The 128,779-nt window shown below is 52.8% G+C and overlaps 7 protein-coding genes and 1 pseudogene across 7 annotated transcripts; 5 read left to right on the forward strand and 3 right to left on the reverse strand.

The window, feature by feature from the left end:
- Positions 1 to 11,785: 11,785 nt before the first annotated feature.
- Positions 11,786 to 12,712, forward strand: LOC136991057 (olfactory receptor 52Z1P-like; the record flags this gene model as incomplete). The annotated part of the gene is made up of 1 exon (XM_067289543.1): positions 11,786 to 12,712. A coding segment is annotated over exon 1 (927 nt), but the record flags the coding sequence as incomplete, so codon positions are not given.
- Positions 12,713 to 19,310: 6,598 nt separating this feature from the next.
- LOC136990989 (olfactory receptor 52Z1P-like) lies at positions 19,311 to 20,267 on the reverse strand. Its single transcript, XM_067289464.1, has one exon. It carries the CDS (start codon positions 20,265 to 20,267, stop codon positions 19,311 to 19,313), a length of 957 nt encoding a protein of 318 aa, XP_067145565.1.
- Positions 20,268 to 25,556: 5,289 nt separating this feature from the next.
- LOC136990990 (olfactory receptor 52Z1P-like) lies at positions 25,557 to 26,601 on the forward strand. Its single transcript, XM_067289465.1, has 2 exons — positions 25,557 to 25,575; positions 25,652 to 26,601. Exons 1-2 carry the CDS (start codon positions 25,557 to 25,559, stop codon positions 26,599 to 26,601), a joined length of 969 nt encoding a protein of 322 aa, XP_067145566.1.
- An 11,666-nt stretch (positions 26,602 to 38,267) lies between these two features.
- Positions 38,268 to 39,182, forward strand: LOC136990991 (olfactory receptor 52Z1P-like; the record flags this gene model as incomplete). The annotated part of the gene is made up of 1 exon (XM_067289466.1): positions 38,268 to 39,182. A coding segment is annotated over one exon (915 nt), but the record flags the coding sequence as incomplete, so codon positions are not given.
- A 29,377-nt stretch (positions 39,183 to 68,559) lies between these two features.
- LOC136991058 (olfactory receptor 52D1-like) lies at positions 68,560 to 69,486 on the forward strand (the record flags this gene model as incomplete). The annotated part of the gene is made up of 1 exon (XM_067289544.1): positions 68,560 to 69,486. A coding segment is annotated over exon 1 (927 nt), but the record flags the coding sequence as incomplete, so codon positions are not given.
- A 10,093-nt stretch (positions 69,487 to 79,579) lies between these two features.
- Positions 79,580 to 80,536, reverse strand: LOC136990992 (olfactory receptor 52Z1P-like). The gene has a single exon (XM_067289467.1). The coding sequence runs from the start codon at positions 80,534 to 80,536 to the stop codon at positions 79,580 to 79,582; it is 957 nt and encodes a 318-aa protein (XP_067145568.1).
- A 9,698-nt stretch (positions 80,537 to 90,234) lies between these two features.
- On the reverse strand, positions 90,235 to 91,198 carry LOC136990993 (olfactory receptor 52Z1P-like; annotated as a pseudogene).
- A 15,502-nt stretch (positions 91,199 to 106,700) lies between these two features.
- On the forward strand, positions 106,701 to 107,657 carry LOC136990994 (olfactory receptor 52Z1P-like). Its single transcript, XM_067289468.1, has one exon. It carries the CDS (start codon positions 106,701 to 106,703, stop codon positions 107,655 to 107,657), a length of 957 nt encoding a protein of 318 aa, XP_067145569.1.
- Positions 107,658 to 128,779: the final 21,122 nt, after the last annotated feature.

A 128,779-nucleotide genomic window follows, 5' to 3' on the forward strand; every position in this document is an offset into this window, starting at 1 on the left:
GATTACAAATAGCCCCTGAAAAGGTACAGAGAAAACCACCATGGCTCTATCTTGGCTAGCGTATTACACAGCATGCAATTAGGCCACAGCCAGTCCAACTGCAATTAGACGATATTGTCATGCTTAATGACCTACAAAAAATATTAGGAGCCATTAATTGGCTCCGACCAGTGCTAGGACTTTCCACGGAACTGCTACACCCCCTTTCTGAAATGCTCAAAGGGGACACCTCCCTAACCTACACCCGAACTTTGACACCTGAAGCGAGAAAGGCACTTCAGTTATGTGCCCGCGCTCTGGAGGAACGCCAGAGTTGGCGATGTGACTTCTCGTTGCCTTTTTATTTAGCTCTGATTGCCAACAGCTTTCAACCTTTTGCAGTATTATTTCGATGGGATACAAAAAGCACAGATCCCTTGCACATTTTGGAATGGATTTTTCTGTAACATACTCCACCTAAAACCTTATGGACTCTTACAGAAATGTATTCTAAACTTATCATTAAGGGCAGGGAGAGACTGCAAACCATGAATGGCTGTGACCCTGAAGTTATTTATATCCCAGCCACTACAGACAACTTGAACTGGTTAATTTCAGAAGATTGGGGTTTTCAAGTAGCCCTTGCTGATTTCACTGGGCCACTCTCCATCCATTATCCTCGGCACAGGTTATGGGCGGAGGCCAGTAACTTACCCCTAGTTACTCAACGCCGTTGTCAGCCTGTCCTGGTTCCTGGTTTAACTGTCTTCACCGATGCTTCGGGCAGATCTAAAAGGGCTGCTATCACGTGGCAGGACCCTACCACGCAACAACAGAAAACAACCGTATGTACACAGGAACGAGGGTCGGTACAGGTACTGGAGATGGTGGCTGTCCGTATGGCTTTTGAACTTTGTGCCAATGAACCTGTAAATGTAGTTACTGATTCCTGTTATGCCACGGGCCTTGTGCAAAGGTTAGAGGCCTCCTATCTTTGCGAGGTCTCCAATCCCTTGCTCTTTACAGAACTTTATGCTCTTTGGACTCTTATTAATCGTAGAAAGCATGACTTTTATGTTTTGCATGTATGCTCGCAGATGGACCTGGCCGGACCCATCGCTGAGGGAAATCGACGCGCTGATGTTGCAGCCATGCCAGCGGTGGTTCCCAACCTTCTGGAACAAGCCAGGCTGTCTCACTCCGTCTTTCATCAAAATGCCCGCTCACTGAAGAGGCGGTTTCAACTACCCATCCAGCAGGCCAGAGACATTATTTTGTCTTGTTCAGACTGTCAGCAGTTCGCCCCAATGCCTTCGAAGGAAGGGGTGAACCCTAGAGGTTTAAAGGCTAATGAACCGTGGCAAACAGACGTTACGCATGTTTTAGAATTTGGCCGCCTCAAATATGTACATGTCACAGTCGATACCCATTCTTGATTCTGGTGGGCCACCGCCCACACTGGTGAAAAGGCTAGGGATGTGACTCGCCATTGGCTTGCCTGCTTTGCGGTTTTGGGGGTGCCGATGACCGTCAAAATGGACAACAGCCCAGCCTATTGCTCAGGCCGGGCGCATCAATTTCTCAATGCCGGGGGGCATCTCTCATGTAACAGGAATAGCCCACTCCCCAACCGGCCTGGCCATTGTTGAGCGGTCGCATCGCAGCCTGAAAGACATGTTACAAAAACAAAAAAAGGGGGAGACACTGCTCACCCCACAAGAACGGTTGCACAAAGCGTTGTATGTCCTTAATTTTTTGAATTGTGATGAAACAGGTTATAATAGTCCTGAACGTCAGCACGCCACAGATATAAGGTTAACACAAAGGCCCCCAGTACTGGTCAGAGATTTGGTTTCTGGTCAATGGGTGGGAGCAATGGAACTGATAACTTGGGGGAGGGGATACGCTTGTGTTTCTACAGGAACTCGATTACGATGGGTGCCATCGCGATGTGTACGACCTTATGTCGCCTCATCCTCGGAGCAACAAGCATGCCTACTGGACCAGACCTCTGGGAGCGTGGCAACGTCTGGGTGACTCTTGCGAATGTAACCAATACAGACACCTTGTGTTTATCAATGGCGACGCCATCAGACTCTTTCTGCACTGGCCTGGTCGGACTTCCTCTTGATATGCATGGGGTCTCTTTACAATGATACTGTGTTAACAAATTGTAGTGCGCCAGGTACACTTCAGCCCAAATGGTGGTGCGATGCAGAATGGAGATGCAGGAGTGGAAAATTTCCACGTGGTGTAACAATATGCACAATGTACACAATTTTCCTGCCTTGCCACTGCAGCCACAAGAACTTGACTTATTGGGAACTACACAGGCTGCAGTCTGCTTTTATCTAAATTATACTGCAAGGGCACCTACCAAAGAGGGTGACGTTGATGTATCTCCCTCAGGCATTTATGCCAATACATCTGTATGGTGTAATCACACCACCTCAGGTCAAAGAACACCTGGACCACAACCCATAGGGTTGGCTGCTAAGATATTCTTAATTTGTGGTCAGAGAGCCTGGAAAGGCATACCAGGTAAAGCTGTGGGGGGGCCATGTACCTTTGGACTTTTGACGATGTTCCATTCCGAAAAATGGTTAATTGATGGAACGGTCCATCTTCGAGCAAAGCGATCCACCCACAGCTTTACGTCAGGTTGCGATAGTAACGTAGAATTTTGGAATCCAGCAGAACGTATCTTGAGTAGTATTTTTGCAGGAATAGGGACTGCTCATGCTTTATCACAACTTAACAGATTAGGATGCTGGCTTGCAAAAGAAGCAAATGCTACTAGTACTGCTTTAAGCGCCTTATTAACAGACATAGATTCAATTAGATACGCCACCTTACAAAATCGGGCTGCAACTGACTTTTTGCCATTGGCCCAAGGCCATGGCTGTCAGGACTTTGAGGGAATGTGTTGTATGAACCTGAGTGATCATTCTGAGTCAGTACATACAAGCATTGCAAAATTGAAGGAGTTAACAAAACAACTGCAAGAAGACAATGGTGAAAACTTGTGGGGACTGTTTGATTGGTTGAATATGCTTGCTATAGGGCCCTGGTTGGCGACGGGACTAAAACAGCTGATTACCGTAGGTGTCGTGGGTATGCTCCTATTGATTTGTGGGCCTTGCATACTGCAATGCATCCTAGCTCGGGTACAGAAAATGGTTGATCTATTATTTGAAAGAAGAGGGGGAGGTGTTGGGGCCCTTGCGGTGCTTCAGAACAATAATCTATATGAGATATAGAGCATGGAACTAAGACTGTTTAGGATTAATTGCTTAGCACAACTTGCTTAGCATTAGTAGCTAAATTTGCTGAAGCCTTAGGCCTCAGGCTATAGCCACTGCTACGTGCTTTGAAGTAGTTTACCAAGGACACTGGTGCAGCTGGGAGTGATACATCCTGAGAAAGTACAGATAAACTAGCAGAAGCCAGTGGGAACCAAGGTTAAGGGTAAGATAGCTTTGCTAAATAAGTAGCAAGGTACAAGGCATGATCGCTGCGTGCGTGATCGGTGCCATGATTGGCTACCTGTGACATAATATGCATGGTGATTGGCCTAGCAAAGTGTACGACTGCACAAACATATATAAGATGGGCAAATTGCTGAATAAAGTTGGAATTGAACCTGCATTCTGTGAATGCATATGATTCTTTCCCGTCACTCCCGCGGACCGCGACAATAGGGCCTTGGTTAAAATGCATGCTGATTCTAGGACTTGTTATAGGTTTTATGTTTGTTGCAATATTAATCTGTGTACCATGCTTGTTGAGCTGCGTGTGAAGGATGATTGACCAAAGTATGAGACAAGTCATGGCCCTGCAGATCCATACAGCCTTAGCCCTTCAATTATTAAAAGAAGGGGGAGATGTGGAGGGTCATGACAGGGTTAAACTGGTGGAAAGTTGCAAGTAGCAAGCAACAGGAGCCTCAGACAAACATACCCAAGGACACCGGTGCAGCTGGGAATGATACATCCTGAGAAAGTACAGATAAACTAGCAGAAGCCAGTGGGAACCAAAGTTAAGGGCAAGACAGCTTTTCTAAACAAGTAGCAAGGTACAAGACATGATCGCTGCGTGCGTGATCGGTGTAATGATTGGCTACCTGTGACATAATCTGCATGACTGGCTTAGCAAAGTGTATCTGTGAAACCACTGAAGCAGCTAACTTTTTAAATTTGCTCAGAAACAAACAATAAATGTCTCAAGATGCACCATGTCTTGAGTCCGTGCAATCATTCGCTACAGGGAGAGAGCACGTCACAGGGGGGAAAAGGAGCACAGCGTCACACCTTTCCATGTGCCCTGTTCCTCTGGAGTTGGAGAGCGCTTGCTGGTGCTCGTCATCACCTCCTCCCCAGCACAGCTGAGGTCACGATGGTGGCATCCTTCCCCTGGCTCAGTACAGCATCCCCAGCCCTGCAGTGCATCCCCAGCCCTGCACAGCCCCAAGAGGTCCTGCTCCTCACATAGCCCAGCATTGCACGGCACAGCAGAGCCTGGCACAGCACAGCACTCTGGGGGTTGCTCCAGCTCTGTGCTCCCAGCAAGCGGGCGCAGACACCTTGATCCCCCGACCTGCAGCTACAGCCAAGGCTTCGGCGGCATTTGCAAAGTAGCATTGTGCGGCCCCATGCCTCAGTTTCCCTGGCTGTGCAGGGCAGCCTGAGGCTGGCATGGCCCTGCACGGCAGCCTTCCTCGCCTCCCTGCTTGGGTGAAAGCAGGGGAGGAGTTTTGGGTGGAAAAATGTGGCTTAGGGCACTGAAATGCCCAGCTCCACACTTAAAAACTTGATTAAAGCTAAGTGCAAAGCAGCACAATCCTCAAGGCCTGGACTGAGCAGTGAATGTGCCCTGCCCTGCACAAAACGCATGAAAGGGGGAACTGCAGTACAGCTGCTCAGCTCTAAGTGCACACAAAAATCAGGCGTTTGCAAGGAGCAGCCCTGGCACTGCCGACTGGCCACCGCCAGCTTGCGCTACCCGAGCCCGACGGCTGACAACAGCAGGGAGAGTGAAAATGTTGGTGGGCAATGCAGCACCCCGGGAAGGCACCGCCGCTGTAACCGGCACACGGGCCCTTGTGCCACCTGCGCGGCAGCACGCTAGAGCCTGCACGAAAACAAGGGGTGGCGACAGCAATCACCTATGCTGCTTTATGGTGCATTAAATCAAGAATAGGCTTCAGTTCCTTAGAACACAAATGTCTTTCCTGACACTTTTCCTCCTGGTTATGCAAAGTGTGCAGCTATCGCTCTTCCTTCTAACGCCTGCTGCATCAATACTCTCACTTCAAAAATGCATCGCATCTTACTGTAGGGATTCACGTCAGTATGCAGTGAAACTCCCGTGAGGATCTCACAGTTCATGCTGGAGCTCTGCAGCACCTTTAGCCTTGCTGTCTCTCATTTGTTTCTGCAGAGGGGAAACTGGGGCACACAACAAAGGTGTGATTTGCCTCCTGCGTTGCTTCTGCCTTTGTATATTGCTCCACTCCAGCCTTGCAGAGGCAGAAGGTGTGTACGTGGGTGTCTGGGAGTGAGAGAGGGTGAACCCCAAGCACACAGAAGACACTTTTGGCATGAAGTCTGCATCGAGCTGTGCTGAGGGGCTGTAGAAATGTCTCTACTAACGACCACAGCGAGATGGCGGGTGATTGTTGTGGGGGACTCCCTGCTGCAGGGGACGCAGACACCAATCTGCCGACCTGACCCCATGTCTAGAGAGGATTGTGGCCTGCCAGGGGCTCATGTGAGAGATGTCATGCAAAGACTGCCTAGGCTCGTCCATTCTTCGGACTATTACCCACTGTTGCTCTTCCATGTGGGTGCCAATGACACCAAGGGCAAACTGGAGACCATCAAGCAGGATTTCAGAGCTCTGGGGATGGTGGTCAAGGGTCTGGGAGGCCAGGTCGTCTTCTGCTCAATCCTGCCAGTGAGGGGGATGGATGAGAGGAGGAGGAGATGGACTTTCCAAGTTAACAACTGGCTGCGCTGCTGGTGTTGGCAACAGGGTTTTGGTTTCTACGACCATGGGACCCTGTTTGAAGATGGACAACTGCTGGGGAGAGATGGGATCCGCCTCACTAAGCAGGGCACGCGTGTCTTTGCCAACAGGTTGGCCAAGCTCGTAAGGAGAGCTTTAAATTAGGAAAGATGGGGGAAGGGGAGAGTTATAGTGACAGGGTAGTTGGCAAAAGACTGCTCAAGTCAGGATGCCTCCAACAGGTGCATGCAGCCAGGGAAGTGCGCATGGGATGTGGCTATGGAGGACCCTCTTTTACCCCTCCTGGGAAACCTGCATGCTTGATCACCTCTCTGAAATGCGTGTACACCAATGCACGCAGCATGGGGAACAAACAGGAAGAACTAGAGATGTGTGTGCGGTCGCAGGGCCATGATCTCATTGCAGTTACAGAGACCTTCTGGAATAGCTCGCATGACTGGAGTGCTGTCATGGATGGCTACGTGCTTTTTAGGAAAGACAGGCCAGGAAGGTGAGGTGGTGGAGTTGCTCTTTATGTGAGAGAGCAACTGGAATGTATGGAGCTGTGCCTAGGGGTGCATGAAGAGCGAGTGGAGAGCTTGTGGGTAAGGATTCAAGGGCGGGCTAGCATGGGTGACCGTGTTGTGGGTGTTTACTACAGGCCAGCTGATCAGGAAGAGGAAGTCGCTGAGGCCTTCTCCAGACAACTGGAAGTAGCCTCACGATCCCAGGCCCTGGTTCTCATGGTGGACTTGAAGCACCCTGATATCTGCTGGAGAGACAGCACAGCTAGGTTCAAAGAGTCCCGGAGGTTCCTGCAGAGCATTGGTGACAACTTCTTGACACAGGTGTTGGAGGAGCCAAGGAGGAGAGGTGTGCTGCTGGACCTCGTAGTAACAAACAAAGAAGGAGTGGTTGGAGATGTGAAGGTCGGGGGCAGCCTTGGCTGCAGTGACCATGAGATGGTGGAGTTCAGGATGCTGCGAGGAGGAGGCAGGGCACTAAGTAGGATGGCAACCCTGGAGTTCAGGAGAGCAAACTCTGGCCTCTTCAGGGACCTCCTTGGAGGACTCCCATGGGTTTGAGCCCTAGAGGGAAGGGGAGGTGCAAAAGATCTGGTTAATATTCAAGCATCACTTCCTCCAAGCTCAAGAGCGGTACATCCCTGTGAGTAGTAAGTCAAGTGAAGGGGGCAGGAGAGCTGCATGGATGAGCAAGGAGCTCCTGGTAAAACTCAACCAGAAGGAGGAAGTATAGAGAAAGTGGAAAGGGTGACAGGCCACTTGGGAGGAATATATGAACGTTGTCAGAGTGTGCAGGGATGCGACGAGGAAGGCTAAGGCCCGTTTGGAATGAAATGTGGCAAGGGATGTCAAGGACAACAAGAAGGGCTTCTTCAAATACCTCAGTAGGAGAAGGTAGCCGAGGGAAAATGTGGGCCCATTGCTGAATGGGGTGGGTGCCGTGGTGACGAAGGATGCAGAGAAGGCAGAGTTACCGGATGCCGCCTTTGCTTCAGTCTTTACTGCTGAGGCCAGCCCTCAGGAATCCCAGACCCTGGAGGCAGGAGAGAAAGTCTGGAGAAAGGAAGACTTTCCCTTGTTTGAGGAGGATGGAGTTAGAGATCATTTAGGCAAACTTGACACCCACAAATCCATGGGCCCCGATGGGATGCACCCAGGAGTGCTGAGGGAGCTGGCCCATGTTGTTGCTAGGCCACTCTGCCTCATCTTGGCAAGGTCATGGAGAAGAGGAGAGGTGCCTGAAGACTGGAGGAAAGCCAATGTCACTTGAGTCTTCCAAAAGGGCAAGAAGGAGGACCCGGGAAACTAGAGGCCAGTCAGCCTCACCTCCATCCCTCGAAAGGTGATGCAGCAGCTCATCGTGGAGGCCATCTGCAAGCATGTGGAGGACAAGAAGGTGATCAGGAGTAGTCAGTATGGCTTCACCAAGGGGAAATCATGCTGAACCAAGCTGATTGATAGCCTTCTGGGATGGAATGGCTGGCTGGGTAGATGAGGGGAGAGCAGTGGATGTTGTCTACCTTGACTGCAGCAAGGCTTTCGACACTGTCTCCCATAACATCCCTACAGACAAGCTCAGGAAGTGTGGTTTAGATGAGTGGAGAGTGAGGTGGCTTGAGAAGTGGCTGAATGGCAGAGCTCCGAGGGTTGTGCTCAGTGGTGCAGAGTCTAGTTGGAGGCCTGTAGCTAGCGGTGGCCCCCAGGGGTCAGGACTGGGTCCAGTCTTGTTCAACTCCTTCATCAATGACCTGGAGGAAGGGACAGAGTGCACCCTCAGCAAGTTTGCTGATGATACCAAAGTGGGAGGAGTGGCCGATACCCCAGAGGGCTGTGCTGCCATTCAGAGGGACCTGGAGAGGTGGGTGGAGAGGAACCTGCTGAAGTTCAACAAAGGCAAGTGCAGGGTCCTGCACCTGGGCAGGAATAACCCCATGCAGCAGTAGAGGTTGGGGGTTGAGCTGCTGGAAAGCAGCTCTGTGGAGAAGGCCCTGGGAGTGCTGGTGGACACCCAGTTAAGCATGAGGCAGCAATGTGCCCTTGTGGCCAAGAAGGCCAATGGTATCCTGGGGTGCCTCAGGCAGAGTGTTGCCAGCAGGTGGAGGGAGGTGATCCTTCCCCTCTCCTCAGCCCTGGTGAGGCCACATCTGGAGTAGTGTGTGCAGTTCAGGGCTCCCCAGTCCGAGAGAGACATGGCACTACTGAAGCAAGTCCAGCGAAGGGCTACAAAGATGATTAGGGGACTGGAGCATCTCTCTTATGAGGAAAGGCTGAGAGAGCTGGGCCTGTTTAGCTTGGAGAAGAGAAGGCTGAGAGGAGATCTTATCAACGTGTACAAGTATCTTCAGGGAGGGTGTCGAGAGGATGGAGCCAGACTCTTCTCAGTGGTGCCCAGCGACAGGACGCGAGGCAACGGGCACAAACTGAAACACAGACATTTCCATCTGAACATGAGAAAAAACTTCTTCACTGTGAGGGTGACAGAGCACTGGACCAGGTTGCCCAGAGAGGTTGTGGAGTCTCCTTCTCTGCAGATATTCAAAAATCTGCCTGGATGTGATCTTGTGGAACGTGCTCTAGGTAACCCTGGTTGAGCAGGGGTGTTGGACTAGATGATCTGCAGAGGTCCCTTCCAACCTCAACCATTCTGTGATTCTGTGATAGTGGTGCGCAAGGTGTGCAGAACCTTCTGTCCAGCTGCAGAGAAGTCTCTTTCTGTGCTTGTGTGAGACAGATGTTCTTCCTCAATTTCACTGGCATGACCAAAAGGCCATCCCGCGCTCCACATGCTGGTGCATCTTGCTGTCTTTGCTCACTGCTTTGGCTGCGGCAACCCTTGCCATGTCCACGTGTTGGTGGACAAACCCCACTGCTGGCACCCGTCCTCCATGCTCATCCCCATCAGCCATGGGGAGATCCCAGAGCGGTGACTGGTTCTGCCATGTGGAAAATGGGGCTGAGCAGCAGCTGGGCTCTCCCCCAGGCAGGGAGCTCACGCTTCAGAAATGAGCGGGTGGGAGCTCAACAGCCTCCAGAAAAGGGCTGAGGAAGTTTTAAGGAGGGAATGCCTGCTTATGCAACTTCTGGGTAGCTGTTGCCCTTTGTCTGCACCTGGCAAATGAGAAGGGCTTTCAGATTTACTGAGAGTCATGTACGTGTAATTCTATGTAATTCTTTGTCATTTCGGAGTGCCATGAGAATATTTGCTGTGGTTAATTCTCACTCCCAGAGACCATATACACACCTTCTGCCTCTGCAGGGCTGGAGAGGAGCAATGTATGAAGGCAGAAGCAATGCAGGAGGCAAATCACATCTTTGTTCTGTGCCCCAGGTTCCCGTCTGCAGAAACAAATGAGAGACAGCAAGGCTAAAGGTGCTGCAGAGCTCCAGCATGAACTGTGAGATCCTCACGGGAGTTTCACTGCATACTGATGTGAATGTGTCCTGTCAGGCAGGGTTGCTGAGCATCGGACTAGCTCCGTGTGGGGGCACCTGCTTGGCGTGCCCTTTGAAACAAGCTTTATTCCTTTCTTCCAGAAACTGGACTGAAAGCTGTGCATCAGAAAACTGCTGAGCCTCCAGGTGCAAGGGCAAGAGGCAGCTGGGGGAACAGAAGAGTCTTTCCTCCACTCAATGTGTGCATGCATCAATGAGAGCTGCACCAGCTACAGTGAAGCTCTCGATGGTGCTGAGGCCACAGGTGAGAAGATCTGCTTCCCCATCAGGAAAGTCTTTCAATACTTGAGACTCTCACAGCTGAACTCTGCCGAGTATATGTGATAAGAACATGACGCTAGTAAGGACTGACTAGTGGTAATGCATCCTTGGAGGTGCACACTGTTAACTGAGGCGTGTTGACAGGCACTACACCCATGCTGCACAATAGCAGGTGGCGTGCGACTTGTAAGAAGTTCCTAGGGTTTGCACATCCACTTTGATTCGGACTCCTGCAGGATGGGCTGTGTCAGGCGTCTGTGTGACGGCTGGGCAAGGCCCAGGTATTCACTCCAAGGCAGACAGCTATAGCTGTCATTGGGAAAGCAATCATAAGTGTTGTGTCTTTTCTTCCATGCTTTGCCTGGCTCACTACATTCTGCAAGCTGCTGCTTGATGCTGCCTTTCATCTGCATGGGAAGGAGTTACCATTCCAAAATTATCATTTATACTTTCTGCTAGCTTTCTCCTCTTCACGCTCCCTCCTGCTCACCTGGGCAGATGGATTTGCTTCCTGCGCCTCTACTGCTCATTTTCAGACTTACATTTCATCACCTGCATCTGGACGCCTCAGAGCAGACCAGAGAGCTGCAGCTCCCTGTTGGCCCTAAGCATCCTTCTGGGACTTGCAGCAAGAGAGCATAAATACGCTGAGGTCTGAGACAGCAGCACTGCAAATGCTCCACCAAGATCACTGCCTGCAGCTCCTCCTCGCCGCATAAGGCCAGACCTGGTGAGTCACCGTGTGCAGTCCTCAGTGCTGGGGCTGTTTTTTGTTGCTGTGGCTCAGCAATCTCTGAGCCATCTTCTGCAAAAGGCGAGGGCTGCGAAGCCACAAGGCAATGGGGCGCTGCTGCATGGTCATCACAGCCAGGGCTGTGCTGCAGAAGCCCGTTGTGCAGCTCCCAGCTCGGCAGCCCAGCCTTGCCCTCGCGAGCGGCAGGAGCTGCCGTGTTTCGCCAGCCTGGCTCGAACGGGGGAACGACCTCTGCTCCGTGGGCGCGGGGTGGCCTGCACCCAGAAGCAGCCTCTGCCTAGGGCTGAATGTAAATCGCCCCTTTCAATTTGTGTTTGCTGCCTTGACCTTCTTTTGCTGCACTGGTGAGCATCCACCTTGCTAGCTGGGCTTTCTCTGAATTTCCTCCCACTTTTCCTCTTGCCTAATCCAAGTGGATGTTGCTGCGTCTCTTCCCTTCCCAGAGCACTGGGCTTCACATGGAGCCCAGCAGCATCTGCTGTTACCTCGGCCTTAGGTTTTTGTTTTTCTCCCCACAAACCAGTGACTAGCTCAGCAGCTTTCAGCTTCCTCATGCCTCCTCAAAATGCGGACCGAGGGGCAGAAATGTTGCCATGCGATCTCAGTGCAGGGTGCAGCTCTGCACACTCTCTCCTCATGTTTTGTAGCGTGATGCAGTTTCTGGTATGAGTGCTAAAACTTGCATTGACTTCACTGGACGCCGGATTTCCCCAGCTGGCAATGCTGCTGAGCTCTGCTGGCATTTATGCTTTCTCTTGTGCTGTCCTTTATTTTTCAGGTGTTTCTAAGTAGAAGACCAAAGACCCCTATGGCAGACGTCAATCACACAGCCTTCCGGCCAGGAACATTCCTCCTTGTTGGCATCCCAGGCCTGGAGAAGTTTCACCTCTGGATTTCTCTCCCCTTCTTCTCCATGTATATTTTTGCCCTTCTAGGCAACTTAGTCTTGCTATTTACCATAGTGAGAGAACAAAGCCTCCACAAGCCTATGTACCTTTTCCTTTCTGCATTAACTGTAGCAGACTTGCTCTTATCTACCACTACAGTGCCCAGGATGTTAGCTATTTTCTGGTTCAGAGTGAGGGACATCTCTTTTGGTGCATGCCTTGCTCAGGTGTTTCTCGTTCATTTCATTTTTTTTGCAGAGTCAGGAATTCTGGTGGCCATGGCCTTTGATCGGTATGTTGCCATCTGCAACCCCCTGAGATATGTGACTTTATTGACCCACTCAGTCATATGGAGAATAGAGCTGGCAGCTGTTGTCAGAAGCTTCTGCCTCATCCTCCCGATTTTTCAGTTGCTTCTAAGGCTGTCCTACTGCAGAAACCGCGTTATCCCTCATTCGTACTGCGAGCACATGGGTGTAGCCAGGCTGGCCTGCACAAGCATAAAAGTCAATGTTGTGTATGGTTTAACAGTTATCCTGCTGTCAGTGGGGGTAGATGTAGTGCTCATTGCTGTGTCTTACGGACTGATTCTCAGGGCTGTCTTCCAGCTGCCCTCTGCAGGTGCCCGTCGCAAAGCTATGAGCACCTGCGGCTCCCACCTCTGCATCATCCTCCTGTTCTACACGCCGGCATTCTTCTCCTTTTTCACGCACCGCTTTGGTGGCCACAGCATCCCCCGCCACGTCCACATCCTGCTGGCCTGTCTCTACGTAGTGGTTCCCCCCATGCTAAATCCCATCATTTATGGAGTGAACAACAAGCAGATTCGTGAGACAGTAATGTCCATGTTGTCTTGGATGGGAAGCCAGAGAAACTGAGTTGTTTATTGGGGCTGGTGTTTCCGAGCCTTGCTCAGAGCTTGTGCATTTGTTCCAGGCAGAGAGAGACGCTGCTCCTGCAAAAGGGTTTGGAGGCAAAGCTTGGGTGCAGCATTTCCGAGGGTCTCCATGTCTCCAGGCCTGTGACCTCCTTTTACCCAGGGAAGTGTTGGACCATCTATGCCCTGGTAAGATACTGGTGCCTGGAAGCACTGCCTGCTGCAGGTGTGCTCTGCTGCCATCAGTAGCACTGGGATGTTGCCTGGGCTTGGAAAGCTGCTGCCTGGGCAGTCTTGGCAGCACAGTGCACATCTCCAGAGCACGCTGTCTCCAACTGCAGGGAAAGCGAGTTAGAGGTGGGAATTGCAGCTCATCCAGACGGACTTGGCAAAGAGCAGCCACGCTAGACAGGGGCTGAGCTTACAGTGAACGATGCGCCCAGGTTCCCAGTTCAGAGCGTGGACGTGACAGCCAGCAGCACTGTGGAGAGGAGAAGCAGTTAGAAGGACACCAGAACACGACCTCCTCATTGCTGAGGGATGTTTTTGCCACCCTAGAATTAGTTTGTGCAATGACAGTGGAATAGAGGCTGCTACAAAGAACTGTGGCAAGAATATTTTTCCCTACGGAATGGACTCACAACTCGGTATTGCCAGAGACCCTAATAAAGAACAAGGACAATCATTCTGTCCAGAGTTTGTGCAGTCAATGTGCCCTGGTCAGAGACTTCAGCTGCTGGTATCATCGGGGCTGGTAAATTGTTGTTGCCTTTAAAGGTGTCGCTGCCTGCAGGCTTTTATTAAACAGCAGCTTTGCTGAGGGGTAGCTGATCAGTGATGCTGCTGCTGTTAATGGCAAGGACATCCCATTTTGGGACAGTTATTTTGTCATTCTTCTCTTAAATGCTTTGTATTTACTTGTCGGGAAAGACATTTGTGTTCTAAGGAACTGAAGCCTATTCTTGATTTAATGCACCATAAAGCAGCATAGGTGATTGCTGTCGCCACCCCTTGTTTTTGTGCAGGCTCTAGCGTGCTGCCGCGCCGGTGGCACAAGGGCCCGTGTGCCGGTTACAGGGGCGGTGCCTTCCCGGGGTGCTGCATTGCCCACCAATGTTTTCACTCTCCCTGCTGTTGTCAGCCATGGGGCTCGGGTAGCACAAGGTGGTGGGGCCAGTCGGCAGTGCCAGGGCTGCTCCTTGCAAACGCCTGATTTTTGTGTGCACTTAGAGCTGAGCAGCTGTACTGCAGTTCCCCCTTTCATGCGTTTTGTGCAGGGCAGGGCACATTCACTGCTCGGTCCAGGCCTTGGGGCTTGTGCTGCTTTGCACTTAGCTGCTTTTAGCATGCAAGTTTCTAGGTCGGGCTTCTGCTTCTAAAGTGGGTGATCTGTTAGGAGCCTTTCCGAGCGCCGCTCTTAAAAGACTCCCAGGTCATTTTTGCCCTACTTGTCTGGCATGGTGTTAGATGAGTATTCTTCACTGTGAACATAACGTGCTTCCTGTGGTGATCCTGGTTTTCACAGTGCATTTCACAGAATCACAGAATAGTTGAGGTTGGAAGGGACCTCTGCAGATCATCTAGTCCAACCCCCTGCTCAACCAGGGTAACCTAGAGCACGTTGTACAGCATCGCGTCCAGGCAGGTTTTGAATATCTGCAGAGGAGACTCCACAACCTCTCTGAGAAAGACCCATCTCAGGGTGTTCCTCGCCAGAAGGCACCTCGGCTTCCTCGGGGCTGGGGAGCCCTCCATCCAGGCTGTGCTGGCCCTTTGGAGCAAGGGTGCAGAAGAGAGGGTCTCAGCACAGCAGGAGAGAAGGTGTGGAGGGCAGGGATGTGGAGGGAGGCTGGTGGGTGATGGAGGGTACGGGCTGCTGGAGCCGTGGGGCTGGTACTTGGAGCCTGCTGGGCGCAGCCCCTTTTGCCCATGTTGTGGCATGAGGTGCTGGGGACCTGGCGGAAAGGCAGCCTTTGCTTGGCTGCTCCAACCTGGTAAGGAGAGCTTTAAATTAGGAAAGATGGGGGAAGGGGAGAGTTATAGTGACAGGGTAGTTGGCAAAGCACGGCTCAAGTCGGGATGCCTCCAGCAGGTGCATGCAGCCAGGAAAGTGCGTGTGGGATGTGGCTATGGAGGATCCTCTTGCATCCCTCCTGGGAAACCTGCATGCTCGATCACCTCTCTGAAATGCCTGTACACCAGTGCATGCAGCATGGGGAATAAACAGGAAGAACTAGAGATCTGTGTGTGGTTGCAGGGCCATGATCTCGTTGCAGTTACAGAGACCTGGTGGGATAGCTCACATGACTGGAGTGCTGTCATGGATGGCTACGTGCTTTTTAGGAAAGACAGGCCAGGAAGGTGAGGTGGAGGAATTGCTCTCTGTGTGAGAGAGCAACTGGAATGTATGGAGCTGTGCCTAGGGGTGGATGAAGAGCGAGTGGAGAGCTTGTGGGTAAGGATTCAAGGGCGGGCTAGCATGGGTGACGCTGTTGTGGGTGTTTACTACAGGCCAGCTGATCAGGAAGAGGAAGTCGCTGAGGCCTTCTCCAGACAACTGGAAGTAGCCTCACGATCCCAGGCCCTGGTTCTCACGGGAGACTTGAAGCACCCTGATATCTGCTGGAGAGACAGCACAGCTAGGCTCAAAGAGTCCCGGAGGTTCCTGCAGAGCATTGGTGACAACTTCTTGACACAGGTGTTGGAGGAGCCAAGGAGGAGAGGTGTGCTGCTGGACCTCGTAGTAACAAACAAAGAAGGAGTGGTTGGAGATGTGAAGGTCGGGGGCAGCCTTGGCTGCAGTGACCATGAGATGGTGGAGTTCAGGATGCTGCGAGGAGGAGGCAGGGCACTAAGTAGGATGGCAACCCTGGAGTTCAGGAGAGCAAACTCTGGCGTCTTCAGGGACCTCCTTGGAGGACTCCCATGGGTTTGAGCCCTAGAAGGAAGGGGGGTCTAAGAGAGCTGGTTAATATTCAAGCATCACTTCCTCCAGGCTCAAGAGCGGTGCATCCCTATGAGTAGTAAGTCAAGCAAAGGGGGCAGGAGAGCTGCATGGATGAGCAAGGAGCTCCTGGTAAAACTCAACCAGAAGGAGGAAGTATACAGAATTTGGAAAGGGGGACAGGCCACTTGGGAGGAATATATGAACGTTGTCAGAGTGTGCAGGGATGCGACGAGGAAGGCTAAGGCCCATTTGGAATGCAATGTGGCAAGGGATGTCAAGGACAACAAGAAGGGCTTCTTCAAATACCTCAGTAGGTAAAGGAAGCCGAGGGAAAATGTGGGCCCATTGCTGAATGGGGTGGGTGCCGTGGTGACGAAGGATGCAGAGAAGGCAGAGTTACTGAATGCCGCCTTTGCTTCAGTCTTTACTGCTGAGGCCAGCCCTCAGGATCCCAGACCCTGGAGGCAAGAGAGAAAGTCTGGAGAAAGGAAGACTTTCCCTTGTTTGAGGAGGATGGGGTTAGAGATCATTTAGGCAAACTTGACACCCACAAATCCATGGGCCCCGATGGGATGCACCTGGGAGTGCTGAGGGAGCTGGCGCATGTTATTGCTAGGCCACTCTGCCTCATCTTGGCAAGGTCATGGAGAAGAGGAGAGGTGCCTGAGGCCTGGAAGAAAGCCAATGTCACTTGAGTCTTCCAAAAGGGCAAGAAGGAGGACCCGGGAAACTAGAGGCCAGTCAGCCTCACCTCCATCCCTCGAAAGGTGATGCAGCAGCTCATCGTGGAGGCCATCTGCAAGCATGTGTAGGACAAGAAGGTGATCAGGAGTAGTCAGCATGGCTTCACCAAGGGGAAATCATGCTGAACCAAGCTGATTGATAGCCTTCTGGGATGGAATGGCTGGCTGGGTAGATGAGGGAAGAGCAGTGGATGTTGTCTACCTTGACTGCAGCAAGGCTTTCGACACTGTCTCCCATAACATCCCTACAGACAAGCTCAGGAAGTGTGGTTTAGATGAGTGGAGAGTGAGGTGGCTTGAGAAGTGGCTGAATGGCAGAGCTCCGAGGGTTGTGCTCAGTGGTGCAGAGTCTAGTTGGAGGCCTGTAGCTAGCGGTGGTCCCCGGGGGTCAGGAGTGGGTACACTCTTGTCCAGCTTCTCCATTAGTGACCTGGATGAAGGGACAGAGTGCACCCTCAGCAAGTTTGTTGAGGATCCAAAACTGGGAGGAGAAGCTGATACCCCAGAAGGCTGTGCTGCCATTCAGAGAGACCTGGAGAGGCTGGAGAGGTGGGCGGAAAGGAACCTGCTCAAGTTCAACAAAGGTAAGTGCAGGGTCCTGCACCTGGGCAGGAATAACCCCATGCAGCAGTGGAGGTTGGGGGCTGACCTGCTGGAAAGCAGCTCTGTGGAGAAGGACCTGGGAGTGCTGGTGGACACCAAGTTAAGCATGAGGCAGCAATGTGGCCTTGTGGCCAAGAAGGCCAATGGTCTCCTGGGGTGCATCAGGAAGAGTTTTGCCAGCAGGTGGAGGGAGGTGATCCTGCCCCTCTCCTCAGCCCTGCTGAGGCCACATCTGGAGTAGTGTGTGCAATTCAGGGCTCCCCAGTACAAGAGAGACATGGCACAACTGGAGTGAGTCCAGCGGAGGGCTATGAAGATGATTAGGGGACTGGAGCATCTCTCTTATGAGGAAAGGCTGAGAGAGCTGGGCCTTTTTAGCCTGGAGAAGAGAAGACTGAGAGGAGATATTATTAACGTGTACAAGTATCTTCAGGGAGGGTATCAAGAGGACGGAGCCCGACTCTTTTCAGTGGTGCCCAGTGACAGGATGCGATGCAACGGGCGCAAAATGAAACACAGACAGTTCCATCTGAATATGAGGAAAAACTTCTTCACTGTGAGGGTGACAGAGCACTGGACCAGGTTGCCCAGAGAGGTTGTGGAGTCTCCTTCCCTGGAGATTTTCAAAACCTGCCTGGACGTGATCCTGTGCAACGTGCTCTAGGTGACCATGCTTGAGCAGGGGGTTGGACTAGATGATCTGCAGAGGTCCCTTCCAACCTCAACCATTCTGTGATTCTGTGAAATGCACTGTGAAAACCAGAATCACCACAGGCAGCACGTTATGTTCAAAGTGAAGAATACTCATCTAACACTGTGCCAGACAAGTAGGGCAAAAATGACCTGGGAGTTTTTTAAGAGCAGCACTTGGAAAGGCTCCTAACAGATCACCCACTTCGGAAGCAGAAGCCCGACCTAGAAACTTGCGGGCTGAAAGCAGCTAAGTGCAAAGCAGCACAAGCCCCAAGGCCTGGACCGAGCAGTGAATGTGCCCTGCCCTGCACAAAACGCATGAAAGGGGGAACTGCAGTACAGCTGCTCAGCTCTAAGTGCACACAAAAATCAGGCGTTTGCAAGGAGCAGCCCTGGCACTGCCGACTGGCCCCGCCAGCTTGCGCTACCCGAGCCCCACAGCTGACAACAGCAGGGAGAGTGAAAATGTTGGTGGGCAATGCAGCACCCCGGGAAGGCACCGCCCCTGTAACCGGCACACGGGCCCTTGTGCCACCGGCGCGGCAGCACGCTAGAGCCTGCACGAAAACAAGGGGTGGTGACAGCAATCACCTATGCTGCTTTACGGTGTGTTAAATCAAGAATAGGCTTCAGTTCCTTAGAACACAAATGTCTTTCCTGACCAATAAATACAAAGCGTTTAAGAGAAGAATGACAAAATAACTGTCCCGAGATAGGAAGTCCTTGCCATTAACAGCAGCATCATCACTGATCAGCTACCCCTCAGCAAAGCTGCTGTTTAATAAAAGCCTGCAGGCAGCGACACCTTTAAAGGCAACAACAATTTACCAGCCCCGATGATACCAGCAGCTGAAGTCTCTGACCAGGGCACATTGACTACACCAACTCTGGACAGAATGATTGTCCTTGTTCTTTATTAGGGTCTCTGGCAATACCGAGTTGTGAGTCCACTCCATCGGGAAATACATTCTTGCCACAGTTCTTTGTAGCAGCCTCTATTCCACTGTCATTGCACAAACTAATTCTAGGGTGGCAAAAACATCCCTCAGCGATGAGGAGGTCGTGTTCTGGTGTCCTTCTAACTGCTTCTCCTCTACACAGTGCTGCTGGCTGTCACGTCCACAATCTGAACTGGGAACCCTGGGCGCATCGTTCACTCTAAGCTCAGCCCCCGTCTAGCGTGACTGCTTTTGGCCAAGTCCATCTGGATGAGCTGCAATTCCCACCTCTAACTCGCTTTCCCTGCAGTTAGAGATAGCATGCTCTGGAGATGTGCACTGTGCTGCCAAGACTGCCCAGGCAGCAGCTTTCCAAGCCCAGGCAACATCCCAGTGCTACTGATGGCAAGCAGAGCACACCTGCAGCAGGCAGTGCTTCCAGGCACCAGTGTCTGACCAGGGCATAGATGGTCCAACACTTCCCTGGGTAAAAGCAGGAAACAGGCCTGGAGACATGGAGACCCTCGGAAATGCTGCACCCGAGCTTTGCCTCCAAACCCTTTTGCAGGAGCAGCGTCTCTCTCTGCCTGGAACAAATGCACAAGCTCTGAGCAAGGCAAAGAAACACCAGCCCCAATAAACAACTCAGTTTCTCTGGCTTCCCATCCAAGACAACATGGACATTACTGTCCCATGAATCTGCTTGTTGTTCACTCCATAAATGACGGGATTTAGCATGGGGTGAACCACTACGTAGAGACAGGCCAGCAGGATGTGGACGTGGCGCGGGATGCTGTGGCCACCAAAGCGGTGCGTGAGAAAGGAGAAGAACATTGGCACGTAGAACAGGAGGATGATGCAGAGGTGGGAGCCGCAGGTGCTCATAGCTTTGCGACGGGCACCTGCGGAGGGCAGCTGGAAGACAGCCCTGAGAATCAGTCCATAAGACACAGCAATGAACACTACATCTATCCCCACAGAGAGCAGGGCAACTGTTAAACCATACACAACATTGACTTTTATGCTTGTGCAGGCCAGTCTGGCTACACCCATGTGCTCACAGTACGAATGAGGGATAACGCGGTTTCTGCAGTAAGACAGCCTTAGAAGCAGAAAAAGAGCTGGGAGGACAATTGAGAAGCCTCTGACAACAGCTGCCAGCTCTATTCTCCATATGACTGAGTGGGTCAATAAAGTCACATATCTCAGGGGGTTGCAGATGGCAACATACCGATCAAAGGCCATGGCCACCAGAATTCCTGACTCTGTAAAAAAAATAAAATGGATGAAAAACATCTGAGCAAGGCATGCACCAAAAGAAATGTCCCCCACTCTGAACCAGAAAATAGCTAACATCCTGGGCACTGTAGTGGTAGATAAGAGCAAGTCTGCTACAGTTAATGCAGAAAGGAAAAGGTACATAGGCTTGTGGAGGCTTTGTTCTCTCACTATGGTAAATAGCAAGACTAAGTTGCCTAGAAGGGCAAAAATATACATGGAGAAGAAGGGGAGAGAAATCCAGAGGTGAAACTTCTCCAGGCCTGGGATGCCAACAAGGAGGAATGTTCCTGGCCGGAAGGCTGTGTGATTGACGTCTGCCATAGGGGTCTTTGGTCTTCTACTTAGAAACACCTGAAAAATAAAGGACAGTACTCTGGGAAGGGAAAAGATGCAGCAGCATTTCCTTGGATTAGGCAAGAGGAAAAGTGGGAGGAAATTCAGAGAAAGCCCAGCTAGCAAGGTGGATGCTCATCAGTGCAGCAAAAGAAGGTCAAGGCAGCAAACACAAATTGAAAGGGGCGATTTACATTCAGCCCTAGGCAGAGGCTGCTTCTGGGTGCAGGCCACCCCGTGCCCACGGAGCAGAGGTCGTTCCCCCGTTCGAGCCAGGCTGGCGAAACACGGCAGCTCCTGCCGCTCGCGAGGGCAAGGCTGGGCTGCTGAGCTGGGAGCTGCACAACGGGCTTCTGCAGCACAGCCCTGGCTGTGATGACCACGCTCCGTGAGCTCTCCACCCTGCTGCCACATCTGCCTCCCCCATCACACCCAAAAGCTCGTCCCTTACTCTGCTACACAGAGCAGCAGTGCCCCATTGCCTTGCGGCTTCGCAGCCCTCGCCTTTTGCAGAAGACGGCTCAGAGATCGCCGTGACACAGCAACAAAAAGCAGCCCCAGCACTGAGGACTGCACACAGTGACTCACCAGGTCTGGCCTTATGCGGCGAGGAGGAGCTGCAGGCAGTGATCTTGGTGGAGCATTTGCAGTGCTGCTGTCTCAGACCTCAGCGTATTTATGCTCTCTTGCTGCAAGTCCCAGAAGGATGCTTAGGGCCAACAGGGAGCTGCAGCTCTCTGGTCTGCTCTGAGGCGTCCAGATGCAGGTGATGAAATGTAAGTCTGAAAATGAGCAGTAGAGGCGCAGGAAGCAAATCCATCTGCCCAGGTGAGCAGGAGGGAGTGTGAAGAGGAGAAAGCTAGCAGAAAGTATAAATGATAATTTTGGAATGGTAACTCCTTCCCATGCAGATGAAAGGCAGCATCAAGCAGCAGCTTGCAGAATGTAGTGAGCCAGGCAAAGCGTGGAAGAAAAGACACAACACTTATGATTGCTTTCCTCACATCAGCTCTAGCTGTCTGCCTTGGAGTGAATACCTGGGCCTTGCCCAGCCGTCACACAGACGCCTGACACAGCCCATCCTGCAGGAGTCCGAATCAAAGTGGATGTGCAAACCCTAGGAACTTCTTACAAGTCGCACGCCACCTGCTATTGTGCAGCATCGCTGTAGTGCCTGTCAACACGCCTCAGTTAACAGTGTGCACCTCCAAGGATGCATTACCACTAGTCAGTCCTAACTAGCGTCACGTTCTTATCACATATACTCGGCAGAGTTCAGCTGTGAGAGTCTCAAGTATTGAAAGACTTTCCTGATGGGGAAGCAGGTCTTCTCACCTGTGGCCTCAGCACCATCGAGAGCTTCACTGTAGCTGCTGCAGCTCTCACTGATGCATGCACACACTGAGTGGAGAAAAGACTCTTCTGTTCCCCCAGCTGCCTCTTGCCCTTGCGCCTGGAGGCTCAGCAGTTTTCTGACGGACAGCTTTCAGTCCAGTTTCTGGAAGAAAGGAATAAAGCTTGTTTCAAAGGGCACGCCAAGCAGGTGCCCCCCACACGGAGCTAGTCCGATGCTCAGCAACCCTGCCTGACAGGACACTGCTCCTTGCCACCCGGACAATAGCACGGACATCTCGAGGGCCTTGGTGCTGCTCCGGACGCACTGCTGTTGGCAAGCGTTCACACAGAGCCCAGAGCCTGCCAAACTGGCCTCTCCTTGCTCCATGCTCACTGTGCCTGCTGAGAGACACTTTTCCTCTTGTTTATGCAGCCTGGTCCGGTGCTCAGTCACCCTCACTGTGAAGAAGTTTTTTCTCATATTCAGATGGAACTTCCTGTGTTTCGGTTTGTGGCTGTTGGCTCACGTCCTGTCACTGGGCACCACTGAAAAGAGTCTGGCTCCATCCTCTTGACACCCTCCCTGAAGATACTTGTACACATTGATAAGATCCCCTCTCAGCCTCCTCTTCTCCAGGCTAAACAGGCCCAGCTCTCACAGCCTTTCCTCATAAGAGAGATGCTCCAGTCCCCTAATCATCTTTGTAGCCCTTTGCTGGACTCACTCCAGTAGTGCCACGTCCCTCTTGTACTGGGGAGCCCAGAACTGGATGCAGTACTCCAGATGTGGCCTCAGCAGGGCTGAGGGGCAGGATCACCTTCCTCGACCTGCTGGCAACACTCTTCCTGAGGCACCCCAGCATACCATTGGCCTTCTTGGCCACAAGGGCACATTGCTGCCTCATGCTTAACTTGGTGTCCAGCAGCACTCCCAGGGCCTTCTCTGCAGAGCTCCTTTAGGAGCTCCTGTGGGGGCTTCACCAAGGGCTTTGGCTCTTTCTGCATTTGTAGCCTCGTTTTTAACCCTATCGCTGCACTTGGTGCTGCACGGCCTGAGTGCAGGAATTGGTGCTTGGACCGAGGGCCTGGTGTCTAGAGGGTGCCAGGAAAAGGCACGCGGTCCCTGCATGGGGATGGGCTGCTGGACGCCGTGCATGCTCCTCTGGGGCAGGTCTGATAGTGGTGCGCAAGGTGTGCAGAACCTTCTGTCCAGCTCCAGAGAAGTCTCTTTCTGTGCTTGTGTGAGCCAGATCTTCTTCCTCAATTTCATTGTCATGACCAAAAGGCCATCCCGCGCTCCACGTGCTGGTGCATCTTGCTGTCTTTGCTCACTGCTTTGGCTGCGGCAACCCTTGCCATGTCCACGTCTTGGTGGACAAACCCCACTGCTGGCACCCGTCCTCCATGCTCATCCCCATCAGCCATGGGGAGATCCCAGAGCGGTGACTGGTTCTGCCATGTGGAAAATGGGGCTGAGCAGTAGCTGGGCTCTTCCCCAGGCAGGGAGCTCACGCTTCAGAAATGAGCAGGTGGGAGCTCAACAGCTTCCAGAAAAGGGCTGAGGCAGTTTCAAGGAGGGAATGCCTGCTTATGCAACTTCTGGGTAGCTGTTGCCCTTTGTCTGCACCTGGCAAATGAGAAGGGCTTTCAGATTTACTGAGAGTCACGTATGTGTAAGTCCATGTAATTCTTTGCCATTTCGGTATGCCACGAGAATATTTGCTGCAGTTAATTCTGCACAACCTGAGGTAGCACTTCACATGCTGACTGCATGCCACGACACTTTCTCTATGGATTTTCTCATAGCAGAGATATTTCTACAGCCCCTCAGCACAGCTGGGTGCAGACTTCATGCCAAAAGTGTCTTCTGTGTGCATGGGCTTCACCCTCTCTCACTCCCAGACACCCACATACACACCTTCTGCCTCTGCAAGGCTGGAGAGGAGCAAGGTATGAAGGCAGAAGCAACGCAGGAGGCAAATCACACCTTTGTTGTGTGCCCCAGTTTCCCCTCTGCAGAAGCAAATGAGAGACAGCAAGGCTAAAGGTGCTGCAGAGCTCCAGCATGAACTGTGAGATCCTCGCGGGAATTTCACTGCATACTGACGGGAATGTGTCCTGTCAGGCAGGGTTGCTGAGCATCGGACTAGCTCCGTGTGGGGGGCACCTGCTTGGCGTGCCCTTTGAAACAAGCTTTATTCCTTTCTTCCAGAAACTGGACTGAAAGGTGTCCGTCAGAAAACTGCTGAGCCTCCAGGTGCAAGGGCAAGAGGCAGCTGGGGGGACAGAAGAGTCTTTTCTCCACTCAATGTGTGCATGCATCAATGAGAGCTGCAGCAGCTACAGTGAAGCTCTCGATGGTGCTGAGGCCACAGGTGAGAAGACCTGCTTCCCCATCAGGAAAGTCTTTCAATACTTGAGACTCTCACAGCTGAACTCTGCCGAGTATATGTGATAAGAACATGACGCTAGTTAGGATTGACTAGTGGTAATGCATCCTTGGAGGTGCACGCTGTTAACTGAGGCGTGTTGACAGGCACTACACCCATGCTGCACAATAGCAGGTGGCGTGCGACTTGTAAGAAGTTCCTAGGGTTTGCACATCCACTTTGATTCGGACTCCTGCAGGATGGGCTGTGTCAGGCGTCTGTGTGACGGCTGGGCAAGGCCCAGGTATTCACTCCAAGGCAGACAGCTAGAGCTGATGTTGTGAAAGCAATCATAAGTGTTGTGTCTTTTCTTCCACGCTTTGCCTGGCTCACTACATTCTGCAAGCTGCTGCTTGATGCTGCCTTTCATCTGCATGGGAAGGAGTTACCATTCCAAAATTATCATTTATACTTTCTGCTAGCTTTCTCCTCTTCACACTCCCTCCTGCTCACCTGGGCAGATGGATTTGCTTCCTGCGCCTCTACTGCTCATTTTCAGACTTACATTTCATCACCTGCATCTGGACGCCTCAGAGCAGACCAGAGAGCTGCAGCTCCCTGTTGGCCCTAAGCATCCTTCTGGGACTTGCAGCAAGAGAGCATAAATACGCTGAGGTCTGAGACAGCAGCACTGCAAATGCGCCACCAAGATCACTGCCTGCAGCTCCTCCTCGCCGCTTAAGGCCAGACCTGGTGAGTCACTGTGTGCAGTCCTCAGTGCTGGGGCTGCTTTTTGTTGCTGTGTCACAGCGATCTCTGAGCCGTCTTCTGCAAAAGGCGAGGGCTGCGAAGCCACAAGGCAATGGGGCACTGCTGCTCTGTGTAGCAGAGTAAGGGACGAGCGTTTGGGTGTGATGGGGGAGGCAGATGTGGCAGCAGGGTGGAGAGCGCACAGAGCATGGTCATCACAGCCAGGGCTGTGCTGCAGGAGCCCGTTGTGCAGCTCCCAGCTCGGCAGCCCAGCCTTGCCCTCGCGAGCGGCAAGAGCTGCCGTGTTTCACCAGCCTGGCTCGAACGGGGGAATAACCTCTGCTCCGTGGGTGCGGGGTGGCCTGCACCCAGAAGCAGCCCCTGCCTAGGGCTGAATGTAAATCGCCCCTTTCAATTTGTGTTTGCTGCCTTGACCTTCTTTTGCTGCACTGGTGAGCATCCACCTTGCTAGCTGGGCTTTCTCTGAATTTCCTCCCGCTTTTCCTCTTGCCTAATCCAAGCGGATGTTGCTGTGTCTCTTCCCTTCCCAGAGCACTGGGTTTCACATGGAGCCCAGCAGCGTCTGCTGTTACCTCGGCCTTAGGTTTTTGTTTTTCTCCCCACAAACCAGTGACTAGCTCAGCAGCTTTCAGCTTCCTCATGCCTCCTCAAAATGCGGACCGAGGGGCAGAAAAGTTGCCGTGTGATCTCAGTGCAGGGTGCAGCTCTGCACACTCTCTCCTCATGTTTTGCAGCCTGACGGAGTTTCTGGTATGAATGCTAAAACTTGCATTGACTTCAGACAGGATTTCCCCAGCTGGCAATGCTGCTGAGCTCTGCTGGCATTTATGCTTTCTCTTGTGCTGTCCTTTATTTTTCAGGTGTTTCTAAGTAGAAGACCAAAGACCCCTATGGCAGACGTCAATGACACAGCCTTCCGGCCAGGAACATTCCTCCTTGTTGGCATCCCAGGCCTGGAGAAGTTTCACCTCTGGATTTCTCTCCCCTTCTTCTCCATGTATATTTTTGCCCTTCTAGGCAACTTAGTCTTGCTATTTACCATAGTGAGAGAACAAAGCCTCCACAAGCCTATGTACCTTTTCCTTTCTGCATTAACACTAGCAGACTTGCTCTTATCTACCACTACAGTGCCCAGGATGTTAGCTATTTTCTGGTTCAGAGTGAGGGATATCTCTCTTGGCGCATGCATTGCTCAGGCATTTCTCATTCATTTTATTTTTGTTGCAGAGTCAGCAATTCTGGTGGCCATGGCCTTTGATCGGTATGTTGCCATCTGCAACCCCCTGAGATATGTGACTTTATTGACCCACTCAGTCATATGGAGAATAGAGCTGGCAGCTGTTGTCAGAAGCCTCTGCATGGTCCTCCCAGGTATTCATCTGGTTCTAAGGCTGTCCTACTGCAAAAACCGCGTTATCCCTCATTCGTACTGCGAGCACATGGGTGTAGCCAGACTGGCCTGCACAAGCATAAAAGTCAATGTTGTGTATGGTTTAACAGTTGCCCTGCTGTCGGCAGGGATAGATGTAGTGTTCATTGCTGTGTCTTATGGACTGATTCTCAGGGCTGTCTTCCAGCTGCCCTCTGCAGGTGCCCGTCGCAAAGCTATGAGCACCTGCGGCTCCCACCTCTGCATCATCTTCCTGTTCTACACGCCGGCGTTCTTCTCCTTTTTCACACATCGGTTTGGTGGCCACAGCATCCCCCGCCACGTCCACATCCTGCTGGCCTGTCTCTACGTAGTGGTTCCCCCCATGCTAAATCCCGTCATTTATGGAGTAAACAGCAAGCAGATTCGTGAGACAGTAATGTCCATGTTGTCTTGGATGGGAAGCCGGAGAAACTGAGTTGTTTATTGGGGCTGGTGTTTCTTTGCCTTGCTCAGAGCTTGTGCCTTTGTTCGAGGCAGAGAGAGATGCTGCTCCTGCAAAAGGGTTTGGAGGCAAAGCTCGGGTGCATCATTTCCAAGGGACTCCAGGTCTCCATGCAGGCCTGTGATGCGCTTGTGCCCACGCCCTGTGGGGACAAGGGAAAGCATCAGCCATGCCAATCCTCTCATTGCTGTCAAGGGATCTGCATGGCAGGGATGAGACACCCAGAGAGGGGGGCATAGAAGGAAAACCTCGGTGAGTGCAGATTGCTGAGAAATGTGAGCTACAGCCCTCCTGATGCACAGGCGAGGAGGTAAGTGTCTCTCCCGTCCTGCAGTCTGCACTGCCAGCACATTTCCTGTCTGCAGCCCTGGCTCTTCCAGGTGATTCTGGCTCTGTCGTCGTGTCCCATCGCACCCTCCAGCATTACTGCATGAGTCTGTGACAATATGGAAATGCACCGCTTTCTCCCAGCATCTCCCTCACCTTTGGTAGCAGGTTCTCTGTGTCTGCACCTCTCACAGCACAAGAAACACTTCACAGATCCCTTGGCAGTAGCCAAATGAATGGCTGGATGGTGTTGGACCATCTATGCCCAGGCGAGACACTGGTGCCTGGAAGCACTGCCTGCTGCAGGTGTGCTCTGCTGCCATCAGTAGTGCTGGGATGTTGCCTGGGCTTGGAAAGCTGCTGCCTGGGCAGTCTTGGCAGCACAGTGCACATCTCCAGAGCACGCTGTCTCCAACTGCAGGGAAAGCAAGTTACAGGTGGGAACTACAGCTGATCCAGACGGACTTGGCAAAAAGCAGCCACGCTAGACGGGGGCTGAGCTTACAGTGAACGATGCGCCCAGGTTCCCAGTTCAGAGCATGGACGTGACAGCCAGCAGCACTGTGGAGAGGAGAAGCAGTTAGAAGGACACCAGAACACGACCTCCTCATCGCTGAGGGATGTTTTTGCCACCCTAGAATTAGTTTGTGCAATGACAGTGGAATAGAGGCTGCTACAAAGAACTGTGGCAAGAGCATTTTTCCCGATGGAATGGATTCACAACTCGGTATTGCCAGAGACCCTAATAAAGAACAAGGACAATCATTCTGTCCAGAGTTTGTGTAGTCAATGTGCCCTGGTCAGAGACTTCAGCTGCTGGTATCGTCGGGGCTGGTAAATTGTTGTTGCCTTTAAAGGTGTCGCTGCCTGCAGGCTTTTATTAAACAGCAGCTTTGCTGAGGGGTAGCTGATCAGTGATGCTGCTGCTGTTAATGGCAAGGACATCCCATCTTGGGACAGTTATTTTGTCATTCTTCTCTTAAACCCTCTGTATTTACTGGTCAGGAAAGACATTTGTATTCTAAGGAACTGAAGCCTATTCTTGATTTAATGCACCATAAAGCAGCATAGGTGATTGCTGTCGCCACCCCTTGTTTTCGTGCAGGCTCTAGCGTGCTGCCGCGCTGGTGGCACAAGGGCCCGTGTGCCGGTTACAGGGGCGGTGCCTTCCCGGGGTGCTGCATTGCCCACCAACATTTTCACTCTCCCTGCTGTTGTCAGCTGTGGGGCTTGAGTAGCGCAAGCTGGTGGGGCCAGTCGGCAGTGCCAGGGCTGCTCCTTGCAAACGCCTGATTTTTGTGTGCACTTAGAGCTGAGCAGCTGTACTGCAGTTCCCCCTTTCATGCGTTTTGTGCAGGGCAGGGCACATTCACTGCTTGGTCCAGGCCTTGGGGCTTGTGCTGCTTTGCACTTAGCTGCTTTCAGCCCGCAAGTTTCTAGGTCGGGCTTCTGCTTCCGAAGTGCGGGATCTGTTAGGCGCCTTTCCGAGCGCTGCTCTTAAACAACTCCCAGGTCATTTTTGCCCTACTTGTCTGGCATGGTGTTAGATGAGTATTCTTCACTGTGAACATAACGTGCTGCCTGTGGTGATCCTGGTTTTCACAGAATCACAGAGTGGTTGAGGTTGGAAGGGACCTCTGCAGATCATCTAGTCCAATGCCCATGCTCAAGCAGGGTCACCTAGAGCACATTGTACAGGATGGTGTCCAGGTGGGTTTTGAAAATCTCCAGAGAAGGAGACTCCACAACCTCTCTGGGCAACCTGGTCCAGTGCTCTGTCACCCTCACAGTGAAGTAGTTTTTTCTCATGTTCACATGAAACTTCCTGAGTTTCAGTTTGTGCCCATTGCCTTACGTCCTGTTGGTGGGCACCACTGAAAAGAGTCTGGCTCCATCCTCTTGACACCCTCCCTTCAGATACTTGTACACATTGATAAGATCTCCTCTCAGTCTTCTCTTCTCCAGGCTAAAAAGGCCCAGCTCTCTCAGCCTTTCCTCATAAGAGAGATGTTCCAGTCCCCTAATCATCTTTGTAGCCCTTCGCTGGACTTGCTCCAGTAGTTCCACATCCCTCTTGCACTGCGGAGCCCAGAACTGGACGCAGTACTCTGAATGTGGCCTCAGCAGGGCTGAGGAGAGGAGAAGAATCACCTCCCTCAACCTGCTGGCAACACTCTTCCTGAGGCACCCCAGCATACCATTGGCTTTCTTGGCCACAAGATCACATTGCTGCCTCATGCTCAACTTGGTGTCCACCAGCACTCCCAGGTCCTTCTCCTCAGAGCTGCTTTCCAGCAGGTCAGCCCCCAACCTCTACTGCTGCATGGGGTTATTCCTGCCCAGGTGCAGGACCCTGCACTTGCCTTTGTTGAACTTCAGCAGGTTCCTCTCCACCCACCTCTCCAGCCTCTCCAGGTCCCTCTGAATGGCAGCACAGCCCTCTGGGGTATCGGCCACTCCTCCCACTTTGGTATCATCAGCAAACTTGCTGAGGGTGCACTCTGTCCCTTCCTCCAGGTCATTGATGAAGAAGTTGAAGAGGGCTGGACCCAGTCCTGACCTCTGGGGGACACTGCTAGCTACAGGCCTCCAACTAGACTCTGTGCCGCTGAGCACAACCCTTGGAGCTCTGCCATTCAGCCACTTCTCAAGCCACCTCACTCTCCACTCATCTAGCCCACACTTCCTGAGCTTCCCTGTGGGGATCTTATGGGAGACAGTGTCGAAAGCCTTGCTGCAGTCAAGGTAGACAACATCCACTGCTCTCCCCTCATCTACCCAGCCAGCCATTCCATCAGAGAAGGCTATCAGCTTGGTTCAGCATGATTTTCCCCTTGGTGAAGCCATGCTGACTACTCCTGATCACCTTCTTTTCCTCCACATGCTTGCAGATGGCCTCCACGATGAGCTGCTGCATCACCTTTCCAGGGATGGAGGTGAGGCTGACTGGCCTCTAGTTTCCCAGGTCCTCCTTCTTGCCCTTTTGGAAGACTGGGGTGACATAGGCTTTTCTCCAGTCACCTCACCCCTTCTCCATGACCTTGCCAAGATGAGGCAGAGTGGCCTAGCAATAACATGCGCCAGCTCCCTCAGCACTCCCGGGTGCATCCCACCGGGGCCCATGGATTTGTGGGTGTCAAGTTTGCCTAAATGATCTCTAACCCCATCCTCCTCAACCAAGGGAAAGTCTTCCTTTCTCCAGACTTTCTCTCTTGCTTCCAGGAACTGGGACTGTGAAGATGTCCTTGAAACCATGGTGTTGCCAGCACACGGCTGTGCCAGTGCTGCCGCTGCCCATCTCAGCGTCCCTTCCATCTCAGCCGACAGCGCCATTCCTGAGCCGGTGTCTCGGTGGCTGTTGTCCCGCTGTGCAGTGTTGTCTTTCTGCCAGCCCCAGCGTCCCCTTGCCTGGCCGCTGCTGGGGTCTCTGGCGCCGCGTGGGGACGCTGGAGCTGGTGCTTTGTGGGGCAATGTCTGGGGAGCTCGTGTGCCTGGGTGGGCAGCTGCTCTCTCCACTAACAGGTCAGAGCGGCTTCCCCACCCAACACGCCTGGCTGAGCTGCTCCCTGGCGGCCGCCACACGGCAAAGCCCTGCCGCAGGGCCAGGAGGGAGCTGCTGCTGCTCTCTGGGGATCCACGCGGCCTGTCCTCACCTTCTCCCTAGACTTCATGTGCCCAAGAGCTCCCAGGTCACGGCCACCCGCTGCATTTCCCCTGCGTGGCCCCGGGGCAGGAGGTGCCTGCCCCCATGGGCTGCAGGGCAGGGGAGAGAGGGGGCCTCCCCACGGCTTTGGGAGCCACTTCTGCAAGTCAGAGAGGGCTTTGCTGGTGAGGGAGGGGATGCTGCCTGTGCTGCTGCTCCGGAGAGGACTTGGGCCTTGCAAAAAGAGCCGAGTTGCTCTTGCCAGCAAGATGCAGAGAAAGTGCGGGAGGCCTGGAGAGCCCGCAGGAATGAGCTCGTGGCGATGCCCCTTTGCACTTTCTGGGAGAACCAGGGCAATGCAAAGGTGAAATTTGATTGCTTGTTAGACCCTGCCCCTTTCATCAGACCCCTTTCAGCGGGCCTCTGCCTGCATGTCGGAGGATCATGTAGTGCCAGAGGAACACTGAGAAGCACCAGACAGGCCACCTGGAGAGAGAATGATGCTGAGCCCCATGGCTCCCCCTGTAGCTTAGTGTTGAAAATAGAGAGTCATCAGACAGAGTTTCAGCTTTGCTGCCTGCAGTGTCCATGGGAAAACCATGAGTGTGTGTGTGTGTGTGTGTGTGTGTGTGTGTTTGCGTGTGCCTGTGTGTGGGGATGGTTAAAGCACACAGGTGCACACAGAGGCCTTCATTGGGTTGTAAGGTCCATTTATTTCTTTTTTGCTCTGGCTTATCAGTCAGGCCCCAGCGTGACGTCCAGCTGGCTGGAGATAGTGACCAGTGGGTCACTCGTGAGGCCCACGGCTGCACCGCCAGCAAGGTGGGGCCCGTCGGCTTTTCCAGTCTGGCAGCAAAGGTGCAGCAGAGTGTTGCTCGGGTCTTGGTGATCTTCCCTGTTGCCAGCTGGGGCAAAGTCCTGAGGCGCAGAGGCTGCAGGAGCCAAAAGTGGAGGCCCCTCACTAACCAGGCTCTTCTCCATCCTGGTGTGTGCTGGGGACACTTGGAACAGCTCCAGCTTCCATTTGCTCCCTTCTTCTGAGCTGCCATGGACAAAAGCCCTCCCTTTTCCAAAAGGTTTCCTGTGCTGGCGGTGTCCGGGCCCTCTTCCTCAGGGCTTTCTGTTCCCCTTTGCAGCGTCCGGCCTGCCTTGTCACTCTTTCTTCTTCCTTTGGCCGGGTCAGGCTGCCTAGTGGTGCCCCCACCCTTTTTCTTCTTGACGGCTGGGGCCTTCCCCCCGGGGGCGTGAGGTGGCTCTCTTGTGCCTCAGGCTTTTCCTTGCACTAGAAACCAGCCGCGAGCCCTCCTCTTTTGCCGGTGTTTCCAACATGTCGAGGACAACCTTGGAAACGTGTCCAAAGAGGATTTTGTCAATGTCCGGAGTGGTGTTTTGAACGTGTGGCTTCACGATTTCCAAAGTCCTTTTGCAAAGTGGGCTGGCCCTTCTGGACAGGCTGGCAGTAGACATTCAGGGCTGCTCTTGCCACCCCTCTTTCCTCCCCGACAGCCCCTGCTTATTGCCCAGGCAGGGAGCTCTTCCACCCACACGTGGGGCCAACACACGCAGGGAAGGAAAGGAGCAAGCAGAGGCCAGAAGGGCCTCGTCCCACGTCCTCCACCCTTTGCCCGGGAGCAAGAGAGGCCAGCGTCAACTGCACAGCCAGGCTGCTGGTCTCGGGGTTGGGCAGGGCCGTGAGCTGAAGGGTGCAGGGGACAGAGCCCAGCTCGTGCTGGGGCCCCCAGGTGGTGGGCAAGGCCCAGGATGGGGATGGCCACTGCCTCTTTCTCCTCTATTCTGCCAGTGAGGGGGATGGATGGGAGGAGGAGGAGGAGACGGACTTTCCAAGTTAACAACGGTTTCGCCGCTGGTGTTGGCAACAGGGTTTTGGTTTCTACGAACATGGGACCCTGCTTGAAGAGCGACAGCTGCTGGGGAGAGATGGGATCCGCCTCACTAAGCAGGGCACATGTGTCTTTGCCAACAGGTTGGCCAAGCTGGTAAGGAGAGCTTTAAAGTAGGAAAGATGGGGGAAGGGGAGAGTTATAGTGACAGGGTAGTTGGCAAAGCACGGCTCAAGTCGGGATGCCTCCAGCAGGTGCATGCAGCCAGGGAAGTGTGTGTGGGATGTGGCTATGGAGGATTCTCTTGCATCCCTCCTGGGAAACCTGCATGCTCGATCACCTCTCTGAAATGCCTGTACACCAATGCACGCAGCATGGGGAACAAACAGGAAGAACTAGAGATCTGTGTGTGGTCGCAGGGCCATGATCTTATTGCCATTACAGAGACCACCTGGGATAGCTCACATGACTGGAGTGCTGTCATGGATGGCTACATGCTTTTTAGGAAAGACAGGCCAGGAAGGTGAGGTGGAGGAATTGCTCTCTGTGTGAGAGAGCAACTGGAATGTATGGAGCTGTGCCTAGGGGTGGATGAAGAGCGAGTGGAGAGCTTGTGGGTAAGGATTCAAGGGCGGGCTAGCATGGGTGACCGTGTTGTGGGTGTTTACTACAGGCCAGCTGATCAGGAAGAGGAAGTCGCTGAGGCCTTCTCCAGACAACTGGAAGTAGCCTCATGATCCCAGGCCCTGGTTCTCATGAGGGACTTGAAGCACCCTGATATCTGCTGGAGAGACAGCACAGCTAGGCTCAAAGAGTCCCGGAGGTTCCTGCAGAGCATTGGTGACAACTTCTTGACACAGGTGTTGGAGGAGCCAAGGAGGAGAGGTGTGCTGCTGGACCTCGTAGTAACAAACAAAGAAGGAGTGGTTGGAGATGTGAAGGTCGGGGGCAGCCTTGGCTGCAGTGACCATGAGATGGTGGAGTTCAGGATGCTGCGAGGAGGAGGCAGGGCACTAAGTAGGATGGCAACCCTGGAGTTCAGGAGAGCAAACTTTGGCGTCTTCAGGGACCTCCTTGGAGGACTCCCAAGGGTTAGGGAGTCCTAAGACGGAAGGGGAGTCCAAGAGAGCTGGTTAATATTCAAGCATCACTTCTTCCAAGCTCAAGATCATTTCATCCCTATGAGTAGGAAGTCAAGCAAAGGGGGCAGGAGAGCTGCGTGGATGAGCAAGGAGATCTTGGCAAATCTTAACCAGAAGAAGGAAGTATAGAGAAAGTGGAAAGGGGGACAGGCCACTTGGGAGGAATATAGGAACGTTGTCAGAGTGTGCAGGGATGCGACGAGGAAGGCTAAGGCCCGTTTGGAATGCAATGTGGCAAGGGATGTCAAGGACAACAAGAAGGGCTTCTTCAAATACCTCAGTAGAAAGAGGAAGAGTAGGGAAAAGGCGGGCCCATTGCTGAATGGGGTGGGTGCCGTGGTGACGAAGGATGCAGAGAAGGCAGAGTTACTGAATGCCGCCTTTGCTTCAGTCTTTACTGCTGAGGCCAGCGCTCAGGAATCCCAGACCCTGGAGGCAAGAGAGAAAGTCTGGAGAAAGGAAGACTTTCCCTTGTTTGAGGAGGATGGAGTTAGAGATCATTTAGGCAAACTTGACACCCACAAATCCATGGGCCCCGATGGGATGCACCCAGGAGTGCTGAGGGAGCTGGCGCATGTTATTGCTAGGCCACTCTGCCTCATCTTGGCAAGGTCATGGAGAAGAGGAGCGGTGCCTGAAGACTGGAAGAAAGCCAATGGGCAAGAAGGAGGACCTGGGAAACTAGAGGCCAGTCAGCCTCACCTCCATCCCTGGAAAGGTGATGCAGCAGCTCATCGTGGAGGCCATCTGCAAGCATGTGTAGGACAAGAAGGTGATCAGGAGTAGTCAGCATGGCTTCACCAAGGGGAAATCATGCTGAACCAAGCTGATTGATAGCCTTCTGGGATGGAATGGCTGGCTGGGTAGATGAGGGGAGAGCAGTGGATGTTGTCTACCTTGACTGCAGCAAGGCTTTCGACACTGTCTCCCATAACATCCCCACAGGGAAGCTCAGGAAGTGTGGGCTAGATGAGTGGAGAGTGAGGTGGCTTGAGAAGTGGCTGAATGGCAGAGCTCTGAGGGTTGTGCTCAGTGGCGCAGAGTCTAGTTGGAGGCCTGTAGCTAGCGGTGTCCCCCAGGGGTCAGGACTGGGTCCAGTCTTGTTCAACTCCTTCATCAATGACCTGGAGGAAGGGACAGAGTGCACCCTCAGCAAGTCTGCTGATGATACCAAAGTGGGAGGAGTGGCTGATACCCCAGAGGGCTGTGCTGCCATTCAGAGAGACGTGGAGAGGCTGGAGAGGTGGGTGGAGAGGAACCTGCTGAAGTTCAACAAAGGCAAGTGCAGGGTCCTGCACCTGGAGAGGAATAACCCCATGCAGCAGTAGAGGTTGGGGGTTGAGCTGCTGGAAAGCAGCTCTGTGGAGAAGGCCCTGGGAGTGCTGGTGGACACCCAGTTAAGCATGAGGCAGCAATGTGGCCTTGTGGCCAAGAAGGCCAATGGTATGCTGGGGTGCCTCAGGAAGAGTGTTGCCAGCAGGTCGGGGGAGGTGATTCTCCCCTTCTACTCAGCCCTGCTGAGGCCACATCTGGAATGGTGTGTGCAGTTCTGGGCTCCCCAGTGCAAGATGGATGTGTCACTACTGGGGTGAGTCCAGCGAAGGGCTACAAAGATGATTAGGGGACTGGAGCATCTCTCTTATGAGGAAAGGCTGAGAGAGCTGGGCCTGTTTAGCTTGGAGAAGAGAAGACTGAGAGGAGATCTTATCAATGTGTACAAGTGTCTTAAGGGAGGGTGTCAAGAGGATGGAGCCAGACTCTTTTCAGTGGTGCTGAGCGACAGGACGCGAGGCAACGGGCACAAACTGAAACACAGACAGTTCCATGTGAACATGAGAAAAAACTTCTTCACTGTGAGGGTGACAGAGCACTGGAGCAGGTTGCCCAGAGAGGTTGTGGAGTCTCCTTCTCTGCAGATATTCAAAATCTGCCTGGACGTGATCTTGTGGAACGTGCTCTAGGTGAGCCTGCTTGAGCAGGGGTGTTGGACTAGATGATCTGCAGAGGTCCCTTCCAACCTCAACCATTCTGTGATTCTGTGATTCTGTGATAGTGGTGTGCAGAACCTTCTGTCCAGCTGCAGAGAAGTCTCCTTCTGGGCTCACTGCTTTGGCTGTGGCAACCCTTGCCATGTCCACGTCTTGGTGGCCAAACCCCACTGCTAGCACCCGTCCTCCATGCTCATCCCCATCAGCCATGGGGAGATCCCGGAGCGGTGACTGGTTCTGCCGTGTGGAAAATGGGGCTGAGCAGCAGCTGGGCTCTCCCCCAGGCAGGGAGCTCACGCTTCAGAAATGAGCAGGTGGGAGCTCAACAGCCTCCAGAAAAGGGCTGAGGCAGTTTCAAGGAGGGAATGCCTGCTTATGCAACTTCTGGGTAGCTGTTGCCCTTTGTCTGCACCTGGCAAATGAGAAGGGCTTTCAGATTTACTGTGAGTCGCGTACGTGGAATTTTATGTAAAACTTTTCCATTTTGGTATGCTATGAAAATATTTGCTGTAGTTAATTCTCACTCCCAGACACCCACATACACACCTTCTGCCTCTGCAAGGCTGGAGAGGAGCAATGTATGAAGGCAGAAGCAATGCAGGAGGCAAATCACACCTTTGTTCTGTGTCCCAGTTTCCCGTCTGCAGAAACAAGTGATAGACAGCAAGGCTAAAGGTGCTGCAGAGCTCCAGCATGAACTGTGAGATCCTCACGGGAGTTTCACTGCATACTGATGTGAATGTGTCCTGTCAGGCAGGGTTGCTGAGCATCGGACTAGCTCCGTGTGGGGGCACCTGCTTGGCGTGCCCTTTCAAACAAGCTTTATTCCTTTCTTCCAGAAACTGGACTGAAAGGTGTCCGTCAGAAAACTGCTGAGCCTCCAGGTGCAAGGGCAAGAGGCAGCTGGGGGGACAGAAGAGTCTTTCCTCCACTCAATGTGTGCATGCATCAATGAGAGCTGCACCAGCTACAGTGAAGCTCTCGATGGTGCTGAGGCCACAGGTGAGAAGATCTGCTTCCCCATCAGGAAAGTCTTTCAGTACTTGAGACTCTCACAGCTGAACTCTGCCGAGTATATGTGATAAGAACATGACGCTAGTAAGGACTGACTAGTGGTAATGCATCCTTGGAGGTGCACACTGTTAACTGAGGCGTGTTGACAGGCACTACACCCGTGCTGCACAATAGCAGGTGGCGTGCGACTTGTAAGAAGTTCCTAGGGTTTGCACATCTGCTTTGATTCGGACTCCTGCAGGATGGGCTGTGTCAGGCGTCTGTGTGACGGCTGGGCAAGGCCCAGGTATTCACTCCAAGGCAGACAGCTATAGCTGCTGTTGGGAAAGCAATCATAAGTGTTGTGTCTTTTCTTCCACGCTTTGCCTGGCTCACTACATTCTGCAAGCTGCTGCTTGATGCTGCCTTTCATCTGCATGGGAAGGAGTTACCATTCCAAAATTATCATTTATACTTTCTGCTAGCTTTCTCCTCTTCACACTCCCTCCTGCTCACCTGGGCAGATGGATTTGCTTCCTGCGCCTCTACTGCTCATTTTCAGACTTACATTTCATCACCTGCATCTGGACGCCTCAGAGCAGACCAGAGAGCTGCAGCTCCCTGTTGGCCCTAAGCATCCTTCTGGGACTTGCAGCAAGAGAGCATAAATACGCTGAGGTCTGAGACAGCAGCACTGTAAATGCTCCACCAAGATCACTGCCTGCAGCTCCTCCTCGCTGGTTAAGGCCAGACCTGGTGAGTCACTGTGTGCAGTCCTCAGTGCTGGGGCTGCTTTTTGTTGCTGTGGCTCAGCAATCTCTGAGCTGTCTTCTGCAAAAGGCGAGGGCTGCGAAGCTGCAAGGCAATGGGGCGCTGCTGCTCTGTGTAGCAGAGTAAGGGACGAGCGTTTGGGTGTAGTGGGGGAGGCAGATGTGGCAGCAGGGTGGAGAGCTCACGGAGCATGGTCATCACAGCCAGGGCTGTGCTGCAGAAGCCCGTTGTGCAGCTCCCAGCTCGGCAGCCCAGCCTTGCCCTCGCGAGCGGCAGGAGCTGCTGTGTTTCGCCAGCCTGGCTCGAACGGGGGAACGACCTCTGCTCCGTGGGCGCGGGGTGGCCTGCACCCAGAAGCAGCCTCTGCCTAGGGCTGAATGTAAATCGCCCCTTTCAATTTGTGTTTGCTGCCTTGACCTTCTTTTGCTGCACTGGTGAGCATCCACCTTGCTAGCTGGGCTTTCTCTGAATTTCCTCCCGCTTTTCCTCTTGCCTACTCCAAGCAGATGTTGCTGCGTCTCTTCCCTTCCCAGAGCACTGGGCTTCACATGGAGCCCAGCAGCGTCTGCTGTTACCTCGGCCTTAGGTTTTTGTTTTCTCCCCACAAACCAGTGACTAGCTCAGCAGCTTTCAGCTTCCTCATGCCTCCTCAAAATGCGGACCGAGGGGCAGAAAAGTTGCCATGCGATCTCAGTGCAGGGTGCAGCTCTGCACACTCTCTCCTCATGTTTTGTAGTGTGACGCAGTTTCTGGTATGAATGCTAAAACTTGCATTGACTTCAGACAGGATTTCCCCAGCTGGCAATGCTGCTGAGCTCTGCTGGCATTTATGCTTTCTCTTGTGCTGTCCTTTATTTTTCAGGTGTTTCTAAGTAGAAGACCAAAGACCCCTATGGCAGACGTCAATGACACAGCCTTCCGGCCAGGAACATTCCTCCTTGTTGGCATCCCAGGCCTGGAGAAGTTTCACCTCTGGATTTCTCTCCCCTTCTTCTCCATGTATATTTTTGCCCTTCTAGGCAACTTAGTCTTGCTATTCACCATAGTGAGAGAACAAAGCCTCCACAAGCCTATGTACCTTTTCCTTTCTGCATTAACTGTAGCAGACTTGCTCTTATCTACCACTACAGTGCCCAGGATGTTAGCTATTTTCTGGTTCAGAGTGGGGGACATTTCTTTTGGTGCATGCATTGCTCAGGCATTTCTCATTCATTTTATTTTTGTTGCAGAGTCAGCAATTCTGGTGGCCATGGCTTTTGATCGGTATGTTGCCATCTGCAACCCCCTGAGATATGTGACTTTATTGACCCACTCAGTCATATGGAGAATAGAGCTGGCAGCTGTTGTCAGAAGCTTCTGCATCGTACTCCCAGGTATTCATCTGGTTCTAAGGCTGTCCTACTGCAGAAACCGCATTATCCCTCATTCGTACTGCGAGCACGTGGGTATAGCCAGACTGGCCTGCACAAGCATAAAAGTCAATGCTGTGTATGGTTTAACCGTTGTCCTGCTGTCGGCAGGGATAGATGTAGTGTTCATTGCTGTGTCTTATGGACTGATTCTCAGGGCTGTCTTCCAGCTGCCCTCCGCAGGTGCCCGTCGCAAGGCTATGAGCACCTGCACCTCCCACCTCTGCATCATCTTCCTGTTCTACACGCCAGCGTTCTCTTCCTTTTTCATGCACCGCTTTGGTGGCCACAGCATCCCCCGCCACGTCCACATCCTGCTGGCCTGTCTCTACGTAGTGGTTCCCCCCATGCTAAATCCCGTCATTTATGGAGTGAACAACAAGCAGATTCGTGAGACAGTAATGTCCATGTTGTCTTGGATGGGAAGCCGCAGAAACTGAGTTGTTTAATGGGGCTGGTTTTTCCGAGCCTTGCTCAGAGCTTGTGCATTAGTTCGAGGCAGAGAGACGCTGCTCCTGCAAAAGTGTTTGGAGGCAAAGCTCGGGTGCATCATTTCCGAGGGACTCCAGGTCTCCATGCAGGCCTGTGACGTGCTTGTACCCAGGCCCTGTGGGGACAAGGGAAAGCATCAGCCATGCCAATCCTCTCATTGCTGTCAAGGGATCTACATGGTGGGGATGAGACACCCGGAGACGGGGCATAGAAGGAAAACCTCGGTGAGTGCTGATTGCTGAGAAATGTGAGCTACAGCCCTCCTGATGCACAGGCGAGGAGGTAAGTGTCTCTCCCGTCCTGCAGTCTGCACTGCCAGCACGTTTCCTGTCTGCAGCCCTGGCTCTTCCAGGCGATTCTGGCTCTGTCGTCGTGTCCCATCGCACCCTCCAGCATTACTGCATGAGTCTGTGACAATATGGAAATGCACCGCTTTCTCCCAGCATCTGCCTCTCCTTTGGTAGCAGGTTCTATGTGTCTGCGCCTCTCACAGCACAAGAAACACTTCACAGATCCCTTGGCAGTAGCCAAATGAATAGCTGGATGGTGTTGGACCATCTATGCCCCATCAAGACACTGGTGCCTGGAAGCACTGCCTGCTGCAGGTGTGCTCTGCTGCCATCAGTAGTGCTGGGATGTTGCCTGGGCTTGGAAAGCTGCTGCCTGGGCAGTCTTGGCAGCACAGTGCACATCTCCAGAGCACGCTGTCTCCAACTGCAGGGAAAGTGAGTTAGAGGTGGGAATTGCAGCTGATCCAGATGGACTTGGCCAAAAGCAGCCATACTAGACGGGGGCTGAGCTTACAGTGAACGATGCGCCCAGGGTTCCCAGTTCAGAGCGTGGACGTGACAGCCAGCAGCACTGTGGAGAGGAGAAGCACTTAGAAGGACACCAGAACACGACCTCCTCATCGCTGAGGGATGTTTTTGCCACCCTAGAATTAGTTTGTGCAATGACAGTGGAATAGAGGCTGCTACAAAGAACTGTGGCAAGAATATTTTTCCCTACGGAATGGATTCACAACTCGATATTGCCAGAGATCCTAATAAAGAACAAGGACAATCATTCTGTCCAGAGTTTGTGTAGTCAATGTGCCCTGGTCAGAGACTTCAGCTGCTGGTACCATCAGGGCTGGTAAATTGTTGTTGCTTTCAAAGGTGTCGCTGCCTGTAGGCTTTTATTAAACAGCAGCTTTGCTGAGGGGTAGCTGATCAGTGATGCTGCTGCTGTTAATGGCAAGGACTTCCTATCTCGGGACAGTTATTTTGTCATTCTTGTCTTAAACGCTTTGTATTTATTGGTCAGGAAAGACATTTGTGTTCTAAGGAACTGAAGCCTATTCTTGATTTAATGCACCATAAAGCAGCATAGGTGATTGCTGTCGCCACCCCTTGTTTTCGTGCAGGCTCTAGCGTGCTGCCGCGCAGGTGGCACAAGGGCCCGTGTGCCGGTTACAGGGGCGGTGCCTTCCCGGGGTGCTGCATTGCCCACCAAGATTTTCACTCTCCCTGCTGTTGTCAGCCATGGGGCTCGGGTAGCACAAGCTGGTGGGGCCAGTCGGCAGTGCCAGGGCTGCTCCTTGCAAACGCCTGATTTTTGTGTGCACTTAGAGCTGAGCAGCTGTACTGCAGTTCCCCCTTTCATGCGTTTTGTGCAGGGCAGGGCACATTCACTGCTCGGTCCAGGCCTTGGGGCTTGTGCTGCTTTGCACTTAGCTACTGATGTCCCCCCACCTGATTGAAGCTACAGACCTCCAACTAGACTCTGCACCACTGAACACAACCCTCAGAGCTCTGCCATTCAGCCACTTCTTAAGCCACCTCACTCTCCACTCATCTAGCCCACACTTCCTGAGCTTCCCTGTGGGGATCTTATGGGAGACAGTGTCGAAAGCCTTGCTGCAGTCAAGGTAGACAACATCCACTGCTCTCCCCTCATCTACCCAGCCAGCCATTCCATCCCAGAAGGCTATCAATCAGCTTGGTTCAGCATGATTTCCCCTTGGTGAAGCCATGCTGACTACTCCTGATCACCTTCTTGTCCTACACATGCTTGCAGATGACCTACACGATGTGCTGCTTCATCACCTTTCGAGGGATGGAGGTGAGGCTGACTGGCCTCTAGTTTCCCAGGTCCTCCTTCTTGCCCTTTTGGAAGACTGGGGTGACATAGGCTTTTCTCCAGTCACCTCACCCCTTCTTCATGACCTTGCCAAGATGAGGCAGAGTGGCCTAGCAATAACATGTGCCAGCTCCCTCAGCACTCCCGGGTGCATCCCATCGGGGCCCATGGATTTGTGGGTGTCAGGTTTGCCTAAATGATCTCTAACCCCATCCTCCTCAGCCAAGGGAAAGTCTTCCTTTCTCCAGACTTTCTCTCTTGCCTCCAGGGTCTGGGATTCCTGAGGGCTGGCCTCAGCAGTAAAGACTGAAGCAAAGGCGGCATTCAGTAACTCTGCCTTCTCTGCATCCTTCATCACCAGGGCTGCACCCTATTTATGGGGTGGGGGAGGATATGATTGACTCATAGTCCTATTTGCATGCTAGACGGGCTTTAGTTGGCCCATGCTCAAGTAGCCCCTGCATACGTGCTGTTTATAGGGAGGTCAGGTTTAGGGGCAGAGAGCACATCACAGGGGTAAAGGAGCACAGCGTCACACCTTTCCATGTGCCCTGTTCCTCTGGAGTTGGAAAGCGCTTGCTGGCACTCGTCATCTCCTCCTCCCAGCACAGCTGAGGTCATGGTGGTGGCATCCTTCCCCTGGCTCTGTACAGCATCCCCAGCCCTGCAGTGCATTCCCATCCCTGTACAGCATCCCCAGCCCTGCACAGCATCCCCAGCCCTGCACAGCCCCAAGAGGTCCCGTACCTCGCACACCCCAGCATTGCACGGCACAGCCCAGCCCAGTACGGCACGGGGCTGCAGAGGCTGCTCCAGCTCTGTGCTCCCAGCAAGCGGACGCAGACGCCTTGGTCCCCCGCCAGTGTCTGGGGGAGGAGAAGCGGTCAGGGCTGCTGCCTTAGCCCCAGCCAGCCCAGCCAGCCGCTGCACTGGCTCTTCCCAGCCGTCTGCCCAAGTCCTGACTGACCTGCGGCTACAGCCAAGGCTTCGGTGGCATTTGCAAAGCAGCACTGTGCAGCCCCATGCCTCCGTTTCCCTGCCTGTGCAGGGCAGCCTGAGGCTGGCATGGCCCCGCACGGCAGACTTCCTTGCCTCCTTGCTTGGGTGAAAGCAGGGAAGGAGTTTTGAGTGGAAAAACGTGGCTTAGGGCACTGAAATGCCCATTTCCCCACTTGAAAACTTGACTGGGAGCTGAAATCTAAATGCCCTTCCCACCCGAGGAGCTGCAAAGTTGCAGGAATTTCATTGTTTGATTTCTTGCTCTGCAGAGCTTCCCTCCCCTGAGAGAACTGCTCTAGAGGGGAACTTCACAAAACTGAAAACCCATTTCACAAAACTGAAAACCTGCTGTCACAATGCAAGCTTTGGTGGAGTACATGCCAGCGTTGCTTAAATGCTGCTGGCAACATTTTGCTGTCACATCATGTACAGTTTCTCCTTTGCATACTGAAGCAGTGCATTTGCATCCATGGAGCAACCAAGTGAAGGAGCAGGGGAGGCTAATCCTAACGAACAGCGAGGACATGCATGATTCCCATTACCTCAGAAGAACAAGTGACAGTTTGTGTCACTTCATGGCATGAGGGCACAGTACACACTTCTGAGAGTTGCCTTGATGCACAGCCCCTTCCCCTATAGTCACTGGATGGGGACAAAAACATGGACGAGAGCACAGCGAAGAGAGGCAGGGAACAGAGGCAGCAGTTTGTGCAGCAGTGTTTGGCTCTGACGAGAACTTGAGGATCTTGTTGGAAGTTGTGGGCTTTCTGAGGACCCCTGAGGAACTAGAAGGTGATTGCTGCAAGCAGGAAAGGGGAAGTTAGGCAAGGACAACTGCAGGAGGCCTTGACTTCTCCTGGGAGAAGCTCTAGCTAGGAGTGGCTGACAAGCTCTGTTGGTTGCCCCTGACCAGAGGGAGTTGGGGCCTTTGATCCAGGTGGCCCTTGATTAGGGCAGGTCAAGCAGCCTTGAGTCAGTGCTAGGGAGGGGCCTATATAAGAGCCAGGCCCAGAGCTCAGCTCCCAGAGGCAGTGCACAGCTGCAGCAGTTTGTGCAGAAGGGTGCAAGGAGGCACCTTCCTTTCTGCTCCCTGGGGTGTACGCTTCCTCAAGTGTGGTCATGACACGCTGCAGAGCACATTCCCCAGCAGCCATTGGAGTGGCTGCGTCGCCTGTGTCAGAGGCTGGGACCTGGACAGACCCACTGACAGCAGATGCAGCTCTGCAGGTCTCAGGCTGCAGGGAGTGCTTGGGGCCTGTCCGGGAGGCCTGGGCTGGCAGTCAGCTCTCCTGCAGGAGGTGTGCTGCTGTTGATGAGTTGTGTTGTCAGGTAAGGGAGTTATGGGAGGAAGACAGGAGGCTGCGTAGCATCCGAGAGGATGAACAAGAGCTAGACAGGGTATTCTCGGAGACTGTACAGCTCCAGGAGTCCCAAGCCCCCACAGCAGTGGAGTTGCCGGAGGGCTGTGTGCCATGTGAAATGGTACATCATAACACTGTAGAAGGTGTCTGGAAGCTGGTCACTGCTTGTAGGAGGAGGAAGGCTCCTCCTCCTCCTGAGGACTTGCAATTGAGGAAGAGGTTTAGTGCCCTCCAGGATGAGGAGGAGATGGGTGTGGCTGCAAGGGAAGCAACTGGCACAACAGACCCTGTGGGAACACCCGGAAGAAGCGACGGATGATTGTTGTGGGGGACTCCCTGCTGCAGGGGATGGAGGCACCTATCTGCCGACCTGACCTCTTGTCTAGAGAGGTTTGTGGCCTGCCAGGGGCTCGTGTGGGAGATGTCATGGAAAGACTGCCAGGGCTTGTCCACTCATCAGACTACTACCCTCTGCCGCTCTTCCATGTGGGCACTAATGACACCAAGGGCAAACTGGAGACCATCAAAGAGGATTTCAGAGCTCTGGGGATGGTGGTCAAGGGTCTGGGAGGCCAGGTCATCTTCTGCTCAATCCTGCCAGTGAGGGGGATGGATGAGAGGAGGAGGAGACAGACTTTCCAAGTTAATGACTGGCTGCGCCGCTGGTGTTGGCAACAGGGTTTTGGTTTCTATGACCATGGGACCCTGTTTGAAGATGGACAACTGCTGGGGAGAGATGGGATCCACCTCACTAAGCAGGGCATATGTGTCATTGCCAAGAGGTTGGCCAAGCTGGTAAGGAGAGCTTTAAAGTAGGAAAGATGGGGGAAGGGGAGAGTTATAGTGACAGGGTAGTTGGCAAAGCACGGCTCAAGTCGGGATGCCTCCAGCAGGTGCATGCAGCCAGGGAAGTGTGTGTGGGATGTGGCTATGGAGGATTCTCTTGCATCCCTCCTGGGAAACCTGCATGCTCGATCACCTCTCTGAAATGCCTGTACACCAATGCACGCAGCATGGGGAACAAACAGGAAGAACTAGAGATCTGTGTGTGGTCGCAGGGCCATGATCTTATTGCCATTACAGAGACCACCTGGGATAGCTCACATGACTGGAGTGCTGTCATGGATGGCTACATGCTTTTTAGGAAAGACAGGCCAGGAAGGTGAGGTGGAGGAATTGCTCTCTGTGTGAGAGAGCAACTGGAATGTATGGAGCTGTGCCTAGGGGTGCATGAAGAGCGAGTGGAGAGCTTGTGGGTAAGGATTCAAGGGCGGGCTAGCATGGGTGACCGTGTTGTGGGTGTTTACTACAGGCCAGCTGATCAGGAAGAGGAAGTCGCTGAGGCCTTCTCCAGACAACTGGAAGTAGCCTCACGATCCCAGGCCCTGCTTCTCACGGGGGACTTGAAGCACCCTGATATCTGCTGGAGAGACAGCACAGCTAGGCTCAAAGAGTCCCGGAGGTTCCTGCAGAGCATTGGTGACAACTTCTTGACACAGGTGTTGGAGGAGCCAAGGAGGAGAGGTGCGCTGCTGGACCTCGTAGTAACAAACAAAGAAGGAGTGGTTGGAGATGTGAAGGTCGGGGGCAGCCTTGGCTGCAGTGACCATGAGATGGTGGAGTTCAGGATGCTGCGAGGAGGAGGCAGGGCACTAAGTAGGATGGCAACCCTGGAGTTCAGGAGAGCAAACTCTGGCGTCTTCAGGGACCTCCTTGGAGGACTCCCATGGGTTTGAGCCCTAGAAGGAAGGGGGGTCCAAGACAGCTGGTTAATATTCAAGCATCACTTCCTCCAGGCTCAAGAGCGGTGCATCCCTATGAGTAGTAAGTCAAGCGAAGGGGGCAGGAGAGCTGCATGGATGAGCAAGGAGCTCCTGGCAAAACTCAACCAGAAGAAGGAAGTATAGAGAAAGTGGAAAGGGGGACAGGCCACTTGGGAGGAATATAGGAATGTTGTCAGAGTGTGCAGGGATGCGACGAGGAAGGCTAAGGCCCGTTTGGAATGCAATGTGGCAAGGGATGTCAAGGACAACAAGAAGGGCTTCTTCAAATACCTCAGTAGAAAGAGGAAGAGTAGGGAAAAGGCGGGCCCATTGCTGAATGGGGTGGGTGCCGTGGTGACAAAGGATGCAGAGAAGGCAGAGTTACTGAATGCCGCCTTTGCCTCAGACTTTACTGCTGAGGCCAGCCCTCAGGATCCCTGACCCTGGAGGCAAGAGAGAAAGTCTGGAGAAAGGAAGACTTTCCCGTGGTTGAGGAGGATGGGGTTAGAGATCATTTAGGCAAACCTGACACCCACAAATCCATGGGCCCCGATGGGATGCACCCAGGAGTGCTGAGGGAGCTGGCGCATGTTATTGCTAGGCCACTCTGCCTCATCTTGGCAAGGTCATGGAGAAGAGGAGAGGCGCCTGAAGACTGGAGGAAAGCCAGTGTCACCCCATGTCGCGGGACGACTGACTGTCTTGCAGTCCCGGACCGGGTGTTTCGTGTGGCGCGAGGGAGGGGAGGAGGGGGAGAGGAGATTTACTGCATGACTCCACAACTTGTTTCAAAGAGCAAAATTTACTACAGAAGCTGCAATGGTACAAAGCAAGAATTCTTGTTAACAGGAACTTAGCTCAACTACAATACTTATTTCTAATTACACTAAAAGTTGTGTTAACAGTAACCACTTAGTAAACAGAAAAGGATAGCTAATTTATACTAACTGTAAATACCCAAATGAATGAACTAGGCAAACCAATTCCGATTGGTCTTACCCACGCGTTGCCTCAGCGGCCAACGTACACTCAATCCCAGGGAAGTAACTGCAGGAGGGCGTCCCCGTCCCGAGGGGTTCCGCAAGTTGGCAGACCCGCTGTCACCCACAAACAGCCAAAGACGGCCTCCGGGGCCAACCTGTTTATACCGCTGAGGGGAAGGTGGAGGTGGAGTTGCTAGGCCAGTTACAATTCTCTTCACGCAGGCGCAGTCCCTGGCTCTTGGCTGCTGCAGGGTTCAACTCTCCTCCATCGTTGTTATGACCATCGCACCCACAGTCATGGGTTGGGGGGGGGGGTGGTGGCTGAACACCCCCAATGGTAGGCTAGCTGCCTCGCGCACTCTTCAGCACTGAAGGGAGGAGTTTGAGTGACTGCGGACGACTGCTTTACTCTTGCAGTGGGGGTCCCAAGGAGGGATCCCATAGCTGGGCTAAGAAGGAGGTAATTCCAGTCCGCAGTGGGGTCCCAGCCATGAAAGCAGGTGTTATCTCTCAGGGTCCTGATGAGGAGGAGACAGTCCTGACCATAGCAATTAACACTGCCCCAGGGGTCAGCACTGGGTCCAGTCTTGTTCAACTTCTTCATCAGTGACCTGGAGGAAGGGACAGAGTGCACCCTCAGCAAGTCTGCTGATGATACCAAACTGGGAGGAGTGGCTGATACCCCAGAGGACTGTGCTGCCATTCAGAGAGACGTGGAGAGGCTGGAGAGGTGGGCGGAGAGGAACCTCATGAAGTTCAACAAAGGCAAGTGCAGGGTCCTGCACCTGGGGAGGAATAACCCCATGCAGCAGTAGAGGTTGGGGGTTGAGCTGCTGGAAAGCAGCTCTGAGGAGAAGGCCCTGGGAGTGCTGGTGGACACCAAGTTGAGCATGAGGCAGCAATGTGGCCTTGTGGCCAAGAAGGCCAATGGGATCCTGGGGTGCATCAGGCAGAGTGTTGCCAGCAGGTCAAGGGAGGTGATCCTGTCCCTTTCCAAAGCCCTGCTGAGGCCACATCTGGAGTACTGTGTGCAGTTCTGGGCTCCCCAGTGCAAGACGGATGTGGCACTACTGGAGTGAGTCCAGCGAAGGGCTACAAAGATGATTAGGGGACTGGAGCATCTCTCTTATGAGGAAAGGCTGAGAGAGCTGGGCCTGTTTAGCTTGGAGAAGAGAAGGCTGAGAGGAGATCTTATCAATGTGTACAAGTGTCTTAAGGGAGGGTGTCAAGAGGATGGAGCCAGACTCTTTTCAGTGGTGCCGAGCGACAGGACGCGAAGCAATGGGCACATACTGAAACACAGACATTTCCATGTGAACATGAGGAAAAACTTCTTCACTGTGAGGGTGACAGAGCACTGGAGCAGGTTGCCCAGAGAGGTTGTGGAGTCTCCTTCTCTGGAGATATTCAAAACCCATCTGGATGTGATCCTGTACAATGTGCTCTAGGTGACCCTGGTTGAGAAGGGGAGTTGGACTAGATGATCTGCAGAGGTCCCTTCCAACCTCAACCATTCTGTGATTCTGTGAAAGTGGTGCGCAAGGTGTGCAGAACCTTCTGTCCAGCTGCAGAGAAGTCTCTTTCTGTGCTTGTGTGAGACAGATGTTCTTCCTCAATTTCACTGGCATGACCAAAAGGCCATCCCGCGCTCCACATGGTGGTGCATCTTGCTGTCTTTGCTCACTGCTTTGGCTGTGGCAACCCTTGCCATGTCCACGTGTTGGTGGCCAAACCCCACTGCTAGCACCCGTCCTCCATGCTCATCCCCATCAGCCATGGGGAGATCCCAGAGCGGTGAGTGGTTCTGCCATGTGCAAAATGGGGCTGAGCAGTAGCTGGGCTCTCCCCCAGGCAGGGAGCTCACGCTTCAGAAATGAGCAGGTGGGAGCTCACGCTTCAGAAATGAGCGGGTGGGAGCTCAACAGCCTCCAGAAAAGGGCTGAGGAAGTTTTAAGGAGGGAATGCCTGCTTATGCGACTTCTGGGTAGCTGTTGCCCTTTGTCTGCACCTGGCAAATGAGAAGGGCTTTCAGATTTACTGAGAGTCATGTACGTGTAATTCTATGTAATTCTTTGCCATTTTGGTAGGCCATGAGAATATTTGCTGTGGTTAATTCTCACACCCAGAGACCACATACACACCTTCTGCCTCTGCAGGGCTGGAGAGGAGCAATGTATGAAGGCAGAAGCAATGCAGGAGGCAAATCACACCTTTGTTCTGTGCCCCAGGTTCCCGTCTGCAGAAACAAATGAGAGACAGCAAGGCTAAAGGTGCTGCAGAGCTCCAGCATGAACTGTGAGATCCTCACGGGAGTTTCACTGCATACTGATGTGAATGTGTCCTGTCAGGCAGGGTTGCTGAGCATCGGACTAGCTCCGTGTGGGGGCACCTGCTTGGCGTGCCCTTTCAAACAAGCTTTATTCCTTTCTTCCAGAAACTGGACTGAAAGGTGTCCGTCAGAAAACTGCTGAGCCTCCAGGTGCAAGGGCAAGAGGCAGCTGGGGGAACAGAAGAGTCTTTTCTCCACTCAATGTGTGCATGCATCAGTGAGAGCTGCACCAGCTACAGTGAAGCTCTCGATGGTGCTGAGGCCACAGGTGAGAAGATCTGCTTCCCCATCAGGAAAGTCTTTCAATACTTGAGACTCTCACAGCTGAACTCTGCCGAGTATATGTGATAAGAACATGACGCTAGTTAGGACTGACTAGTGGTAATGCATCCTTGGAGGTGCACGCTGTTAACTGAGGCGTGTTGACAGGCACTACACCCGTGCTGCACAATAGCAGGTGGTGTGCGACACGTAAGAAGTTCCTAGGGTTTGCACATCTGCTTTGATTCGGACTCCTGCAGGATGGGCTGTGTCAGGCGTCTGTGTGACGGCTGGGCAAGGCCCAGGTATTCACTCCAAGGCAGACAGCTATAGCTGATGTTGTGAAAGCAATCATAAGTGTTGTGTCTTTTCTTCCATGCTTTGCCTGGCTCACTACATTCTGCAAGCTGCTGCTTGATGCTGCCTTTCATCTGCATGGGAAGGAGTTACCATTCCAAAATTATCATTTATACTTTCTGCTAGCTTTCTCCTCTTCACACTCCCTCCTGCTCACCTGGGCAGATGGATTTGCTTCCTGCGCCTCTACTGCTCATTTTCAGACTTACATTTCATCACCTGCATCTGGACGCCTCAGAGCAGACCAGAGAGCTGCAGCTCCCTGTTGGCCCTAAGCATCCTTCTGGGACTTGCAGCAAGAGAGCATAAATACGCTGAGGTCTGAGACAGCAGCACTGCAAATGCTCCACCAAGATCACTGCCTGCAGCTCCTCCTCGCTGGTTAAGGCCAGACCTGGTGAGTCACTGTGTGCAGTCCTCAGTGCTGGGGCTGCTTTTTGTGGCTGCAGCACGGCGATCTTGGAGCCGTCTTCTGCAAAAGGCGAGGGCTGCGAAGCCGCAAGGCAATGGGGCACTGCTGCATGGTCATCACAGCCAGGGCTGTGCTGCAGAAGCCCGTTGTGCAGCTCCCAGCTCGGCAGCCCAGCCTTGCCCTCGTGAGCGGCAGGAGCTGCCGTTTTTCGCCAGCCTGGCTCGAATGGGGGAACAACCTCTGCTCCGTGGGCGTGGGGTGGCCTGCACCCAGAAGCAGCCTCTGCCTAGGGCTGAATGTAAATCGCCCCTTTCAATTTGTGTTTGCTGCCTTGACCTTCTTTTGCTGCACTGGTGAGCATCCACCTTGCTAGCTGGGCTTTCTCTGAATTTCCTCCCACTTTTCCTCTTGCCTAATCCAAGCACATGTTGCTGCGTCTCTTCCCTTCCCAGAGCACTGGGCTTCACATGGAGCCCAGCAGCGTCTGCTGTTACCTCGGCCTTAGGTTTTTGTTTTTCTCCCCACAAACCAGTGACTAGCTCAGCAGCTTTCAGCTTCCTCATGCCTCCTCAAAATGCGGACCGAGGGGCAGAAAAGTTGCCGTGTGATCTCAGTGCAGGGTGCAGCTCTGCACACTCTCTCCTCATGTTTTGTAGCGTGACGGAGTTTCTGCTATGAATGCTAAAACTTGCATTGACTTCACTGGACGCCGGATTTCCCCAGCTGGCAATGCTGCTGAGCTCTGCTGGCATTTATGCTTTCTCTTGTGCTGTCCTTTATTTTTCAGGTGTTTCTAAGTAGAAGACCAAAGACCCCTATGGCAGACGTCAATGACACAGCCTTCCGGCCAGGAACATTCCTCCTTGTTGGCATCCCAGGCCTGGAGAAGTTTCACCTCTGGATTTCTCTCCCCTTCTTCTCCATGTATATTTTTGCCCTTCTAGGCAACTTAGTCTTGCTATTTACCATAGTGAGAGAACAAAGCCTCCACAAGCCTATGTACCTTTTCCTTTCTGCATTAACACTAGCAGACTTGCTCTTATCTACCACTACAGTGCCCAGGATGTTAGCTATTTTCTGGTTCAGAGTGAGGGATATCTCTCTTGGTGCATGCATTGCTCAGGCGTTTCTCGTTCATTTCATTTTTTTTGCAGAGTCAGGAATTCTGGTGGCCATGGCCTTTGATCGGTATGTTGCCATCTGCAACCCCCTGAGATATGTGACTTTATTGACCCACTCAGTCATATGGAGAATAGAGCTGGCAGCTGTTGTCAGAAGCTTCTGCCTCATCCTCCCGATTTTTCAGCTGCTTCTAAGGCTGTCCTACTGCAGAAACCGCGTTATCCCTCATTCGTACTGCGAGCACATGGGTGTAGCCAGGCTGGCCTGCACAAGCATAAAAGTCAATGTTGTGTATGGTTTAACAGTTATCCTGCTGTCAGTGGGGGTAGATGTAGTGTTCATTGCTGTGTCTTATGGACTGATTCTCAGGGCTGTCTTCCAGCTGCCCTCTGCAGGTGCCCGTCGCAAAGCTATGAGCACCTGCAGCTCCCACCTCTGCATCATCCTCCTGTTCTACACGCCAGCGTTCTCTTCCTTTTTCATGCACCGCTTTGGTGGCCACAGCATCCCCCGCCACGTCCACATCCTGCTGGCCTGTCTCTACGTAGTGATTCCCCCCATGCTAAATCCCATCATTTATGGAGTGAACAACAAGCAGATTCGTGAGACAGTAATGTCCATGTTGTCTTGGATGGGAAGCCGGAGAAACTGAGTTGTTTATTGGGGCTGGTGTTTCCGAGCCTTGCTCAGAGCTTGTGCATTTGTTCCAGGCAGAGAGATGCTGCGCCTGCAAAAGGGTTTGGAGGCAAAGCTCGGGTGCATCATTTCCGAGGGTCTCCATGTCTCCAGGCCTGTGACCTGCTTTTACCCAGGGAAGTGTTGGACCATCTATGCCCTGGCAAGACACTTGTGCCTGGAAGCACTGCCTGCTGCAGGTGTGCTCTGCTGCCATCAGTAGCGCTGGGATGTTGCCTGGGCTTGGAAAGCTGCTGCCTGGGCAGTCTTGGCAGCACAGTGCACATCTCCAGAGCACGCTGTCTCCAACTGCAGGGAAAGTGAGTTAGAGGTGGGAATTGCAGCTGATCCAGATGGACTTGGCAAAAAGCAGCCACGCTAGACTGGGGCCTGAACTTACAGTGAACGATGCGCCCAGGGTTCCCAGTTCAGAGCGTGGACGTGACAGCCAGCAGCACTGTGTAGAGGAGAAGCAGTTAGAAGGACACCAGAACATGACCTCCTCATTGCTGAGGGATGTTTTTGCCACCCTAGAATTAGTTCGTGCAATGACAGTGGAATAGAGGCTGCTAAAAAGAACTGTGGCAAGAATATTTTTCCCGATGGAATGGACTCACAACTCGGTATTGCCAGAGATCCTAATAAAGAACAAGGACAATCATTCTGTCCAGAGTTTGTGTAGTCAATGTGCCCTGGTCAGAGACTTCAGCTGCTGGTATCGTCGGGGCTGGTAAATTGTTGTTGCCTTTAAAGGTGTTGCTGCCTGCAGGCTTTTATTAAACAGCAGCTTTGCTGAGGGGTAGCTGATCAGTGATGCTGCTGCTGTTAATGGCAAGGACTTCCTATCTCGGGACAGGTATTTTGTCATTCTTGTCTTAAACGCTTTGTATTTATTGGTCAGGAAAGACATTTGTGTTCTAAGGAACTGAAGCCTATTCTTGATTTAATGCACCATAAAGCAGCATAGGTGATTGCTGTCGCCACCCCTTGTTTTCGTGCAGGCTCTAGCGTGCTGCCGCGCAGGTGGCACAAGGGCCCGTGTGCCAGTTACAGCGGCGGTGCCTTCCCGGGGTGCTGCATTGCCCACCAACATTTTCACTCTCCCTGCTGTTGTCAGCCGTGGGGCTCGGGTAGCACAAGCTGGCGGGGCCAGTCAGCAGTGCCAGGGCTGCTCCTTGCAAACGTCTGGTTTTTGTGTGCACTTAGAGCTGAGCAGCTGTACTGCAGTTCCCCCTTTCATGCGTTTTGTGCAGGGCAGGGCACATTCACTGCTCGGTCCAGGCCTTGGGGCTTGTGCTGCTTTGCACTTAGCTGCTTTCAGCCCGCAAGTTTCTAGATCGGGCTTCTGCTTCTGAAGTGCGGGATCTGTTAGGAGCCTTTCCGAGCGCTGCTCTTAAATAACTCCCAGGTCATTTTTGCCCTACTTGTCTGGCATGGTGTTAGATGAGTATTCTTCACTGTGAACATAACGTGCTGCCTGTGGTGATCCTGGTTTTCACAGTGCATTTCACAGAATCACAGAGTAGTTGAGGTTGGGGAGCCCTCCATCTAGGCTGTGCTGGCCCTTTGGAGCAAGGGTGCAGAAGTGGGGGTCTCAGCACAGCAGGAGAGAAGGTGTGGAGGGCAGGGATGTGGAGGGAGGCTGGTGGGTGATGGAGGGTACGGGCTGCTGGAGTCGTGGGGCTGGTATTTGGAGCCTGCTGGGCGCAGCCCCTTTTGCCCGTGTTGTGGCATGAGGTGCTGGGGACCTGGCGGAAAGGCAGGCTTTGCTCGGCTGCTCCAACCTGGTAAGGAGAGCTTTAAATTAGGAAAGATGGGGGAAGGGGAGAGTTATAGTGACAGGGTAGTTGGCAAAACACAGCTCAAGTCGGGATGCCTCCAGCACGTGCATGCAGCCAGGGAAGTGTGCATGGGATGTGGCTATGGAGGATCCTCTTGCATCCCTCCTGGGAAACCTGCATGCTCGATCACCTCTCTGAAATGCCTGTACACCAGTGCATGCAGCATGGGGAATAAACAGGAAGAACTAGAGATGTGTGTGCAGTTGCAGGGCCATGATCTCATTGCAGTTACAGAGACCTGGTGGGATAGCTCACATGACTGGAGTGCTGTCATGGATGGCTACGTGCTTTTTAGGAAAGACAGGCCAGGAAGGTGAGGTGGTGGAGCTGCTCTTTGTGTGAGAGAGCAACTGGAATGTATTGAGCTGTGCCTAGGGGTGCATGAAGAGCGAGTGGAGAGCTTGTGGGTAAGGATTCAAGGGCAGGCTAGCATGGGTGACCGTGTTGTGGGTGTTTACTACAGGCCAGCTGATCGGGAAGAGGAAGTCGCTGAGGCCTTCTCCAGACAACTGGAAGTAGCCTCACGATCCCAGGCCCTGGTTCTCACGGGGGACTTGAAGCACCCTGATATCTGCTGGAGAGACAGCGCAGCTAGGCTCAAAGAGTCCCGGAGGTTCCTGCAGAGCATTGGTGACAACTTCTTGACACAGGTGTTGGAGGAGCCAAGGAGGAGAGGTGTGCTGCTGGACCTCGTAGTAACAAACAAAGAAGGAGTGGTTGGAGATGTGAAGGTCGGGGGCAGCCTTGGCTGCAGTGACCATGAGATGGTGGAGTTCAGGATGCTGCGAGGAGGAGGCAGGGCACTAAGTAGGATGGCAACCCTGGAGTTCAGGAGAGCAAACTTTGTCATCTCCAGGGACCTCCTTGGAGGACTCCCATGGATTCAGGCCCTAGAAGGAAGGGGGGTCCAAGACAGCTGGTTAATATTCAAGCATCACTTCCTCCAGGCTCAAGAGCGGTGCATCCCTATGAGTAGTAAGTCAAGCGAAGGGGGCAGGAGAGCTGCATGGATGAGCAAGGAGCTCCTGGCAAAACTCAACCAGAAGAAGGAAGTATAGAGAAAGTGGAAAGGGGGACAGGCCACTTGGGAGGAATATAGGAACGTTGTCAGAGTGTGCAGGGATGCGACGAGGAAGGCTAAGGCCCGTTTGGAATGCAATGTGGCAAGGGATGTCAAGGACAACAAGAAGGGCTTCTTCAAATACCTCAGTAGAAAGAGGAAGAGTAGGGAAAAGGCGGGCCCATTGCTGAATGGAGTGGGTGCCCTGGTGATGAAGAATGCAGAGAAGGCAGAGTTACTGAATGCCGCCTTTGCTTCAGTCTTTACTGCTGAGGCCAGCGCTCAGGAATCCCAGACCCTGGAGGCAAGAGAGAAAGTCTGGAGAAAGGAAGACTTTCCCTTGGTTGAGGAGGATGGGGTTAGAGATCATTTAGGCAAACCTGACACCCACAAATCCATGGGCCCCGATGGGATGCACCCGGGAGTGCTGAGGGAGCTGGCGCATGTTATTGCTAGGCCACTCTGCCTCATCTTGGCAAGGTCATGGAGAAGAGGAGAGGTGCCTGAAGACTGGAGGAAAGCCAGTGTCACCCCATGTCGCGGGACGACTGACTGTCTTGCAGTCCCAGACCGGGTGGGTTCGTGTGGCACGAGGGAGGGGAGGAGGGGGAGAGGAGATTTACTGCATGACTCCACAACTTGTTTCAAAGAGCAAAATTTACTACAGAAGCTGCAATAGTACAAAGCAAGAATTCTTGTTAACAGGAACTTAGCTCAACTACAATACTTATTTCTAATTACACTAAAAGTTATGTTAACAGTAACCACTTAGTAAACAGAAAAGGATAGCTAATTTATACTAACTGTAAATACCCAAATGAATGAACTAGGCAAACCAATTCCGATTGGTCTTACCCACGCGTTGCCTCAGCGGCCAACGTACACTCAATCCCAGGGAAGTAACTGCAGGAGGGCGTCCCCGTCCCGAGGGGTTCCGCAAGTTGGCAGACCCGCTGTCACCCACAAACAGCCAAAGACGGCCTCCAGGGCCAACCTGTTTATACCGCTGAGGGGAAGGTGGAGGTGGAGTTGCTAGGCCAGTTACAATTCTCTTCACGCAGGCGCAGTCCCTGGCTCTTGGCTGCTGCAGGGTTCAACTCTCCTCCATCGTTGTTATGACCATCGCACCCACAGTCATGGGTTGGGGGAGGTGGTGGCCGAACACCCCCAATGGTAGGCTAGCTGCCTCGCGCACTCTTCAGCACTGAAGGGAGGAGTTTGAGTGACTGCGGACGACTGCTTTACTCTTGCAGTGGGGGTCCCAAGGAGGGATCCCATAGCTGGGCTAAGAAGGAGGTAATTCCAGTCCGCAGTGGGGTCCCGGCCATGAAAGCAGGTGTTATCTCTCAGGGTCCTGATGAGGAGGAGACAGTCCTGACCACAGCAATTAACACTGCCCCAGCAGTGAGAGGACGCTTTTGTTTCTCAAGGTCCAGGGGCCCAAGCAAGCCTTATCTCAAAGTGTTGATATCCTCCCTTTTGGAGTGTAAAACACAGGAATCCAGGCTACTTGTAACTGGCACCAAATGTGTATGGGGGGGGGGGGGAGCTGGGATCATCCCCCCATGCCACAGTCTTCCAAAAGGGCAAGAAGGAGGACCTGGGAAACTAGAGGCCAGTCAGCCTCACCTCCATCCCTCGAAAGGTGATGCAGCAGCTCATCGTGGAGGCCATCTCTAAGTATGTGGAGGACAAGGTGGTGATCAGGAGTAGTCAGCAGAGAATCACCAAAGGAAAATCATGCTGAACCAAGCTGATAGCCTTCTGGGTTGGAATGGCTGGCTGGGTAGATGAGGGGAGAGCAGTGGATGTTGTCTACCTTGACTGCAGCAAGGCTTTTCGAAAACAGGAATTTCCATCTGAACATGAGGAAAAACTTCACTGTGAGGGTGACAGAGCACCGGAGCAGGTTGCCCAGAGAGGCTGTGGAGTCTCCTTCTCTGGAGATATTCAAAACCCGCCTGGACATGATCCTGTGCAACGTGCTCTAGGTAACCCTGCTTGAGCAGGGGGGTTGGACTAGATGATGTCCAGAGGTCCCTTCCAACCTCAACCATTCTGTGATTTTGTGAAAGTGGTGCGCAAGGTGTGCAGAACCTTCTGTCCAGCTCCAGAGAAGTCTCTTTCTGTGCTCACTGCTTTGGCTGTTGCAACCCTTGCCATGTCCACGTCTTGGTGGCCAAACCCCACTGCTGACACCCGTCCTCCATGCTCATCCCCATCAGCCATGGGGAGATCCTGGAGCAGTGACTGGTTCTGCCATGTGGAAAATGGGGCTGAGCAGCAGCTGGGCTCTCCCCCAGGCAGGGAGCTCACGCTTCAGAAATGAGCAGGTGGGAGCTCAACAGCCTCCAGAAAAGGGCTGAGGAAGTTTTAAGGAGGGAATGCCTGCTTATGCAACTTCTGGGTAGCTGTTGCCCTTTGTCTGCACCTGGCAAATGAGAAGGGCTTTCAGATTTACTGTGAGTCGCGTACGTGGAATTTTATGTAAAACTTTTCCATTTTGGTATGCTATGAAAATATTTGCTGTAGTTAATTCTGCACAACCTGAGGTGGCATTTCACATGCTGGCAGCAGGCCATGACACTTTCTCTATGGATTTTCTCATAGGCATCCTCATCTCACTGTGGTTGTTAGTAAAGAGACATTTCTACAGCCCCTCAGCACAGCTCGATGCAGACTTCATGCCAAAAGTGTCTTCTGTGTGCATGGCGTTCACCCTCTCTCACGCCCAGACACCCACGTACACACCTTCTGCCTCTGCAGGGCTGGAGAGGAGCAATATACAAAGGCAGAAGCAACACAGGAGGCAAATCACACCTTTGTTGTGTGCCCCAGTTTCCCCTCTGCAAAACCAAGTGAGAGACAGCAACGCTAAAGGTGCTGCAGAGCTCCAGCATGAACTATGAGATCCTCACAGGAGTTTCACTGCATACTGATGTGAATCCCTACAGTAAGATGTGATGCATTTTGAAGTGACAGTATTGATGCAGCAGGCATTAGAAGGAAGAGCGATAGCTGCACACTTTGCATAACCAGGAGGAAAAGTGTCTCTCAGCAGGCACAGTGAGCATGGAGCAAGGAGAGGCCAGTTTGGCAGGCTCTGGGCTCTGTGTGAACGCCTGCCAACAGCAGTGTGTCCGGAGCAGCACCAAGGCCCTCGAGATGTTTGTGCTGCTGTCCGGGTGGCAAGGAGCAGTGTCCTGTCAGGCAGGGTTGCTGAGCATCGGACTAGCTCTGTGTGGGGGGCACCTGCTTGGCGTGCCCTTTCAAACAAGCTTTAGTCCTTTCTTCCAGAAACTGGACTGAAAGGTGTCCGTCAGAAAACTGCTGAGCCTCCAGGTGCAAGGGCAAGAGGCAGCTGGGGGAACAGAAGAGTCTTTCCTCCACTCAATGTGTGCATGCATCAATGAGAGCTGCACCAGCTACAGTGAAGCTCTCGATGGTGCTGAGGCCACAGGTGAGAAGATCTGCTTCCCCATCAGGAAAGTCTTTCAATAGTTGAGACTCTCACAGCTGAACTCTGCCAAGTATATGTGATAAGAACATGACGCTAGTTAGGACTGACTAGCGGTAATGCATCCTTGGAGGTGCACACTGTTAACTGAGGCGTGTTGACAGGCACTACACCCATGCTGCACAATAGCAGGTGGCGTGCGACTTGTAAGAAGTTCCTAGGGTTTGCACATCCACTTTGATTCGGACTCCTGCAGGATGGGCTGTGTCAGGCGTCTGTGTGATGGCTGGGCAAGGCCCAGGTATTCACTCCAAGGCAGACAGCTAGAGCTGATGTTGTGAAAGCAATCATAAGTGTTGTGTCTTTTCTTCCACGCTTTGCCTGGCTCACTACATTCTGCAAGCTGCTGCTTGATGCTGCCTTTCACCTGCATGGGAAGGAGTTACCATTCCAAAATTATCATTTATACTTTCTGCTAGCTTTCTCCTCTTCACACTCCCTCCTGCTCACCTGGGCAGATGGATTTGCTTCCTGCGCCCCTACTGCTCATTTTCAGACTTACATTTCATCACCTGCATCTGGACGCCTCAGAGCAGACCAGAGAGCTGCAGCTCCCTGTTGGCCCTAAGCATCCTTCTGGGACTTGCAGCAAGAGAGCATAAATACGCTGAGGTCTGAGACAGCAGCACTGCAAATGCTCCACCAAGATCACTGCCTGCAGCTCCTCCTCGCTGGTTAAGGCCAGACCTGGTGAGTCACTGTGTGCAGTCCTCAGTGCTGGGGCTGCTTTTTGTGGCTGCAGCACGGCGATCTTGGAGCCGTCTTCTGCAAAAGGCGAGGGCTGCGAAGCCGCAAGGCAATGGGGCACTGCTGCATGGTCATCACAGCCAGGGCTGTGCTGCAGAAGCCCGTTGTGCAGCTCCCAGCTCGGCAGCCCAGCCTTGCCCTCGTGAGCGGCAGGAGCTGCCGTTTTTCGCCAGCCTGGCTCGAATGGGGGAACAACCTCTGCTCCGTGGGCGTGGGGTGGCCTGCACCCAGAAGCAGCCTCTGCCTAGGGCTGAATGTAAATCGCCCCTTTCAATTTGTGTTTGCTGCCTTGACCTTCTTTTGCTGCACTGGTGAGCATCCACCTTGCTAGCTGGGCTTTCTCTGAATTTCCTCCCACTTTTCCTCTTGCCTAATCCAAGTGGATGTTGCTGCGTCTCTTCCCTTCCCAGAGCACTGGGCTTCACATGGAGCCCAGCAGCGTCTGCTGTTACCTCGGCCTTAGGTTTTTGTTTTTCTCCCCACAAACCAGTGACTAGCTCAGCAGCTTTCAGCTTCCTCATGCCTCCTCAAAATGCGGACCGAGGGGCAGAAAAGTTGCCGTGTGATCTCAGTGCAGGGTGCAGCTCTGCACACTCTCTCCTCATGTTTTGTAGCGTGACGGAGTTTCTGGTATGAATGCTAAAACTTGCATTGACTTCACTGGACGCCGGATTTCCCCAGCTGGCAATGCTGCTGAGCTCTGCTGGCATTTATGCTTTCTCTTGTGCTGTCCTTTATTTTTCAGGTGTTTCTAAGTAGAAGACCAAAGACCCCTATGGCAGACGTCAATGACACAGCCTTCCGGCCAGGAACATTCCTCCTTGTTGGCATCCCAGGCCTGGAGAAGTTTCACCTCTGGATTTCTCTCCCCTTCTTCTCCATGTATATTTTTGCCCTTCTAGGCAACTTAGTCTTGCTATTTACCATAGTGAGAGAACAAAGCCTCCACAAGCCTATGTACCTTTTCCTTTCTGCATTAACTGTAGCAGACTTGCTCTTATCTACCACTACAGTGCCCAGGATGTTAGCTATTTTCTGGTTCAGAGTGAGGGATATCTCTCTTGGTGCATGCATTGCTCAGGCGTTTCTCGTTCATTTCATTTTTTTTGCAGAGTCAGGAATTCTGGTGGCCATGGCCTTTGATCGGTATGTTGCCATCTGCAACCCCCTGAGATATGTGACTTTATTGACCCACTCAGTCATATGGAGAATAGAGCTGGCAGCTGTTGTCAGAAGCTTCTGCCTCATCCTCCCGATTTTTCAGCTGCTTCTAAGGCTGTCCTACTGCAGAAACCGCGTTATCCCTCATTCGTACTGCGAGCACATGGGTGTAGCCAGACTGGCCTGCACAAGCATAAAAGTCAATGTTGTGTATGGTTTAACAGTTATCCTGCTGTCAGTGGGGGTAGATGTAGTGTTCATTGCTGTGTCTTATGGACTGATTCTCAGGGCTGTCTTCCAGCTGCCCTCTGCAGGTGCCCGTCGCAAAGCTATGAGCACCTGCAGCTCCCACCTCTGCATCATCCTCCTGTTCTACACGCCAGCGTTCTCTTCCTTTTTCATGCACCGCTTTGGTGGCCACAGCATCCCCCGCCACGTCCACATCCTGCTGGCCTGTCTCTACGTAGTGATTCCCCCCATGCTAAATCCCATCATTTATGGAGTGAACAACAAGCAGATTCGTGAGACAGTAATGTCCATGTTGTCTTGGATGGGAAGCCGGAGAAACTGAGTTGTTTATTGGGGCTGGTGTTTCCGAGCCTTGCTCAGAGCTTGTGCATTTGTTCCAGGCAGAGAGATGCTGCGCCTGCAAAAGGGTTTGGAGGCAAAGCTCGGGTGCATCATTTCCGAGGGTCTCCATGTCTCCAGGCCTGTGACCTGCTTTTACCCAGGGAAGTGTTGGACCATCTATGCCCTGGCAAGACACTTGTGCCTGGAAGCACTGCCTGCTGCAGGTGTGCTCTGCTGCCATCAGTAGCGCTGGGATGTTGCCTGGGCTTGGAAAGCTGCTGCCTGGGCAGTCTTGGCAGCACAGTGCACATCTCCAGAGCACGCTGTCTCCAACTGCAGGGAAAGCGAGTTAGAGGTGGGAACTACAGCTGATCCAGATGGACTTGGCAAAAAGCAGCCACGCTAGACTGGGGCCTGAACTTACAGTGAACGATGCGCCCAGGGTTCCCAGTTCAGAGCGTGGACGTGACAGCCAGCAGCACTGTGTAGAGGAGAAGCAGTTAGAAGGACACCAGAACATGACCTCCTCATTGCTGAGGGATGTTTTTGCCACCCTAGAATTAGTTCGTGCAATGACAGTGGAATAGAGGCTGCTAAAAAGAACTGTGGCAAGAATATTTTTCCCGATGGAATGGACTCACAACTCGGTATTGCCAGAGATCCTAATAAAGAACAAGGACAATCATTCTGTCCAGAGTTTGTGTAGTCAATGTGCCCTGGTCAGAGACTTCAGCTGCTGGTATCGTCGGGGCTGGTAAATTGTTGTTGCCTTTAAAGGTGTTGCTGCCTGCAGGCTTTTATTAAACAGCAGCTTTGCTGAGGGGTAGCTGATCAGTGATGCTGCTGCTGTTAATGGCAAGGACTTCCTATCTCGGGACAGGTATTTTGTCATTCTTGTCTTAAACGCTTTGTATTTATTGGTCAGGAAAGACATTTGTGTTCTAAGGAACTGAAGCCTATTCTTGATTTAATGCACCATAAAGCAGCATAGGTGATTGCTGTCGCCACCCCTTGTTTTCGTGCAGGCTCTAGCGTGCTGCCGCGCAGGTGGCACAAGGGCCCGTGTGCCAGTTACAGCGGCGGTGCCTTCCCGGGGTGCTGCATTGCCCACCAACATTTTCACTCTCCCTGCTGTTGTCAGCCGTGGGGCTCGGGTAGCACAAGCTGGCGGGGCCAGTCAGCAGTGCCAGGGCTGCTCCTTGCAAACGTCTGGTTTTTGTGTGCACTTAGAGCTGAGCAGCTGTACTGCAGTTCCCCCTTTCATGCGTTTTGTGCAGGGCAGGGCACATTCACTGCTCGGTCCAGGCCTTGGGGCTTGTGCTGCTTTGCACTTAGCTGCTTTCAGCCCGCAAGTTTCTAGATCGGGCTTCTGCTTCTGAAGTGCGGGATCTGTTAGGAGCCTTTCCGAGCGCTGCTCTTAAATAACTCCCAGGTCATTTTTGCCCTACTTGTCTGGCATGGTGTTAGATGAGTATTCTTCACTGTGAACATAACGTGCTGCCTGTGGTGATCCTGGTTTTCACAGTGCATTTCACAGAATCACAGAGTAGTTGAGGTTGGGGAGCCCTCCATCTAGGCTGTGCTGGCCCTTTGGAGCAAGGGTGCAGAAGTGGGGGTCTCAGCACAGCAGGAGAGAAGGTGTGGAGGGCAGGGATGTGGAGGGAGGCTGGTGGGTGATGGAGGGTACGGGCTGCTGGAGTCGTGGGGCTGGTATTTGGAGCCTGCTGGGCGCAGCCCCTTTTGCCCGTGTTGTGGCATGAGGTGCTGGGGACCTGGCGGAAAGGCAGGCTTTGCTCGGCTGCTCCAACCTGGTAAGGAGAGCTTTAAATTAGGAAAGATGGGGGGAAGGGGAGAGTTATAGTGACAGGGTAGTTGGCAAAACACAGCTCAAGTCGGGATGCCTCCAGCACGTGCATGCAGCCAGGGAAGTGTGCATGGGATGTGGCTATGGAGGATCCTCTTGCATCCCTCCTGGGAAACCTGCATGCTCGATCACCTCTCTGAAATGCCTGTACACCAGTGCATGCAGCATGGGGAATAAACAGGAAGAACTAGAGATGTGTGTGCAGTTGCAGGGCCATGATCTCATTGCAGTTACAGAGACCTGGTGGGATAGCTCACATGACTGGAGTGCTGTCATGGATGGCTACGTGCTTTTTAGGAAAGACAGGCCAGGAAGGTGAGGTGGTGGAGCTGCTCTTTGTGTGAGAGAGCAACTGGAATGTATTGAGCTGTGCCTAGGGGTGCATGAAGAGCGAGTGGAGAGCTTGTGGGTAAGGATTCAAGGGCAGGCTAGCATGGGTGACCGTGTTGTGGGTGTTTACTACAGGCCAGCTGATCGGGAAGAGGAAGTCGCTGAGGCCTTCTCCAGACAACTGGAAGTAGCCTCACGATCCCAGGCCCTGGTTCTCACGGGGGACTTGAAGCACCCTGATATCTGCTGGAGAGACAGCGCAGCTAGGCTCAAAGAGTCCCGGAGGTTCCTGCAGAGCATTGGTGACAACTTCTTGACACAGGTGTTGGAGGAGCCAAGGAGGAGAGGTGTGCTGCTGGACCTCGTAGTAACAAACAAAGAAGGAGTGGTTGGAGATGTGAAGGTCGGGGGCAGCCTTGGCTGCAGTGACCATGAGATGGTGGAGTTCAGGATGCTGCGAGGAGGAGGCAGGGCACTAAGTAGGATGGCAACCCTGGAGTTCAGGAGAGCAAACTTTGTCATCTCCAGGGACCTCCTTGGAGGACTCCCATGGATTCAGGCCCTAGAAGGAAGGGGGGTCCAAGACAGCTGGTTAATATTCAAGCATCACTTCCTCCAGGCTCAAGAGCGGTGCATCCCTATGAGTAGTAAGTCAAGCGAAGGGGGCAGGAGAGCTGCATGGATGAGCAAGGAGCTCCTGGCAAAACTCAACCAGAAGAAGGAAGTATAGAGAAAGTGGAAAGGGGGACAGGCCACTTGGGAGGAATATAGGAACGTTGTCAGAGTGTGCAGGGATGCGACGAGGAAGGCTAAGGCCCGTTTGGAATGCAATGTGGCAAGGGATGTCAAGGACAACAAGAAGGGCTTCTTCAAATACCTCAGTAGAAAGAGGAAGAGTAGGGAAAAGGCGGGCCCATTGCTGAATGGAGTGGGTGCCCTGGTGATGAAGAATGCAGAGAAGGCAGAGTTACTGAATGCCGCCTTTGCTTCAGTCTTTACTGCTGAGGCCAGCGCTCAGGAATCCCAGACCCTGGAGGCAAGAGAGAAAGTCTGGAGAAAGGAAGACTTTCCCTTGGTTGAGGAGGATGGGGTTAGAGATCATTTAGGCAAACCTGACACCCACAAATCCATGGGCCCCGATGGGATGCACCCGGGAGTGCTGAGGGAGCTGGCGCATGTTATTGCTAGGCCACTCTGCCTCATCTTGGCAAGGTCATGGAGAAGAGGAGAGGTGCCTGAAGACTGGAGGAAAGCCAGTGTCACCCCATGTCGCGGGACGACTGACTGTCTTGCAGTCCCAGACCGGGTGGGTTCGTGTGGCACGAGGGAGGGGAGGAGGGGGAGAGGAGATTTACTGCATGACTCCACAACTTGTTTCAAAGAGCAAAATTTACTACAGAAGCTGCAATAGTACAAAGCAAGAATTCTTGTTAACAGGAACTTAGCTCAACTACAATACTTATTTCTAATTACACTAAAAGTTATGTTAACAGTAACCACTTAGTAAACAGAAAAGGATAGCTAATTTATACTAACTGTAAATACCCAAATGAATGAACTAGGCAAACCAATTCCGATTGGTCTTACCCACGCGTTGCCTCAGCGGCCAACGTACACTCAATCCCAGGGAAGTAACTGCAGGAGGGCGTCCCCGTCCCGAGGGGTTCCGCAAGTTGGCAGACCCGCTGTCACCCACAAACAGCCAAAGACGGCCTCCAGGGCCAACCTGTTTATACCGCTGAGGGGAAGGTGGAGGTGGAGTTGCTAGGCCAGTTACAATTCTCTTCACGCAGGCGCAGTCCCTGGCTCTTGGCTGCTGCAGGGTTCAACTCTCCTCCATCGTTGTTATGACCATCGCACCCACAGTCATGGGTTGGGGGAGGTGGTGGCCGAACACCCCCAATGGTAGGCTAGCTGCCTCGCGCACTCTTCAGCACTGAAGGGAGGAGTTTGAGTGACTGCGGACGACTGCTTTACTCTTGCAGTGGGGGTCCCAAGGAGGGATCCCATAGCTGGGCTAAGAAGGAGGTAATTCCAGTCCGCAGTGGGGTCCCGGCCATGAAAGCAGGTGTTATCTCTCAGGGTCCTGATGAGGAGGAGACAGTCCTGACCACAGCAATTAACACTGCCCCAGCAGTGAGAGGACGCTTTTGTTTCTCAAGGTCCAGGGGCCCAAGCAAGCCTTATCTCAAAGTGTTGATATCCTCCCTTTTGGAGTGTAAAACACAGGAATCCAGGCTACTTGTAACTGGCACCAAATGTGTATGGGGGGGGGGGGGAGCTGGGATCATCCCCCCATGCCACAGTCTTCCAAAAGGGCAAGAAGGAGGACCTGGGAAACTAGAGGCCAGTCAGCCTCACCTCCATCCCTCGAAAGGTGATGCAGCAGCTCATCGTGGAGGCCATCTCTAAGTATGTGGAGGACAAGGTGGTGATCAGGAGTAGTCAGCAGAGAATCACCAAAGGAAAATCATGCTGAACCAAGCTGATAGCCTTCTGGGTTGGAATGGCTGCCTGGGTAGATGAGGGGAGAGCAGTGGATGTTGTCTACCTTGACTGCAGCAAGGCTTTTCGAAAACAGGAATTTCCATCTGAACATGAGGAAAAACTTCACTGTGAGGGTGACAGAGCACCGGAGCAGGTTGCCCAGAGAGGCTGTGGAGTCTCCTTCTCTGGAGATATTCAAAACCCGCCTGGACATGATCCTGTGCAACGTGCTCTAGGTAACCCTGCTTGAGCAGGGGGGTTGGACTAGATGATGTCCAGAGGTCCCTTCCAACCTCAACCATTCTGTGATTTTGTGAAAGTGGTGCGCAAGGTGTGCAGAACCTTCTGTCCAGCTCCAGAGAAGTCTCTTTCTGTGCTCACTGCTTTGGCTGTTGCAACCCTTGCCATGTCCACGTCTTGGTGGCCAAACCCCACTGCTGACACCCGTCCTCCATGCTCATCCCCATCAGCCATGGGGAGATCCTGGAGCAGTGACTGGTTCTGCCATGTGGAAAATGGGGCTGAGCAGCAGCTGGGCTCTCCCCCAGGCAGGGAGCTCACGCTTCAGAAATGAGCAGGTGGGAGCTCAACAGCCTCCAGAAAAGGGCTGAGGAAGTTTTAAGGAGGGAATGCCTGCTTATGCAACTTCTGGGTAGCTGTTGCCCTTTGTCTGCACCTGGCAAATGAGAAGGGCTTTCAGATTTACTGTGAGTCGCGTACGTGGAATTTTATGTAAAACTTTTCCATTTTGGTATGCTATGAAAATATTTGCTGTAGTTAATTCTGCACAACCTGAGGTGGCATTTCACATGCTGGCAGCAGGCCATGACACTTTCTCTATGGATTTTCTCATAGGCATCCTCATCTCACTGTGGTTGTTAGTAAAGAGACATTTCTACAGCCCCTCAGCACAGCTCGATGCAGACTTCATGCCAAAAGTGTCTTCTGTGTGCATGGCGTTCACCCTCTCTCACGCCCAGACACCCACGTACACACCTTCTGCCTCTGCAGGGCTGGAGAGGAGCAATATACAAAGGCAGAAGCAACACAGGAGGCAAATCACACCTTTGTTGTGTGCCCCAGTTTCCCCTCTGCAAAACCAAGTGAGAGACAGCAACGCTAAAGGTGCTGCAGAGCTCCAGCATGAACTGTGAGATCCTCACAGGAGTTTCACTGCATACTGATGTGAATCCCTACAGTAAGATGTGATGCATTTTGAAGTGACAGTATTGATGCAGCAGGCATTAGAAGGAAGAGCGATAGCTGCACACTTTGCATAACCAGGAGGAAAAGTGTCTCTCAGCAGGCACAGTGAGCATGGAGCAAGGAGAGGCCAGTTTGGCAGGCTCTGGGCTCTGTGTGAACGCCTGCCAACAGCAGTGTGTCCGGAGCAGCACCAAGGCCCTCGAGATGTTTGTGCTGCTGTCCGGGTGGCAAGGAGCAGTGTCCTGTCAGGCAGGGTTGCTGAGCATCGGACTAGCTCTGTGTGGGGGGCACCTGCTTGGCGTGCCCTTTGAAACAAGCTTTAGTCCTTTCTTCCAGAAACTGGACTGAAAGGTGTCCGTCAGAAAACTGCTGAGCCTCCAGGTGCAAGGGCAAGAGGCAGCTGGGGGAACAGAAGAGTCTTTCCTCCACTCAATGTGTGCATGCATCAATGAGAGCTGCACCAGCTACAGTGAAGCTCTCGATGGTGCTGAGGCCACAGGTGAGAAGATCTGCTTCCCCATCAGGAAAGTCTTTCAATAGTTGAGACTCTCACAGCTGAACTCTGCCAAGTATATGTGATAAGAACATGACGCTAGTTAGGACTGACTAGCGGTAATGCATCCTTGGAGGTGCACACTGTTAACTGAGGCGTGTTGACAGGCACTACACCCATGCTGCACAATAGCAGGTGGCGTGCGACTTGTAAGAAGTTCCTAGGGTTTGCACATCCACTTTGATTCGGACTCCTGCAGGATGGGCTGTGTCAGGCGTCTGTGTGACGGCTGGGCAAGGCCCAGGTATTCACTCCAAGGCAGACGGCTATAGCTGCTGTTGGGAAAGCAATCATAAGTGCTGTGTCTTTTCTTCCACGTTTTGTCTGGCTCACTACATTCTGCAAGCTGCTGCTTGATGCTGCCTTTCACCTGCATGGGAAGGAGTTACCATTCCAAAATTATCATTTATACTTTCTGCTAGCTTTCTCCTCTTCACACTCCCTCCTGCTCACCTGGGCAGATGGATTTGCTTCCTGCGCCTCTACTGCTCATTTTCAGACTTACATTTCATCACCTGCATCTGGACGCCTCAGAGCAGACCAGAGAGCTGCAGCTCCCTGTTGGCCCTAAGCATCCTTCTGGGACTTGCAGCAAGAGAGCATAAATACGCTGAGGTCTGAGACAGCAGCACTGCAAATGCTCCACCAAGATCACTGCCTGCAGCTCCTCCTCGCCGCTTAAGGCCAGACCTGGTGAGTCACCGTGTGCAGTCCTCAGCGCTGGGGCTGCTTTTTGTTGCTGTGTCACGGCGATCTCTGAGCCGTCTTCTGCAAAAGGCGAGGGCTGCGAAGCCGCAAGGCAATGGGGCACTGCTGCTCTGTGTAGCAGAGTAAGGGACGAGCGTTTGGGTGTGATGGGGGAGGCAGATGTGGCAGCAGGGTGGAGAGCGCATAGAGCATGGTCATCACAGCCAGGGCTGTGCTGCAGAAGCCCGTTGTGCAGCTCCCAGCTCGGCAGCCCAGCCTTGCCCTCGTGAGCGGCAGGAGCTGCCGTGTTTCGCCAGCATGGCTTGAACGGGGGAACGACCTCTGCTCCGTGGGCGCGGGGTGGCCTGCACCCAGAAGCAGCCTCTGCCTAGGGCTGAATGTAAATCGCCCCTTTCAATTTGTGTTTGCTGCCTTGACCTTCTTTTGCTGCACTGGTGAGCGTCCACCTTGCTAGCTGGGCTTTCTCTGAATTTCCTCCCGCTTTTCCTCTTGCCTAATCCAAGCGGATGTTGCTGTGTCTCTTCCCTTCCCAGAGCACTGGGTTTCACATGGAGCCCGGCAGCATCTGCTGTTACCTCGGCCTTAGGTTTTTGTTTTTCTCCCCACAAACCAGTGACTAGCTCAGCAGCTTTCAGCTTCCTCATGCCTCCTCAAAATGCGGACCGAGGGGCAGAAAAGTTGCCATGCGATCTCAGTGCAGGGTGCAGCTCTGCACACTCTCTCCTCATGTTTTGTAGCGTGACGGAGTTTCTGGTATGAATGCTAAAACTTGCATTGACTTCACTGGACGCCGGATTTCCCCAGCTGGCAATGCTGCTGAGCTCTGCTGGCATTTATGCTTTCTCTTGTGCTGTCCTTTATTTTTCAGGTGTTTCTAAGTAGAAGACCAAAGACCCCTATGGCAGACGTCAATCACACAGCCTTCCGGCCAGGAACATTCCTCCTTGTTGGCATCCCAGGCCTGGAGAAGTTTCACCTCTGGATTTCTCTCCCCTTCTTCTCCATGTATATTTTTGCCCTTCTAGGCAACTTAGTCTTGCTATTTACCATAGTGAGAGAACAAAGCCTCCACAAGCCTATGTACCTTTTCCTTTCTGCATTAACTGTAGCAGACTTGCTCTTATCTACCACTACAGTGCCCAGGATGTTAGCTATTTTCTGGTTCAGAGTGGGGGACATTTCTCTTGGTGCATGCATTGCTCAGATGTTTCTCATTCATTTTATTTCTGCTGTAGAGTCAGGAATTCTGGTGGCCATGGCCTTTGATCGGTATGTTGCCATCTGCAACCCCCTGAGATATGTGACTTTATTGACCCACTCAGTCATATGGAGAATAGAGCTGGCAGCTGTTGTCAGAAGCTTCTGCATTGTCCTCCCATGTGTTTTTCTGCTTCTAAGGCTGTCCTACTGCAGAAACCGCGTTATCCCTCATTCGTACTGCGAGCACATGGGTGTAGCCAGACTGGCCTGCACAAGCATAAAAGTCAATGTTGTGTATGGTTTAACAGTTATCCTGCTGTCAGTGGGGGTAGATGTAGTGTTCATTGCTGTGTCTTATGGACTGATTCTCAGGGCTGTCTTCCAGCTGCCCTCTGCAGGTGCCCGTCGCAAAGCTATGAGCACCTGCAGCTCCCACCTCTGCATCATCCTCCTGTTCTACACGCCGGCGTTCTTCTCCTTTCTCACGCACCGCTTTGGTGGCCACAGCATCCCCCGCCACATCCACATCCTGCTGGCCTGTCTCTACGTAGTGGTTCCCCCCATGCTAAATCCCATCATTTATGGAGTGAACAACAAGCAGATTCGTGAGACAGTAATGTCCATGTTGTCTTGGATGGGAAGCCGGAGAAACTGAGTTGTTTATTGGGGCTGGTGTTTCTTTGCCTTGCTCAGAGCTTGTGCATTTGTTCGAGGCAGAGAGAGATGCTGCTCCTGCAAAAGGGTTTGGAGGCAAAGCTCGGGTGCAGCATTTCTGAGGGTCTCCATGTCTCCAGGCCTGTGACCTGCTTTTACCCAGGGAAGTGTTGGACCATCTACGCTCTGGCAAGACACTTGTGCCTGGAAGCACTGCCTGCTGCAGGTGTGCTCTGCTTGCCATCAGTAGCGCTGGGATGTTGCCTGGGCTTGGAAAGCTGCTGCCTGGGCAGTCTTGGCAGCACAGTGCACATCTCCAGAGCACGCTGTCTCCAACTGCAGGGAAAGCGAGTTAGAGGTGGGAATTGCAGCTGATCCAGACGGACTTGGCAAAAAGCAGCCACGCTAGACAGGGCCAGAGCTTACAGTGAACGATGCGCCCAGGTTCCCAGTTCAGAGCGTGGACGTGACAGCCAGCAGCACTGTGGAGAGGAGAAGCAGTTAGAAGGACACCAGAACACGACCTCCTCATCGCTGAGGGATGTTTTTGCCACCCTAGAATTAGTTTGTGCAATGACAGTGGAATAGAGGCTGCTACAAAGAACTGTGGCAAGAATATTTTTCCCGATGGAATGGACTCACAACTCGGTATTGCCAGAGACCCTAATAAAGAACAAGGACAATCATTCTGTCCAGAGTTTGTGTAGTCAATGTGCCCTGGTCAGAGACTTCAGCTGCTAGTATCATCGGGGCTGGTAAATTGTTGTTGCCTTTAAAGGTGTCGCTGCCTGTAGGCTTTTATTAAACAGCAGCTTTGCTGAGGGGTAGCTGATCAGTGATGCTGCTGCTGTTAATGGCAAGGACTTCTTATCTTGGGACAGTTATTTTGTCATTCTTGTCTTAAACGCTTTGTATTTTTTGGTCGGGAAAGACATTTGTATTCTAAGGAACTGAAGCCTATTCTTGATTCAATGCACCATAAAGCAGCATAGGTGATTGCTGTCACCACCCCTTTTCTTCGTGCAGGCTCTAGCGTGCTGCCGCGCTGGTGGCACAAGGGCCCGTGTGCCAGTTACAGGGGCGGTGCCTTCCCGGGGTGCTGCATTGCCCACCAAGATTTTCACTCTCCCTGCTGTTGTCAGCCGTGGGGCCTGGGTAGCACAAGCTGGCGGGGGCCAGTCGGCAGTGCCGGGGCTGCTCCTTGCAAACGCTTTATTTTCGTGCACACTTAGAGCTCAGCAGCTGTACTGCAGTTCCCCCTTTCACAGAACCACAGAATGGTTGAGGTTGGAAGGGACCTCTGCAGATCATCTAGAACAACACCCCTGGTCAAGCAGGGTCACCTAGAGCACGTTGCACAGGATCACGTCCAGGCAGGTTTTGAAAATCTCCAGGGAAGGAGACTCCACAACCTCTCTGGGCAACCTGCTCCAGTGCTCTGTCACCCTCACAGTGAAGAAGTTTTTCCTCATGTTCACATGGAACTGTCTGTGTTTCAGTTTGTGCCCGTTGCCTCGTGTCCTGTTGGTCGGCACCACTGAAAAGAGTCTGGTCCCATCCTCTCGACACCCTCCCTTCAGATACTTGTACACGTTGATAAGATCTCCTCTCAGCCTTCTCTTCTCCAGGCTAAACAGGCCCAGCTCTCTCAGCCTTTCCTCATAAGAGAGATGCTCCAGGCCCCTAATCATCTTCGTAGCCTTTTGTTGGACTTGTTCCAGTAGTGCCACATCCCTCTTGGACTGGAGAGCCCAGAACTGGATGCAGTACTCCAGATGTGGCCTCAGCAGGGCTGAGGAGAGGGGCAGGATCACATCCCTCGACCTGCTGGCAACACTCTTCCTGAGGCACCCCAGGATACCATTGGCCTTCTTGGCCACAAGGCCACATTGCTGCTGCATGGTCAACTTGGTGTCCACCAGCACTCCCAGGGCCTTCTCCACAGAGCTGCTTTCCAGCAGGTCAACCCCCAACCTCTACTGCTGCATGGGGTTATTCCTGCCCAGGTGCAGGACCCTGCACTTGCCTTTGTTGAACTTCAGGAGGTTCCTCTCCACCCACCTCTCCAGCCTCTCCACGTCTCTCTGAATGGCAGCACAGCCCTCTGGGGTATCAGCCACTCCTCCCACTTTGGTACCACCAGCAAACTTGCTGAGGGTGCACTCTGTCCCTTCCTCCAGGTCATTGATGAAGAAGTTGAACAAGACTGGACCCAGTGCTGACCCCTGGGGGATACTGCTAGCTACAGGCCTCCAACTAGACTCTGCACCACCGAGCACAACCCTCGGAGCTCTGCCATTCAGCCACTTCTCAAGCCACCTCACTCTCCACTCATCTAGCCCACACTTCCTGAGCTTGTCTGTATGGATGTTATGGGAGACAGTGTCGAAAGGCTTGCTGCAGTCAAGGTAGACAACATCCACTGCTCTCCCCTCATCTACCCAGCCAGCCATTCCATCCCAGAAGGCTATCAATCAGCTTGGTTCAGCATGATTTCCCCTTGGTGAAGCCATGCTGACTACTCCTGATCACCTTCTTGTCCTCCACATGCTTGCAGATGGCCTCCACGATGAGCTGCTGCATCACCTTTCCAGGCATGGAGGTGAGGCTGACTGGCCTCTCGTATTTGAAGAAGCCCTTCTTGTTGTCCTTGACATCCCTTGCCACATTGCATTCCAAATGGGTCTTAGCCTTCTTCGTCGTATCCCTGCACACTCTGACAACATTCCTATATTCCTCCCAAGTGGCCTGTCCCCTTTTCCACATTCTGTATACTTCCTTCTTCTGGTTGAGTTTTGCCAGGAACTCCTTGCTCATCCATGCAGCTCTCCTACCTCCTTTGCTTGACTTCCTACTCATAGGGATGCACCGCTCTTGAGCCTGGAGGAAGTGATGCTTGAATATTAACCAGCTGTCTTGGACCCCCCTTCCATCTAGGTCCCTAACCCTTGGGATTCCTCCAAGAAGGTCCCTGAAGACGCCAAAGTTTGCTCTCCTGAACTCCAGGGTTGCCATCCTACTTAGTGCCCTGCCTCCTCCTCGCAGCATCCTGAACTCCACCATCTCATGGTCACTGCAGCCAAGGCTGCCCCCGACCTTCACATCTCCAACCACTCCTTCTTTGTTTGTTACTACGAGGTCCAGCAGCACACCTCTCCTCCTTGGCTCCTCCAACACCTGTGTCAAGAAGTTGTCACCAATGCTCTGCAGGAACCTCCGGGACTCTTTGAACCTAGCTGTGCTGTCTCTCCAGCAGATATCAGGGTGCTTCAAGTCCCCCATGAGAAGCAGGGCCTGGGATTGTGAGGCTACTTCCAGTTGTCTGGAGAAGGCCTCAGCGACTTCCTCTTCCCGATCAGCTGGCCTGTAGTAAACACCCACAACACGGTCACCCATGCTAGCCTGCCCTTGAATCCTTACCCACAAGCTCTCCACTCGCTCTTCATGCACCCCTAGGCACAGCTCAATACATTCCAGTTGCTCTCTCACACAAAGAGCAGCTCCACCACCCCACCTTCCTGGCCTGTCTTTCCTAAAAAGCACGTAGCCATCCATGACAGCACTCCAGTCATGCGAGCTAACCCATCAGGTCTCTGTAACTGCAATAAGATCATGGCCCTGCAACCGCACACAGATCTCTAGTTCTTCCTGTTTGTTCCCCATGCTGCGTGCATTGGTGTACAGGCATTTCAGAGAGGTGATCGAGCATGCAGGTTTCCCAGGAGGGATGCAAGAGGACCCTCCATAGCCACATCCCACACGCACTTCCCTGGCTGCATGCACCTGCTGGAGGCATCCTGACTTGAGCAGTCTTTTGCCAACTACCCTGTCACTATAACTCTCCCCTTCCCCCATCTTTCCTACTTTAAAGCTCTCCTTACCAGCTTGGCCAACCTCTTGGCAAAGACACGCGTGCCCCGCTTAGTGAGGCGGATCCCATCTCTCCCCAGCAGTTGTCCATCTTCAAACAGGGTCCCATGTTCATAGAAACCAAAACCCTGTTGCCAACAGCAGCGGCGCAGGCAGTCGTTAACTTGGAAACTCCGTCTCCTCCTCCTCTCATCCATCCCCCTCACCGGCAGGATTGAGCAGAAGATGACCTGGCCTCCCAGACCCTGGACCACCATCCCCAGAGCTCCAAAATCCTCTTTGATGGTCTCCAGGTTGCCCTTGGTGTCATTAGTGCCCACATGGAAGAGCAGCAGAGGGGAATAGTCTGATGAGCGGACAAGCCCTGGCAGTCTTTCCATGACATCGCTCACACGAGCCCCTGGCAGGCAACAAACCTCTCTAGACAAGAGGTCAGGTCGGCAGATAGGTGCTTCCGTCCCCTGCAGCAGGGAGTCCCCCACAACAATCACCCGCCGCTTCTTCCGGGTGTTCCCACAAGGCACAGGGTCTGTTGTGCCAGTTGCTTCCCTTGCAGCCATGCCCATCTCCTCCTCATCCTGGAGGGCACTAAACCTCTTCCTCAATTGCAAGTCCTCAGGAGGAGGAGGAGCCTTCCTCCTCCTACAAGCAGTGACCAGCTTCCAGACACCTTCTACAGTGCTATGATGTACCATTTCACATGGCACACAGCCCTCCGGCAACTCCACTGCTGTGGGGGCTTGGGACTCCTGGAGCTGTACAGTCTCCGAGAATACCCTGTCTAGCTCTTGTTCATCCTCTCGGATGCTATGCAGCCTCCTGACTTCCTCCGGTAACTCCCTTACCTGACAACACAACTCATCAACAGCAGCACACCTCCTGCAGGAGAGCTGACTGCCAGCCCAGGCCTCCCGGACAGGCCCCAAGCACTCCCTGCAGCCTGAGACCTGCAGGGCTGCATCTGCTGTCAGAGGGTCTGTCCAGGTCCCAGCCTCTGACACAGCCAACGCAGCAACTCCAACGGCTGCTGGGGAATGTGCTCTGCAGCGTGTCATGACCACACTTGAGGAAGCGTACACCCCAGGGAGCAGAAAGGAAGGTGCCTCCTTGCACCCTTCTGCACAAACTGCTGCAGCTGTGCACTGCCTCTGGGAGCTGAGCTCTGGGCCTGGCTCTTATATAGGCCCCTCCCTAGCACTGACTCAAGGCTGCTTGACCTGCCCTAATCAAGGGCCACCTGGATCAAAGGCCCCAACTCCCTCTGGTCAGGGGCAACCAACAGAGCTCGTTAGCAGCAGCTACACCTAGCTAGAGCTTCTCCCAGGAAAAGTCATGGCCTCCTGCAGTTGTCCTTGCCCAGCTTCCCCTTTCCTGCTTGCAGCAATCACCTTCTAGTTCCTCGGGGGTCCTCAGAAAGCCCACAACTTCCAAGAAGGTCCTCAAGTTCTCGTCAGAGCCCAAACACTGCTGCGCAAACTGCTGCCTCTGTTCCCTGCCTCTCTTCGCTGCGCTCACGGTCCTACAATATTTGGTGTGGAGATATACCTTTTTGGTGATCCCATGCTGTGTTGGGGAAAATATACCTTTTTGCTGACCTCATGCCCATTTCTGGCCTCTCCAGTTGCAACCAGTATCAGCTAGTTCCTCCTGGTCAGCCCTGGACGCTGTCAGTTATTTGCGGTCAGCTGGGGCCTGAGATAAGGTGTTTGTGTGTGGGGGGATAGTTGTGCTCCACCACACTTTGGGCCTGAGACGGGGGGGAGGTAGTTGCGCTCTGCCCTGCTTTGGGCCCGAGATGTGGAGGGGGGTAGTTGCGTTCCGCCACAAACATCAAAACCTAAAATATTTTCGTGATGATCTTTAATTGCAAAGCCAGCAGTCGACACGCGCTTCTTGCCCGGGAGCCATAAACTGACCCTTGGCAGTTTGGCACACAACACCGGTATCAAAATTTGTGCTCCCGTATCTATCAAAAGCTTTCCCAGTTGTCCTTGAGGATCAACTGGAATCCAAATATGTGGGCCATTATCACTTATCTACTGATAAGCCTCCACTTGCCGGACAGGCAGGCCCAATCGCCTCCCGGGCGTTACTTGTTTTTTGGCTTCATGCCCTGCGATTCCCCCCTAAGGGGGAGGAAGGCGTTGTCTCCCTTCCTGGGAACTGGCACCGGAGGGGTCGAAAGATGCTCCCTCCCTTTACCGTTATCTCATTTCTGGACTACCTCAGTTAGACTCAAGATAACGCCAGTAAGCTGGCCTTGAATCGCGATTCTGGGAAGGCCTAGGGCTGCTGCTTTTCTCCATAAGTCTTGCCCTTTCTCTTTTTCCTCCTGTAAGTGTTTCTGCAGCTGTTCAATTTGCGAGGACAGTAACAACTCAGTTGCCGTCCTGCCTTCTATTTCCTTCTCTAAGTCCTCTTCCTTCCTATTTCTATTCTCCCTTTCTTGATATGCAGCTCCTAAACAGGTACCTAGCATTCTGCAGATAACTCCTTTCCCTTTTCCGTCCTTTCTGTGGTCCCTAGTCGCTTTTAAGTGTTCTTCAACAGCTTCCCGATTATGCCAGTTTTCACAAGCCCACTCCTCGGAGAAGCTGGGACTCGGATGCACTCCATGCCTCCGTAAAGAATCGGTGATACCACTTGCCAACATGCCGACTACACCAATTTGTCACGAAGGAGTGATGCACTTCACTCGTAAGAGGGAAGCAGCACTGTGTTTATTGCGGTAACAGAGCGACTTAACAAAGTTCAGTCGTAAATAAGAATGATTTAATGAGGTTTGAATGGCAAGTGATTTACTGCATGAAGGACAAGATGAGATGCATGCGCAACACAGACCCTCCCGTTGAGTCACGAGGTTCAGACTGGACCCCTTGCTTTCTAAACTCCTTTGGAGAGGAGCCTAGGTGCGGCTGGATCCGATCCTAGTCTCAGACTTGGTCAACAGTTTATGTCTAAGGAATTATGTGCACAATTAATCAGAGATATGTCAGCAAAGTTTTGCGAAATTCACAAAATTTCAGCATGCTATTAATCACTTACTGAGGATCTGTTGCGGGTAAGGAATCTCTCAACCTGGAGGAGTGACCTTGAGAGGCGTCCCTGCTCCAGAGGAGGTTCTGCAGAGCAGCCTGCTGCTGTGCAGGAGAGCTGAATGGGCTCTGGGCTGCCCCCTATTTATGTGTGTGTGTGTGGGGGAGATGATTGACTCATAGTCCTATTTGCATGCTAGACGGGCCTTAGTTGGCCCATGCTCAAGTAGCCCCTGCATACGTGCTGTTTACAGGGAGGTCAGGTTGAGGGGGAGATGTGGAGGGTCATGACAGGGTTAAACTGGTGGAAAGTTGCAAGTAGCAAGCAACAGGAGCCTCAGACAAACATACCCAAGGACACCGGTGCAGCTGGGAATGATACATCCTGAGAAAGTACAGATAAACTAGCAGAAGCCAGTGGGAACCACGGTTAAGGACAAGACCGCTTTTCTAAACGAGTAGCAAGGTACAAGACATGATCGCTGCGTGTGTGATCGGTGTAATGATTGGCTACCTGTGACATAATCTGCATGACTGGCTTAGCAAAGTGTGTCTGTGAAACCACTGAAGCAGCTAACTTTTGAAATATGCTCAGAAACAAACAATAAATGTCTCAAGATGCACCATGTCTTGAGTCCGTGCAATCATTCGCTACAGGGAGAGAGCACATCACAGGGGGGAAAAGGAGCACAGCGTCACACCTTTCCATGTGCCCTGTTCCTCTGGAGTTGGAGAGCGCTTGCTGGTGCTCATCATCACCTCCTCCCCAGCACAGCTGAGGTCACGGTGGTGGCATCCTTACCCTGGCTCAGTACAGCATCCCCAGCCCTGCACAGCGTCCCCAGCCCTGCACAGCCCCAAGAGGTCCTGCTCCTCGCACAGCCCAGCATTGCACGGCACAGCAGAGCTCGGCACAGCACAACACTCTGGGGGCTGCTCCAGCTCTGTGCTCCCAGCAAGCGGGCACAGACGCCTTGGTCCCCCGCCAGTGTCTGGGGGAGGAGAAGTGGTCAGGGCTGCCGCCTTAGCCCCAGCCAGCCCAGCCAGCTGCTGCACTGGCTCTTCCCAGCTGTCTGCCCAAGTCCTGCCTGACCTGCGGCTACAGCCAAGGCTTCAGTGGCATTTGCAAAGCAGCACTGTGCGGCCCCATGTCTCCGTTTCCCTGGCTGTGCAGGGCACCCTGAGGCTGGCATGGCCCTGCACGGCAGCCTTCCTCGCCTCCCTGCTTGGGTGAAAGCAGGGAAGGAGTTTTGGGTGGAAAAACGTGGCTTAGGGCACTGATGTGCCCAGCTCCCCACTTGCATCCAAGGAGCAACCAAGCGAAGGAGCAGGGGAGGTAATCCCAACGAACACCGAGGACACACATGATTGCTGTTACCTCATAAGAAAAAGTGAGAGTTTGTGTCACTTCATGGCATGAGGGCACAGTACACACTTCTAAGAGTTGCCTTGATGCACAGCCCTTTCCCCTGTAGTCACTGGATGGGGACAAAAACACGGACGAGCGTGAAATGCAGCTCCAGGATCATCAAGGGCTGCACGTTATGTTCACAGTGAAGAACACTCCTCTAATACCGTGCCAGACAAGGAGGGTAAAAATGGCCAGGGAGTTATTTTAGAGCAGCGCTTGGAAAGGCTCCTAACGCATCACCCATGCATAGAACAAAATATGTCTTTTACCAAAGCAAAAGCAAGAACAAAGGGCTCATGAGGCTCAGACAGCCCAGCACAGGTGGCTGTGTGTGTACAAAATGCAGGAATGAGGAAGACAGGCATCAGAAAGAAGCCATTTGCTGATCCTGACTCATTGCATGGCAGCACAGCTCCACTGCCAGAGACACAAGGAGGACTCAGCCAAAAAACAGGGCTGTGTCTAGAGCAGGGTGGCACGGTGTCCACGATGATGAAATGCTCCCAGGCGATTTGCTGAAGCAGAAGCCCAAGCTAGAAGGTCGCGTGCTGAAAGCAGCTAGGTGCAAAGCCGCATAAACCCCAAAGCCTGGCTGGAGCAGTGAATGTGCCCTGCCCTGCACAAAACGCATGAAAGGGGGAACTGCAGTACAGCTGCTCTGCTCTAAGTGCACACAAAAATCAGACGTTTGCAAGGAGCAGCCCTGGCACTGCTGACTGGCCCCGCCAGCTTGCGCTACCCAAGCCCCACGGCTGACAACAGCAGGGAGAGTGAAAATCTTGGTGGGCAATGCAGCACCCCGGGAAGGCACCACCCCTGTAACCGGCACACGGGCCCTTGTGCCACCGGCGCGGCAGCACGCTAGAGCCTGCACGAAAACAAGGGGTGGTGACAGCAATCACCTATGCTGCTTTATGGTGCATTAAATCAAGAATAGGCTTCAGTTCCTTAGAATACAAATGTCTTTCCTGACCAATAAATACAGAGCGTTTAAGACAAGAATGACAAAATACCTGTCCCGAGATAGGAAGTCCTTGCCATTAACAGCAGCAGCATCACTGATCAGCTACCCCTCAGCAAAGCTGCTGTTTAATAAAAGCCTGCAGGCAGCGACACCTTTAAAAGCAACAACAATTTACCAGCCCCGACGATACCAGCAGCTGAAGTCTCTGACTAGGGCACATTGACTGCACAAACTCTGGACAGAATGATTGTCCTTGTTCTTTATTAGGATCTCTGGCAATACCGAGTTGTGAATCCATTCCGTAGGGAAAAATATTCTTGCCACAGTTCTTTGTAGCAGCCTCTATTCCACTGTCATTGCGCAAACTAATTCTGGGTGTCAAAAACATCCCTCAGCAATGAGGAGGTCGTGTTCTGGTGTCCTTCTAAGCGCTTCTCCTCTCCACAGTGCTGCTGGCTGTCACGTCCACGCTCTGAACTGGGAACCCTGGGCACATCTCTCACTGTAAGCTCAGGCCCTGTCTAGCATGGCTGCTTTTGGCCAAGTCCATCTGGATCAGCTGCAATTCCCACCTCTAACTCACTTTCCCTGAAGAGGAGGACAGCGTGCTCTGGAGATGTGCACTGTGCTGCCAAGACTGCCCAGGCAGCAGCTTTCCAAGCCCCGGCAATTTCAGGCAAGCAGTGGTTCCAGGTACCAGTGTCTTAGTGGGGCACAGATGGTCCAAAACTATCCAGCCATTCATTTGACTGCTGCCACAGAAAGAGCAGCCTAATTGAAGAACTCAGTTTCTCTGGCTTCCCATCCCAGGCAACATGGACATTACTGTCTCACGAATCTGCTTGTTGTTCACCCCATAAATGACGGGATTTAGCATGGGGGGAACCACTACGTAGAGACAGGCCAGCAGGATGTGGACGTGGCGGGGGATGCTATGGCCACCAAAGCGGTGCGTGAAAAAGGAGAAGAATGCCGGTGTGTAGAACAGGAGGATGATGCAGAGGTGGGAGGTGCAGGTGCTCATAGCTTTGCGACGGGCACCTGCAGAGGGCAGCTGGAAGACAGCCCTGAGAATCAGTCCGTAAGACACAGCAATGAACACTACATCTATCCCCACTGACAGCAGGACAGCTGTTAAACCATACACAACATTGACTTTTATGCTTGTGCAGGCCAGTCTGGCTACACCCATGTGCTCACAGTACGAATGAGGGATAACGCGGTTTCTGCAGTAAGACAGCCTTAGAAGCAGAAAAAGAGCCGTAAAGATGAGACAGAGGCTTCTGACAACAGCTGCCAGCTCTATTCTCCATATGACTGAGTGGGTCAATAAAGTCACATATCTCAGGGGGTTGCAGATAGCAACATACCGATCAAAGGCCATGGCCACCAGAATTCCTGACTCTGCAACAAAAATAAAGTGAACGAGAAACATCTGAGCAAGGCATGCACCAAAAGAAATGTCCCTCACTCTGAACCAGAAAATAACTAACATCCTGGGCACTGTAGTGGTAGATAAGAGCAAGTCTGCTACAGTTAATGCAGAAAGGAAAAGGTACATAGGCTTGTGGAGGCTTTGTTCTCTCACTATGGTAAATAGCAAGACTAAGTTGCCTAGAAGGGCAAAAATATACATGGAGAAGAAGGGGAGAGAAATCCAGAGGTGAAACTTCTCCAGGCCTGGGATGCCAACAAGGAGGAATGTTCCTGGCCGGAAGGCTGTGTGATTGACGTCTGCCATAGGGGTCTTTGGTCTTCTACTTAGAAACACCTGAAAAATAAAGGACAGCACAAGAGAAAGCATAAATGCCAGCAGAGCTCAGCAGCATTGCCAGCTGGGGAAATCCGGCGTCCAGTGAAGTCAATGCAAGTTTTAGCATTCATACCAGAAACTCCGTCACACTACAAAACATGAGGAGAGAGTGTGCAGAGCTGCACCCTGCACTGAGATCGCATGGCAACTTTTCTGCCCCTCGGTCCGCATTTTGAGGAGGCATGAGGAAGCTGAAAGCTGCTGAACTAGTCACTGGTTTGTGGGGAGAAAAACAAAAACCTAAGGCCGAGGTAACAGCAGACGCTGCTGGGCTCCATGTGAAGCCCAGTGCTCTGGGAAGGGAAGAGACACAGCAACATCCACTTGGATTAGGCAAGAGGAAAAGCGGGAGGAAATTCAGAGAAAGCCCAGCTAGCAAGGTGGATGCTCACCAGTGCAGCAAAAGAAGGTCAAGGCAGCAAACACAAATTGAAAGGGGCGATTTACATTCAGCCCTAGGCAGAGGCTGCTTCTGGGTGCAGGCCACCCTGCGCCCACGGAGCAGAGGTCGTTCCCCCATTCGAGCCATGCTGGTGAAACACAGCAGCTCCTGCCGCTCACGAGGGCAAGGCTGGGCTGCCGAGCTGGGAGCTGCACAATGGGCTTCAGCAGCACAGCCCTGGCTGTGATGACCACGCTCCGTGAGCTCTCCACCCTGCTGCCACATCTGCCTCCCCCATCACACCCAAACGCTCATCCCTTACTCTGCTACACAGAGCAGCAGTGCCCCATTGCCTTGCAGCTTCGCAGCCCTCGCCTTTTGCAGAAGACGGCTCAGAGATCGCCGTGCTGCAGCAACAAAAAGCAGCCCCAGCACTGGGGACTGCACACGGTGACTCACCAGGTCTGGCCTTAAGCAGCGAGGAGGAGCTGCAGGCAGTGATCTTGGTGGAGCATTTGCAGTGCTGCTGTCTCAGACCTCAGCGTATTTATGCTCTCTTGCTGCAAGTCCCAGAAGGATGCTTAGGGCCAACAGGGAGCTGCAGCTCTCTGGTCTGCTCTGAGGCGTCCAGATGCAGGTGATGAAATGTAAGTCTGAAAATGAGCAGTAGAGGCGCAGGAAGCAAATCCATCTGCCCAGGTGAGCAGGAGGGAGTGTGAAGAGGAGAAAGCTAATAGAAAGTATAAATGATAATTTTGGAATGGTAACTCCTTCCCATGCAGAGGAAAGGCAGCATCAAGCAGCAGCTTGCAGAATGTAGTGAGCCAGACAAAGCGTGGAAGAAAAGACACAACACTTATGATTGCTTTCCCAACATCAGCTCTAGCTGTCTGCCTTGGAGTGAATACCTGGGCCTTGCCCAGCCGTCACACAGACGCCTGACACAGCCCATCCTGCAGGATTCCGAATCAAAGCAGATGTGCAAACCCTAGGAACTTCTTACAAGTCGCACGCCACCTGCTATTGTGCAGCATGAGTGTAGTGCCTGTCAACACGCCTCAGTTAACAGTGTGCACCTCCAAGGATGCATTACCACTAGTCAGTCCTTACTAGCGTCATGTTCTTATCACATATACTCGGCAGAGTTCAGCTGTGAGAGTCTCAACTATTGAAAGACTTTCCTGATGGGGAAGCAGATCTTCTCACCTGTGGCCTCAGCACCATCGAGAGCTTCACTGTAGCTGGTGCAGCTCTCACTGATGCATGCACACATTGAGTGGAGAAAAGACTCTTCTGTTCCCCCAGCTGCCTCTTGCCCTTGCGCCTGGAGGCTCAGCAGTTTTCTGACGGACACCTTTCAGTCCAGTTTCTGGAAGAAAGGACTAAAGCTTGTTTGAAAGGGCACGCCAAGCAGGTGCCCCCCACACAGAGCTAGTCCGATGCTCAGCAACCCTGCCTGACAGGACACTGCTCCTTGCCACCCGGACAGCACAAACATCTCGAGGGCCTTGGTGCTGCTCCGGACACACTGCTGTTGGCAGGCGTTCACACAGAGCCCAGAGCCTGCCAAACTGGCCTCTCCTTGCTCCGTGCTCACTGTGCCTGCTGAGAGACACTTTTCCTCCTGGTTATGCAGCCTGGCCTGGTGCTCAGTCACCCTCACTGTGAAGAAGATTTTCCTGATATTCTGATGGAACTTCCTGTGTTTCAGTTTGTGCCCATTGCTTCGCGTCCTGTCGCTTGGCACCACTGAAAAGAGTCTGGCTCCATCCTCTTGACACCCTCCCTTAAGACACTTGTACACATTGATAAGATCTCCTCTCAGCCTTCTCTTCTCCAAGCTAAACAGGCCCAGCTCTCTCAGCCTTTCCTCATAAGAGAGATGCTCCAGACCCCTAATCATCTTTGTAGCCCTTCGCTGGACTCACTCCAGTAGTGCCACATCCGTCTTGCACTGGGGAGCCCAGAACTGCACACACTACTCCAGATGTGGCCTCAGCAGGGCTGAGGAGAGGGGAAGGATCACCTCCCTCCACCTGCTGGCAACACTCTGCCTGATGCACCCCAGGATACCATTGGCCTTCTTGGCCACAAGGCCACATTGCTGCCTCATGCTTAACTGGGTGTCCACCAGCACTCCCAGGGCCTTCTCCACAGAGCTGCTTTCCAGCAGGTCAACCCCCAACCTCTACTGCTGCATGGGGTTATTCCTGCCCAGGTGCAGGACCCTGCACTTGCCTTTGTTGAACTTCAGCAGGCCCACCTCTCCAGCCTCTCCATGTCTCTCTGAATGGCAGCACAGCCCTCTGGGGTATCAGCCACTCCTCCCACTTTGGTACCACCAGCAAACTTGCTGAGGGTGCACTCTGTCCCTTCCTCCAGGTCATTGATGAAGGAGTTGAACAAGACTGGACCCAGTGCTGACCCCTGGTGGCCACCACTAGCTACAGGCCCCCAACTAGACTCTGCACCACTGAGCACAACCCTCGGAGCTCTGCCATTCAGCCACTTCTCAAGCCACCTCACTCTCCACTCATCTAGCCCATGCTTCCTGAGCTTGTCTGTAGGGATCTTATGGGAGACAGTGTTGAAAGCCTTGCTGCAGTCAAGGTAGACAACATCCACTGCTCTCCCCTCATCTACCCAGCCAAGCATTCCAGCAGAAAAGGCTATCAATCAGATTGGTTCAGCATGATTTCCCCTTGGTGATGCCATGCTGACTACTCCTGATCACCTTGTTGTCCTCCACATGCTTGCAGATGGCCTCCACGATGAGATGCTGCATCACCTTTCCAGGGATGGAGGTGAGGCTGACTGGCCTCTCATATTTGAAGAAGCCCTTCTTGTTGTCCTTGACATCCCTTGCCACATTGCATTCTAAATGGGTCTTAGCCTTCTTCGTTGCATCCCTGCTCACTCCGACAACGTTCCTATATTCCTCCCAAGTGGCCTGTCCCCCTTTCCACATTCTGTATACTTCCTCCTTCTGGTTGAGTTTTACCAGGAGCTCCTTGCTCATCCATGCAGCTCTCCTACCTCCTTTGCTTGACTTCCCACTCATAGGGATGCACCGCTCTTGAGCCTGGAGGAAGTGATGCTTCAATATTAACCAGCTGTCTTGCACCCCCCTTCCTTCTAGGTCCCTAACCCTTGGGATTCCTCCAAGAAGGTCCCTGAAGACGCCAAAGTTTGCTCTCCTGAACTCCAGGGTTGCCATCCTACTTAGTGCCCTGCCTCCTCCTCGCAGCATCCTGAACTCCACCATCTCATGGTCACTGCAGCCAAGGCTGCCCCGACCTTCACATCTCCAACCAATCCTTCTTTGTTTGTTACTACGAGGTCCAGCAGCACACCTCTCCTCCTTGGCTCCTCCAACACCTGTGTCAAGAAGTTGTCACCAATGCTCTGCAGGAACCTCCGGGACTCTTTGAGCCTAGCTGTGCTGTCTCTCCAGCAGATATCAGGGTGCTTCAAGTCCCCCGTGAGAACCAGGGCCTGGGATCGTGAGGCTACTTCCAGTTGTCTGGAGAAGGCCTCAGCGACTTCCTTTTCCTGATCAGCTGGCCTGTAGTAAACACCCACAACACGGTCACCCATGCTAGCCTGCCCTTGAATCCTTACCCACAAGCTCTCCACTCGCTCTTCATCCACCCCTAGGCACAGCTCCATACATTCCAGTTGTTCTCTCACATAAAGAGCAGCTCCACCACCTCACCTTCCTGGCCTGTCTTTCCTAAAAAGCACGTAGCCATCCATGACAGCACTCCAGTCACGTGAGCTATTCCAGCAGGTCTCTGTAACTGCAATGAGACCATGGCCCTGCACCCACACACAGATCTCTAGTTCTTCCTGTTTATTCCCCATGCTGCGTGCACTGGTGTACAGGCATTTCAGAGAGGTGATCGAGCATGCAGGTTTCCCAGGAGGGATGCAAGAGGATCCCCCATAGCCACATCCCACACGCACTTCCCTGGCTGCATGCACCTGCTGGAGGCATCCCGACTTGAGCTGTGTTTTCCCAACTACCCTATCACTATAACTCTCCTCTTCCCCCATCTTTCCTAGTTTAAAGCTCTCCTTACCAGCTTGGCCAACCTGTTGGCAAAGACACGCGTGCCCTGCTTAGTGAGGCGGATCCCATCTCTCCCCAGCAGTTGTCCATCTTCAAACAGGGTCCCATGGTCGTAGAAACCAAAACCCTGTTGCCAACACCAGCAGCGCAGCCAGTTGTTAACTTGGAAAGTCCATCTCCTCCTCCTCTCATCCATCCCCCTCACTGGCAGGATTGAGCAGAAGACGACCTGGGCTCCCAGACCCTTGACCACCATCCCCAGAGCTCCAAAATCCTGCTTGATGGTCTCCAGTTTGCCCTTGGTGTCATTAGTGCCCACATGGAAGAGCAGGAGACAGGAACAGTCTGATGAGTGGACAAGCCCTGGCAGTCTTTCCATGACATCTCTCACACGAGCCCCTGGCAGGCAACAAACCTCTCTAGACAAGAGGTCAGGTCGGCAGATAGGTGCCTCCATCCCCTGCAGCAGGGAGTCCCCCACAACAATCACCTGCCGCTTCTTCCAGGTGTTCCCGCAACGTACAGAGTCTGTTGTGCCACTTGCTTCCCTTGCAGCCACACCCATCTCCTCCTCATCCTGGAGGGCACTAAACCTCTTCCTCAATTGCAAGTTCTCAGGAGGAGGAGGAGGAGCCCTCCTCCTCCTATGAGCAGTGACCAGCTTCCAGACACCTTCTACAGTGCTATGATGTACCGTTTCACACAGCACAGAGCCCTCCGGCAACTCCACTGCTGTGGGGGCTAGGGACTCCTGGAGCTGTACAGTCTCCAAGAATACCCTGTCTAGCTCTTGTTCATCCTCTCGGATGCTACGCAGCCTCCTGACCTCCTCCCATAACTCCCTTACCTGACAACACAACTCATCAACAGCAGCACACCTCCTGCAGGAGAGCTGACTAGCAGCCCAGGCCTCCCGGACAGGCCCCAAGCACTCCCTGCAGCCTGAGACCTGCAGAGCTGCATCTGCTGTCAGAGGGTCTGTCTGGGTCCCAGCCTCTGACACAGGCGATGCAGCCACTCCAATAGCTGCTGGGGAACGTGCTCTGCAGCGTGTCACGACCACACTTGAGGAAGCATACACCCCAGGGAGCAGAAAGGAAGGTGCCTCCTTGCACCCTTCTGCACAAACTGCTGCAGCTGTGCACTGCCTCTGGGAGCTGAGCTCTGGGCCTGGCTCTTATATAGGCCCCTCCCTAGCACTGACTCAAGGCTGCTTGACCTGCCCTAATCAAGGGCCACCTGGATCAAAGGCCCCAACTCCCTCTGGTCAGGGGCAAGCAGGAGAGCTTGTCAGCCACTCCTAGCTAGAGCTTCTCCCAGGAGAAGTCAAGGCCTCCTGCAGTTGTCCTTGCCCAGCTTCCCCTTTCCTGTTTGCAGCAATCACCTTCTAGTTCCTTGGGGGTCCTCAGAAAGCCCACAACTTCCAAGAAGGTCCTGAAGTTCTAGTCAGAGCCCAAACACTGCTGCGCAAACTGCTGCCTCTGTTCCCTGCCTCTCTTCGCTGCACTCACGGTCCTACAATATTTGGTGTGGAGATATACCTTTTTGGTGATCCCATGCTGTGTTGGGGAAAATGTACCTTTTTGCTGACCTCATGCCCATTTCTGGCCTCTCCAGTTGCAACCAGTATCAGCTAGTTCCTCCTGGTCAGCCCTGGACGCTGTCAGTTATTTGTGGTCAGCTGGGGCCTGAGATAAGGTGTTTGTGTGTGTGGGGGGATGGTTGTGCTCCACCACACTTTGGGCCTGAGACGGGGGGGGAGGTAGTTGCGCTCTGCCCTGCTTTGGGCCCGAGATGTGGAGGGGGGTAGTTGCGTTCCGCCACAAACATCAAAACCTAAAATATTTTCGTGATGATCTTTAATTGCAAAGCCAGCAGTCGACACGCGCTTCTCGCCCGGGAGCCATAAACTGACCCTTGGCAGTTTGGCACACAACACCGGTATCAAAATTTGTGCTCCCGTATCTATCAAAAACTTTCCCAGTTGTCCTTGAGGATCAACTGGAATCCAAATATGTGGGCCATTATCACTTATCTACTGATAAGCCTCCACTTGCCAGACAGGCAGGCCCAATCGCCTCCCGGGCGTTACTTGTTTTTTGGCTTCATGCCCTGCGATTCCCCCCTAAGGGGGAGGAAGGCGTTGTCTCCCTTCCTGGGAACTGGCACCGGAGGGGTCGAAAGATGCTCCCTCCCTTTACCGTTATCTCATTTCTGGACTACCTCAGTTAGACTCAAGGTAACGCCAGTAAGCTGGCCTTGAATCGCGGCTCAGGGAAGGCCTAGGGCTACTGCTTTTCTCCATAAGTCTTGCCCTTTCTCTTTTTCCTCCCGTTGAGTCACGAGGTTCAGACTGGACACCTTGCTTTCTAAACTCCTTCGGAGAGGAGCCTAGGTGTGGCTGGATCCGATCCTAGTCTCAGACTTGGTCAACGGTTTATGTCTAAGGAATTATGTGCACAATTAATCAGAGATATAAGTCAGCAAAGTTTTGCGAAGTTCGCAAAAGTTCAGCATGCTATTAATCACTTACTGAGGATCTGTTGCGGGTAAGGAATCTCTCAACCTGGAGGAGTGACCTTGAGAGGCATCCCTGCTCCAGAGGAGGTTCTGCAGAGCAGCCTGCTGCTGTGCAGGAGAGCTGAATGGGCTCTGGGCTGCCCCCTATTTGTGTGTGTGTGTGGGGGGGAGATGATTGACTCATAGTCCTATTTGCATGCTAGACGGGCCTTAGTTGGCCCATGCTCAAGTAGCCCCTGCATATGTGCTGTTTACAGGGAGGTCAGGTTGAGGGGGAGATGTGGAGGGTCATGACAGGGTTAAACTGGTGGAAAGTTGCAAGTAGCAAGCAACAGGAGCCTCAGACAAACGTACCCAAGGACACCGGTGCAGCTGGGAATGATACCTCCTGAGAAAGTACAGATAAACTAGCAGAAGCCAGTGGGAACCAAGGTTAAGGACAAGACCGCTTTTCTAAACGAGTAGCAAGGTACAAGACATGATCGCTGCGTGCGTGATCGGTGTAATGATTGGCTACCTGTGACATAATCTGCATGACTGGCTTAGCAAAGTGTATCTGTGAAACCACTGAAGCAGCTAACTTTTTAAATATGCTCAGAAACAAACAATAAATGTCTCAAGATGCACCATGTCTTGAGTCCTTGCAATCATTCGCTACAGGGAGAGAGCACGTCACAGGGGGGAAAAGGAGCACAGTGTCACACCTTTCCATGTGCCCTGTTCCTCTGGAGTTGGAGAGCGCTTGCTGGTGCTCGTCATCACCTCCTCCCCAGCACAGCTGAGGTCACGGTGGTGGCATCCTTCCCCTGGCTCTGTACAGCATCCCCAGCCCTGCAGTGCATCCCCAGGCCTGCACAGCCCCAAGAGGTCCTGCTCCTCGCACAGCACAGCATTGCACGGCACAGCAGAGCTCGGCACAGCACAACACTCTGGGGGCTGCTCCAGCTCTGTGCTCCCAGCAAGCGGGCACAGACGCCTTGGTCCCCCGCCAGTGTCTGGGGGAGGAGAAGTGGTCAGGGCTGCCGCCTTAGCCCCAGCCAGACCAGCCAGCCGCTGCACTGGCTCTTCCCAGCCATCTGCCCAAGTCCTGCCTGACCTGCGGCTACAGCCAAGGCTTCAGTGGCATTTGCAAAGCAGCACTGTGCGGCCCCATGTCTCAGTTTCCCTGCCTGTGCAGGGCACGCTGAGGCTGGCATGGCCCCGCACGGCAGACTTCCTTGCCTCCCTGCTTGGGTGAAAGCAGGGAAGGAGTTTGGGGTGGAAAAACGTGGCTCAGGGCACTGAAATGCCCAGCTCCCCACTTAAAAACTTGACTGAGCTAAGTGCAAAGCAGCACAAGCCCCAAGGCCTGGACCAAGCAGTGAATGTGTCCTGCTCTGCACAAAACGCATGAAAGGGGGAACTGCAGTACAGCTGCTCAGCTCTAAGTGCACACAAAAATCAGGCGTTTGCAAGGAGCAGCCCTGGCACTGCCGACTGGCCCCACCAGCTTGCACTACCCAAGCCACGTGGCTGACAACAGCAGGGAGAGTGAAAATGTTGGTGGGCAATGCAGCACCCCGGGAAGGCACCGCCCCTGTAACCAGCACACGGGCCCTTGTGCCACCGGCGCGGCAGCACGCTAGAGCCTGCACGAAAACAAGGGGTGGCGACAGCAATCACCTATGCTGCTTTATGGTGCATTAAATCAAGAATAGGCTTCAGTTCCTTAGAACACAAATGTCTTTCCTGACCAATAAATACAAAGCGTTTAAGACAAGAATGACAAAATACCTGTCCCGAGATAGGAAGTCCTTGCCATTAACAGCAGCAGCATCACTGATCAGCTACCCCTCAGCAAAGCTGCTGTTTAATAAAAGCCTGCAGGCAGCGACACCTTTAAAGGCAACAACAATTTACCAGCCCCGATGATACCAGCAGCTGAAGTCTCTGACCAGGGCACATTGGCTACACACACTCTGGACAGAATGATTGTCCTTGTTCTTTATTAGGGTCTCTGGCAATACCGAGTTGTGAATCCATTCCGTAGGGGAAAATATTCTTGCCACAGTTCTTTGTAGCAGCCTCTATTCCACTGTCATTGCACAAACTAATTCTAGGGTGGCAAAAACATCCCTCAGCGATGAGGAGGTCGTGTTCTGGTGTCCTTCTAACTGCTTCTCGTCTACACAGTGCTGCTGGCTGTCACGTCCACGCTCTGAACTGGGAACCTGGGCGCATCGTTCACTGTAAGCTCAGCCCCCATCTAGCATGGCTGCTTTTGGCCAGGTCCATCTGGATGAGCTGCAATTCCCACCTCTAACTCGCTTTCCCTGCAGTTGGAGACAGCGTGCTCTGGAGGTCTGCACTGTGCTGCCAAGACTGCCCAGGCAGCAGCTTTCCAAGCCCAGGCAACATCCCAGCGCTACTGATGGCAGCAGAGCACACCTGCAGCAGGCAGTGCTTCCAGGCACCAGTGTCTTGTCGGGGCATAGATGGTCCAACAATTCCCTGGGTAAAAGCAGGTCACAGGCCTGGAGACATGGAGACCCTCGGAAATGCTGCACCCCAGCTTTGCCTCCAAACCCTTTTGCAGGAGCAGCGTCTCTCTCTGCCTGGAACAAATGCACAAGCTCTGAGCAAGGCTCGGAAACACCAGCCCCATTAAACAACTCAGTTTCTCCGGCTTCCCATCCAAGACAACATGGACATTACTGTCTCACGAATCTGCTTGTTGTTCACTCCATAAATGATGGGATTTAGCATGGGGGGAACCACTACGTAGAGACAGGCCAGCAGGATGTGGATGTGGCGGGGGATGCTGTGGCCACCAAAGCGGTGTGTGAAAAAGGAGAAGAATGCCGGCGCGTAGAACAGGAAGATGATGCAGAGATGGGAGCCGCAGGTGCTCATAGCTTTGCGACGGGCACCTGCAGAGGGCAGCTGGAAGACAGCCCTGAGAATCAGTCCGTAAGACACAGCAATGAGCACTACATCTACCCCCAACAACAGCAGGGCAACTGTTAAACCATACACAATATTGACTTTTATACTCGTGCAGGCCAGTCTGGCTACACCCATGTGCTCGCAGTACGAATGAGGGATAACGCGGTTTCTGCAGTAAGACAGCCTTAGAAGCAGAAAAACACATGGGAGGACAATGCAGAAGCTTCTGACAACAGCTGCCAGCTCTATTCTCCATATGACTGAGTGGGTCAATAACGTCACATATCACATATCTCAGGGGGTTGCAGATGGCAACATACCGATCAAAGGCCATGGCCACCAGAATTCCTGACTCTACAGCAGAAATAAAATGAATGAGAAACACCTGAGCAATGCATGCACCAGAAGAAATGTCCCCCACTCTGAACCAGAAAATAGCTAACATCCTGGGCACTGTAGTGGTAGATAAGGGCAAGTCTGCTACAGTTAATGCAGAAAGGAAAAGGTACATAGGCTCGTGGAGGCTTTGTTCTCTCACTATGGTAAATAGCAAGACTAAGTTGCCTAGAAGGGCAAAAATATACATGGAGAAGAAGGGGAGAGAAATCCAGAGGTGAAACTTCTCCAGGCCTGGGATGCCAACAAGGAGGAATGTTCCTGGCCGGAAGGCTGTGTCATTGACGTCTGCCATAGGGGTCTTTGGTCTTCTACTTAGAAACACCTGAAAAATAAAGGACAGCACAAGAGAAAGCATAAATGCCAGCAGAGCTCAGCAGCATTGCCAGCTGGGGAAATCCGGCGTCCAGTGAAGTCAATGCAAGTTTTAGCACTCATACCAGAAACTGCATCACGCTACAAATCATGAGGAGAGAGTGTGCAGAGCTGCACCCTGCACTGAGATCGCATGGCAACTTTTCTGCCCCTCGGTCCGCATTTTGAGGAGGCATGAGGAAGCTGAAAGCTGCTGAACTAGTCACTGGTTTGTGGGGAGAAAAACAAAAACCTAAGGCCGAGGTAACAGCAGACGCTGCTGGGCTCCATGTGAAGCCCAGTGCTCTGGGAAGCGAAGAGACACAGCAACATCCACTTGGATTAGGCAAGAGGAAAAGCGGGAGGAAATTCAGAGAAAGCCCAGCTAGCAAGGTGGACACTCACCAGTGCAGCAAAAGAAGGTCAAGGCAGCAAACACAAATTGAAAGGGGCGATTTACATTCAGCCCTAGGCAGAGGCTGCTTCTGGGTGCAGGCCACCCTGCGCCCACGGAGCAGAGGTCGTTCCCCCATTCGAGCCATGCTGGTGAAACACAGCAGCTCCTGCCGCTCACGAGGGCAAGGCTGGGCTGCCGAGCTGGGAGCTGCACAACGGGCTTCTGCAGCACAGCCCTGGCTGTGATGACCATGCTCCGTGTGCTCTCCACCCTGCTGCCACATCTGCCTCCCCCACTACACCCAAACGCTCGTCCCTTACTCTGCTACACAGAGCAGCAGTGCCCCACTGCCTTGTGGCTTCGCAGCCTTCGCCTTTTGCAGAAGATGGCTCAGAGATCACCGTGCCGCAGCAACAAAAAGCAGCCCCAGCACTGAGGACTGCACACGGTGACTCACCAGGTCTGGCCTTAAGCAGCGAGGAGGAGCTGCAGGCAGTGATCTTGGTGGAGCATTTGCAGTGCTGCTGTCTCAGACCTCAGCGTATTTATGCTCTCTTGCTGCAAGTCCCAGAAGGATGCTTAGGGCCAACAGGGAGCTGCAGCTCTCTGGTCTGCTCTGAGGCGTCCAGATGCAGGTGATGAAATGTAAGTCTGAAAATGAGCAGTAGAGGCGCAGGAAGCAAATCCATCTGCCCAGGTGAGCAGGAGGGAGTGTGAAGAGGAGAAAGCTAGTAGAAAGTATAAATGATAATTTTGGAATGGTAACTCCTTCCCATGCAGATGAAAGGCAGCATCAAGCAGCAGCTTGCAGAATGTAGTGAGCCAGACAAAGCGTGGAAGAAAAGACACAGCACTTATGATTGCTTTCACAACATCAGCTCTAGCTGTCTGCCTTGGAGTGAATACCTGGGCCTTGCCCAGCCGTCACACAGACGCCTGACACAGCCCATCCTGCAGGAGTCCGAATCAAAGTGGATGTGCAAACCCTAGGAACTTCTTACAAGTCGCACGCCACCTGCTATTGTGCAGCATCGCTGTAGTGCCTGTCAACACGCCTCAGTTAACAGCGTGCACCTCCAAGGATGCATTACCACTAGTCAGTCCTTACTAGCGTCATGTTCTTATCACATATACTCGGCAGAGTTCAGCTGTGAGAGTCTCAAGTATTGAAAGACTTTCCTGATGGGGAAGCAGATCTTCTCACCTGTGGCCTCAGCACCATCGAGAGCTTCACTGTAGCTGCTGCAGCTCTCGTTGATGCATGCACACATTGAGTGGAGGAAAGACTCTTCTGTTCCCCCAGCTGCCTCTTGCCCTTGCGCCTGGAGGCTCAGCAGTTTTCTGATGGACACCTTTCAGTCCAGTTTCTGGAAGAAAGGAATAAAGCTTGTTTCAAAGGGCATGCCAAGCAGGTGCCCCCCACACGGAGCTAGTCCGATGCTCAGCAACCCTGCCTGACAGGACACTGCTCCTTGCCACCTGGCAGCACGGACATTTCGAGGGCCTTGGTGCTGCTCCGGACACACTGCTGTTGGCAGGCGTTCACACAGAGCCCAGAGCCTGCCAAACTGGCCTCTCCTTGCTCCATGCTCACTGTGCCTGCTGAGAGACACTTTTCTTCTTGTTTATGCAGCCTGGTCTGGTGCTCAGTCACCCTCACTGTGAAGAAGGTTTTCCTCATATTCAGATGGAACTTTCTGTGTTTCAGTTTGTGCCCATTGCCTCGCGTCCTGTTGCTGGGCACCACAGAAAAGAGTCTGGCTCCATCCTCTTGACACCCTCCCTTCAGATACTTGTACACATTGATAAGATCTCCTCTCAGCCTTCTCTTCTCCAAGCTAAACAAGCCCAGCTCTCTCAGCCTTTCCTCATAAGAGAGATGCTCCAGTCCCCTCATCATCTTTGTAGCCCTTCGCTGGACTCACTCCAGTTGTGCCACATCCCTCTAACACTGGGGAGCCCAGAACTGGATGCAGTACTCCAGATGTGGCCTCAGCAGGGCTGAGGAGAGGGGAAGGATCACCTCCCTCCACCTGCTGGCAACACTCTGCCTGAGGCACCCCAGCATACCATTGGCCTTCTTGGCCACAAGGCCACATTGCTGCCTCATGCTTAACTGGGTGTCCACCAGCACTCCCAGGGCCTTCTCCACAGAGCTGCTTTCCAGCAGCTCAACCCCCAACCTCTACTGCTGCATGGGGTTATTCCTGCCCAGGTGCAGGACCCTGCACTTGCCTTTGTTGAACTTCAGCAGGCCCACCTCTCCAGCCTCTCCATGTCTCTCTGAATGGCAGCACAGCCCTCTGGGGTATCAGCCACTCCTCCCACTTTGGTACCACCAGCAAACTTGCTAAGGGTGCACTCTGTCCCTTCCTCCAGGTCATTGATGAAGGAGTTGAACAAGACTGGACCCAGTGCTGACTCCTGGGGGACACCGCTAGCTACAGGCCTCCAACTGGACTCTGCGCCGCTGAGCACAACCCTCGGAGCTCTGCCATTCAGCCACTTCTCAAGCCACCTCACTCTCCACTCATCTAAACCACATTTCTTGAACTTGTCTGTGCGGATGTTATGGGAGACAGTGTTGAAAGCCTTGCTGCAGTCAAGGTAGACAACATCCACTGCTCTCCCCTCATCTACCCAGCCAGCCATTCCATCCCAGAAGGCTATCAATCAGCTTGGTTCAGCATGATTTCCCCTTGGTGAAGCCATGCTGACTACTCCTGATCACCTTCTTGTCCTACACATGCTTGCAGATGGCCTCCACAATGAGCTGCTGCATCACCTTTCCAGGGATGGAGGTGACGCTGACTGGCCTCTAGTTCCCTGGGTCCTCCTTCTTGCCCTTTTGGAAGACTGGGGTGGCATTGGCTTTCCTCCAGTCTTCAGGCACCTCTCCTCTTCTCCATGACCTTGCCAAGATGAGGCAGAGTGGCCTAGCAATAACATGGGCCAGCTCCCTCAGCACTCCTGGGTGCATCCCATCGGGGCCCATGGATTTGTGGGTGTCAAGTTTGCCTAAATGATCTCTAACCCCATCCTCCTCAACCAAGGGAAAGTCTTCCTTTCTCCAGACTTTCTCTCTTGCCTCCAGGGTCTGGGATTCCTGAGGGCTGGCCTCAGCAGTAAAGACTGAGGCAAAGGCGGCATTCAGTAACTCTGCCTTCTCTGCATCCTTCGTCACCACGGCACCCACCCCATTCAGCAATGGGCCCACATTTTCCCTCGGCTACCTTTTCCTACTGATGTATTTGAAGAAGCCCTTCTTGTTGTCCTTGACATCCCTTGCCACATTGCATTCCAAATGGGCCTTAGCCTTCCTCGTCGCATCCCTGCACACTCTGACAACGTTCATATATTCCTCCCAAGTGGCCTGTCCCCCTTTCCAAATTCTGTAGACTTCCTCCTTCTGGTTGAGTTTTACCAGGAGCTCCTTGCTCATCCATGCAGCTCTCCTGCCCCCTTCGCTTGACTTACTACTCACAGGGATGCACCGCTCTTGAGCCTGGAGGAAGTGATGCTTGAATATTAACCAGCTCTCTTAGACCCCCCTTCCTTCTAGGGCTCAAACCCATGGGAGTCCTCCAAGGAGGTCCCTGAAGACGCCAGAGTTTGCTCTCCTGAACTCCAGGGTTGCCATCCTACTTAGTGCCCTGCCTCCTCCTCGCAGCATCCTGAACTCCACCATCTCATGGTCACTGCAGCCAAGGCTGCCCCCGACCTTCACATCTCCAACCACTCCTTCTTTGTTTGTTACTACGAGGTCCAGCAGCACACCTCTCCTCCTTGGCTCCTCCAACACCTGTGTCAAGAAGTTGTCACCAATGCTCTGCAGGAACCTCCGGGACTTTTTGAACCTAGCTGTGCTGTCTCTCCAGCAGATATCAGGGTGCTTCAAGTCCCCCGTGAGAACCAGGGCCTGGGATCGTGAGGCTACTTCCAGTTGTCTGGAGAAGGCCTCAGCGACTTCCTTTTCCTGATCAGCTGGCCTGTAGTAAACACCCACAACACGGTCACCCATGCTAGCCTGCCCTTGAATCCTTACCCACAAGCTCTCCACTCGCTCTTCATCCACCCCTAGGCACAGCTCCATACATTCCAGTTGTTCTCTCACATAAAGAGCAGCTCCACCACCTCACCTTCCTGGCCTGTCTTTCCTAAAAAGCACGTAGCCATCCATGACAGCACTCCAGTCACGTGAGCTATTCCAGCAGGTCTCTGTAACTGCAATGAGACCATGGCCCTGCACCCACACACACATCTCTAGTTCTTCCTGTTTATTCCCCATGCTGCGTGCACTGGTGTACAGGCATTTCAGAGAGGTGATCGAGCATGCAGGTTTCCCAGGAGGGATGCAAGAGGATCCCCCATAGCCACATCCCACACGCACTTCCCTGGCTGCATGCACCTGCTGGAGGCATCCCGACTTGAGCTGTGTTTTCCCAACTACCCTATCACTATAACTCTCCTCTTCCCCCATCTTTCCTAGTTTAAAGCTCTCCTTACCAGCTTGGCCAACCTGTTGGCAAAGACACGCGTGCCCTGCTTAGTGAGGCGGATCCCATCTCTCCCCAGCAGTTGTCCATCTTCAAACAGGGTCCCATGGTCGTAGAAACCAAAACCCTGTTGCCAACACCAGCAGCGCAGCCAGTTGTTAACTTGGAAAGTCCATCTCCTCCTCCTCTCATCCATCCCCCTCACTGGCAGGATTGAGCAGAAGACGACCTGGGCTCCCAGACCCTTGACCACCATCCCCAGAGCTCCAAAATCCTGCTTGATGGTCTCCAGTTTGCCCTTGGTGTCATTAGTGCCCACATGGAAGAGCAGGAGACAGGAACAGTCTGATGAGTGGACAAGCCCTGGCAGTCTTTCCATGACATCTCTCACACGAGCCCCTGGCAGGCAACAAACCTCTCTAGACAAGAGGTCAGGTCGGCAGATAGGTGCCTCCATCCCCTGCAGCAGGGAGTCCCCCACAACAATCACCTGCCGCTTCTTCCAGGTGTTCCCGCAACGTACAGAGTCTGTTGTGCCACTTGCTTCCCTTGCAGCCACACCCATCTCCTCCTCATCCTGGAGGGCACTAAACCTCTTCCTCAATTGCAAGTTCTCAGGAGGAGGAGGAGGAGCCCTCCTCCTCCTATGAGCAGTGACCAGCTTCCAGACACCTTCTACAGTGCTATGATGTACCGTTTCACACAGCACAGAGCCCTCCGGCAACTCCACTGCTGTGGGGGCTTGGGACTCCTGGAGCTGTACAGTCTCCAAGAATACCCTGTCTAGCTCTTGTTCATCCTCTCGGATGCTACGCAGCCTCCTGACCTCCTCCCATAACTCCCTTACCTGACAACACAACTCATCAACAGCAGCACACCTCCTGCAGGAGAGCTGACTAGCAGCCCAGGCCTCCCGGACAGGCCCCAAGCACTCCCTGCAGCCTGAGACCTGCAGAGCTGCATCTGCTGTCAGAGGGTCTGTCTGGGTCCCAGCCTCTGACACAGGCGATGCAGCCACTCCAATAGCTGCTGGGGAACGTGCTCTGCAGCGTGTCACGACCACACTTGAGGAAGCATACACCCCAGGGAGCAGAAAGGAAGGTGCCTCCTTGCACCCTTCTGCACAAACTGCTGCAGCTGTGCACTGCCTCTGGGAGCTGAGCTCTGGGCCTGGCTCTTATATAGGCCCCTCCCTAGCACTGACTCAAGGCTGCTTGACCTGCCCTAATCAAGGGCCACCTGGATCAAAGGCCCCAACTCCCTCTGGTCAGGGGCAAGCAGGAGAGCTTGTCAGCCACTCCTAGCTAGAGCTTCTCCCAGGAGAAGTCAAGGCCTCCTGCAGTTGTCCTTGCCCAGCTTCCCCTTTCCTGTTTGCAGCAATCACCTTCTAGTTCCTCGGGGGTGCTCAGAAAGCCCACAACTTCCAAGAAGGTCCTGAAGTTCTAGTCAGAGCCCAAACACTGCTGCACAAACTGCTGCCTCTGTTCCCTGCCTCTCTTCGCTGCGCTCACGGTCCTACAATATTTGGTGTGGAGATATACCTTTTTGGTGATCCCATGCTGTGTTGGGGAAAATGTACCTTTTTGCTGACCTCATGCCCATTTCTGGCCTCTCCAGTTGCAACCAGTATCAGCTAGTTCCTCCTGGTCAGCCCTGGACGCTGTCAGTTATTTGCGGTCAGCTGGGGCCTGAGATAAGGTGTTTGTGTGTGTGGGGATAGTTGTGCTCCACCACACTTTGGGCCTGAGATGGGGGGGAGGTAGTTGCGCTCTGCCCTGCTTTGGGCCCGAGATGTGGAGGGGGGTAGTTGCGTTCCGCCACAAACATCAAAACCTAAAATATTTTCGTGATGATCTTTAATTGCAAAGCCAGCAGTTGACACGCGCTTCTCGCCCGGGAGCCATAAACTGACCCTTGGCAGTTTGGCACACAACACCGGTATCAAAATTTGTGCTCCCGTATCTATCAAAAACTTTCCCAGTTGTCCTTGAGGATCAACTGGAATCCAAATATGTGGGCCATTATCACTTATCTACTGATAAGCCTCCACTTGCCAGACAGGCAGGCCCAATCGCCTCCCGGGCGTTACTTGTTTTTTGGCTTCATGCCCTGCGATTCCCCCCTAAGGGGGAGGAAGGCGTTGTCTCCCTTCCTGGGAACTGGCACCGGAGGGGTCGAAAGATGCTCCCTCCCTTTACCGTTATCTCATTTCTGGACTACCTCAGTTAGACTCAAGATAACGCCAGTAAGCTGGCCTTGAATCGCGATTCTGGGAAGGCCTAGGGCTGCTGCTTTTCTCCATAAGTCTTGCCCTTTCTCTTTTTCCTCCTGTAAGTGTTTCTGCAGCTGTTCAATTTGCGAGGACAGTAACAACTCAGTTGCCGTCCTGCCTTCTATTTCCTTCTCTAAGTCCTCTTCCTTCCTATTTCTATTCTCCCTTTCTTGATATGCAGCTCCTAAACAGGTACCTAGCATTCTGCAGATAACTCCTTTCCCTTTTCCGTCCTTTCTGTGGTCCCTAGTCGCTTTTAAGTGTTCTTCAACAGCTTCCCGATTATGCCAGTTTTCACAAGCCCACTCCTCGGAGAAGCTGGGACTCGGATGCACTCCATGCCTCCGTAAAGAATCGGTGATACCACTTGCCAACATGCCGACTACACCAATTTGTCACGAAGGAGTGATGCACTTCACTCGTAAGAGGGAAGCAGCACTGTGTTTATTGCGGTAACAGAGCGACTTAACAAAGTTCAGTCGTAAATAAGAATGATTTAATGAGGTTTGAATGGCAAGTGATTTACTGCATGAAGGACAAGATGAGATGCATGCGCAACACAGACCCTCCCGTTGAGTCACGAGGTTCAGACTGGACCCCTTGCTTTCTAAACTCCTTTGGGGAGGAGCCTAGGTGCGGCTGGATCCGATCCTAGTCTCAGACTTGGTCAACAGTTTATGTGTAAGGAATTATGTGCACAATTAATCAGAGATATAAGTCAGCAAAGTTTTGCGAAATTCACAAAAGTTCAGCATGCTATTAATCACTTACTGAGGATCTGTTGTGGGTAAGGAATCTCTCAACCTGGAGGAGTGACCTTGAGAGGCGTCCCTGCTCCAGAGGAGGTTCTGCAGAGCAGCCCGCTGCTGTGCAGGAGAGCTGAATGGGCTCTGGGCTGCCCCCTATTTATGTGTGTGTGTGTGGGGGAGATGATTGACTCATAGTCCTATTTGCATGCTAGATGGGCCTTAGTTGGCCCATGCTCAAGTAGCCCCTGCATATGTGCTGTTTACAGGGAGGTCAGGTTGAGGGGGAGATGTGGAGGGTCATGACAGGGTTAAACTGGTGGAAAGTTGCAAGTAGCGAGCAGCAGGAGCCTCAGACAAACATACCCAAGGACACCGGTGCAGCTGGGAATGATACCTCCTGAGAAAGTACAGATAAACTAGCAGAAGCCAGTGGGAACCAAGGTTAAGGACAAGACCGCTTTTCTAAACGAGTAGCAAGGTACAAGACATGATCGCTGCGTGTGTGATCGGTGTAATGATTGGCTACCTGTGACATAATCTGCATGACTGGCTTAGCAAAGTGTATCTGTGAAACCACTGAAGCAGCTAACTTTTTAAATATGCTCAGAAACAAACAATAAATGTCTCAAGATGCACCATGTCTTGAGTCCGTGCAATCATTCGCTACAGGGAGAGAGCACGTCACAGGGGGGAAAAGGAGCACAGCGTCACACCTTTCCATGTGCCCTGTTCCTCTGGAGTTGGAGAGCGCTTGCTGGTGCTCGTCATCACCTCCTCCCCAGCACAGCTGAGGTCACGGTGGTGGCATCCTTCCCCTGGCTCAGTACAGCATCCCCAGCCCTGCACAGCGTCCCCAGCCCTGCACAGCCCCAAGAGGTCCTGCTCCTCGCACAGCACAGCATTGCATGGCACAGCAGAGCCTGGCACAGCACAGCACTCTGGGGGCTGCTCCAGCTCCGTGCTCCCAGCAAGCGGGCGCAGACACCTTGATCCCCCAACCTGCAGCTACAGCCAAGGCTTCGGCGGCATTTGCAAAGCAGCATTGTGCGGCCCCATGCCTCAGTTTCCCTGGCTGTGCAGGGCAGCCTGAGGCTGGCATGGCCCTGCACGGCGGCCTTCCTTGCCTCCCTGCTTGGGTGAAAGCAGGGGAGGAGTTTGGGGTGGAAAAATGTGGCTTAGGGCACTGAAATGCCCAGCTCCACACTTAAAAACTTGATTAAAGCTAAGTGCAAAGCAGCACAAGCCCCAAGGCCTGGACTGAGCAGTGAATGTGCCCTGCCCTGCACAAAACGCATGAAAGGGGGAACTGCAGTACAGCTGCTCAGCTCTAAGTGCACACAAAAATCAGGCGTTTGCAAGGAGCAGCCCTGGCACTGCCGACTGGCCCCACCAGCTTGCACTACCCAAGCCACGTGGCTGACAACAGCAGGGAGAGTGAAAACATTGGTGGGCAATGCAGCACCCCGGGAAGGCACCGCCCCTGTAACCGGCACACGGGCCCTTGTGCCACCGGCGCGGCAGCATGCTAGAGCCTGCACGAAAACAAGGGGTGGCGACAGCAATCACCTATGCTGCTTTATGGTGCATTAAATCCAGAATAGGCTTCAGTTCCTTAGAACACAAATGTCTTTCCTGACACTTTTCCTCCTGGTTATGCAAAGTGTGCAGCTATCGCTCTTCCTTCTAACGCCTGCTGCATCAATACTCTCACTTCAAAAATGCATTGCATCTTACTGTAGGGATTCACGTCAGTATGCAGCGAAACTCCCACGAGGATCTCACAGTTCATGCTGGAGCTCTGCAGCACCTTTAGCCTTGCTGTCTCTCATTTGTTTCTGCAGAGGGGAAACTGGGGCACACAACAAAGGTGTGATTTGCCTCCTGCGTTGCTTCTGCCTTTGTATATTGCTCCTCTCCAGCCCTGCAGAGGCAGAAGGTGTGTACGTGGGTGTCTGGGAGTGAGAGAGAGGGTGAACCCCAAGCACACAGAAGACACTTTTGGCATGAAGTCTGCATCGAGCTGTGCTGAGGGGCTGTAGAAATGTCTCTACTAACGACCACAGCGAGATGGCGGGTGATTGTTGTGGGGGACTCCCTGCTGCAGGGGACGCAGACACCAATCTGCCGACCTGACCCCATGTCTAGAGAGGTTTGTGGCCTGCCAGGGGCTCATGTGAGAGATGTCATGCAAAGACTGCCTAGGCTCGTCAATTCTTCAGACTATTACCCACTGCTGCTCTTCCATGTGGGTGCCAATGACACCAAGGGCAAACTGGAGACCATCAAGCAGGATTTTGGAGCTCTGGGGATGGTGGTCAAGGGTCTGGGAGGCCAGGTCGTCTTCTGCTCAATCCTGCCAGTGAGGGGGATGGATGAGAGGAGGAGGAGATGGACTTTCCAAGTTAACAACTGGCTGCGCCGCTGGAGTTGGCAACAGGGTTTTGGTTTCTACGACCATGGGACCCTGTTTGAAGATGGACAACTGCTGGGGAGAGATGGGATCCGCCTCACTAAGCAGGGCACGCGTGTCTTTGCCAACAGGTTGGCCAAGCTGGTAAGGAGAGCTTTAAACTAGGAAAGATGGGGGAAGGGGAGAGTTATAGTGACAGGGTAGTTGGCAAAAGACTGCTCAAATCAGGATGCCTCCAGCGGGTGCATGCAGCCAGGGAAGTGCGTGTGGGATGTGGCTATGGAGGGTCCTCTTGCATCCCTCCTGGGAAACCTGCATGCTCGATCACCTCTCTGAAATGCCTGTACACCAGTGCATGCAGCATGGGGAATAAACAGGAAGAACTAGAGATGTGTGTGCGGTTGCAGGGCCATGATCTCATTGCAGTTACAGAGACCTGCTGGAATAGCTCGCATGACTGGAGTGCTGTCATGGATGGCTACGTGCTTTTTAGGAAAGACAGGCCAGGAAGGTGAGGTGGTGGAGCTGCTCTTTGTGTGACAGAGCAACTGGAATGTATGGAGCTGTGCCTAGGGGTGGATGAAGAGCGAGTGGAGAGCTTGTGGGTAAGGATTCAAGGGCAGGCTAGCATGGGTGACCGTGTTGTGGGTGTTTACTACAGGCCAGCTGATCAGGAAAAGGAAGTCGCTGAGGCCTTCTCCAGACAACTGGAAGTAGCCTCATGATCCCAGGCCCTGGTTCTCACGGGGGACTTGAAGCACCCTGATATCTGCTGGAGAGACAGCACAGCTAGGCTCAAAGAGTCCCGGAGGTTCCTGCAGAGCATTGGTGACAACTTCTTGACACAGGTGTTGGAGGAGCCAAGGAGGAGAGGTGTGCTGCTGGACCTCGTAGTAACAAACAAAGAAGGAGTGGTTGGAGATGTGAAGGTCGGGGGCAGCCTTGGCTGCAGTGACCATGAGATGGTGGAGTTCAGGATGCTGCGAGGAGGAGGCAGGGCACTAAGTAGGATGGCAACCCTGGAGTTCAGGAGAGCAAACTCTGGCCTCTTCAGGGACCTCCTTGGAGGACTCCCAAAGGTTAGGGACCTAGAAGGAAGGGGGGTGCAAGACAGCTGGTTAATATTGAAGCATCACTTCCTCCAGGCTCAAGAGCGGTGCATCCCTGTGAGTAGTAAGTCAAGCGAAGGGGGCAGGAGAGCTGCATGGATGAGCAAAGAGCTCCTGGCAAAACTCAACCAGAAGGAGGAAGTCTACAGAATTTGGAAAGGGGGACAGGCCACTTGGGAGGAATATATGAACGTTGTCAGAGTGTGCAGGGATGCGACGAGGAAGGCTAAGGCCCATTTGGAATGCAATGTGGCAAGGGATGTCAAGGACAACAAGAAGGGCTTCTTCAAATACATCAGTAGGAAAAGGTAGCCGAGGGAAAATGTGGGCCCATTGCTGAATGGGGTGGGTGCCGTGGTGACGAAGGATGCAGAGAAGGCAGAGTTACTGAATGCCGCCTTTGCCTCAGTCTTTACTGCTGAGGCCAGCCCTCAGGATCCCAGACCCTGGAGGCAAGAGAGAAAGTCTGGAGAAAGGAAGACTTTCTCTTGGTTGAGGAGGATGGGGTTAGAGATCATTTAGGCAAACTTGACACCCACAAATCCATGGGCCCCGATGGGATGCACCCAGGAGTGCTGAGGGAGCTGGCGCATGTTATTGCTAGGCCACTCTGCCTCATCTTGGCAAGGTCATGGAGAAGAGGAGAGGCGCCTGAAGACTGGAAGAAAGCCAATGTCACTTGAGTCTTCCAAAAGGGCAAGAAGGAGGACCTGGGAAACTAGAGGCCAGTCAGCGTCACCTCCATCCCTGCAAAGGTGATGCAGCAGCTCATTGTGGAGGCCATCTGCAAGCATGTGTAGGACAAGAAGGTGATCAGGAGTAGTCAGCATGGCTTCACCAAGGGGAAATCATGCTGAACCAAGCTGATTGATAGCCTTCTGGGATGGAATGGCTGGCTGGGTAGATGAGGGGAGAGCAGTGGATGTTGTCTACCTTGACTGCAGCAAGGCTTTCAACACTGTCTCCCATAACATCCGCACAGACAAGTTCAAGAAATGTGGTTTAGATGAGTGGAGAGTGAGGTGGCTTGAGAAGTGGCTGAATGGCAGAGCTCCGAGGGTTGTGCTCAGCGGCGCAGAGTCCAGTTGGAGGCCTGTAGCTAGCGGTGTCCCCCAGGAGTCAGCACTGGGTCCAGTCTTGTTCAACTCCTTCATCAATGACCTGGAGGAAGGGACAGAGTGCACCCTTAGCAAGTTTGCTGGTGGTACCAAAGTGGGAGGAGTGGCTGATACCCCAGAGGGCTGTGCTGCCATTCAGAGAGACATGGAGAGGCTGGAGAGGTGGGTGGAAAGGAACCTGCTGAAGTTCAACAAAGGCAAGTGCAGGGTCCTGCACCTGGGCAGGAATAACCCCATGCAGCAGTAGAGGTTGGGGGCTGACCTGCTGGAAAGCAGCTCTGTGGAGAAGGCCCTGGGAGTGCTGGTGGACACCCAGTTAAGCATGAGGCAGCAATGTGATCTTGTGGCCAAGAAGGCCAATGGTATGCTGGGGTGCCTCAGGAAGAGTTTTGCCAGCAGGTCAAGGGAGGTGATCCTTCCCCTCTCCTCAGCCCTGCTGAGGCCACATCTGGAGTACTGTGTGCAGTTCTGGGCTCCCCAGTGCAAGACGGATGTGGCACAACTGGAGTGAGTCCAGCGAAGGGCTACAAAGATGATGAGGGGACTGGAGCATCTCTCTTATGAGGAAAGGCTGAGAGAGCTGGGCCTGTTTAGCCTGGAGAAGAGAAGGCTGAGAGGGGATCTTATCAATGTGTACAAGTATCTGAAGGGAGGGTGTCAAGAGGATGGAGCCAGACTCTTTTCTGTGGTGCCCAGCAACAGGACGCGAGGCAACGGGCACAAACTGAAACACAGGAAGTTCCATCTGAATATGAGGAAAAACTTCTTCACAGTGAGGGTGACTGAGCACCAGACCAGGCTGCATAAACAAGAGGAAAAATGTCTCTCAGCAGGCACAGTGAGCATGGAGCAAGGAGAGGCCAGTTTGGCAGGCTCTGGGCTCTGTGTGAACGCCTGCCAACAGCAGTGTGTCTGGAGCAGCACCAAGGCCCTCGAGATGTCTGTGCTGCTGTCCGGGTGGCAAGGAGCAGTGTCCTGTCAGGCAGGGTTGCTGAGCATCGGACTAGCTCTGTGTGGGGGGCACCAGCTTGGCATGCCCTTTCAAACAAGCTTTATTCCTTTCTTCCAGAAACTGGACTGAAAGGTGTCCGTCAGAAAACTGCTGAGCCTCCAGGCGCAAGGGTAAGAGGCAGCTGGGGGAACAGAAGAGTCTTTCCTCCACTCAATGTGTGCATGCATCAATGAGAGCTGCACCAGTTACAGTGAAGCTCTCGATGGTGCTGAGGCCACAGGTGAGAAGATCTGCTTCCCCATCAGGAAAGTCTTTCAATACTTGAGACTCTCACAGCTGAACTCTGCCGAGTATATGTGATAAGAACGTGACGCTAGTAAGGACTGACTAGTGGTAATGCATCCTTGGAGGTGCACACTGTTAACTGAGGTGTGTTGACAGGCACTACACCCATGCTGCACAATAGCAGGTGGCGCGCGACTTGTAAGAAGTTCCTAGGGTTTGCACATCCACTTTGATTCGGACTCCTGCAGGATGGGCTGTGTCAGGCGTCTGTGTGACAGCTGGGCAAGGCCCAGGTATTCACTCCAAGGCAGACAGCTAGAGCTGATGTTGGGAAAGCAATCATAAGTGCTGTGTCTTTTCTTCCACGCTTTGCCTGGCTCACTACATTCTGCAAGCTGCTGCTTGATGCTGCCTTTCATCTGCATGGGAAGGAGTTACCATTCCAAAATTATCATTTATACTTTCTGCTAGCTTTCTCCTCTTCACACTCCCTCCTGCTCACCTGGGCAGATGGATTTGCTTCCTGCGCCTCTACTGCTCATTTTCAGACTTACATTTCATCACCTGCATCTGGACGCCTCAGAGCAGACCAGAGAGCTGCAGCTCCCTGTTGGCCCTAAGCATCCTTCTGGGACTTGCAGCAAGAGAGCATAAATACGCTGAGGTCTGAGACAGCAGCACTGCAAATGCTCCACCAAGATCACTGCCTGCAGCTCCTCCTCGCTGCTTAAGGCCAGACCTGGTGAGTCACCGTGTGCAGTCCTCAGTGCTGGGGCTTCTTTTTGTTGCTGTGGCTCAGCAATCTCTGAGCCGTCTTCTGCAAAAGGCGAGGGCTGTGAAGACGCAAGGCAATGGGGCACTGCTGCTCTGTGTAGCAGAGTAAGGGACGAGCATTTGGGTGTGATGAGGGAGGCAGATGTGGCAGCAGGGTGGAGAGCTCACGGAGCGTGGTCATCACAGCCAGGGCTGTGCTGCAGAAGCCCATTGTGCAGCTCCCAGCTCGGCAGCCCAGCCTTGCCCTCGCGATTGGCAGGAGCTGCCGTGTTTCACCAGCCTGGCTCGAACGGGGGAACGACCTCTGCTCCGTGGGTGCGGGGTGGCCTGCACCCAGAAGCAGCCTCTGCCTAGGGCTGAATGTAAATCGCCCCTTTCAATTTGTGTTTGCTGCCTTGACCTTCTTTTACTGCACTGGTGAGCATCCACCTTGCTAGCTGGGCTTTCTCTGAATTTCCTCCCACTTTTCCTCTTGCCTAATCCAAGTGGATGTTGCTGTGTCTCTTCCCTTCCCAGAGCACTGGGCTTCACGTGGAGCCCAGCAGCGTCTGCTGTTACCTCGGCCTTAGGTTTTTGTTTTTCTCCCCACAAACCAGTGACTAGCTCAGCAGCTTTCAGCTTCCTCATGCCTCCTCAAAATGCGGACCGAGGGGCAGAAAAGTTGCCATGCGATCTCAGTGCAGGGTGCAGCTCTGCACACTCTCTCCTCATGATTTGTAGCGTGACGGAGTTTCTGGTATGAGTGCTAAAACTTGCATTGACTTCACTGGACGCCGGATTTCCCCAGCTGGCAATGCTGCTGAGCTCTGCTGGCATTTATGCTTTCTCTTGTGCTGTCCTTTATTTTTCAGGTGTTTCTAAGTAGAAGACCAAAGACCCCTATGGCAGACGTCAATCACACAGCCTTCCGGCCAGGAACATTCCTCCTTGTTGGCATCCCAGGCCTGGAGAAGTTTCACCTCTGGATTTCTCTCCCCTTCTTCTCCATGTATATTTTTGCCCTTCTAGGCAACTTAGTCTTGCTATTTACCATAGTGAGAGAACAAAGCCTCCACGAGCCTATGTACCTTTTCCTTTCTGCATTAACTGTAGCAGACTTGCTCTTATCTACCACTACAGTGCCCAGGATGTTAGCTATTTTCTGGTTCAGAGTGGGGGACATCTCTTTTGGTGCATGCATTGCTCAGGTGTTTCTCATTCATTTTATTTCTAATGCAGAGTCAGGAATTCTGGTGGCCATGGCCTTTGATCGGTATGTTGCCATCTGCAACCCCCTGAGATATGTGACTTTATTGACCCACTCAGTCATATGGAGACTAGAGCTGGCAGCTGTTGTCAGAAGCTTCTGCATTGTCCTCCCGATTGTTTTTCTGCTTCTAAGGCTGTCTTACTGCAGAAACCGCGTTATCCCTCATTCGTACTGTGAGCACATGGGTGTAGCCAGACTGGCCTGCACAAGCATAAAAGTCAATGCTGTGTATGGTTTAACCGTTGTCCTGCTGTCGGCGGGGATAGATGTAGTGTTCATTGCTGTGTCTTACGGACTGATTCTCAGGGCTGTCTTCCAGCTGCCCTCTGCAGGTGCCCGTCGCAAGGCTATGAGCACCTGCAGCTCCCACCTCTGCATCATCCTCCTGTTCTACACGCCGGCGTTCTTCTCCTTTTTCACGCACCGCTTTGGTGGCCACAGCATCCCGCGCCACGTCCACATCCTGCTGGCCTGTCTCTACGTAGTGGTTCCCCCCATGCTAAATCCCATCATTTATGGAGTGAACAACAAGCAGATTCGTGAGACAGTAATGTCCATGTTGTCTTGGATGGGAAGCCGGAGAAACTGAGTTGTTTATTGGGGCTGGTGTTTCCGAGCCTTGCTCAGAACTTGTGCATTTGTTCCAGGCAGAGAGAGACGCTGCTCCTGCAAAAGGGTTTGGAGGCAAAGCTGGGGTGCAGCATTTCCGAGGGTCTCCATGTCTCCAGGCCTGTGACCTGCTTTTACCCAGGGAATTGTTGGACCATCTACGCCCTGGCAAGATACTGGTGCCTGGAAGCACTGCCTGCTGCAGGTGTGCTCTGCTTGCCATCAGTAGTGCTGGGATGTTGCCTGGGCTTGGAAAGCTGCTGCCTGGGCAGTCTTGGCAGCACAGTGCACATCTCCAGAGCACGCTGTCTCCAACTGCAGGGAAAGCGAGTTAGAGGTGGGAATTGCAACTGATCCAGACGGACTTGGCCAAAAGCAGCCACGCTAGACGGGGGCTGAGCTTACAGTGAACGATGCGCTCAGGGTTCCCGGTTCAGAGCGTGGACGTGACACCCAGCAGCACTGTGGAGAGGAGAAGCAGTTAGAAGGACACCAGAACATGACCTCCTCATTGCTGAGGGATGTTTTTGACACCCAGAATTATTTTGTGCAATGACAGTGGAATAGAGGCTGCTACAAAGAACTGTGGCAAGAGCATTTTTCCCGATGGAATGGATTCACAACTCGGTATTGCCAGAGACCCTAATAAAGAACAAGGACAATCATTCTGTCCAGAGTGTGTGTAGTCAATGTGCCCTGGTCAGAGACTTCAGCTGCTGGTATCATCGGGGCTGGTAAATTGTTGTTGCTTTTAAAGGTGTCGCTGCCTGTAGGCTTTTATTAAACAGCAGCTTTGCTGAGGGGTAGCTGATCAGTGATGCTGCTGCTGTTAATGGCAAGGACTTCCTATCTCGGGACAGTTATTTTGTCATTCTTCTCTTAAACGCTTTGTATTTATTGGTCAGGAAAGACATTTGTGTTCTAAGGAACTGAAGCCTATTCTTGATTTAATGCACCATAAAGCAGCATAGGTGATTGCTGTCGCCACCCCTTGTTTTCGTGCAGGCTCTAGCGTGCTGCCGCGCCGGTGGCACAAGGGCCCGTGTGCTGGTTACAGGGGCGGTGCCTTCCCGGGGTGCTGCATTGCCCACCAACATTTTCACTCTCCCTGCTGTTGTCAGCCACGTGGCTTGGGTAGTGCAAGCTGGTGGGGCCAGTCGGCAGTGCCAGGGCTGCTCCTTGCAAACGCCTGATTTTTGTGTGCACTTAGAGCTGAGCAGCTGTACTGCAGTTCCCCCTTTCATGCGTTTTGTGCAGGGCAGGACACTTTCACTGCTCCGGCCAGGCTTTGGGGTTTATGCGGCTTTGCACTTAGCTGCTTTCAGCCCGCGAGTTTCTAGCTTGGGCTTCTGCTTCAGCAAATCGCCTGGGAGCATTTCATCATCGTGGACACCGTGCCACCCTGCTCTAGTCACAGCCCTGTTTTTTGGCTGAGTCCTCCTTGTGTCTCTGGCAGTGGAGCTGTGCTGCCATGCAATGAGTCAGGATCAGCAAATGGCTTCTTTCTGATGCCTGTCTTCCTCATTCCTGCATTTTGTACACATGCAGCCACCTGTGCTGGGCTCTCTGAGCCTCATGAGCCCTTTGCTCTTGTAAAAGACATATTTTGTCCCATGCATGGGTGATGCATTAGGAGCCTTTCCGAGCGCTGCTCTAAAATAACTCCCTGGCCATTTTTACCCTCCTTGTCTGGCACGGTATTAGAGGAGTGTTCTTCTCTGTGAACATAAGGTGCTGCCTGTGGTGATCCTGGAGCTGCATTTCACGCTCGTCCATGTTTTCGTCCCCATCCAGTGACTACAGGGGAAAGGGCTGTGCATCAAGGCAACTCTTAGAAGTGTGTACTGTGCCCTCATGCCATGAAGTGACACAAACTCTCACTTTTTCTTATGAGGTAACAGCAATCATGTGTGTCCTCGGTGTTCGTTAGGATTAGCCTCCCCTGCTCCTTCACTTGGTTGCTCCTTGGATGCAAGTGGGGAGCTGGGCACATCAGTGCCCTAAGCCACGTTTTTCCACCCAAAACTCCTTCCCTGCTTTCACCCAAGCAGGGAGGCGAGGAAGGCTGCCGTGCAGGGCCATGCCAGCCTCAGGCTGCCCTGCACAGGCAGGGAAACTGAGACATGGGGCCACACAGTGCTGCTTTGCAAATGCCACTGAAGCCTTGGCTGTAGCCGCAGGTCAGGCAGGACTTGGGCAGATGGCTGGGAAGAGCCAGTGCAGCGGCTGGCTGGGCTGGCTGGGGCTAAGGCAGCAGCCCTGACCACTTCTCCTCCCCCAGACACTGGCGGGGGACCAAGGCGTCTGTGCCCGCTTGCTGGGAGCACAGAGCTGGAGCAGCCCCCAGAGTGTTGTGCTGTGCCGAGCTCTGCTGTGCCGTGCAATGCTGTGCTGTGCGAGGAGCAGGACCTCTTGGGGCTGTGCAGGCCTGGGGATGCACTGCAGGGCTGGGGATGCTGTACTGAGCCAGGGGAAGGATGCCACCACCGTGACCTCAGCTGTGCTGGGGAGGAGGTGATGACGAGCACCAGCAAGCGCTCTCCAACTCCAGAGGAACAGGGCACATGGAAAGGTGTGACGCTGTGCTCCTTTCCCCCCCTGTGACGTGCTCTCTCCCTGTAGCGAATGATTGCAAGGACTCAAGACATCGTGCATCTTGAGACATTTATTGTTTGTTTCTGAGCAAATTTCAAAAGTTAGCTGCTTCAGTGGTTTCACAGATACACTTTGCTAAGCCAGTCATGCAGATTATGTCACAGGTAGCCAATCATTACACCGATCACGCACGCAGCGATCATGTCTTGTACCTTGCTCCTTGTTTAGAAAAGCTGTCTTGCCCTTAACTTTGGTTCCACTGGCTTCTGCTAGTTTATCTGTACTTTCTCAGGATGTATCATTCCCAGCTGCACCGGTGTCCTTGGGTATGTTTGTCTGAGGCTCCTGTTGCTTGCTACTTGCAACTTTCCACCAGTTTAACCCTGTCATGACCCTCCACATCTCCCCCTTCTTTTAATAATTGAAGGGCTAAGGCTGTATGGATCTGCAGGGCCATGACTTGTCTCATACTTTGGTCAATCATCCTTCACACGCAGCTCAACAAGCATGGTACACAGATTAATATTGCAACAAACATAAAACCTATAACAAGTCCTAGAATCAGCATGCATTTTAACCAAGGCCCTATTGTCGCGGTCCGCAGGAGTGACGGGAAAGAATCATACGCATTCACAGAATGCAGGTTCAATTCCAACTTTATTCGGCAATTTGCCCATCTTATATATGTTTGTGCAGTCGTACACTTTGCTAGGCCAATCACCATGCAGATTATGTCACAGGTAGCCAATCATGGCACCGATCACGCACGCAGCGATCATGCCTTGTACCTTGCTGCTTATTTAGCAAAGCTATCTTACCCTTAACCTTGGTTCCCACTGGCTTCTGCTAGTTTATCTGTACTTTCTCAGGATGTATCACTCCCAGCTGCACCAGTGTCCTTGGTAAACTACTTCAAAGCACGTAGCAGTGGCTATAGCCTGAGGCCTAAGGCTTCAGCAAATTTAGCTACTAATGCTAAGCAAGTTGTGCTAAGCAATTAATCCTAAACAGTCTTAGTTCCATGCTCTATATCTCATATAGATTATTGTTCTGAAGCACCGCAAGGGCCCCAACACCTCCCCCTCTTCTTTCAAATAATAGATCAACCATTTTTTGTACCCGAGCTAGGATGCATTGCAGTATGCAAGGCCCACAAATCAATAGGAGCATACCCACGACACCTACGGTAATCAGCTGTTTTAGTCCCGTCGCCAACCAGGGCCCTATAGCAAGCATATTCAACCAATCAAACAGTCCCCACAAGTTTTCACCATTGTCTTCTTGCAGTTGTTTTGTTAACTCCTTCAATTTTGCAATGCTTGTATGTACTGACTCAGAATGATCACTCAGGTTCATACAACACATTCCCTCAAAGTCCTGACAGCCATGGCCTTGGGCCAATGGCAAAAAGTCAGTTGCAGCCCGATTTTGTAAGGTGGCGTATCTAATTGAATCTATGTCTGTTAATAAGGCGCTTAAAGCAGTACTAGTAGCATTTGCTTCTTTTGCAAGCCAGCATCCTAATCTGTTAAGTTGTGATAAAGCATGAGCAGTCCCTATTCCTGCAAAAATACTACTCAAGATACGTTCTGCTGGATTCCAAAATTCTACGTTACTATCGCAACCTGACGTAAAGCTGTGGGTGGATCGCTTTGCTCGAAGATGGACCGTTCCATCAATTAACCATTTTTCGGAATGGAACATCGTCAAAAGTCCAAAGGTACATGGCCCCCCCACAGCTTTACCTGGTATGCCTTTCCAGGCTCTCTGACCACAAATTAAGAATATCTTAGCAGCCAACCCTATGGGTTGTGGTCCAGGTGTTCTTTGACCTGAGGTGGTGTGATTACACCATACAGATGTATTGGCATAAATGCCTGAGGGAGATACATCAACGTCACTCTCTTTGGTAGGTGCCCTTGCAGTATAACTTAGATAAAAGCAGCCTGCAGCCTGTGTAGTTCCCAATAAGTCAAGTTCTTGTGGCTGCAGTGGCAAGGCAGGAAAATTGTGTACATTGTGCGTATTGTTACACCACGTGGAAATTTTCCACTCCTGCATCTCCATTCTGCATCGCACCACCATTTGGGCTGAAGTGTACCTGGCGCACTACAATTTGTTAACACAGTATCATTGTAAAGAGACCCCATGCATATCAAGAGGAAGTCCGACCAGGCCAGTGCAGAAAGAGTCTGATGGCGTCGCCATTGATAAACACAAAGTGTCTGTACTGGTTACATTCGCAAGAGTCACCCAGACGTTGCCACGCTCCCAGAGGTCTGGTCCAGTAGGCATGCTTGTTGCTCCGAGGATGAGGCGACATAAGGTCGTACACATCGTGATGGCACCCATCGTAATCGAGTTCCTAGAAACACAAGCGTATCCCCTCCCCCCAAGTTATCAGTTCCATTGCTCCCACCCATTGACCAGAAACCAAATCTCTGACCAGTACTGGGGGCCTTTGTGTTAACCTTATATCTGTGGCGTGCTGACGTTCAGGACTATTATAACCTGTTTCATCACAATTCAAAAAATTAAGGACATATAATGCTTTGTGCAACCGTTCTTGTGGGGTGAGCAGTGTCTCCCCCTTTTTTTGCTTTTGTAACATGTCTTTCAGGCTGCGATGCGACCGCTCAACAATGGCCTGGCCGGTTGGGGAGCGGGCTATTCCTGTTACATGAGAGATGCCCCCCGGCATTGAGAAATTGACGCGCCCGGCCTGAGCAATAGGCTGGGCTGTTGTCCATTTTGACGGTCATTGGCACCCCCAAAACCGCAAAGCAGGCAAGCCAATGGCGAGTCACATCCCTAGCCTTTTCACCAGTGTGGGCGGTGGCCCACAAGAATCAAGAATGGATATCGACTGTGACACGTACGTATTTGAGGCGGCCAAATTCTAAAACATGCGTAACGTCTGTTTGCCACAGTTCATTAGCCTTTAAACCTCTAGGGTTCACCCCTTCCTTTGAAGGCATTGGGGCGAACTGCTGACAGTCTGAACAAGACAAAATAATGTCTCTGGCCTGCTGGATGGGTAGTTGAAACTGCCTCTTCAGTGAGCGGGCATTTTGATGAAAGAAGGAGTGAGACAGCCTGGCTTGTTCCAGAAGGTTGGGAACCACCGCTGGCATGGCTGCAGCATCAGCGCGTCGATTTCCCTCAGCGATGGGTCCGGCCAGGTCCGTGTGTGAGCGTACATGTAAAACATAAAAGTCATGCTTTCTGTGATTAATAAGAGTCCAAAGAGCATAAAGTTCTGCACAGAGCAATGGATTGGAGACCTCGTGGAGAAAGGAGGCCTCCAACCTTTGCACAAGGCCCGCGGCATAACAGGAATCAGTAACTACATTTACAGGTTCATTGGCACAAAGTTCAAAAGCCACACGGACAGCCACCATCTCCAGTACCTGTACCGACCCTCGTTCCTGTGTACGTACGGTTGTTTTCTGTTGTTGCGTGGTAGGGTCCTGCCACGTGATAGCAGCCCTTTTAGATCTGCCCGAAGCATCGGTGAAGACAGTTAAACCAGGAACCAGGACAGGGCGACAACGGCGTCGAGTAACTAGGGGTAAGTTACTGGCCTCCGCCCATAACCTGTGCCGAGGATAATGGATGGAGAGTGGCCCAGTGAAATCAGCAAGGGCTACTTGAAAACCCCAATCTTCTGAAATTAACCAGTTCAAGTTGTCTATAGTGCCTGGGATATAAATAACTTCAGGGTCACAGCCATTCATGGTTTGCAGTCTCTCCCTGCCCTTAATGATAAGTTTAGAATACATTTCTGTAAGAGTCCATAAGGTTTTAGGTGGAGTATGTTACAGAAAAATCCATTCCAAAATGTGCAAGGGATCTGTGCTTTTTGTATCCCATCGAAATAATACTGCAAAAGGTTGAAAGCTGTTGGCAATCAGAGCTAAATAAAAAGGCAACGAGAAGTCACATCGCCAACTCTGGCGTTCCTCCAGAGCGCGGGCACATAACTGAAGTGCCTTTCTCGCTTCAGGTGTCAAAGTTCGGGTGTAGGTTAGGGAGGTGTCCCCTTTGAGCATTTCAGAAAGGGGGTGTAGCAGTTCCGTGGAAAGTCCTAGCACTGGTCGGAGCCAATTAATGGCTCCTAATATTTTTTGTAGGTCATTAAGCATGACAATATCGTCTAATTGCAGTTGGACTGGCTGTGGCCTAATTGCATGCTGTGTAATACGCCAGCCAAGATAGAGCCATGGTGGTTTTCTCTGTACCTTTTCAGGGGCTATTTGTAATCCTGCAAGATGTAAATAGTGCATAACTCATTAGTCACCTTATGTAAGATTTGCTGTTGGCCAGCAGCTATCAGGATATCATCCATGTAATGGTATAAGATAGCGTCAGGAAATCTTTGTCGGGCAGGTTGCAAAGCCCGTGCTACTGCTACCTGACACATCGTAGGGCTATTTTTCATACCTTGCGGTAAAACCACCCAGTGATATCGTAACATCGGCGCAGCATGATTTACAGAAGGTAGAGAAAAGGCAAACCAGGAGGCATCCTCAGGACGCAGGGGAATGGAGAAAAAGCAATCCTTAATGTCAATTATTGTCAAAGGCCAATTGGCAGGTAGCATAGCTGGGGATGCCAGTCCCGGTTGTAACGCACCCATGGGTTCGATTACAGCATTAATAGCTCTGAGATCATGCAGCATTCACCATTACCACTCTTTTTCGGTATACAAAAAACAGGGGTATTCCAGGGGCTAGTAGTTGGTATAACATGTCCCAATTGTAGCTGTTCTTTTATCAACTGCTGTAATTGGTCCAGCTGTTCCTTCTTTAGAGGCCATTGATCAACCCACATGGGGTTGTCCGTTTTCCAGTTGAGTCTCAGAGGTTGCAGTACATTTTGTCGGAAGGGCGGATCCAGCACCAGGATCTGCTTGTGCTTAGCCAGAGCCCCGGCGGCCGCCATCTCGCTCGCTCGCTCGCTACCGCGGGAGGAGGAGCAGGAGGGGGAGGTGGGGAGGCCGGGCGGCGGCTCGGTGCTGGTGCTGGCGCTGAGGGGCAGCCGCCACGTCGCGCCCCCCCCAACCCCCCCCCCACGTGGTGCTGCTCCACAATGGAAACATCCTTTTTTCTTTCTGTTCCCCCTTGACTCTCCTGCACATACAACTGAGCCGCCAGTGCAGCAGCCAGAGATTCAGTGTGATGGCGTACAGAACCCATGTTTCAACAAGCCCGTACCATATCGACAATAGTACAATTCGATCGATTCTTAACCGCCTGCAAGGCTCTCTTACAATCCGCATTCGCATTCTCAAAAGCAAGCTGCTTCAACAATAATGCTCAAGCTTCCTCATTCTCAATCTGCCGCTCCGTTGCCGCAAACAATCGATCAACAAATGCAGAGTATGATTCCGTAGGACCTTGCATTACTTTCGCAAAGGACAAACTCGAGTCAGCGCCTACACCCGGCAACCTGTGCAAAGCTTGTAAAGCGAGCTTAGCAATCGTGTCATATGTCTCTCTATCATAATCCGCTTGAGTTGCCCGGAGTGCATGCTGCCCTTCTCCTGCCAATTGGTAGTAATCTACTCCCTGTCGGTTTTGTGCATTGTCAAAAGCATAAATAGTACACTTGCAAAAGTCTGAAAGCCATACAGTGTACTGAGTGGGAGTCAAGACCATTTTGAATAACGTTCTCCAGTCATAGGGAGTCAGCACATATGAAGTGGAAAGTGCCTCCAAAAAGGTAACAGTATGACTGGACTGGACTCCGCTCTCCTTCGCCAATTTCCGCAGTTCTTTAACTATCTCATAACTGAAAGTCTGATAAGTCGGACGTGCCCCTGGGTTATAGATGACTGGAAATGCAGTGACACTTTGTAAATCCCCCGCTCGTAAGGCTTCCCGGCAGCACAGCTCCCATCCCTCTTTCCCTTGTCTCGCCCGTAACTCCCATTCATTAGTGGGGGGGCATAAGTCAGGCTCCTGCTCTGAAGCTATAATCCTCGGATCGGAGGGGTTAATTTCATCATTGCCATCAGCTTCTCCAGGAAAAGCTTTGAAACGTCAGTCACCGGAGGGCGGGGCTGTGTTACGAGCACCTTTCTCGCCTTCCCCATTCCCCAATTCAGGGGTCAATTGGGCAGGATCCAGGTCGTGGGGGGATGCCGCGACTACCGGGGGTGGCTCCTCAAGGGAAGGTGCCAAGGGTAAAGACGTATCAGAGGCGGGGGTGGGCAGGGGGGTCAGAAGGCAAACTTTTTTGCGTGCCTTTAAGAGTACTCATAATCGTCCCCCATGTAGCCAGATGTTTATATACAGTGACATTCCCAGTCCCTACTTCTTCATGTAATCTTTGACCTACTTTCACCGATTCATCAAGTTGAAATGTCCCATTTACAGGGAAGTCAGGTACATTTCTCATAATCCAATCCAAAAGTGATAGTAATTTGCCGTCTGAAAGGACCCAATTCTGCCTGTCCAGAAGCCGTCTCAATAGGTTGAGACTTTGTTTCTGTTCTAGGGATAACCTTCCCCCCATGATTTCCGACAGCTCACCTTCGTCGAGGCGATGGGTGTACACTACTGATAAGGCCTTGGGTCCTGGTTTTGTTTTCTGGTCCAGTCTTCTGGTCCAGTCCCCGCGCGGGTCTCCTGGTTCAGTCGGGTTTCACTACCAGATCGGCGTCGCCTTCTTACGCCACGCATGTATCCCAGATCGACGTCTTCTGCTTATGTCGAATCGGGTCGCTGTTCGGGCGCCATTTGTAGCGAATGATTGCACGGACTCAAGACATGGTGCATCTTGAGACATTTATTGTTTGTTTCTGAGCAAATTTAAAAAGTTAGCTGCTTCAGTGGTTTCACAGACACACTTTGCTAAGCCAGTCATGCAGATTATGTCACAGGTGGCCAATCATTACACCGATCACACACGCAGCGATCATGTCTTGTACCTTGCTACTTGTTTAGAAAAGCTGTCTTGTTCTTAACCTTGGTTCCCACTGGCTTTTGCTGATTTATCTGTACTTTCTCAGGATGTATCATTCCCAGCTGCACCGGTGTCCTTGGGTATGTTTGTCTGAGGCTCCTGTTGCTACTTGAGGGGCTACTTGAGCATGGGCCAACTAAGGCCCGTCTAGCATGCAAATAGGACTATGAGTCAATCATCTCCCCCCCCCCCCACACACACATAAATAGGGGGTAGCCCAGAGCCCATTCAGCTCTCCTGCACAGCAGCGGGCTGCTCTGCAGAACCTCCTCTGGAGCAGGGACGCCTCTCAAGGTCACTCCTCCAGGTTGAGAGATTCCTTACCCGCAACAGATCCTCTGTAAGTGATTAACAGTATGCTGAACTTTTGCGAACTTCGCAAAACTTTGCTGACTTATATCTCTGATTAATTGTGCACATAATTCCTTAGACATAAACCGTTGACCAAGTCTGAGACTAGGATCGGATCCAGCCACACCTAGGCTCCTCTCCGAAGGAGTTTAGAAAGCAAGGTGTCCAGTCTGAACCTCGTGACTCAACGGGAGGAAAAAGAGAAAGGGCAAGACTTATGGAGAAAAGCAGTAGCCCTAGGCCTTCCCAGAGCCGCGATTCAAGGCCAGCTTACTGGCGTTATCTTGAGTCTAACTGAGGTAGTCCAGAAATGAGATAACGGTAACGGGAGGGAGCATCTTTCGACCCCTCCGGTGCCAGTTCCCAGGAAGGGAGACAACGCCTTCCTCCCCCTTAGGGGGGAATCGCAGGGCATGAAGCCAAAAAACGAGTAACGCCCGGGAGGCGATTGGGCCTGCCTGTCTGGCAAGTGGAGGCTTATCAGTAGATAAGTGATAATGGCCCACATATTTGGATTCCAGTTGATCCTCAAGGACAACTGGGAAAGCTTTTGATAGATACGGGAGCACAAATTTTGATACTGACGCAACAAGATGCCGAGAAGCTGGGTGCGCGATCCGGATGGCAAAGACTTAAAATTACCGGTGTTGTGTGCCAAACTGCCAAGGGTCAGTTTATGGCTCCCGGGCGAGAAGCGCGTGTCAACTGCTGGCTTTGCAATTAAAGATCATCGTGAAATTATTTTAGGTTTTGATGTTTGTGGCGGAACGCAACTACCCCCCCTCCACATCTCGGGCCCAAAGCAGGGCAGAGCGCAACTACCTCCCCCCCATCTCAGGCCCAAAGTGTGGTGGAGCACAACTATCCCCCCCACACACACACAAACACCTTATCTCAGGCCCCAGCTGACTGCAAATAACTGACCGCGTCCAGGGCTGACCAGGAGGAACTAGCTGATACTGGTTGCAACTGGAGAGGCCAGAAATGGGCATGAGGTCAGCAAAAAGGTACATTTTCCCCAACACAGCATGGGATCACCAAAAAGGTATATCTCCACACCAAATATTGTAGGACCGTGAGCGCAGCGAAGAGAGGCAGGGAACAGAGGCAGCAGTTTGTGCAGCAGTGTTTGGGCTCTGACTAGAACTTGAGGACCTTCTTGGAAGTTGTGGGCTTTCTGAGCACCCCCGAGGAACTAGAAGGTGATTGCTGCAAACAGGAAAGGGGAAGCTGGGCAAGGACAACTGCAGGAGGCCTTGACTTCTCCTGGGAGAAGCTCTAGCCAGGGGTAGCTGACGAGCTCTGTTGGTTGCCCCTGACCAGAGGGAGTTGGGGCCTTTGATCCATGTGGCCCTTGATTAGGGCAGGTCAAGCAGCCTTGAGTCAGTGCTAGGGAGGGGCCTATATAAGAGCCAGGCCCAGAGCTCAGCTCCCAGAGGCAGTGCACAGCTGCAGCAGTTTGTGCAGAAGGGTGCAAGGAGGCACCTTCCTTTCTGCTCCCTGGGGTGTACGCTTCCTCAAGTGTGGTCATGACACGCTGCAGAGCACATTCCCCAGCAGCCATTGGAGTGGCTGCATTGGCTGTGTCAGAGGCTGGGACCCAGACAGACCCTCTGACAGCAGATGCAGCTCTGCAGGTCTCAGGCTGCAGGGAGTGCTTGGGGCCTGTCCGGGAGGCCTGGGCTGGTAGTCAGCTCTCCTGCAGGAGGTGTGCTGCTGTTGATGAGTTGTGTTGTCAAGTAGGGAGTTACCGGAGGAGGTCAGGAGGCTGCGTAGCATCCGAGAGGATGAACAAGAGCTAGACAGGGTATTCTCGGAGACTGTACAGCTCCAGGAGTCCCAAGCCCCCACAGCAGTGGAGTTGCCGGAGGGCTCTGTGCCATGTGAAATGGTACATCATAACACTGTAGAAGGTGTCTGGAAGCTGGTCACTGCTCATAGGAGGAGGAAGGCTCCTCCTCCTCCTCCTGAGAACTTGCAATTGAGGAAGAGGTTTAGTGCCCTCCAGGATGAGAGCGAGATGGGTATGGCTGCAAGGGAAGCAAGTGGCACAACAGACCCTGTGCCTTGCAGGAACACCTGGAAGAAGCGGCAGGTGATTGTTGTGGGGGACTCCCTGCTGCAGGGGATGGAGGCACCTATCTGCCGACCTGACCTCTTGTCTAGAGAGGTTTGTTGCCTGCCAGGGGCTCGTGTGAGAGATGTCATGGAAAGACTGCCAGGGCTTGTCCACTCATCAGACTGTTCCTGTCTCCTGCTCTTCCATGTGGGCACTAATGACACCAAGGGCAAACTGGAGACCATCAAGCAGGATTTTGGAGTTCTGGGGATAGTGGTCAAGGGTCTGGGAGGCCAGGTCATCTTCTGCTCAATCCTGCCAGTGAGGAGGATGGATGAGAGGAGGAGGAGACAGACTTTCCAAGTTAACAACTGGCTGCGCCACTGGTGTTGGCAACAGGGCTTTGGTTTCTACGATCATGGGGCCCTCTTTGAAGATGGACAACTGCTGGGGAGAGATGGGATCTGCCTCACTAAGCGGGGCACGCGGGTCTTTGCCAAGAGGTTGGCCAAGCTGGTAAGGAGAGCTTTAAATTAGGAAAGATGGGGGAAGGGGAGAGTTATAGTGACAGGGTAGTTGGCAAAGCACGGCTCAAGTCGGGATGCCTCCAGCAGGTGCATGCAGCCAGGTAAGTGCGTGTGGGATGTGGCTATGGGGGATCCTCTTGCATCCCTCCTGGGAAACCTGCATGCTCGATCACCTCTCTGAAATGCCTGTACACCAGTGCATGCAGCATGGGGAACAAACAGGAAGAACTAGAGATGTGTGTGTGGTTGCAGGGCCATGATCTCATTGCAGTTACAGAGACCTGGTGGGATAGCTCGCATGACTGGAGTGCTGTCATGGATGGCTACATGCTTTTTAGGAAAGACAGGCCAGGAAGGTGAGGTGGAGGAATTGCTCTTTGTGTGAGAGAGCAACTGGAATGTATGGAGCTGTGCCTAGGGGTGGATGAAGAGCGAGTGGAGAGCTTGTGGGTAAGGATTCAAGGGCAGGCTAGCATGGGTGACCGTGTTGTGGGTGTTTACTACAGGCCAGCTGATCGGGAAGAGGAAGTCGCTGAGGCCTTCTCCAGACAACTGGAAGTAGCCTCACGATCCCAGGCCCTGGTTCTCACGGGGGACTTGAAGCACCCTGATATCTGCTGGAGAGACAGCACAGCTAGGCTCAAAGAGTCCCGGAGGTTCCTGCAGAGCATTGGTGACAACTTCTTGACACAGGTGTTGGAGGAGCCAAGGAGGAGAGGTGTGCTGCTGGACCTCGTAGTAACAAACAAAGAAGGAGTGGTTGGAGATGTGAAGGTCGGGGGCAGCCTTGGCTGCAGTGACCATGAGATGGTGGAGTTCAGGATGCTGCGAGAAGGAGGCAGGGCACTAAGTAGGATGGCAACCCTGGAGTTCAGGAGAGCAAACTTTGGCGTCTTCAGGGACCTTCTTGGAGGAATCCCAAGGGTTAGGGACCTAGATGGAAGGGGAGTCCAAGAGAGCTGGTTAATATTCAAGCATCACTTCCTCCAGGCTCAAGAGCGGTGCATCCCTATGAGTAGGAAGTCAAGCGAAGGGGGCAGGAGAGCTGCATGGATGAGCAAGGAGCTCCTGGCAAAACTCAACCAGAAGAAGGAAGTATAGAGAAAGTGGAAAGGGGGACAGGCCACTTGGGAGGAATATAGGAACGTTGTCAGAGTGTGCAGGGATGCGACGAGGAAGGCTAAGGCCCATTTGGAATGCAATGTGGCGAGGGATGTCAAGGACGACAAGAAGGGCTTCTTCAAATACCTCAGTAGGAAAAGGTAGCCGAGGGAAAATGTGGGCCCATTGCTGAATGGGGTGGGTGCCGTGGTGACGAAGGATGCAGAGAAGGCAGAGTTACCAGATGCTACCTTTGCTTCAGTCTTTACTGCTGAGGCCAGCGCTCAGGAATCCCAGACTCTGGAGGCAAGAGAGAAAGTCTGGAGAAAGGAAGACTTTCCCTTGGTTGAGGAGGATGGGGTTAGAGATCATTTAGGCAAACTTGACACCCACAAATCCATGGGCCCCGATGGGATGCACCCAGGAGTGCTGAGGGAGCTGGCGCATGTTATTGCTAGGCCACTCTGCCTCATCTTGGCAAGGTCATGGAGAAGAGGAGAGGTGCCTGAAGACTGGAAGAAAGCCAGTGTCACCCCAGTCTTCCAAAAGGACAAGAAGGAGGACCCGGGAAACTAGAGGCCAGTCAGCCTCACCTCCATCCCTGGAAAGGTGATGCAGCAGCTCATTGTGGAGGCCATCTGAAAGCATGTGGAGGACAAGAAGGTGATCAGGAGTAGTCAGCATGGCTTCACCAAGGGGAAATCATGCTGAACCAAGCTGATTGATAGCCTTCTGGGATGGAATGGCTGGCTGGGTAGATGAGGGGAGAGCAGTGGATGTTGTCTACCTTGACTTCAGCCATGCTTTCGACACTGTCTCCCATAAGATCCCCACAGACAAGCTCAGGAAGTGTGGGCTAGATGAGTGGAGAGTGAGGTGACTTGAGAAGTGACTGAATGGCAGAGCTCCGAGGGTTGTGCTCTGTGGTGCAGAGTCTAGTTGGGGGCCTATAGGTAGCGGTGGTCCCCGGGGGTCAGGAGTGGGTACACTCTTGTCCAGCTTCTCCATCAGTGACCTGGAGGAAGGGACAGAGTGCACCCTCAGCAAGTTTGTTGAGGATCCAAAACTGGGAGGAGAAGCTGATACCCCAGAAGGCTGTGCTGCCATTCAGAGAGACCTGGAGAGGTGGGTGGAGAGGAACCTGCTGAAGTTCAACAAAGGTAAGTGCAGGGTCCTGCACCTAGGGAGGAATAACCCCATGCAGCAGTACAGGTTGGGGGCTGACCTGCTGGAAAGCAGCTCTGTGGAGAAGGCCCTGGGAGTGCTGGTGGACACCAAGTTAAGCATGAGGCAGCAATGTGGCCTTGTGGCCAAGAAGGCCAATGGTCTCCTGGGGTGCATCAGGAAGAGTTTTGCCAGCAGGTTGAGGGAGGTGATCCTTCCCCTCTCCTCAGCCCTGCTGAGGCCACATCTGGAGTACTGTGTGCAGTTCTGGGCTCCCCAGTACAAGACAGACATGGCACAACTGGAGTGAGTCCAGCGGAGGGCTATGAAGATGATTAGGGGACTGGAGCATCTCTCCTATGAGGAAAGGCTGAGAGAGCTGGGCCTTTTTAGCCTGGAGAAGAGAAGACTGAGAGGGGATCTTATTAATGTGTACAAGTATCTGAAGGGAGGGTATCAAGAGGACGGAGCCCGACTCTTTTCAGTGGTGCCCAGTGACAGGATGCGATGCAACGGGCGCAAAATGAAACACAGACAGTTCCATCTAAATATGAGGAAAAACTTCTTCACAGTGAGGGTGACAGAGCACTGGACCAGGTTGCCCAGAGAGGTTGTGGAGTCTCCTTCCCTGGAGATTTTCAAAACCCATCTGGATGTGATCCTGTGCAACGTGCTCTAGGTGACCATGCTTGAGCAGGAGGTTGGACTAGATGATCTGCAGAGGTCCCTTCCAACCTCAACCACTCTGTGATTCTGTGAAATGCACTGTGAAAACCAGGATCACCACAGGCAGCACGTTATGTTCAAAGTGAAGAATACTCATCTAACACTGTGCCAGACAAGTAGGGCAAAAATGACCTGGGAGTTTTTTAAGAGCAGCACTCGGAAAGGCTCCTAACAGATCACCCACTTCGGAAGCAGAAGCCCGACCTAGAAACTCACGGGCTGAAAGCAGCTAAGTGCAAAGCAGCGCAAGCCCCAAGGCCTGGACTGAGCAGTGAATGTGTCCTGCCCTGCACAAAACGCATGAAAGGGGGAACTGCAATACAGCTGTTCAGCTCTAAGCGCACACAAAAATCAGGCGTTTGCAAGGAGCAGCCCTGGCACTGCCGACTGGCCCCACCAGCTTGTGCTACCCGAGCCCCACAGCTGACAACAGCAGGGAGAGTGAAAATGTTGGTGGGCAATGCAGCACCACAGGAAGGCACCACCGCTGTAACCGGCACATGGGCCCTTGTGCCACCGGCGCGGCAGCATGCTAGAGCCTGCACAAAAACAAGGGGTGGCGACAGCAATCACCTATGCTGCTTTACGATGCATTAAATCAAGAATAGGCTTCAGTTCCTTAGAACACAAATGTCTTTCCCGACCAATAAATACAAAGCGTTTAAGAGAAGAATGACAAAATAACTGTCCCAAGATAGGAACTCCTTGCCATTAACAGCAGCAGCATCACTGATCAGCTACCCCTCAGCAAAGCTGCTGTTTAATAAAAGCCTGCAGGCAGCGACACCTTTAAAAGCAACAACAATTTACCAGCCCCGATGATACCAGCAGCTGAAGTCTCTGACCAGGGCACATTGACTACACAAACTCTGGACAGAATGATTGTCCTTGTTCTTTATTAGGGTCTCTGGCAATACCGAGTTGTGAATCCATTCCGTAGGGAAATATATTCTTGCCACAGTTCTTTGTAGCAGCCTCTATTCCACTGTCATTGCACAAACTAATTCTAGGGTGGCAAAAACATCCCTCAGCGATGAGGAGGTCGTGTTCTGGTGTCCTTCTAACTGCTTCTCCTCTACACAGTGCTGCTGGCTGTCACGTCCACGCTCTGAACTGGGAACCTGGGCGCATCGTTCACTCTAAGCTCAGCCCCTGTCTAGCATGGCTGCTCTTTGCCAAGTCCATCTGGATCAGCTGCAATTCCCACCTCTAACTCGCTTTCCCTGCAGTTGGAGACAGCGTGCTCTGGAGATGTGCACTGTGCTGCCAAGACTGCCCAGGCAGCAGCTTTCCAAGCCCAGGCAACATCCCAGCGCTACTGATGGCAGCAGAGCACACCTGCAGCAGGCAGTGCTTCCAGGCACCAGTGTCTTGCCAGGGCATAGATGGTCCAACACTTCCCTGGGTAAAAGCAGGTCACAGGCCTGGAGACATGGAGACCCTCGGAAATGCTGCACCCCAGCTTTGCCTCCAAACCCTTTTGCAGGAGCAGCGTCTTTCTGCCTCGAACTAATGCACAAGCTCTGAACAAGGCAAAGAAACACCAGCCCCAATAAACAACTCAGTTTCTCTGGCTTCCCATCCAAGACAACATGGACATTACTGTCTCACGAATCTGCTTGTTGTTTACTCCATAAATGATGGGATTTAGCATGGGGGGAACCACTACGTAGAGACAGGCCAGCAGGATGTGGACGTGGCGCGGGATGCTGTGGCCACCAAAGCGGTGCGTGAAAAAGGAGAAGAACATTGGCACATAGAACAGGAGGATGATGCAGAGGTGGGAGGTGCAGGTGCTCATAACTTGGCGACAGGCGCCTGCGGAGGGCCGCTGGAAGACAGCCCTGAGAATCAGTCCATAAGACACAGCAATGAACACTACATCTACCCCCACTGACAGCAGGATAACTGTTAAACCATACACAACATTGACTTTTATGCTTGTGCAGGCCAGTCTGGCTACACCCATGTGCTCGCAGTACAAATGAGGGATAACGCGGTTTCTGCAGTAAGACAGCCTTAGAAGCAGAAAAAGAGCCGTAAAGACGAGAAAGAGGCTTCTGACAACAGCTGCCAGCTCTATTCTCCATATGACTGAGTGGGTCAATAAAGTCACATATCTCAGGGGGTTGCAGATGGCAACATACCGATCAAAGGCCATGCCCACCAGAATTCCTGACTCTGCAACAAAAATAAAGTGAACGAGAAACACCTGAGCAAGGCATGCACCAAAAGAGATGTCCCTCACTCTGAACCAGAAAATAGTTAACATCCTGGGCACTGTAGTGGTAGATAAGAGCAAGTCTGCTACAGTTAATGCAGAAAGGAAAAGGTACATAGGCTTGTGGAGGCTTTGTTCTCTCACTATGGTAAATAGCAAGACTAAGTTGCCTAGAAGGGCAAAAATATACATGGAGAAGAAGGGGAGAGAAATCCAGAGGTGAAACTTCTCCAGGCCTGGGATGCCAACAAGGAGGAATGTTCCTGGCCGGAAGGCTGTGTGATTGACGTCTGCCATAGGGGTCTTTGGTCTTCTACTTAGAAACACCTGAAAAATAAAGGACAGCACAAGAGAAAGCATAAATGCCAGCAGAGCTCAGCAGCATTGCCAGCTGGGGAAATCCTGTCTCTGCTGAAGTCAATGCAAGTTTTAGCATTCATAGCAGAAACTGCGTCATGCTACAAAACATGAGGAGAGAGTGTGCAGAGCTGCACCCTGCACTGAGATCGCATGGCAACTTTTCTGCCCCTCAGTCCGCATTTTGAGGAGGCATGAGGAAGCTGAAAGCTGCTGAACTAGTCACTGGTTTGTGGGGAGAAAAACAAAAACCTAAGGCCGAGGTAACAGCAGACGCTGCTGGGTTCCATGCGAAGCCCAGTGCTCTGGGAAGGGAAGAGACGCAGCAACATGTGCTTGGATTAGGCAAGAGGAAAAGTGGGAGGAAATTCAGAGAAAGCCCAGCTAGCAAGGTGGATGCTCACCAGTGCAGCAAAAGAAGGTCAAGGCAGCAAACACAAATTGAAAGGGGCGATTTACATTCAGCCCTAGGCAGAGGCTGCTTCTGGGTGCAGGCCACCCCGCACCCACGGAGCAGAGGTCGTTCCCCCGTTCGAGCCAGGCTGGCGAAACACGGCAGCTCCTGCCGCTCACGAGGGCAGAGCTGGGCTGCTGAGCTGGGAGCTGCACAACGGGCTTCTGCAGCACAGCCCTGGCTGTGATGACCACCCTCCGTGTGCTCTCCGCCCTGCTGCCACATCTGCCTCCCCCACTACACCCAAACGCTCGTCCCTTACTCTGCTACACAGAGCAGCAGTGCCCCATTGCCTTGTGGCTTTGCAGCCCTCGCCTTTTGCAGAAGATGGCTCAGAGATCACCGTGCCGCAGCAACAAAAAGCAGCCCCAGCGCTGAGGACTGCACATGGTGACTCACCAGGTCTGGCCTCATGTGGCAAGGAGAGCTGCAGGCAGTGATCTTGGTGGAGCATTTGCAGTGCTGCTGTCTCAGACCTCAGCGTATTTATGCTCTCTTGCTGCAAGTCCCAGAAGGATGCTTAGGGCCAACAGGGAGCTGCAGCTCTCTGGTCTGCTCTGAGGCGTCCAGATGCAGGTGATGAAATGTAAGTCTGAAAATGAGCAGTAGAGGCGCAGGAAGCAAATCCATCTGCCCAGGTGAGCAGGAGGGAGTGTGAAGAGGAGAAAGCTAGCAGAAAGTATAAATGATAATTTTGGAATGGTAACTCCTTCCCATGCAGAGGAAAGGCAGCATCAAGCAGCAACTTGCAGAATGTAGTGAGCCAGGCAAAGCGTGGAAGAAAAGACACAACACTTATGATTGCTTTCACAACATCAGCTATAGCCGTCTGCCTTGGAGTGAATACCTGGGCCTTGCCCAGCCGTCACACAGACGCCTGACACAGCCCATCCTGCAGGAGTCCGAATCAAAGTGGATGTGCAAACCCTAGGAACTTCTTACAAGTCGCACGCCACCTGCTATTGTGCAGCATGGGTGTAGTGCCTGTCAACACGCCTCAGTTAACAGTGTGCACCTCCAAGGATGCATTACCACTAGTCAGTCCTAACTAGCGTCATGTTCTTATCACATATACTCGGCAGAGTTCAGCTGTGAGAGTCTCAAGTACTGAAAGACTTTCCTGATGGGGAAGCAGATCTTCTCACCTGTGGCCTCAGCACCATCGAGAGCTTCACTGTAGCTGCTGCAGCTCTCATTGATGCAGGCACACATTGAGTGGAGGAAAGACTCTTCTGTTCCCCCAGCTGCCTCTTGCCCTTGCACCTGGAGGCTCAGCAGTTTTCTGACGGACACCTTTCAGTCCAGTTTCTGGAAGAAAGGAATAAAGCTTGTTTGAAAGGGCACGCCAAGCAGGTGCCCCCCACACGGAGCTAGTCCGATGCTCAGCAACCCTGCCTGACAGGACACTGCTCCTTGCCACCCGGACAGTAGCACGGACATCTTGAAGGCCTTGGTGCTGCTCCAGACACACTGCTGTTGGCAGGCATTCACACAGAGCCCAGAGCCTGCCAAACTGGCCTCTCCTTGTTCCATGCTCACTGTGCCTGCTGAGAGACACTTTTCCTCTTGTTTATGCAGCCTGGTCTGGTGCTCAGTCAGCCTCACTGTGAAGAAGTTTTTCCTCATATTCAGATGGAACTTCCTGTGTTTCAGTTTGTGCCCATTGCCTCGCGTCCTGTTGCTGGGCACCACTGAAAAGAGTCTGGCTCCATCCTCTTGACAACCTCCCTTAAGACACTTGTACACGTTGATAAGATCTCCTCTCAGCCTTCTCTTCTCCAAGCTAAAAAGGCCCAGCTCTCTCAGCCTTTCCTCATAGGAGAGATGCTCCAGTCCCCTAATCATCTTTGTAGCCCTTCGCTGGACTCACTCCAGTAGTGCCACATCCCTCTTGCACTGGGGAGCCCAGAACTGCACACACTACTCCAGATGTGGCCTCAGCAGGGCTGAGGAGAGGGGCAGGATCACCTCCCTCGACCTGCTGGCAACACTCTTCCTAATGCACCCCAGGATACCATTGGCCTTCTTGGCCACAAGGCCACATTGCTGCCTCATGCTTAACTGGGTGTCCACCAGCACTCCCGGGTCCTTCTCCACAGAGCTGCTTTCCAGCAGGTCAACCCCCAACCTCTACTGCTGCATGGGGTTATTCCTCCCTAGGTGCAGGACCCTGCACTTGCCTTTGTTGAACTTCAGCAGGTTCCTCTCCGCCCACCTCTCCAGCCTGTCCAGGTCTCTCTGAATGGCAGCACAGTCCTCTGGGGTATCAGCCACTCCTCCCAGTTTGGTATCACCAGCAAACTTGCTGAGGGTGCACTCTGTCCCTTCCTCCAGGTCATTGATGAAGAAGTTGAAGAGGGCTGGACCCAGTCCTGACTCCTGGGGGACACCGCTAGCTACAGGCCTCCAACTAGACTCTGCGCCGCTGAGCACAACCCTCGGAGCTCTGCCATTCAGCCACTTCTCAAGCCACCTCACTCTCCACTCATCTAGCCCACACTTCCTGAGCTTGTCTGTGGGGATCTTATGGGAGACAGTGTCGAAAGCATGGCTGAAGTCAAGGTAGACAACATCCACT

This window comes from Apteryx mantelli, chromosome 1 (genome assembly GCF_036417845.1).
Source record: "Apteryx mantelli isolate bAptMan1 chromosome 1, bAptMan1.hap1, whole genome shotgun sequence".
Classification (NCBI taxonomy): domain Eukaryota; kingdom Metazoa; phylum Chordata; class Aves; order Apterygiformes; family Apterygidae; genus Apteryx; species Apteryx mantelli.

Bases quoted from the DNA above. Each gene is read 5' to 3' on its own strand.
- LOC136990989 (XM_067289464.1), bottom strand. From the start codon at position 20,267: ATGGCAGACGTCAATCACACAGCCTTCCGGCCAGGAACATTCCTCCTT.
- LOC136990992 (XM_067289467.1), bottom strand. From the start codon at position 80,536: ATGGCAGACGTCAATCACACAGCCTTCCGGCCAGGAACATTCCTCCTT.
- LOC136990994 (XM_067289468.1), top strand. From the start codon at position 106,701: ATGGCAGACGTCAATCACACAGCCTTCCGGCCAGGAACATTCCTCCTT.